At 40.4% G+C, this 144,179-nt stretch overlaps 1 long non-coding RNA gene across 1 annotated transcript; it reads right to left on the bottom strand.

Annotated features, from left to right (window-relative positions):
• Positions 1–30,399: 30,399 nt before the first annotated feature.
• Positions 30,400–118,920, bottom strand: LOC106089471 (uncharacterized). The gene is made up of 3 exons (XR_001221617.2): positions 118,405–118,920; positions 71,665–72,696; positions 30,400–30,500 (listed from the first exon to the last, which is right to left on the bottom strand). It is a non-coding gene; the product is annotated as an uncharacterized LOC106089471 (long non-coding RNA).
• Between the last annotated feature and the right edge of the window lie 25,259 nt (positions 118,921–144,179).

Here is a 144,179-nt window from a genome sequence, read left to right as displayed (position 1 = left end):
TGCGGTGGAGAGGAGACTTATTCCTCTGTAGTTGGCACATTCCGACTTATCTCCTTTCTTGTGTACAGGACATAGTAGGCAGAGGATTCAATCATCGGGAATGCGTTCTTCTAGCTAGATTGCACAGACAAGCTGATGCATACGCCTTATATGCTTGTCGCCTCCGGTCTTAAATAGTTCAGCGGGTAACCCATCGGCACCTGCTGCCTTGTTGTTCTTCAGTCGGGACCTCATTCTGACTAGGAGGTAAACATTCTATACCATTATCAGGGATTGGTTCTGCGGTATCCTCTTCGCCGCCAACACCGGACACTAGCAGTTGGAAAAAATTTTCTTTCCATATCCCCAGCATGCTATCTGTGTCAGTTACCAGATTTCCTTTTTTGTCTCTGCAGGTGGATGTGCCTGCACCAAAGATATCGATTGGTAGATTCTTTGGTAGAACTTGCGGACTTCATTCTAAATCAATTCGCTCACACTCACGTCTTTCCATTTCCTTTTTCTTTCTGCGGAATATACGTTTCTCCTCTTTCCTTTTCTAACGATACCTCTCCTTCATCTGGCGCGTTGCTACTGTTTGCAGGGTTGCTCTATATGCCGCATTCTTGGCTTCAGTAGGATATCGACACTCTTGGTCGCACCATGGGATTCTTGGGAGAGGCTTCTCGTACCAAAACACTGATTTCCATGAAGTGGGCGGCATTTTCCGTGTAGTGGACAATGGTTTGCCACTGAACCATTTTTTCATCGGAACAAGGAGTGCTTTCATCAAGCAGTAATGGCTTTGTGGATATTTTTATGTTGAAATGTGGTGCTACCACGTTTTTTGCCTCGGCGAAATCTATCAGCCTAAACCCATTATCGACGTTATCTCGTGGAGGCAAAACTTTCCGACTGTTGGACCAAAAATCTATCTTCGCATTAAAATCTCCTAGAACGATTTTAATATCTTGGGCGCGGCAGCGTTCATGTTCTCTCTTTAGGCGCTCGTTGAAAATATCCCTGGTCTGCTAGTCCTTGTTTTCCATCGGGTCATGGGCACAAATAAGACAGATGTTGAAAAATTTGGCTTTTATGCGGATTGTGGCCTCTCATCCACCGGAATAAAGCTGGAGACAAGGTGTTTCAGTACCTTGCCTAGTCTCAAGGTAGCTATAATATAAGGCGTCAGTGTTGTTGAGCCCTACCCGAACTTTCGCACTTCCCGTATGGCAGCAAAGTTTGCCCTCTACTTCTCCAATACATCCGCCTATGTGTGCACTGCACCCTTTCTATAAAAAGTAAGAATCATGGGGCTTTTTTCCTTTGCGTGGGTCGTTTGGGGGGTCCGTTTGTACTATTCCTTTGTTTCTCATAGAAGTTCTCATAGTTTTCCGGGGACGGGTTACTGGCCCAGCGCCCCAACCGCATGGGTTTTGTGGGATTGCACATATTTCCTAGTTGCGGAGAGCCGCTGGCTTCAAGATCCGACGCACGCCTCCAGCCGCCCCTAACCTGGGAACAGACTCTGATGTTGGCCATTGGTTATTTGAAGGCGCTAATAACTCGCCTTGTCAACTCGGATATCATTGGCACGCAATATTTATTTAAGAGCCAGTGCCACCTGACTCCTCACTGAGACTCTTCCTCGAAATCCCGGCCGCACTTGCAGCTACTTCGCATAAAAACGAAGTTTTCCACTATCCGCAATCTGCTGACGCTCCCGGTAGCTTTTAGCTAAGCTTCCTATGATAACGATGGACACCTCACAAATCGTAGTTCAAAGTTCTAGACTGTGTGGTGCTCATAGCTATCCTGTGTTGGCCGGGTAAGATTTGGATATAGCTCCCATATAAACCGATCACCCGATTTGACTTATCTAGTCCCTAGAAGCCGCAATTGTTATCCGCTCGGGCTGAAATTTTGAATGTGTGTGTTCTGTTACGACAACCAATAACCTTGCTAAGTACGGTCTAAATCGGTCTATAACCGGATATAGCTTCCATTTAAACCGATCTCCCGATTTGACATCTTGAGCCTCTGGAAGCTGCTATATTTGTCCGATTTGGCTGAAGTTTTGCAGGAAATGTTCTGTTATGACTTTCAACAACTGTGCCAAGTACGACCCAAATCGGTCTATAACCTGATATAGCTCCCATATAAACCGATCTCCCGATTTGATTTCTTGAGCCCCTGGAAGCTGCAGTTTTTTTTTACCGATTTGGCTAAAATTGAGCATGTAGTGTTGGGTTATGATTTTCAACAACTGTGCCAAGTACGGCCCAAATCAATCTATAACCTGATATAGCTCCCATATAAACCGATCTCCCGATGTCACTTCCTGAGTCCTTACAAGCCGCAATTTTTGTGCGATTTGGCTGAAATTTTGCATGCGGTGTTCTGTTACGACTTTCAACAACTGTGTCAATTACCGTTGAAATCGGCCTATAACCTGATTAGCTCCCATATAACCCGATTTGACACACTGAGCCCCTGGAAGCCCCGGATTAGAATTGCGCCCAATAGAGGGCGCAAATCTAATCCGATTTTATTGAAATTTTGCACAACGTGTTTTGTTATGATATCCAACAACTGTGCTAAGTACGGTTTAAATCGGTCAATAACCTGTTATAGCTGCCATATAAACCGATCTTGGTTATTGACTTCTTGAGCCTCTAGAGGGCGCAATTCTAATCCGATTGGAATGAAATTTTGCACGAAGCGTTTCACTGTAACTTTCAACAACTGTGCCAAGTCTGGTTCAAATCGGTCTATAACCTGATATAGCTGCCATATAAACCGATCTTGTATCTTGACTTCTTGAGCCTCTAGAGGGCACAATTTTTATCCGAGTGGAATGCAATTTTGCACAACGTGTTTTGTTATGATATCCAACAACTGTGCCAAGTATAATTCAAATCGGTCCATAACCTGATATAGTTGCCATATAAACCGATCTTGGGTCTTGACTTCTTCAGCATCTAGAGGGCGCAATTCTAATCCGATTGGAATGAATTTTGCACGAAGCGTTTCACTATAACTTTCAACAACTGTGCCAAGTATGGTTCAAATGGGTCCATAACCTGATATAGCTGTCATATAAACCGATCTTGAATCTTGACTTCTTCAGCCTCTAGAGGGCGCAATTCTTATCGGATTGGAATGAAATTTTGCACGAAGTATTTTGTCATGATGTCTAACAACTGTGCCAAATAAGGTTCAAATCGGTTCATAACAGGGTATAGCCGCCATATAAACCGATGTGGGATCTTGACTTCTTGAGCCTCTAGAGGTCGCAATTATTATCCGATTTGCTTGAAATTTTGTACGACGGATTCTCTCATGACCATCAACATACGTGTTAATTATGGTCTGAATCGGTCTATAGCCTGGTACAGCTCCCATATAAATCGAGCTCTCTATTTTACTTCTTGAGCTCCCAAAGGCGCAATTCTTATTCGAATTGGCTGACATTTTCCACAGGTCTCCAACATATAATCTAATTGTGGTCCGAACAGGACCACATCTTGATATCGCTCTTATAGCAGAGCAAATCTTTTCTTTTATCCTTTTTGTGCCTAAGAAGAGTTGCCGGGAAAAGAACTCGACAAAATGCGATCCATGGTGGAGGGTATACAAGATTCGGCCCGGCCGAACTTAACAAGCTTTTACTTGTTTATGTTATTTTAGACCATCATAAAGTGGTAAATTGATTTTTCATCCAATTACTTTTCTTTTGCTTTTATAAATCCAATGGGATGCCACAAAAATTCCTTAAAACAATTCCCATTTAAAACTCACCAATAATTCATAAATTCTTGTTTGCAGCTAAACAAACTACGCATCGAAATGCCTAAACTTTACATGTTCTCTAATTGTGAAGATGGAAATGGTAAAGTATTTTTAGATTAGCCCACAAAACAACTCGAAGCAGTTCCACAGCCAAGCAATGCCTGGGTGTTACCAATTTAATGGAAATATCATTGCGCCTCTTATGAGTCAATGGATTTGAATTAAATTTTCGAAAATTTTCATAAAGCTGCAAAAATTTCCATTTTTTAAAACAGCTAAGGGGGTGAGGTTGTGGGGGGGGGGGGGGACTACCTCCCGCCTATGTTGTAGCTTCTTGTCTTTATCATTTGGCGTTGAGACTTGTGGCTTGCATGCCATGTTGGCGGTTGTGCCGGTTGAGCGCCGCTTGTCTTCTTTGTTGATTTTGGCCATCGCCGTCTGTTTGTTAACGTCAATGCTTTTGCTTGTTTGTTTGTTTTAGACCATTTGGACAGTTTTTGGCTTTGCGAGTGGGTCGAGTGTCAAGAGTATTTCCTTTATTGCAGGAGACGAAGTAAATCTGTCAAATGTTTGCCTAAAATATTAAATGGATTAACTTTGGCGAAGAAATACAAGCTAATAGCCAAGGATGTACTAATTAATTTGAGCTGGGACATATTGGAAATGATATTAAATTCAACTAAATGAGGTCAATCGATGAACAAGAAAGTAGGTCAAAAGTCAGATGAAAAGATTATTCAAAGGGCAAGTGTCTGTTTTTTAAAAAAGACATGGATTTCTAGGTCTCTGGCATGTAAATTCCATACTAAATTTTCAGTAAAGTTTTTTAAGTAACCTTTGAGAGGAGCGGAAGTGTTCTTATTTCGCTCCTCAAAAATTTGTGTATCTCGGAATAACCTATCAAGAATAGCTACGGTTGGATTGTCCACTAGGCAGGTGATAATATCTTTCCATCTCTGTTTCTTCCAATAGGATGCCGAAGCCATCTTTGAAGGGGGGAGATGGCCGCTGAAAAAGGTAAGGAGCTGCCTTCGAGCGTATCTACTAATTATGAGCTGCGAGTATATCGGGGACATCTTAAAGCTTCGATTCGCAACAGCAGAATTTATTGATCCGTCAAAAAGCTTGTTGTAAGAATCCACACTCTTTGGGAGGGGCCATCTTTCTCACTTTCTCACCACTCCACTTTTGATCGTGGCGGGAGATTATCAGTCTCCTGCTATCCGCCAGACTTCAGAGATGTGATCGATAGTTCATCAGACAAGTGTTCAGCAGAAAATGCTGAGTTGTCTCCTGATTCCCAAACCCCACCGCTTCTATACACCTTCAATCTCTGCTTGTTGCATCCATAGGAGTCAACTCCTTCAGATTTGCTGTGAGACAGCCGGAGTTCAGTACGAATAGTGCATGACTACGGTTGACATCAGCCTCATGAAACCAACCAATTTTGCAGTTGGTGGTTGAAAGATTGGGTTTACAGTCCCTTAGTCAGGATTCCGGATCTCAGGGAATCCTTGGCATCTAAGCGTGTGTTTAGAAGAAATATCTATTTTATACCCTCCACCATAGGATGCGGGTATACTAATTTCGTCATTCTGTTTGTAACTACTCGAAATATTTGACTAAGACCCCATAAAGTATATATATTCCTGATCGTAGTGACATTGTAAGTCGATCGAGCCATGTCCGTCTGTCCGTTCGTCCGTCTGTCTGTCGAAAGCACGCTAACTTTCGAAGGAGTAAAGCTAACCGCTTGAAATTTTGCACAAATACTTCTTATTAGTATAGGTCGATTGAGATTGTAAATGGGCTATATCGGTCCATGTTTTGATATAGCAGCCATATAAACCGATCTTGGGTCTTGATTTCTTGAGCCTCTATAATGCGCAATTCTTATCCGATTGGAATGCAATTTTGCACGATATGTTTTGTTATGATATCCAACAACTGTGCTGAGTATGGATCAAATCGGTTCATAACCTGATATAGCTGCCATATTAAAAGATCTGGGGTCTTGACTTCTTGAGCCACTAGAGGGCGCAATTCTTATCCGATTGGAATGAAATTTTGCACGACGTGTTTTGGTACTGCTTTCAACAACTGTGCCAAGTATGGTTCAAATCGGTCTATAACCTGATATAGCTGCCATATAAACCGATCTTGGGTCTTGACTTCTTGAGCCTCTATAGGGCGCAATTCTTATCCGATTGGAATGAAATTTTGCACAACGTGTTTCGCTATGACTTCCAACAACTGTGCCAAGTATGGTTCAAATCGGTCCATAACCTGATATAGCTGCCATATAAAACGATCTTGGGTCTTCAATTCTTGAGCCCCCAGAGAGCGAAATTCTTATCCGGTTTGGCTGAAATTTTGCATGTAGTAATTTATTATGGATTTCAACAACTGCGCCGAATAAGGTTCAAATCGGTTCATAACCTGCTATAGCTGCCATATAAACCGATCTTGGGTCTTGACTTCTTGAGCCTCTATAGGGCGCAATTCTTATCCGATTGGAATGAAATTTTGCACGACGCGTTTTGGTATGACTTTCAACAGCTGTGCCAAGTATGGTTCAAATCGGTCTATAACCTGATATATCTGTCATATAAACCGATCTTGGGTCTTGACTTCTTGAGCCTCTATAGGGCGCAATTCTTACCCGATTGGAATGAAATTTTGAATGACGTGTTTTGCTACGGCTTTCAACAACTGTGCCAAGTATGGTTCAAATCGGTCCATAACCTGATATAGCTGCCATATAAACCGATCTTGGGTCTTGACTTCTTGAGCCTCTAGAGGGCGCAATTCTTACCCGATTGGAATGAAATTTTGAATGACGTGTTTTGCTACGGCTTTCAACAACTGTGCCAAGTATGGTTCAAATCGGTCCATAACCTGATATAGCTGTCATATAAACCGATCTTGGGTCTTGACTTCTTGAGCCCCTATAGGGCGCAATTCTTATCCGATTGGAATGAAATTTTGAATGACGTGTTTCGCTATGACTTCCAACAACTGTGCGAAGTATTGTTTCAAATCGGTTCATAACCTGATATAGCTGTCATATAAACCGATCTGGGGTCTTGACTTCTTGAGCCCCTATAGGGCGCAATTCTTATCCGATTGGAATGAAATTTTGCACGACGTGTTTTGCTACGGCTTTCAATAGCTGTGACAAGTATGGTTCAAATCGGTCTATAACCTGATATAGCTGCCATATAAACCGATCTGGGGACTTATTCGATTTTGCTGAAATTTTGCATGAAGTAATTAAATATGACTTTCAACAACTATGCCGAATAAGGTTCAAATCGGTTCATAACCAGCCATAGCTGCCCTATAAGCCGATCATGGGTCTTGATATAGCTGTCACATAAACCGATCTTGGGTCTTGACTTCTTCAGCCCCTAGAGGGCGCAATTCTTATCCGATTTGAATGAAATTTTGCACGATGTGTTTCGCTATGATTTCCAACAACTGTGCGAAGTATGGTTCAAATCGGTCAATAACCTGATAAAGCTGTCATATAAACCGATCTTGAATCTTGACTTCTTGAGCCACAAGAGGGGAGCAATTCTAATCCGATTGCAAATTAAATTTTACACAACTTGTTTCGCTATGATATTCAACAACTGTGCGAAGAATGGTTCAAATCGGTTCATAACCTGATATAGCTACCATATAAACCAATCTTGGGTCTTGACTTCTTGGGCCCCTAGAGGGCGCAATTCTTATCCTATTGGAATGAAATTTTTCGCGAATTATTTTGTTATGATATCTAACAACTGTGCCAAATAAGGTGCCAAATCGGTTCATAACCTGATATAGCTGCCATATAAACCGATCTGGGGACTTGACTTCTTGAGCTTCTAGAGGGCGCAATTCTTATTCGATTTACCTGCAATTTGTAGGACGGATCCACTCATGACCATCAACGACACTTGATTATTATGGTCTGAATCGGACTGTAGCCTGATACAGCTCCCATATAAAGCGATCTCTCTATTTTAGTTTTTTAGCCCCCAACTTCTTATTCGAATTGGCTGACATTTTACACAGGTCTCCAACATATAATTGAATTGTGGTCCGTACCGGACCATATCATGATATCGCTCTAATAGCAGAGCAAATATTTACTTTTATCCTTTTTTTGCATAAGAAGAGATGCCGGGAAAAGAACTCGACAAATGCTATCCATGGTGGAGGGTATATAAGATTCGGCCCGGCCGTACTTAGCACGCTTTTACTTTTTCTTCACTAAATTCAGTGCTGCACCTGGCCAGATCTCGTCAATCTTTTTTAGGGCGCAGCTTTACATTTCAATTGAGCGTTGAGCCCCGAAAGCAATTTATTGGCATCGTTCCCGATATCAGCCTGCAGCGTTACAAACTGGAGGAGGCGCAAGCAATTCCGCAAGGACAGTGGAGTATACAGGTAAAAGTCCATTGACAACCCAATTATTCCTAGGTATGCAGTTCTGTTCTCTTCCCTTGTCGACAACAAACACACCTAGCTTGCCTTAGACACATAAGCAAAGGTCCTTGGACCGCTTTTTGGCCTAGGTGCACATAGTATTGGGTTGCCCAAAAAGTAATTGCGGATTTTTTAAAAGAAAGTAAATGCATTTTTAATAAAACTTAGAATGAACTTTAATCAAATATACTTTTTTACACTTTTTTTAAAGCAATCTAAAAGTAGCAGCTGATAACTGACAGAAGATAGAATGCAATTACAGAGTCACAAGCTGTGAAAAAATTTGTCAACGCCGATTATATAGGAAAAATCCGCAATTACTTTTTGGGCAACCCTAGAATGGGGTGAATTACAAACCGGTCTCTCATTTCAATCTCAAGAGGTGGGGTTTGCCTCGTGAAGATATATTTCGGCAACTCTGTTCCATCAACATACCTCTAAGTAGGCCCAAGTCTGGTATTTTATCAATACCTAACAGTCTGACCGGGCAATGATACGATTGTAAGTCTGCCATTATATTCTGCATAAAAGCGCCCATGGTCCTATTTGTACGCGATGATGCCGTAATCAATACTCATGTCCTTCTTATTACCCTTGGTATTAGCCCCATTCTGTGACAATGTGCATGTCCCCAAAAAAATGTTCCTCAATGTAGACGCCTGTTTAGCTTTCAGCCATCCGTGTAGCTTGAACTACCAGATGCCAATACCAGAGTTTCCCCAAAACCTTGATTGCGCCGCTGGCGCCAGTGGCTCGCATTCAACCGAAACTGCTGGCTCAGTTTTCGAAATCTCTTCCAAACCCTTTAGGTTGCCTATAGTCGTCTTTAATATCGAGCGATGGTTTGAACTGGTCCTATATTTTATCCACTCTCCCATCCTCTTTATTCTCATATCCGCAAAGCCTGCCTCATATTCAATCTGTGTGTCTAATGGTCGCTGGAGGGCCTACGTTTTAAAGCCTGATCCGATCGTCGCACAGTGGGATGGAAAATAATAAGTGGAAATAAGTCTGACATTTTGGAACGGATAGAGATATCTTCATGAAACTTAACATGGTTATAGTTGAGGTGTATCCAGATTATATGCAAGATTTCAGGATCATAGAATATTGGTGGGCTTTCTAAGTTGGTCACCTCGGCCCCAAAGAATTTTCCATTCTTCGGTCAAAAGTTATGCGATTTACAAAGCAAAAAATGTGAGAAAAGCTATATCCGTATAAAATTTAATAAAGATATCTTTGTCCGTTCCAAAATGCAGGCTTATTTTCACCAAATTTTTTCCCATCCCACTGTGCGGCGTGTTGCAGAGCGTCACCTATTTTAGAAGAAGTTTTTACATGGCAAAGTACCTCACAAATGTCGCCAGCATTAGGAGGGGATAACCACAGCTGACAAATGTTTTCTGAGGTTCGCGCTAGGATTCGTTCAGGCGTTCAGCGTCCAAGACGGACATGCTAACCTTTGCGGGCCTCCCTCTGCGCCACGGTGGCACTTCTGGATGGGGAACTTTAAATACAGTTTGCTATGGCAAAGTAGAAGTGTTTTAATTCGAAACCTTTCTTTTCCTCGCTAAGGTTCGAGTATAACATTGAACAATCACTTTAATAGACATCATTTAATGATGTGACAGAAGTTCTTCTCAGAATTTTTAATTGGGATGACCATGGCGAAATTGGCATTTATACAAAAATGAAATTATTTTGAACTTCAATAACAATGGAACTTTTTGTTGGTTATGATTTTCTTGAATGAAAATGAATGGCGCATTAATTTCCGTTTTTCATAAGAAATTTATAAACATTTGCCAGCCCATTAAATCACTTCCCAGGAAAATGAGCTCCAAAAAAACAGCAATAGGTCAAGTATCCTAGTACAACAATGTACATGCCGAATACATGACCCCAGGGGCATCTTCAGGCAATTCATGGAAGCCAAAACAATATATCGAATTTCAAAAAAAAAATTCAAATGAAATGTCAATGTCAGTTAAGAAATTAAAGCACAAAAATAAAATAAAAAAAAAAAACAGTTATAGTCCGATTCGGACCATAAGTGAATGGCGAACATTGTAGTCATTGTCTAATATTTCAGTTCATTCGGATAAGAATTGCTCCGGGTAGGGGCTCAAGAAGCAAAATCGGGAGATACATAGGTTTATATGGGAGCTGTATTAAGCTATTGATTGATTCAGACCATATTAGACACGTATGTTGAAGGTCATGAGAGAAGCCTTTGTACAAAATTTCTGCAAAATCGGATAGAAATTGCGCCCTCTAGAAGCTCAAGAAGTCAAGACCACAGATCGGTTTATATGACAGCTATATCAGGTTATGGACCGATTTGAACCATACTTTAAATAGTTTTTGGACAACAAAACACGTCGTGCAAAGTTTCATTCCAATCGGATAAGAATTGCGCCCTCAAGAAGGGCGGAATATCAGGTTATAGACCGATTTTAACCATACTTGGCACAGTTGTTGGAAGTTATAGCGAAACACGTCGTGCAAAATTTCATTCCAATCGGATAGGAATTGCGCCCCCTAGAGGCTCAAGAAATCAAAACCAGAGATCGGTTTATATGACACCTATATCAGGTTATGAACCGATTCGAACGATACTTGGCACAGGTGTTGGAAGTTATAGCGAAACACGTCGTGCAAAATTCCATTCCAATCGAATAAGAATTGCGCCCTCTAGAGGCTCAAGAAGTCAAGACCCGAGATAGGTTTATATGGCAGCTATATCAAAACATGGGCCGATTGGAGCTATACTTGGCACAGTTGTTGAGAGTCATAATAAAACACGTCGTGCAAAATTTCATTCCAATCGGATAAGAATTGCGCCCTCTAGAGGCTCAAGAAGTCAAGACCCAAGATCGGTTTATATGGCAACTATATCAGGTTATGAACCGATTTCAACTATACTTGGCACAGTTATTGGAAGTCATAGCGAAACACGTCGTGCAAAATTTCATTCCAATCGGATAAGAATTGCGCTCTCTAGAGGCTAAAGAAGTCAAGACCCAAGATCGGTTTATATGACACCTATATCAGATTATGAACCGATTTGAACCATGCTTGGCACAGGTGTTGGAAGTTATAGCGAAACACGTCGTGCAAAATTTCATTCCAATCGGATAAGAATTGCGCCCTCTAGAGGCTCAAGAAGTCAAGACCAAAGATCGGTTTATATGGCAGCTATATCAAAACATGGACCGATATGGCCTATTTACAATCCCAACCAAACCTACACTAATAAGAAGTATTTGTGCAAAATTTCAATCGGCTAGCTTTACTTCTTCGAAAGTTAGCGTGCTTTCGAGAGACGGACAGACTGACGGACAGACGGACAGAGGGACGGACGGACAGTTGGACAGACGGACAGCCGAACGGACATGGCTAGATCGACATAAAATGTCACGACAATCAAGAATATGTATACTTTATGGGGTCTCAGACGATTATTTCGAGTAGTTGCAAACAGAATGACGAAATTAGTGTACCCCAATCCTATGGTGGAGGGTATAAAAATCAAGAAATCTTATATATAAAATTCCGATCCGTATAGACTCAAAAACGGCTGAACCGATTACCTTCAAAATTTTCACAGATTGTGTAGGTTGGTCTGGAAGGAAATATAGGCTTTATAATTTTTAGATATCGGGAGGGGGGCGGACCCTCCCCCTTACCCCAAAAGTACTACCCAAAAATAAATGTGAACAGATCGGAACAAAATGGGATTCAAACGAAAGGTATTCAAGAGTAGAGTACGAATTTCATAATAAAAGTTGGGTACAAGTATCTGGGGGGCCGCCCCAGCCCCAAAATCCCCAAAAATAGGTTTATTTGGCGATCATACCAATATGGGACTCAAATGAAAGCTATTCGAGAGTAGATTACGAATACGGTCAGGAAGTAGGAATAGGCTTTATAATTTATTGATAACGGAAGGGGCGGACCTTCCACCGAAACACCACCCTAAATCAAAAGTGGACCGATAGGGACAATATGGGTATCAAATGAAAAGTATGCGGGAGTAGATAACGAATCTGGCAAACAAACTCATGTCGAAGTATAGGGGGTCACCCCACCCCCACAAAAAACCCCCAAAATGGTCACATTAGCCAAACACGGATATATGGGATTCGGTTTGTTTGTTCCGTATAGACTGAAAAACGAAGAACCGATTTTCTCGAAATTTTCGCATATTGTGTAGGTTGGTCTGGAAGGAAACATAGGCTATATAATTTTTCGATATCAGACGGGGAACGGACCCTTCACCTTATTCCAAAAACACAACCCACCATCAAAAGTGGACCGATCGGGACAATATAGGTACCAAATGAAAGGTATTGGAAGTAGAATACGAATATGGGAAAACAATTTGAGTCTAAGTACCCATCGGGCCGCCCCAACCCCAAAACTCCCCCACACAGACATATTGGACTTTCATTTCAATATGGGGCTTAAATGAAAGGTATTCGGGAGTAGAATTCGAATCTGGCAGATCGAATCAGATCGTAGTATAGGGGGTCACGCCACACCTTAAAAACGCCGTTAAACTCATTATGACTATATGAGACTTGGCTAAACCGATTTTCTTAAAATGTTCATAGATTGTGTACGTTTGTCTGGAAGGAAATATAGGCTATATAATAATTTTAGATATCGGGTGGAGGCGGACCCACCCTCTTACCCCAAAAATGCCACCCATATCCGAAAGTGGTCCGATGGGCACAATAAGGGTATCAAATGAAAGGTATTGGAGACCAGAAAACGAATATGGTATTAAAATTTGGGTCCAAGTACCCAGCGGGCCCCCCCAAACCCAAAACTCCTCTAAACAGATATATTCGAAGTTCATATCAATATGACACTCAAATGAAAAGTATTAGGCAGTAGATTACAAATATGGTACAAAACATAAGATCCAAGTAATGGGAAGTCGCCCGACCCCAAATACCCCCAAATGGTCATATTAGCCGACCATGGCTATATGGGACTTAAATGAAAGGTATTTAGAAGTAGATTACGAATATGACACTAAAATTTGCGTTCAAGTCTAGATGGCGCTTTTCCTTCTAAAGATGCGTCAAATGGGTTATTTGACCCAATTATGACAATATGGGACTCAAATGAAAGGTATTTGAGAGTAGAAAACGAATTTGATATCCACTTTGAAGCAAAGTGTTTTGGGTTACGCCCTCAACCACCGCCTAAACTGAGCTTCATTTCCGTTGAGAATACAGAACGAATTTGATATCTATTTTCAGTGCAAAGTGCAGATGGCCGCTCCAGCCCCAAAACACCCTCCAAACGGTTTATATTTTCCGGCTATGGCAATATGGGGCTCAGATTAAAGGGATTTGGAAGTGCAGCGCGAATTTGATATCCATATTTGAGTCGAAATGCCTGAATTGCCATCCCTCACCACCAGCAACCGAGCAGGGGCAAATTCTCACACATCAATGATTGCTTTCCGATTAAAGTTTAAACTCAATGATAAGGGACCTTTTTTATAGCCTAAATGACCATGCATGACATTGTACCTCGCAAATTTCGCCAACATTAAGAGGGTTCCAGGGCTTTGTCCGATGTTCCAGCCAGGATTCGAATGCGTTCAGCGTCTTAGACTACAATGGCACAAATTAGATATATGCATTCAGGGCGAAGTGTCCCCACCATAAAAAGATATTAGAGAGTTAAAGAAGGCGCTGTGGAGTGGGCCCGGTTCGGCTAGTAATGAATAAAAAATAATTTAAAAAAAAAAAAACAAAAATCTATAAAACTCTTATAAAATTGTAAAAAGAATTCATATTGACTAAGAATGTCATGGCGATCTTGAATATACATAAATGCTTATAAATATATTAATAATATATACATATATGTCATTCTTCCCCACCATCTTTCCTCTGCTTTTATGCCTTTAACTCCATCATTTATGGCGCATTACATTTTAACCTTCCATTTTATTCCTTAATACGTATAAATGCAAGAATCTGAAAAGATTTACGAGTATTAATGATTTTGCATGGCCCCCTTACTAGGATTTGATTAATGACTTCAGACAAATTCCTTTTGAACAACTAAGAAAATCACTAAATCACTCGAGAATTTGAATGCACTGCTCTCCATAGCATAATTTATGATCATTTTCGTATGAAAGCAAAAGTCGTGAAAAATCTTTAATCATACAGAAAAGCGCCAGAAACATAAATTATACAGAGAAAATGCACCAACCAAACCATAATGTGGTGAAATTTTAAAATTGAAGCTATCAATTATGGCATGTCAAGCAATTAAAAAATTAACGCAAGGGGTAATTGGAATTTTGAGTTAGAAGAACGAAAAGTAAAAAATAATAATTACTGTATTGCATGGTCATTTAACTTTAGAGGAAATTTAATATAGAATAAAGTGTTGAAAATTATTAGAAATTTTGGTCATCAAAGAAAAAGTTTTTTATATCCACCCCCATAGTATAGGGGGTATATGCTATTAGTCATTCCGTTTGCAACACATCGATATATCACATCGATGTGTTCCTTATAGACTCAAAAACAGCTGAACCGATTTTCTTGAAACTTTCACAGATGGTGCATAATGATCTCGTGGTGAAAATAGGGTCCCCCCTTACCCCAATTTTCAGAAAAGCCAGATCTCGCGATTTAAGCGAAATTTTGTGTGCTCTCCTAAAGTAACCTAAAAATAAAAATTTAGTATCCAAACTTCGGATGGGGTACCTAGGGGGGCCGCCCCACCCCCAAAACCTACCAAATATATATATAGACCAATCATGACAATATGGGACTCAAATGAAAGGAATTTCAGAGTAGAAAACGTATCTGCTATCCAATATTCGGTCTAAGTGTTTGGGGGACCACCCCTAAACACCCCAAACAGGACGTATTTAATGGTCATGGCAATATGGCGCTCAAATAAAAGGTACTTAAGTGTAGAATACGAATCTGATATCCAAATATGGGACCAAGTTTTTGGGAGCCCGCCCCCTACAAAAACAATCCCCACGCAGGACAATTTTACTACAATAGCAATATGGGGCTCAAATGAAAGGTCTTTGGGAGTAAAGCACTAATCTGATATCAATATTCGGAAAAAAGTGTATATGGGGCCATCCCGACCCCATAATACCTCCCATATCGGACGTATTTGCTGACCATTCCAATATGGGGCAGTAATAAGAAGTATTTTAGAGTAGAACACGAATCTGATATATATTTTCAGGGCAAAGTCACTGAACGGCCGCTCCATCCCCCAAAACATTCCCGAAACCGGTCATGTTTGCCGACTATGGAAATATGGGGCTCAAATGAAAGGTATGTGGGAGTAGACCACGTATCTGATATCAACATTAGCATGGTATTTCACTAAAAGCTCTATAATTTGGGTATACCTGTCATATAGACCGATCTCTCGGTTTAAGGTCTTGGACCTAAAAAAGGCGTATTCATTGTCCGATGTCGCCGAAATTTGGGACAGTGGATTATGTAAGGCCCTTCCACATATTTCTGCAATACGGCGCATTTATTGTCCGATTTCGCCGAAATTTCGGACAGTAAGTTATGTTAGGCCCTTCGACATCCCTCTTTGATTTCGCCCCCTATATCGAAATATCGTTCAAATAGGAGAAATTAATACTTTATGCCCCCATAACATTCCAAATCAGACCATATTTCGATATAGGGGGCTAAGGGGGCATTAATTATACATTTCTCCCCGGATTTTGGTGAGAAATGTATAATTAATACCCCCTTTTGGCTTATATATATATCGAGGTGTTGGTTTATATGTTTATACCGAGGTGGTGGCAATCCAAAGTTCGTCCCGGCCGAACTTTACGCCTTTTTACTTGTTTTTGTATCCGATTTCGCTGAAATTTTAAACAAAGAGTAGTTTTAGGCCTCCCGGTATCTGACAATAATATGGTTCAGATCGGGTAATATTTAGAAACAGCTGCCATATAGACCGATCTTCCGATTAGAGGTTTGAAGCCCATAAAAGCTGTATTTATTACCCGATTTCCCTGGAATTTGACACTGTGACGTGTATAAAGCCTCCCGTCATTCAACCATCATAAGGTGCAGATCAGATTATATTTAGATGTAGCTTTTGTATAGACCGATCTTACAATTAAGGTTCTTAATCCCATAAAAAGCGGATTTGTTGCCCCATTTCGGTGAAACTGTGACTTGTATAAGAGTTCTCGGGACCTCAATCAAATATGAATCAGACCAGCCCCGATTTGCATATCAGTAAAGATATGGTAGTGGAGTTGTTATAGCTGCCATATAAACCGATCATGGGTCTTGACTTCTTGAGCCACTAGAGGGCGCAATTCTTATCCGATTTGAGTGAAATTTTGCACGTGGTGTTTTCCCATCACTTCCAACAACTGTGCTAAGTATGACTCAAATCGGTTCATAATCTGGTATAGCTGTCACATAAACCGATCTGGGGTCTTGACTTCTTGAGCTCCTAGAGATTGCAATTCTTATCTGATCGAAATGAAATTCTACACGACGTGTTTTGTTGTGATATCTAACAACTGTGCCTAGTATGGTTCAAATCGGTCCATAACCTGATATAGCTGCCATACAAACCGATCTTGGGTCTTGACTTCATGAGCCTCTAGAGTACGCAATTCTTATCCAATTGGAAAGAAATTTTGCATGACGTGTTTCGCTATGCCTTCCAATAACTGTGCCAAATTCGGTTCAAATCGGTTTTTAACCTGATATAGCTACCATATAAACCGATCTTTAATCTAAACTTCTTGAGCCTCTAGAGGGCGCAATTCGTATCCGATTGGAATGAAATTCTGCACGACTTGTTTTGTTGTGATGTCCAACAACTGTGCCTAGTATGGTTCAAATCGGTCCATAACCTGATATAGCTGCCATATAAACCGATCTGGGATCTTGACTTCTTGAGCCTCTAGAGGTCGCAATTATTATCCGGTTGAAATGAAATCTTGAACGACGTGTTTCGCTATGACTTCCAATAACTTTGAAAAATTAGGTTTAAATCGGTTCGTAACCTGATATAGCTGCCATATAAACCGATCTTGAATTTTCTTCTTGAGCCACTAGAGGGCGCAATACTTATCCGATTTAAATGAAATTTTGCATGAAGTATTTTGTTTTGATATCCAACAACAAGTGTGGTTCAAATCGGTCAATACCCTCATATAGCTGTTATATAAACTAATCTGGGATCTTGACTTCGTGAGCCTCTAGAGGTCGCAATATTATCCGATTTACCCGAAATTTTGTACGACGCATCCTCTCATGACCATCAACATATGTGTCGAATATGGTCTGAATCGGTCTATAGCCTGATACAGCTCCCATATAAATCGATCTCTCTATTTTACTTCTTGAGCCGCTAGAGGGCGCAATTTTTATTCGAATTGGCTGACATTTTACACAGGTCTCCAAAATATAATTGAATTGTGGTCCGAACCGGACCATATCTTGTTTTATCCTTTGTTTGCCTAAAAAGAGATACCGGGATAAGAACTCGACAAATGCGATCCATGGTGGAGGGTACATAAGATTCGGCCCGGCCGAACTTAGCTCGCTTTTATATGTTTTCTTTTTTTTTTTTCTTCCTATCTTTCTTCTGTTTGCCCTACTATCATAAAATATTTGTAAGCTTAAAATGGATTTCATTATTTCTTACTTTTTCCTGCATCAAATTGCATAAACAATTTTCCAACTTCTCCCAATTATTTCGATGATAACAGCCTTGACTTGTTTTTTTCCAAATGGTTTTTGATTTGTATATGGCAACCCATCAAAGACCCTCTTAACTCAAGCGCCTTAATTTAAATACCTTGTGTCTCTATTCTTCATAAAAATTGTCCTTCATTCAAAGACAATTTGCAGTTATATTCAAAGGAATTTGGCACAAAAAAAAAAAGAAACAAAAGCAAGCTTAAAAAACCAAAATTGAGTGTCTATGGTTGTAACAAAAACTTTACTTTTTTTCTTTGCTCTGTTTCTCCCCAGTTCAGATATGTTTGTAGATGGTCCACATCATTCACTTTAACTTTTTCTCGAACAAATAGCAAATCGGGTGTCGTCTGTCACATTCACTGCTGCCACTTGAAGTTTTCTCTTGTATTTGGGAGTTTTTGCGGCAACATTCAATAGGTGGTGGCCTTTTTTTGTTAGTTTTTGTTTTAAAACCCCTCCCTTACCACCAAACCAGCACTTGGTCTATTTCTCATTGAAAGACATTGCGTTTTTGCGAGATTCCTTCTTTATGGTCTTCCCAAAAAAAGGCTCTTTTGGTCCATTTTGTCCTTTGCACACTACCCAATTTGCTCCTTAAATTATATGGTATTCTAGGTAAAAGTTCTTTTAAAGTCAAGTTTTTTTTAATGGCAGTTGCAAAAGAAGAGCTTTGGCTGAAAATTTCATCCAACCACTGATTGTGGCATCATTCTAAATTGGTCAATGGTGGTTTTGTTGCCACTTTTTGTGGCTTAGCTAACTGAACCGAATGTTGGCCACAAATTTGTTTTTTATAGCGAACACCAAAAACAAACTAAAGGAGAGCGCTAGGAATCACAAGAAAAGCAAGGATGTCAACTATTTTGAGGTAAACTTGAACAGATTCAAGTGTATAGTGAGCATTTGGGAGATTCTGGTTACTCGTTAGAGAGCATAATTTGAGATTAGTTTTGAAAAGGGACATGGATAAGGACATTCTGTATATTAAAGTAGCATCTTTTCCACATAATCACTGAGATTTGCGTAAGGCAAAGGCAGAATTTACTGGAAGCATAGGCACGTGAGTTTAAGGGGTATTCGAAACATAAGGTGAGCTAACTCGGAGGTACGTTTTGACCCTAGAAAGATGAAGGAAAGTGAAAGAGAAAAAGTGAAGTCCATAAATGGGGATGTTCGCCAATCGCATCGCTCCAAAATGAATATGCCTTCAATTTAGGTTGAAGTTTAGCTTTGGCTAGGGTAAGGTTGGCTGCCTCTCCTTTACTTCAATCGGAGAGCATAGGGCAATTGTGTTCGCCCTAGAAGACGGTAAAAGAGAAAAAAAATCAGAGAAAAACAGATAAAGATACACAACACCACTGTACAAGACAGGAAAAAGTAAGCCTACGCACAAAACTAGAAGCAGAAACTCTCACCGGCGCGAGTTTGATCCAGTCAGCCAACTCTGGTCTCTACAGAACTCCAAAATTAAAAGATGACAAAATGCCTGGAAAGAAACCAGGTGCAGATAGAGGTGTTCTTCCATTATCCTGTGTCTTCCTCTCGCAATTGCTTGGGGAAAACAGGCACGGATAGAGGTGTTTTTCCATTATCCTTTATCTTCTACTTGCTATTGCGTGTCAGTGGTACAAAAGATGATCGAACGTTTCCAACTCTTCTTAGTCATGGTACATTCTGTAGAAGTCTGGCTCTCCCTCTGTGCAGATCATTGCAAAGTCAAAGACCTTACATTACAATGCCCAGTCAGGACGACTTTCAGCTACCCGAAGCCAGGCTCTTTCAGCCCCAGGATAGGCGACTTCCTGTTTTGTGATATAATCAGCCACAGGGCCTTTGCCATTCTGTTACCCACAGCACCAGCCAATGCTTAATCGCGCGGTCTATGTAGAAGGCCTCCAACATACCAAGAAGCTCACACTGTGGGGGGCTCACTGATTCCGTGGCATTGATCTGCGACAATCAGCGGTCCATTATTGGCCAGCTCGTTAACCTCTTTGTTTCCCTTCACATATCGATTGTCCATGATCCAGTTGAGCCTGGCATAGTTCATAGAACCTAACTTACTAACCAAGTATATGGTGGTTGTCTAATTGGGCCGCCGACACCGCATTGATACCGTCTTCAGTGCCGTCAGGATCGTGAAAATCTCCTCTTAAAAACGATGCCCGTCCAGAAGCCAATAAGATTCTCTGATTCCAAGTAATTCAATGCAGACTCCTTCTTCTGGGCTCCCATCCGCTTAAGACCCATCTGTCTATACAAAATATCCTGGGAGGAGCATAGTCGCCCATAGCCTTATGTCACACGAGACATCCATAGGTAGCTGCATCTACTTCCCCCAGAATGTCCTGGGAGGAGCAGGGTGCCCACAGCCCAGATATTTCTTTTCAGGAAAACGACTTCCAATTTTTCGACAAGGAAGAAGTCCTCTGCAATCTGCCACATACAGCATGCCACCAAGCTGCATCTCTTTCCCCCAGCTGAACAGAAGAATGCCCTTAATTTTGGGAGTGCCATTTACACGATTTCCTCAATATAAGGGCGTTATTAATGGCAGCACACAGTACTTACAGTTTCAAAGGCCTTAGAGAAAGTATTCAGCCCTATTCTGGGGGCAATCCTCCTTGTACAAGAGACCAACACTGCAGCGATACCCTGTACCTTCTTCATCATCTATCGTAGGGCAAAGTTGCCCAGAGCATTATGTCACACGATTCTTCGATGTTCCTTCTCCAACTTCGTTTCTGGACATGATTCACGACCAAGTTCTTGACCTTTGGAGAGAAGGTCATCTTCACCCCACCCGGAAGAACAGATCCTCTGGAAACTCTGACCTTTATCCTCCTGAGGAAAAGCTCAGACTTTCTGGGGTTTATGTTAAGCCCGTTGGTCTCAGTCTATCTAGACACGTAGCTGTCTAGATAGACTGGTACCTTGAATGGGGTTCGTTATAACAGAGACGAAATGGCCATCCACCATGATGACGACACACACAGATCAGACCCAGATGCGAGATCGGGTGATTAATGAATGTGAGAATAGAATGGAGAACCAGGGGCTACGACACAAACAACACCACGTGAGGGATTTCAAACGCGTACACGTATCTAAAAAGATAAGTCTAAATTTCCAGACAGCAAATGCAAATTTGTCCATGAACATTTCATTAAGGAACCGGAGCATACTTCTCACATATCAATAAGTGTTGTTCGATTCAATTTTAAACACAATAATAAAGGGGTCTCCTTTTTATAGTCGAGTCCGAACGGCTTTCTGCTGTGCGACACATCTCTTTGGGGAGAAATTTTAACATGGCAAAGTATTTCACAAATGTCGCCAGCATTAGGAGAGAATAAAAACCGCTGAAAATGATTATGATGTTCTCGCCAGGATTGGAACCCATGCGTTTAGCGTCACAACCGTACGTGCAAACCTCTGCGCTACGGTGGCCTCCGAAAAGTTCACACAAACCATAGGAAAACCGCCTCGCCAAGATGAAAAGTATTAGCCTCTGTAAACATGAACATGACAAGTGCTCAATACCTTCCTCCTCGTCTTTGCATATTTGCAATATTCCCTTTAATGGATTGTTATGTGCGGCACCATATGGCGTATTGCACAGTGCCCGATTATAACCCCTGAAAAAGCACTCACTAACCTCTTGTCAAAAGCCAGCACCTTAGTCTCTCAGCAGTCCAGCATCATTCTACAGATCTCCAGAACACCATCGACTCTTACATTCTACAATGTTCAATATTTTGACATTTGGCAAATACGCGAGGTCGACGAATATGTCGCTTACCATGGACAAGACTTTCCTGGCATATTAGTACGCCTTCTCATTTTCCCGAATGCCATGTCCGGGAACAATAGTCAATGCTACGTCATGACTAGGGAGTCAATCAGGGATTCCAAACATTACGCCACGCACCGTTCTAGAATCCGCTCTCCATATAAACCTGACGTCTTATCCACCTCAAGGTCTTACCCACATCGAGGTCTCATCCACCTCTAGATCCAATTCACTTCGAGGTTTTACCCACCTCGAGGTTTTATCCACTTCGAGGTTTTACCCACCTCGAGATCTTATCCACGTCCAGATCTTATCCACCTTGAGGTTTTATCCACCTCGAGATCTTATCCACCTTGAGGTATTATCCACCTCGACGTATTATCCACGTCTATATCCCAGTCACCTCGACGTTTTACGCAACTCGAGGTCTTATCCCCCTAGGTTCCATTCAACTAAAGGTATTATTCGCCTTGAGGACTTGTACACCTCTAAATCTTATCCACCTATAGATCCCATTCACCTCGAGGTTTCACGCATCTCGTTTTTATCCACCTCAAGGTCCTATCCACCTCTAGGTCTTATCTATCTTGAGGTGTTAGCTATCTTGAGGGGTTATCTATCATGAGGTCTTATCTATCTTGAGGTATTATCTACCTCAAGGTCTTATCCACCTCTAGATCCCATTCACCTCGAGGTTTTACGCACAACGAGGTCTTATCCACCTTTGGTCTAAACCAGCTCGAGGTCTAGTTCACTTCGAATTCTTATCCAACTAACGATCTTACCCATATCGAGGTCTTATCCACCTCGCGGTCTAATCCACGTGTAGGTCTCATTCAACCCAAGATGTTGTCCACCCCGAGGTCTTATCCACTTCGAGATTTTATCCACCTTGAGGACTTATCCACCTCAAATCTTATCCACCTCCAGGTCCCATTCACCTCAAGGTCTTATTCACCTAGAGGTCTCATCACCTCGGGGTCTTATCCAACTCAAAGTCTTTGCGTCCTCAGGGTCTTGTCCACCTTGAGGTTTTATCCACCTCTAGATCCCATTCACTTCGAGGTTTTACTCCTCTCGAGATTTTTTTTACCTCGAGATTTTATACACCTAGAGATTTTACCACCTCTATGTTTTATTTATCTTGAGGTCTTATCAACCTCTAGATCTTATCCACCTCGAGATATTATTCACTTTTAGGTCTTATCTATCTTGAGGTCTTATCCACCTATGGAACCCATTCAACTAAAGGTATTATACACATGAAGGTCTTATTACCATTCACCTCGATGTTTTATGTACCTCAAGGTTTTATCCATCCCTAGATATTATACACCTCGAGGTCTTATCCACCTCAGTCTTATCCACCTCTTGGTATTATACACCTAGAGGTATTTTCCACCACGAGGTCTTTTCTAACTCTAGGTCTTATCCACCTCCAGATCCCATTCACATCGAGATTGAGCACTTATTCCCTCTAGGTCTTATCCACCTCTAGATTCCATTCACCTTGAGGTTTTACGCACCACGAGGTCTTATTAATCTCTAGTTCTTAAACACCTCGAGGTTTATTTCACCTCTATGTTTTGAGCAGCTCGAGGTCTTATTCACCTCAAGCGGTCATTTTAATAAGGTCTTATCCACCTCCAGATCTTGTCCACCTCGAGGAATTATCCTCCTCAAGGTCTTACTAAGGTCTTATCAACCTATAAACTTGTCTACCTCAAACACAGCATCTGCCTCCAAATCTACTATTTTGCGAAAGCGAATCCTGGATTATATCCTGAATCAGTCTCGGTGACAGATAGTCATAATATTCAGAATGGGACTGTGGCCGTACCTGTCGCCCACCAGCATGCCGAGCTCCTCCAGCATTAGTGCAATGTTAGCCTTTGAGTTCTGAATAAAGACCACAATAGGTCGCATACTCAAGCCTGCCATCATACCAGCACTCCATACGACAGCAATGATGTTACAATCGCCCTGCAAATCTAGTTAAACATCTGCTGTTAACTCCCCAATTCCTACTGAACGTAATACAGCAGGAGTGGAAGTAGCACAGTGCCTTCAGCTTCTGCTCGCGGTGTAAGTTGCCTCTTCGCCCCTCAGGTAACATGACTTGCAGACAGACGGACATGGAATCCTAAGAGAGTTCCCTGCACAACCTAAATGCCTCACTGATGCCTTTCAACTTTCCACAGAATTTCGCCACCATTTCAATTTTGTCTATGGCAATTCTCTTTAACAAACTGAAAGCAATTTATTTTAAATTGTTTTTATTTTTACTCTAACAAAATCAACAACATAGCCAAAAACATTTTAGTGCACTTGCCACAACATTGCACTGCATTACATGCCATAATTGCAAACCAAACTCATACATTATGCTAATGGTTAATAGAAAAATGCGATGTCATGTCACCGTCAAAAACAAAAAAAAAAATAACAAAACACCCCAAAATCATAGCTAAGTTAGTATCAGCTCCTGTTAGTGCACATGCCACACTGTTTGGTAGGCAGTTATTAAATAATTCATTAAAATGACATCGGACAAACGAAACACATCTTTTATGCTCCAAAACGTCCTGCCATTAACATGACAGGAGTGGAGCACACAAAGCGTGCAATGCCTTAGCCACGACACGTCTATACAAAACAAATGATAGCCATTCCATTGGCGCACAATAATAATGCACAGTGTTTAGAGGAGAAGATATAGCAAACTGTGGAAAAGTTTAAATTACTCGAAAAAGTATTACGAAACTTGTGTAACAACAGAATGAACATCAGAATGAAAATGGGAAAGCAGACATGACTGCTGTTTTAGCAAACATATGAGTGATGTTTTGTAAAATTTTCGCTCTGCTATATGATCTGCCAAATATGCAGTTTTAACTGAAAAATCTTCTCCTATTAGGCATCAAAATAAATTACAAAAAGTCAGCAGGCAATGCTTCCTATTAGGAACAGACTTTTTTCTCTGAGTGTAAAACTAGAAAATAGGTCATAGGTTATCGACATTAATTTGACAAATCTTGACTATACTATATTAAGCGATGAGTGAATGTCCGAGGATTACTGCCTATGTTGCCTACAAGCAACGATCCACCATACAGAACTCCAGAAAGACCAAATGCAACCCATACATGGAGAGCGTTGACGCGATGCGTTGGACCTTAAGCACTGCACTTATTGGTAAAATGGAGCTTGAATGATCAGCGAACTCGCAGACAGGAGCCATGTTGAATAGATACTAGGCAAACTGCTCTCAGATTTACCGGGGTAAGAGATCACAGCCTGTTTAGTGGAATGTGGATATGAGGAGACTAAAACAGACTTCGAGGGGACTCTATAATAGGATAAATAAAATCAAGCTGCTTGCAGACTGAGACCTGTACAGGGAATCTGTAAACGAGTACATGAGCGAGTAAAAGCCGTCCAAAAGGTCCTTACGGGTCTGTTTTTGCGAGTCGATAGAGGAAGTGAATGAGTCCTACTGGTTTCGCAGAATTCCAAGAAATGGCGGAACCTTGAAGGGGTCTACCTCTGAAATGCTCTTGCAACTGGCTGCTAAGCACATTCCCGTTTAGTGGAACAAGCGACTTAGATAGAACCAAACTGCGTCTCAGTCTGCACCTGTGCAGTGAACCCCTAAACCAGTACAAGTGCGAGGTGAAATCGTCAAAGAGGGTCTCTTGGGTCTGTTTTTGGGAGTTGATAGACCTATACGTACAAGATCATAACCTATTTTGTACAGGGAAATACTACTAGAGCGAGTTGAAAGAGGAAGTGAATGAGACCTTCAGGTTTTACACCGTGCCCTCTAAAGATCCAAAAATGCTTGGGAGCATTCTAAGAGGTGACGGAACCTGGACGGAGCCTACCTGTGGAACGCTCGAGCTACAGTCTGCTAACCATTTCACCGTTTGATGGAACGAGGATTTGAAGAGACTAAGACAGAACCAAACTGCGCCTCAGTCTGCACCTTTGCAGGGAATCCCCAAACATGTACAAGAGCGAGGGAAATCGGCAAAGAAGATCTCTTGGGTCTGCTTCTGTTAGTTGATAGCCAGAGGCGAGGTGAAATCGCCAAGAGGGTCCTATGGGTTTGTTTGTGCGAGTCGATAAAGGAAGTAAATAAGTTTCGCAGGGAGCTCTCTAAAGATCCGAAAATCATTGAGAGCATTTAAAGAGATGGCGGAAATAGGACGAGGTATAACTCTGAGACGCTACTGGCTGCTGAGCTCTTCCCTGTTTGGTGAATCGAGGCCTTGAAGAGACTTAGATACAAACCAACGGCGTCTCAGAACACCTGTACCGGGAATCCCTAAACAAGTACAAGAGCGAGGTGAAATCGCAAAAAATGGGTCTCTTGGATCTGTTATTTGGGAGTTGACAGACCTACCCAAGTAAGAGATCATAGCCTATTTTGTACAGCAAATCCCTTAACAAGTACAAGAGCAAGGTGAAATCGTCCAAAAGGGCCTTATGGGTCTGTTTTGCGATTCGACAGAGGAAGTGGATGAATCCTCCCGGTTTCGTAGGGTGATCTCTAAAGATCCGAAAACCCAAAGAGGCATGCAAACAGATGCTCGATCCTTCCTCTGAGACCCTCCAGCTACCGGCCGTTTTGTGGATCGAGGACTTGAAGAGACTTAGAACCACACTGCATCTCAATCTGCACCAGCACAGAGAAACAAGTACAATAGCAAGATAAAATCGTTAAAAAGGGTCCCTTAGGTCTGTTTTTGTGAGTTGATAGACCTATCCGTGTAAGAGATCATAGCCTATTTTGTACAGGAAATCCCTTAACAAGTACAAGAGCGAGGTAAAATCGTCCAAAAGGGCCTTATGGGTTTGTTTTTGCGATTCGATAGAAGGAGCGAATGAGTCCTACTGGTTTCGCAGGGTGCTCTCTAAAGATCCGAAAGCCATTGGAAGCATTCAATGAGACGACGTAAACTGAACGCTACTTACTGGCTAAGCACTTACCAGGTGCAACGGCAAAGACTTAGACAGAGTCAAACTGCGCCTCAGTCTGCAACTGTACAGGAAATCTCTAAACAAGTACAAGTAAAAGCGTGCAAAGTTCGGTCGGGCCGAATCTTATATACCCTCCACGATGGATCGCATTTGTCGAGTTCTTTCCCCGGTGTCTCTTTTTAGGCAAACAAAGGAAAGGATAAAAAAAAATAATTGCCATGCTATTGGAACTATATCAAGTTATGGATCGATTCGGACCATAATGGAATGAATGGTGGAGACCATAATAGAAGTCAGTCAAAATCGAAAAAGAATTGCGGCCTTTAGAGGCTCAAAGGTGAGGTCTTTTTATATGGGAGCTTTACTTTACAGACCATATTTGACACGTATGTTGAAGGTCATTGGAGAAGCCGTTGTACGAAATTTCACCCAAGTCGGATAATAAAAGCGCCCTATAGAGGCTCAAGAAGTTAAGATCCCAGATGGGTTTATATGGCAGCTATATCAGGTTATGGACCAATTTAAACCATACTTTACACAGTTGTTGAAAGTCATTACGAAACATGTCATGCCATTTCCAACGAAATCGGATGGAATTTGCGCCCTCTAAAGGCTCAAGAAGTTAAGATCCCAGATGGGATTATATGACAGTTATATCAGGTGATGCACCGATTTCACCTACACTTGATACAGTTATTGAAAATCATAAAAAAAAAACATCTCATGCCAAATATCAGTCAAATCGGTTAAGAATTGCGCCCTCTAGAGGCTCAAGAAGTGAAGATTGATGATCGGTTTATATGGCGGCTATATCACGTCATGGACCGATTTGAATCATACTTGGCACAGTTGTTGGAAGTCATGACGAAACACGTCGTGCAAAATTTCAGCCATATCAGATATGAATTGAGCCCTCTAAAGGCTCAAGAAATCAAGACCCCAGATCGGTTTACATGACAGCTATATAAGGTTATGGACCGATTTCAACCATACTGAAAACAATTGTTGGAAAATTTCAGCCAAATCGGATAAAAATTGTGCCCTGTAGTCGATCAAGAAGTCAAGATCCCTGACGCGGTTTATATGGCAGCTATATCAAAACATTGACCGATATGGCCCATTTACAATCCCAACCACCCTACACCTATAAGAAGTATTTGTGCAAAATTGCATGCGGCTAGCTTTACTCCTTCAAAAGTTAGCGTGCTTTCGACAGACAGACGGACGGACGAACGAACAGACGGATGGACGGACAGACAGACGGACATGGCTAGATATACATAAAATGTCACGACGATCAAGAATGGATACTTTATGGGGTCTCAGATGATTATTTCGAGTAGTTACAAACAGAATGACGAAATTAGTATACCCCTATCCTATGGTGTAGGGTATAAAAAAAAAGTAAAATTTCGTTTAAATTCGGCACAGTGAGTTCTGTTAGACCAATCGACATATATTTTCAATTTGACTCAGATCGGTGCAGATTTGGGTATAGCTGCCAAATAGTCCGACCTCTAGTTTTGAGGTCTTGGGCCCATAAAAGGCACATTTTTTGTGCGATTTTGCTGAAATTTGGGACAGTGAGTTGTGTTAGGCTCCTCGATATCCTTCTAGATTTGGATATAGCTGCCATATAGACCGATCTCTCGATTAAAGATCTTGGCTTATGTTAGGCTTTTCGACATCCGATCGGTCTATATTTGGATATAGCTGCCAAAAAGATAAAGAGGTTTTTTCAGAAATTTTGCACATTGCTCTGTTCTGACTTCTAACAACTGTGGCAAGTACGGTACAAATCGGTCAAAAATATGATATAGCTCCCATATAAGCCACAATTTTTGTCCGATTTGGCTGATATTTTGAATATGAAGTGTCAAGTATGGTACAAATCAGTCAAAAATATGATGTAGCTCCCAATAAACCGATTTAACTTCTTGAGCCCCTGGAAGCCACAATTTTTGTCCAATTTCGTAGACATTTTGCACACAGTGTTCTGTTATGACTTCCAACAGCTGCGACAAGAAAGGTCCCAATCGGTCAAAAATATGATGTAGCTCCCATATAAACCAAACTCCCAATTTAATTTCTTGAGCCCCTGGAAGCCGCAGTTTTTGTCAGATTTGGCTGAAATTTGGCACATAGTGTTCTGTTATGACTTCCAATAACTGTGCCAAGTACGTTCCAAATCGGTCAAGAACCTGATATAGCTCCCATATAAACCGATCTCCGGATTTGACTTCTTGAGCCCTTGGAAGCCACTGTTTTTAAACGATTTGGCTGAAATTTGGCACACAGTGCTCTTTTATGCCTCTCAACAACTGTGTCAAGTACGGTTCAAATCGGTCAATAACCAGATATAGCTCTCATATTTTAGCAGATTTCATGGTGGTGGGTTCACAAGATTCGGCCCGGTCGAACTTAGAACATTTTTACTTGTTACTTTTTTTTTAACCACTGTGCCTTGTTAGAAACCACCAAATAGCCACAGTCTCTTTTCAAAACTCAAAAATTAAGTGAAACAAATGTGAATGTGCGAGTAAGATGAATGAATGGACCGGATCATCAACAAACGCGCCGCCATGGTGCTCTAACAACCAACCGAACAAACTCGTCATCGTCATCATCATCATCATCATCAGCACTAACGCCAATTTATTTACTTCACCCAAGCCTTTGTTGTGGCTGTGAAATGTGTGTGGAAGTGTCACGGATGTTCCCTATTTGTTTCACGTAATGCTGGATACACCACACTCTAATGAGGACAAACCTGTTGTGGTGATTTTGTGGTTTCAACGAAATCTCAACGTGGTGCAGGTCTTAATTAATTTAACAAAAGGATCATCAGAGCAAAGTCAATGGAAAGAAGTGCAGTGCACTGATTTAAATGAAAGTTGAGGGTGAAGGTTGAGAGGTGCAGGGTGCAGGTGGTTCAAGGCAAAACAATTCCATTGAAAATATTTAAATCTTGGTTAAGATAATTAAAGGCCTAAATATTGACCATCATAATGTGAGAAAACTGACTAAACTTAGAGAAAAGCTATTAAAAGCGTGCTTAGTTCGACAGGGCCGAATCTTATATACCCTCCGCCATGAATCGCATTTGTCAAGTTCCTTGCCTGGTAGCTCTATTGCAGCAGTATCAGGTTGTGGATCGATACTTGGTTTGAATGTTCCACTAAGGAACAGGGGCAAACTTCTCACATATCAATGAGTGAAGTGCAATTCTATTTTAAGCTCAATGACAAGTGGCCTCCTTTTTATAGCCGAGTCCGAACGGGGTGCCGCAGTGCGACACCTCCTTGAAGAGAGGAAAACCACCACTGAAATTTTTTCTGATGGTCAAGCCAGAATTCGAATACAGGATTTCAGCGTCATAGGCGGACATGCTAAGCTTTGCGCTACGGTGGCCTCCATTTACCATAGACCAACTTTGCTAAATTCTCCATTAGAAGACTTTTTTTAAACAAAACCCATAGTTCGGCTAAGAATTCAACTATCTAAGCTTGAAGAAAGTTGAACTGGTAGGTTTATAGGGAAGCAGTGGTGGATTAAAGACTCACCTAGAATTAAGTAGGGGTAATTGTGGTTACTGTCATTCGATCGCCTTTGTTTCATTTAATCGATAGTGGTTATCTTCTAACTAATGAGGGCGACAATCATGTGTTACTTCCTCATTCGACTTTTAGTCTTGTGGCATGAAGTGGACACCTGACCTAAAAAGAAAGAAAGATTTCCATTGTGATAAAAATTGTCTCCAACATCAATAATTTTTTCTAAATTTTTCATTTCCAAACAATTGTTTGAACCGCAAAGAAATGTTCACATCCCGTAGTTCAAAAATGTCAATTTTCAGTAAATTTTTCTTCATGTAACTCGTACTTGATTGAATTTAAATAAAAATAACTAACAAGTGTCCATGTTGATGGCATTTCAAATTGTTTACATTCCCCCCAATTAAATTCCTTTCAATCAAAATTCCATTTTAATAAAACACCAACAAAGAAAAAACGGTCGATTTATTTTGCGTTTTTTTTTTGTTTTGTCCAAAGTGAAAGTCTTTTTTTTTTCATGAACATAAGGAAAAAAAAGGGAAAACTCATCACTATTCATGGTGGACAGCTACAAGAAGACCTCCTACTAATTTGTCACTAAATGTTAATTAAAATGCGTTTGCAGATTTCATCGGTTTTTTTTATTGCGTTGATTCATTGATGTATGATAGTGAAAAAAGGAGGGAGAAAAAGGCAATCAACAACCAAAAATTGGTGGCGACAACAGTGCCCAAAAAAAAAAAATCAGGCTTTCAGTATTGACACAAGTAATAAAAGGCCTTAAACTGACAGTGAGATGATTGATGGACATTTTGTAAGGGCAAGAAATATTAAAACAAGTAAAAGGGGGTTAAGTTCGGCCGGGCCGAACTTTGGATACCCACCACCACGGGCATATATGTAAACCGCCTTTCGTCAAAATCCGGTGAAAAATGCATTTCTTATGCCCCATAGCAGCTTTATCGAAATATGTTCCGATTTCGGCCAAATACTAATAAGTACAAGTCATTGTTCAATTGGGTATAAAAAAATATTTGTAGCTATATATCTAAAAATAAACCGATCTGAACCATATAGAACACGGATGTTGGTCCATATGGCAGTTATACTCACATCTGGACCGATCAATGCCAAATGGAGAAAAAAGGCGAAGGGCCTAACACAACTCACTGTCCCAAATTTCGGCGACATCGGACAATAAATGCGCCTTTTATGGGCAAAAAACCTTAAATCGAGAGATCGGTCTATATGGCAGCTATATCCAAATCTGGACCGATCTATGTCATATTGTAACAGTATGTCGAGGGGCTTAAGATAACTCCCTCTTCCAAATTTCGGCGACATTGGACAATAAATACGCCTTTTATGGGCCCAAAACCTTCAATTGAGAGATCGGGCTACATGGCAGCTATATTCAGATCTGCACCGATCTGTGCCAAATTGAAGAAAGCTGTCGAAGAGCCTAACACAACTCACCGTCCTAAATTTCGGCGACATCGGACTATAAATGCGCTCTTTATGGCCCCAAAACCTCAAATCGAGAGATCGGTCTATATGGCAGCTATATCCAAATTTGGACCGATCTGTGTCATATTGCAGCAGTATGTCGAGGGGCTTAAGATAACTCACTCTTCCAAATTTCGGCGACATCGGACAATAAATGCGCCTCTTATGGGCCCAAAACCTTAAATCGAGAGATCGGTCTATATGGCAGCTATATCCAAATCTGGACCGATCCGTGCCATATTGCAGCAGTATGTCGGGGGGCTTAAGCTAACTCACTTACCGAAATTTCGGCGACTTCGGACAATAAATGCGCCTTTTACTGGCCCAAAACCTTAAATCTAGAGATCGGTCTATATGGCAGCTTTATCCAAGTTTGGACCGATCTGTGTCATATTGCAGCAGTATGTAGAGGAGCTTAAGATAACTCACTCTTCCAAATTTCGGCGAAATCGGACAATAAATGCGCCTTTTACTGGCCCAAAACCTTAAATCTAGAGATCGGTCTATATGAAAGCTATATCCAAAACTGGGCCAAATTGAAAAAGGGTGTTGAAGAGCCTAACACAACTCACCGTCCTAAATTTCGGCGACATCGGACTATAAATGCGCCTTTTATGGCCCCAAAACCTCAAATCGAGAGATCGGTCTATATGGCAGCTATATCCAAATCTGGACCGATCTATGTCATATTGCAGCAGTTTTACGAGGGGCTCAACTTAACTCACTGTCCCAAATATCGGCGACATCGGACAATAAATGCGCCTTTTACTGGCCCAAAATCTTAAATCTAGAGATCGGTCTATATGACAGCTATATCCAAATCTGGACCGATCTGGGCCAAATTGAAAAAGGGTGTTGAAGAGCCTAACAAGACTCACTGTCCCGAATTTCGTCGACATCGGAAAATAAATGCGCCTTTTATGGGCCTAAGACCCTAAATCGGCGGATTGGTCTATATGGCGCTATATCAAGATATAGTCCGATATAGCCCATCTTCGAACTTAACCCGCTTATGGGCCAAAAAATAGTCTGTTCAAAATTTCAGCTTAATAACTCTATTTTTAATTCTTATTCGATTTGGCTTAAATTTTGCATGAGGTGTTTTGTGATGACTTCTAACAACTGTATTAAGAATGGTGCAAATCGGTCCATGACCTGATAGAGCTGTCATATAAACCGATATGGGGTCTTGACTTCTTGAGCCTCTAGAGGGCGCAATTATTATCCGATTTGGCTGGAATTTGGTATGAGGTGTTTTATTTTGACTTCCAACAACTGTGCCAAGTATGGTTCAAGTCGGTTCATAACCTGATATAGCTCTCATATAAACCGATATGGGGTCTTGACTTCTTGAGCCACTAGAGGGCGCAATTATTATCCGATTTGGCTGCAATTTGACATGAGGTGTTTTATTTTAACTTCCAACAACTGTGCCAAGTATGGATCAAATCGGTTCATAACCTGATATAGCTGCTATATAAACCGATCTTGGGTCTTGACTTCTTGAGCCTCTAGACGACGTTATTATTACCCGATTTTGGCTAAAATTTGACATGAGGTATTTTGTTATGACTTTCAACAACTGTGCTGAGTATGGTTGAAATCGGTCTATACCCTGATATAGCTCCCATATAAACCGATCTGCGGTCTTGACTTCTTGAGCCACTAGAGGACACAATTATTATCCGATTTGGCTGCAATTTGGCATGAGGTGTTTTGTAATGACTTTCAACAACTGTGCTGAGTATGGATCAAATCGGTTCATAACCTGATATAGCTGCTATATAACCGATCTTGGGTCTTGACTTCTTGAGCCTCTAGAGGACACAATTATTATCCGATTTGGCTGAATTTTGACATGAGGTGTTTTATTATGACTTTCAACAACTGTGCTGAGTATGGATCAAATCGGTTCATAACCTGATATAGCTGCTATATAAACCGATCTGGGGTCTTAACTTTTTGAGCCTCTAGAGGGCGCAATTATTATCCGATTTGGCTGAAAATTTGGCATGAGGTATTTTGTTATAACTTTCAACAACTGTGCTGAGTATGGTTGAAATCGGTCTATAACCTGATATAGCTGCCATATAAACCGATCTGGGGTCTTGACTTCTTGAGCCTCTACAGGGAGCAATACCTATCCGATTTGGCAGAAATTTTGCATGAGGTGTTTTATTATGACTTTCAGCAACTGTACCGAATATGATTGAAATCGGCCTATAACCTGATACAGCTGCCATATAAACCGATCTGGGTTCTTGAGCCACTAGAGGGCGCAATTATTATCCGATTTGGCAGCAATTTGGAATGAGTTGTTTTGTTATGACTTTCAACAACTGTGCTGAGTATGGATCAAATCGGTTCATAACCTGATATAGCTGCCATATAAACCGATCTTGGGTCTTGACTTCTTGAGCCTCTAGAGGGCGCAATTATTATCCGATTTGGCTGAAATTTTGCATGAGGTGTTTTATTATGACTTCCAACGACTGTGCTGAGTATGGATCAAATCGGTTTATAACCTGATATAGCTGCCATATAAACCCATCTGGGATCTTGACTTCTTGAGCCTCTACAGGGAGCAATTGCTATCTGATTTGGCTGAAATTTTGCATGAGGTATTTTGTTATGACTTTCAACAACTGCGCTAAGAATAGTTCAAATCGGTCCATAACAATTTGTAGTTCATTGTGATAGTACAGCAGCGACAGATCAAAGCATGGTAATCATGTTACCAAATAAGTTGCAGGGCAGACATTGATACGTAGGTATTAAGAGATGTTGAAAACTGAATGACGTAGTTAGTGTAACACCATCCACTGGTGGAGGCTATAAAGACTAAAGACTTTATTTTGGCAAATTTAAATATTCACTTCATTTTCTCCTTAGCTTTTGTTGATAACCCGATAATAAGGCTCTTTCCAACATCTTAATTTTAGGCAATTTATTTAACTTGAATTTCAGTGTTGAAACCCCTTAAAATCTTTCCTTGGAATTAATCAAGCGTTAAAAGGTAAAGAAGCATAATTTTATTGTCCCATTACCGGTGATTACTACACTTCACCATCACAATTAATGTCCGTCCTTGACTAAAACACAATACCTTCGCTACTCTTATATCAGGTGAAATGGACTTGTGCAGGTTATGGTTGCAGGTAGCAGTTAGCAGTTGGCTGCCATGTTAACTGCTTTAGCTTAAGTGGCCTATTTTGAACAGAAAATGAAAGCATTTCGTTCGTTACCAGCATGTAATGAATGGACAGACCTTTTTCTCAAAAAAAGAAAAAAAAAATCACAACTGCATATTCGTTTCTTTGCTGACAACAGGAATTGTGAACCATAAAGAAACGAAAGAAAAAAAACCCAGAGCAAAAAACTAAATCGTGTGACATGCAGCAGTTTTGTGGCGGTTTGTTTGGAAACAAAACAAACCACAAATGACAACTATGACAACAAGTGAAATGCGAGTGCATCAGACGATGCATTTTGGATTATGGCTACGCGCAGACTGTTAAAATGTGAATGGTTGAAAATTTTAGAGAGGTGAGGAGTAACATACCATGTGAAGTTATGTATGGGAAATTATAACTAAAAAGTAAATCAAAAGCTCACGAAATTTGGAATATCTAAAGTTAGCCGCTCTAAAGTGCCCCCAAATATCTCTTAGTGATGAAGGTTTCCTAAAATTATGCATGTCTCAAATCGGTTTATGTATAGATATAGGCCCCACATAAAGTAATTTCGTTAATTGACCTTTTAAACCCTCGAATAATTGGGATATCCTCTTCTGCGCTACTATGGGCAGCTGCCCATAGTAGCTGCCGTAACATTCGGCCGGGCCGAATCTTATATACCCTCCACTACTGATTGCATTTGTCGAGCTCTATGCGCGGTATCTCTTTTTAGACAAACATAGAATAAGAACTGTTATGCTATTGGAGCTACACCAAGTTATAGTCCGACTCGGACCATCAATGAATGCTAAACATTGTAGAAGTCATTGTGCAATATTTCAGTTCTTTCGGATAAGAATTGCGCCTTGTAGGGGCTCAAGAAGCAAAATCGGGAAATAGGCTTATATGGGAGCTGTATCAAGTTATTGATCGATTGAGATCATATTAGACACGTATGTTGAAGGTCCTGAGAGAAGCTGTTGTACAAAATTTCAGCCAAATCGGATGAGAATTACGCCCTCTAGAGGTTCAAGAAGTCAAGATCCCAGATCGGTTTATATGGCAGCTATATCAGGTTCTACACCGATTTATGCCATACTTAGTACAGTTATTGGAAGTCATAACAAAACACCTCATGCAAAATTTCAGCAAAATCGGATAACAATTGCGCGCTCTATTGCCTTAAGAAGTCAAGACCCCAGATCGGTTTATATGGCAGCTATTCCAGATTATGAACCGATTTGAATCGTACTCAGCACAGCTGTTGAGAATGATTCCAAAACACTACGTGCAAAATTTCATTTAAATACGAGAATTGCGCCTTCTATAGCCTCAAGAAGTCAAGACCCAAAATCGGTTTATATGGCAGCTATATCAAAACATGGACCGATTAAAAGCATACATAGAGTAGTTGTTGGAAGTGCTACCACAACACTACGTGCAAAATTTCAATTAAGTCGGATAAGGATTGCGCCTTCTAGAGGCTAAAGATCGTCGTGACATTTTATGTCGATCTAGCCATGTCCGTCCGTCTGGCCGTCGGTCCGTCTGCCTGTCGAAAGCACGCTAACTTTCGAGGGAGTAAAGCTAGCCACTTGAAAATTTGCACAAATACTTCTTATTAGTACAAGTCGATTGGGTTTGTAAATGGGCCTTATCGGTCCATGTTTTGATATAGCTGCCATATAAACCGATTTTGGGTCTTGACTTTATGAGCCTCTAGAAGGCGCAATTCTTATCCGATTGTAATACAATTTTGCACGATGTGTTTCGCTATGACTTCCAATAACTGTGCTAAGTATGTTTCAAATCGGTCCATAACCAGATATAGCTGCCGTATAAGCCGATCTGGGGTCTTGACTTCTAGATCCTCTAGAGGGCGCAATTCTTATCCGATTGGAATGAAATTTTGCATTACGTGTTTTGTTACGATATCCAAGAACTGTACCAAGTATGGTTCAAATCGGTAGATAACCTTATATAGTTGTCATATAAACAGATCTGGGGACTTGACTTCTTGAGCTCCTAGAAGGCGCAAATCTTATCCAATTGGAATGACATTTTGCACGACGTGTTTTGCTATGACTTCCAATAACTGTGTTAAGTATGTTTCAAATCGGTCCTTAACCTGATATAGCTGCCATATAAACCGAACTTGAATCTTGACTATTTGAGCCTCTAGAGGGCGCAATTGTTATACGATTGTAATAAAATTTTGCACAATGTGTTTCGCTATGACTTCCACCAACTGTGCCAAGTATGGTTCAAATCGGTTCATAACCTGATATAGCTGCCGTATAAGCCGATCTGGGGTCTTGACTTCTTGAGCCTCTAGAGGGCTCAATTATTATCCGAGTGGGCTGAAATTTTGCACGAAGTATTTTTTTATGATATCTAACAACTGTGCCAAGTATGGTTCAAATCGGGTTTTAACCTGATATAGCTGCCATATAAACCGATCTTGGGTCTTGGATTCTTGAGCCACTAGAGGGCGCAATCCTTATCCGGTTTTGCTGAAATTTTGCACGAAATATTTTGTTATGGTATCTAACATCTGTGGCAAGCATGATTCAAATCGGTCCATAACCTGATATAGCTGTCATATAAACCGATCTTGGGTCTTGACTTCTTGAGCCTCTAGAGGGCGCAATTCTTATCCGATTTAAATGAAATTTTGCACGACGTGTTTTGTTATGACTTGCAACAACTGTGCCGAGTATGATTCAAACTGTTCCATAACCTGATATAGCTGTCATATAAACCGACCTGAGGACTTGACTTCTTGAGCCTCTAGAGGGCGCAATTCCTATCCGATTTGGCTGAAATTTTGCATGACTTAATTTATTATGACTTTCAACAACTGTGCTGAATAAGGTTCAATTCGGTTCATAACCTGATATAGCTGCCATATAAACCGATCTAGGATCTTGAATTCTTGAGCCTCTAGAGGTCGCAATTATTATCCGATTTGCCTGAAATTACGACAGATCCTCTCATAACCATCAACATAGGTGTTTATTATGGTCTGAATCGGTCTATAGCCTGATGCAGCTCCCATATAAATCGATCTCTCTATTTTACTTCTTGAGCCGCTAGAGGGCGCAATTCTTATTCGAATTGGCTGACATTTTACACAGATCTCCAACATTTAATTTAATTTTGGGCCGAACCGGACCATATCTTGATATCGCTCTAAGAGATGCCGGGAAAAGAACTCGACAAATGAGATCCATGGTGGAGGGTATATAAGATTCGGCCCGGCCGAACTTAGTACGCTTTTACTTGTTCACTTTCAAAAAGCATCCTCTTTACTTTTGCTGACTTCTATCACTTGTTGGAGATGTAAAACATAAAAATGTTTTGGCATTCCTCTGATTTAAAGTTGATTAAATACTTTTACAAATTTTACAAAATTTTTTGGTAATTGAGTTTAACGAACATTCGGTTCACAGTTTCCATTCAGTAGTCTATTCAGCAATTCCAAAGTATTGCTAATTCGTCAAAATGAATTCTTAACTCTGGCGTCTGAAGCATAGCCATCAGCATCGCCACCGCCACCGCCATCGCCACCATCATCGTCATCACCATAATTTGCTTAATTGACTGTTTGTTTGAATGTCTGACTGTCTGGATCTATTTTTCCAATTCTGTGTGCGTTTTTGCGTGTTTGTTGTTATTGTTGTTGTTGTTTCTTTGTTTTTTGGTAATAAACAAAGAACGCATTGAAATTTTGATATTTCATTGCCCTTGCTCTTGGGGCTTGGCGCTAATGTTGCTTCTATTGTTGCTCGGCACAATCTAAAGATGTCTGTCTGTCCTGTCCCCTCAAAAATATTTTGATATCTGAAATAGCGTGGGTGAGCCAGCATCGAGTTGCTAAACATAATTTTACAATTAGTACAACAACTAATTTGATGTTATTGTACTCTTTTTTATTTTTCCATTTCTATGCAAAAAATAGCAAATTGAAAATTTCAAAAAACTCAATAGAACGGAATGAACATTTCGCTGGCAATGTTTCTTATGCTTAATTTTCATGACTTTGTTTTGCGTTGAAACAATTAAAAGAAATTCATAAACACATTGTCGGCAAACATCATTAAATGTCTTTTTTTTATTTTTTTATTGGCAACTCATGCCACATTTAATTGTGTAGCTGTTTTCCTTTTTTGGGCCATTGATAAATATTGAAAGTGTCTTAGAATTCTTTAAAGGCGGCAGTAGTAAAGTGTGATGCTTTCGCAGAATGACGAAAGTAATAAATCATGGGAATTTATTCATGTTTTCTTATAAATGGGAAATGGAAATTTAGCAAAAATAAACAGTCCAATGACCTAATTTCAACAAAATCTGGGAAAAAGAACAAAATAAAAAATCTAATTGTATTACGCTGATTTTTTTCACAAAAGCGGTGTTATTTTTTCTAACAAGAAAAACAAGGAAGTTCGTCAAACTCAACACCAATGATATATGTGTTATTCAAATTTTGCCAAAGGCGCATGAAAAATGGGCCGGAGAACGTAACGATGATCTAGAATGAATATTTTTGACAAAACATAAATTAATCTTACATTTAACAAGTAAAAAGGCGTTAAGTTCGGCCGGGCCGAACTTTGTTTACCCACCACCTCGGGCATATATGTAAACCACCTTTCGTTAAAATCCGGTGAAAAATGCATACCTTATGCCCCATAGCAGCTATATCGAAATATGTTCCGATTTGGACCAAATACTAATAAGTACAAGTCATTGTTCAATTGTGTATAACAAAATATTGGTCTTTTTAGTAGCTGTATCTAAAAATAAACCGATCTGAGCTATATACGACACGGACGTCGAAAAGCCTAACATAAGTCAAATTTCAGTGAAATCGGATTATAAATGCGCCTTTCATGGGGCCAATACCTTAAATAGGGAGATCGGTCTATATGACAGCTATATCCAAATCTGGACCGATCTGGGCCAAATTGAAGAAGGACGTCGAAGAGCGTAACTAAACTCACTGTCCCAAAATTTCGGCGAAATCGGACAATAAATGCTCCTTTTATGGCCCCAAAACATTAAATCGAGAGATCGGTCTATATGGCAGCTATATTCAAATTTGGACCAATCTGGGCCAAATTGAAGTAGGATGTCGAAGGGCCTAACATAACTCACTGTCCCAAATTTCGGCAAAATCGGACAATAAAAGCGTGTTTTATGGGCCTAAGACCCTAAATCGAAAGATCGGTCTTTATGGCAGCTATATTCAAATCTGAACCGATCTGGGCCAAATTGAAGAAGAATGTCGGGGGGGCTAACATAACTCACTGTCTAAAATTTCAGCAAAATCGGATAATATATGAGGCTTTTATGGGCCCAAGACCCTAAATCGGAGGATCGGTCTATATGGCAGCTATATTCAAATCTGGACCGATCTGGGCCAAATTGAAGAAGGATGTCGGGGGGCTAACATAACTCACTGTCCCAAATTTCATCAAAATCGGATAATAAATGAGGCTTTTATGGGCCTAAGACCCTAAATCGAGAGATCGGTCTATATGGCAGTTATATGAAAATCTGGATCGACCTGTGCCATATTGCAGAAGTATGTCGAGAGCTTAACTTAACTCTCTGTCTCAAATTTCAGCGACATCGGACAATAAATGCGCCTTTTATGGCCCCAAAACCTTAAACCCAGAGATCGGTCTATATGGCAGCTATATCCAAGTCTGGGCGGATAGTGGGCCAAATTGAAAAAGGACGTCGAAGAGCCTAACTAAACTCACTGTCTCAAATTTCAGCGACATCGGACAATAAAAGCGCGTTCTATTGGCGTAAGACCCTAAATCGGCGGATTGGTCTATATGGCAGTTATATCCAAATCTGAACCGATCAGGGCCCAATTGAATAAAGATGTCGAAAGGCCTATGACAACACACTGTCCCAAATTTTATCAAAATCGGATAATAAATGTGGCTTTTATGGGCTTAAGACCTTAATCGGAGGATCGGTCTATATGGCAGCTATATCCATATCTGGACCGATCAGGGCCCCATTGAAGAAACATGTCGAAGGGCCTAAGACAATACACTGTCCCCAATTTCAGCAAAATCGGATAATATATGGGGCTTTTATGGGCTTAAGACCTTAATCGGAGGATCGGTCTATATGGCAGCTATATCCAAATCTGAACCGATCAGGGCCTAATTGAATAAAGATGTCGAAAGGCCCAAGACAACACACTGTCCCCATTTTAAGCAAAATTGTATAATAAATGAGGATTTTATGGGCGTAAGACCTTAATCGAAGGATATGTCTATATGACAGCTATATTCAAATCTGGACCGATTGAAGAAGGATGTCGGGGGGCTAACATAACTCACTGTCCCCAATTTCATCAAAATCGGATAATAAATGAGGCTTTTATGGCCCCAAAACCTTAAATCGGAGGATCGGTCTATATGGCAGCTATATTCAAATCTGGATCGATCTGTGCCATACTGCAGAAGTACGTCGAATGGCCTAACATAACTCACTGTCCCAAATTTCAGCAAAATCGGATAATAAATGTGTCTTTTATGGGCCTAAGACCCTAATTCAGCGGATCGGTCTATGCCAATTCTGGACCGATCTGGGCTAAATTGAAGAATAATGTCGAGGGGCCTAACTTAACTCACTGTCTCAAATTTCAGCGACATCGGACAATAAAAGCGCGTTCTATTGGCGTAAGACCCTAAATCGGCGGATTGGTCTATATGGCAGTTATATCCAAATCTGAACCGATCAGGGCCCAATTGAATAAAGATGTCGAAAGGCCTATGACAACACACTGTCCCAAATTTTATCAAAATCGGATAATAAATGTGGCTTTTATGGGCCTAAGACCCTAAATCGAAGGATCGGTCTATATGGCAGCTATATCCAAATCTGAACCGATCAGGGCCCCATTGAAGAAAGATGTCGAAGGGCCTAAGACAATACCACTGTCCCCAATTTCAGCAAAATCGGATAATATATGAGACTTTTATGGGCTTAAGACCTTAATCGGAGGATCGGTTTATATGGCAGCTATATCCATATCTGGACCGATCTGGGCCAAATTGATGTAGGATGTCGAGTGGCCTAACATAACTCACTGTCCCAAATGTCACGGCGAAATCGGATAATAAATGCGCCTTTTATGGCCCCAAAACCTTAAATGGAAGGATCGGTCTATATGGCAGCTATATTCCAATCGGATCGATCTATGCCATATTGCAGAAGTATGTCGAGCGGCTTAACTTAACTCACTGTCCCAAATGTCGGCGACATCGGACAATAAATTCGCCTTTTATGGCCCCAAAGCCTTAAATGGGGCGATTGAAGCGAAATTTGGTGTGTGTATAATAAATGAGGATTTTATGGGCGTAAGACCTTAATCGAAGGATATGTCTATATGACAGCTATATTCAAATCTGGACCGATTGAAGAAGGATGTCGGGGGGCTAACATAACTCACTGTCCCAAATTTCATCAAAATCGGATAATAAATGAGGCTTTTATGGCCCCAAAACCTTAAATCGGAGGATCGGTCTATATGGCAGCTATATTCAAATCTGGATCGATCTGTGCCATACTGCAGAAGTACGTCGAATGGCCTAACATAACTCACTGTCCCAAATTTCAGCAAAATCGGATAATAAATGTGTCTTTTATGGGCCTAAGACCCTAATTCAGCGGATCGGTCTATGCCAATTCTGGACCGATCTGGGCTAAATTGAAGAATAATGTCGAGGGGCCTAACTTAACTCACTGTCTCAAATTTCAGCGACATCGGACAATAAAAGCGCGTTCTATTGGCGTAAGACCCTAAATCGGCGGATTGGTCTATATGGCAGTTATATCCAAATCTGAACCGATCAGGGCCCAATTGAATAAAGATGTCGAAAGGCCTATGACAACACACTGTCCCAAATTTTATCAAAATCGGATAATAAATGTGGCTTTTATGGGCCTAAGACCCTAAATCGAAGGATCGGTCTATATGGCAGCTATATCCAAATCTGAACCGATCAGGGCCCCATTGAAGAAAGATGTCGAAGGGCCTAAGACAATACCACTGTCCCCAATTTCAGCAAAATCGGATAATATATGAGACTTTTATGGGCTTAAGACCTTAATCGGAGGATCGGTCTATATGGCAGCTATATCCATATCTGGACCGATCTGGGCCAAATTGATGTAGGATGTCGAGTGGCCTAACATAACTCACTGTCCCAAATGTCACGGCGAAATCGGATAATAAATGCGCCTTTTATGGCCCCAAAACCTTAAATGGAAGGATCGGTCTATATGGCAGCTATATTCCAATCGGATCGATCTATGCCATATTGCAGAAGTATGTCGAGCGGCTTAACTTAACTCACTGTCCCAAATGTCGGCGACATCGGACAATAAATTCGCCTTTTATGGCCCCAAAGCCTTAAATGGGGCGATTGAAGCGAAATTTGGTGTGCTCTCATGTAGTACCCTAATACTACAAATTTGGTATTCAAATTTCGGATGGGGTACCTAGGGGGGCCGCCCCACCCTGAAACCTACCAAACATATATTTAGACCAATCACGACGATATGGGACTCAAATGGAAAGTATTCTGGATGACAAAACGTATCTGATATCCAATTGTCGGACCAAGCGCTAGGGGGACCACCCCACGCCATAAAACACCCCTAAATCGGACATATTTACCAACCATGCCAATATGGGACTCAAATTAAAGGTATTTGCGAGTAAAATACGAATCTGATATCCAAATGTGGGACCACGTTTCTGGGGGTACACCCCTTCCCTAAAACACCCCCCAAATAGGACTTATTTACTGACCATTGTAATATGGGGCTTTAATAAAAGGTATTTGAGTGTAGAATTCGAATCTGATATCCAAATACGGGACCAAGTGTTATGGGGTCGCCTCTCCCCAAAAACATCCCCAAAGGAGACAAATTTACGACCATAGCAATATGGGGCTCTAATGAAAGGTCTTTGGGAGTAAAGCACGCATCTGATATCAATATTCGGGAAAAGTGTCAATGGGGCCACCCCACCCCCACAATACCACCCAAATATCTGAATATGGTTTTTAGAGTATAACATGAATCCGATATATATTTTCAGGGGCAACTCACTGAGTGGCCGTTCATCCTCCAAAACACCCCCCAAGCTGGTCATGTTTGCCGTGTATGGAAATGTGGGGCTCAAATTAAAGGTATTTGAGAGTAGACCAAGTATCTAATATTAACATTAGGGACCATTTGTCTAGGGGACATGCCACCACCATAACAACCCACCAAATAGAACATATTTGCTCACCATGACAATTTGGGTCTTAAAAAGAGTGGAACTAAATATTTATAGTTTTAAGGGCCTATATCCCAAATCGGACATATTTGCTGATTTTTGCAATAAGGAGTTTAAATGAGATTAGAAAACGAATTTGATAGATTTGAGATATATGAGAAGAGAGAAACCACCCCAATCCCCAAAACAGCCAAAAACAATGTGGAGCTTAACTGAAAGGTAAGCTCCACAGGAGGTAGAGCAAGAATTGATACCCAATTTCGGAAACAATTTTCGGGGGTCTACCCCTTTCCCAAAATACCCCACAATCAGCAATTTTTTACTGACCATCGCAATTTGGGGCTCAAATAAAGGTATTTGAGAGTAGAATACGAATTTGATATCCAAATGTAGGACCATGTTTTTTTTAGGGCAACACACCTTCCCCAAAAAACCCCTAAAGGGTAAAAATTTTTCGACCACGCCAATCTGTGGCTTAAATGAAATGAAAGAAGGCGCAGCGGAGCGGGTCCGGGTCAGCTAGTATTAAGATAAAGTCCGATAAGCCCATCTTCGAAATTTCACCTCAATATCTCTATGTTTAAAGACTGCATCGTGATTTAAACAGACAGACGACGGACGGACGGACATGGCTAGATCGTCTTAGATTTTTATGCTGATCAAGAATAAATATACTTTATAGGGTCTTATATGGATATTTCGATGTTTTGCAAACGGAATGACAAAATGAATATATCACCATTTTTCGGTGGTGGGTATAATTCACTAGTAATGTCGACAGTGGTAAAAAAATCCTTCTTGCCGAATTTCGAGAGAATCGGTTAACAAATGACCATTTTTTTTGCATTATTACTGAAAACTGGACGAACATATATATGGGAGCTATAGCCAGATCTGAACTGATTTTTGTCCAATTTCAATAGGCCTTGTCTCTAGGCCGAAAAACATGCCTGTACCAAATTTGAAGACGATCGGATGAAAACGGCGGACTGTACTTTGTACACAAATTAACATGGACAGAGAGACGGACAGATAGACCGACAGACAGACGGACATAGCTAAATCGAATCAGAAAGTGATTCTGAGTCGATCGGTATACTTATCAATGGGTCTATCTCTCGTCCTTTTGGGTGTTACAAACTAATTCACTAAGTTATAATACCCAGTACCATAGCAGTGGTGTAGGGTATAACAAGTAAGAGCGTGCTAAGTTCGGCCGGGCCGAATATTATATACCCTCCACCTTTGGTCGCATTTGTCGATATCTATGCGCGGTATCTCTTTTTAGACTAACAAAGAATATTGAATAAGAACTGTTATGCTATTGGAGCTATATCGAGTTATAGTCTGATTCGGATCATAAATGAATTCTGAACATTGTGTAATATTTCAGTTCATACGGATAAGAATTGCGCTTCGTAGGGGCTCAAAAAGCAAAATCGGGAGATCGGTTTATATGGGAGCTATATCAAGCTATTGATCGATTCAGACCATATTAGACACGTATGTTGAAGGTCATGAGAGAAGCCGTTGTACAAAATTTCTTCCAAATCGGATTAGAATTGATACCAAAACACTAGGTGCAGAATTTCAGTCACATCGGACGAAAGACGCGCCTTCAACAAGTCAAGATCCAAGATCGGTTTATATGGCAGCTATATCAAAGCATGAACCGATTTCAACCATACTTAGCGCAGTTGTTGGAAGTGATACCAAAACACGTCGTGCAAAATTTCAGTCAAATCCGATTTGAACCAAACTTAGCGCAGTTGTTGGAAGTGGTACCAAAACACCGTGCGCAAAATTTCTTCCAAATCGGATTAGAGTTGCGCGCTCTATTGGCTCAAGATGTCAATACCCAAGATTGATTTTTATGGCAGCTATATCAAAACATGGACCGATATGGCCAATTTATAATCCCAACCGACCTACACTAATAAGAAATAATTGTGCAAAATTTCAAGAGGCTAGCTTTACTCCTTCGAAAGTTAGCGCGCTTTCGACAGACAGACGAACGGACATGGCTAAATCGACATAAGATGACATGACGATCAAGAATATATATACTTTATGGGGTCTCAGACGCGTATTTCGAGGTGTTACAAACAGAATAACGAAATTAGTATACCCCATCCTATGGTGGAGGGTATAAAAAGGAAATCGAACCACAAATGTCTTCGCAAATTACAAAATACAAAGCAAATGTCGGACAAAATTGAAAAAAAAAATTTATAGTTGAATATCCCAGAAACCAGTGGAGATAATGTAGACCTCAAGCGGGCTTTTTAGCATTATAAAGCAAAAAAAATTTGGAAATCGAACCACAAACGAAGATTTGGCAGCTCTAACAAATTTTCGAATTACCGAGGTGATAAATTTTAGGGGCCTGCCAAAAGGCGCCCGGGTCTTGAAATTTTGCACACGATCTTGCTAACGACTCAAATCTAACCATTCCAAATTTCAAGCAGATATCTTTAACCTTAACCACACTGTGCATTCCCTGAACCATTAAGAAGTTTAGGTGCTGATATGCTCGCACCACTTTTCCTTAAAGCTCCAGATACTTGCGGTGTGGTTAATTCCCCGTTTAATCTTTACCCAGCCGCTTCGGTTTAAAGTACCTTTTCAGTCTCTTTCTTTTTCGCTAGTTCGCACTACTCACACACAGGACCACTTCCTCATTTGATCGAGATATGGACGATAATTTCCCAGTAAACTCTTTAGGGTCACTTCCTTATATGATCGAGATATGGACGATAATTTCCCAGTTAACTCTTTAGAAACTATTGCTGAGTCATCTCCCACGTCTCCAACCCCACCGCTTCTATTCACGATTATCATCATTTTGTTGAATCCGTATGACACAACTCCTTTCGCCGTTTTGAGGTCTTCGGGGCAGCCTGTGGTAAGTTCGAATGTTGTATGACTCTGGTTCTCGTTAGCCTCATTGAACTTACTAATCTCCCTGTCAGTGGTTGAAAGATTTGAGGATGGCAATCTTTTTTTTATAAGAAAGATTTTCCAAGAAAATATATGTGGGCCTTAAATCGACAAGTTCGTCTGTTATTAATTACACCCTTCACCATAGGGATAGGGATATGCTAATTTCGTTTAGATCTGAGACCCAACAAAGTTTATATATACATGATCGTTTTGGCATTATTAGCCGATTAAGCCAAGTCCGTCCCTCGGTCCGTCTCTAGAAAGCACGATAACTTTCGAAGGAATAAAGCTAGGTGCTTAAAATTTTGCACGAATACTTCGTATAAATGTCTTTCAGTAGTGATTGTAATGGGTTATGTATGTCCATGTTGTTATATAGCTGCCATACAAACCGATCCTGGATCTTGACTTTTTGTGCCTCTAGAGGGCGCAATTTATAATCGATTTGGTTGAAATTTTACATAAAGTATTTTGTTTTGACTTCCAACAGTTATCACAAGCATGGTCTAAATCGATTCATAACCTAATATAGCTACCATATAAACCAATATCGGATCTTGACTTCTTGAGGCACAATTCTTATCCTATTTGGCCGAAATTTTGCACAATGACTTCTACTATGGTCTCCAAAATCCAAACCAAGTGTGGGGTTCGAATCGGTCCATAACCTGATATAGCTACAAAAGCATAGCAACTCTTCTCCATTATCCTTTGTTTGTCCATAAGGAGATATCGGGCAAAGAACTTGACAAATGCGATCAACGGCGGAGGGCAAATAAAACTCGGTCCGGCCAAACAAAGTACGCCAGTACTTGGTTTCTTCTACGCTGTATGATACATATCTTCCGTGGAGTAGAGTATATAAAACTGGACCCAAAATATATGTCCAAATATATCAAAAGTTCATTTCGCCTAAATTTAATGCACTTTTAGTTGTTTTTATTAAACAGATGTCGATTTCAAGTGTATGTCTAAACAAATGTCCTCTTACTCGAGTGTTTGTCATAAACAGATTTTTGACATTGCATTCCGATTGACATGCTACATAAAACATCCTTAAATTCAATCAACTAAATACTATCAAAAAAAAAAAAAAAAAACATATCAAAGCATTTGCTTCCCATGGCTCAACGGCAAAAAACTACTTCACATTCTATACTGAATACAAACTCTATTCGATGATATGAGCTATTCTATGTGATGTGCATGAATGAAGAACACTTAAGTGTATTGAAAATATGTGTGCAAATAGAGACACATATTTGCACAAATGTATTCAAAATGACAGTGATGTGTGTGTCCTTAAAAACACACACACACACATACACATGGACAAATGCACAACAAATATGTCCAAACTTATAGCTGGATACACAGAAATAAAAGATGGGCAAACATTTTGGATTTTTCTTATTTGTAGGATTTTTAGCAATGACAACGACCTAAAGAACAAAAACTTTTAAATCACCAGTAAGGAAAGGTGAAAGTCGGGCGGTGCCGAATATATATTATACACTACACCACCGAGAATATGTACTACTTTCAATACATGGAACCTATCTTGAAATCTATTCAGACTTTAATTTTACATACCTATTGAAATAATGAATAGAATTTTGTAAGATTTTCTTGCGATAGGACCTAAATTGTGGATACTACAGACTTAAAGGGCCATATCGGATGCAAAAAAAAATATATGTCGCAGCTATATCTACAATAAATCTGGCCGGATTCTTATAAAGTTTTGCACACGTACTGGGACGTTACATAGAAATCTCATGCAAACTTTGTAAAAATTAGACAAAAACTGTGGCTTCTACAGTCTTAAAAGGCTATAACGGATGAAAGATATATAAAGGGTGATTTTTTTGAGGTTAGGATTTTCATGCATTAGTATTTGACAGATCACGTGGGATTTCAGACATGGTGTCAAAGAGAAAGATGCTCAGTATGCTTTGACATTTCATCATGAATAGACTTACTAACGAGCAACGCTTGCAAATCATTGAATTTTATTACCAAAATCAGTGTTCGGTTCGAAATGTGTTCATTCACCGTAACGTTGCGTCCAACAGCATCTTTGAAAAAATACGGTCCAATGATTCCACCAGCGTACAAACCACACCAAACAGTGCATTTTTCGGGATGCATGGGCAGTTCTTGAACGGCTTCTGGTTGCTCTTCACTCCAAATGCGGCAATTTTGCTTATTTACGTAGCCATTCAACCAGAAATGAGCCTCATCGCTGAACAAAATTTGTCAAAATTTGAACACATTTCGAACCGAACACTGATTTTGGTAATAAAATTCAATGATTTGCAAGCGTTGCTCGTTAGTAAGTCTATTCATGATGAAATGTCAAAGCATACTGAGCATCTTTCTCTTTGACACCATGTCTGAAATCCCACGTGATCTGTCAAATACTAATGCATGAAAATCCTAACCTCAAAAAAAATCACCCTGTATCTTGATCACAAAAATACATGGACAGACAGATGGACATAACTTAATCGAATCAGGAAGTTATTCTAAGCCGATCGGTATCTGTCCATGTTTTGATATGGCCTCCATATAAACCAATCTTAAATCTTGATTTCTTAAGCCACTAGAGGGCGCAATTATAATCTGATTTGGCCGAAATTTGGCACGAGCTGTTTTATTATGATTTTCAACAACAGTGCTAAGTATGGTTGAAATCGGTCCATGACCTGATCTAACTGTCATATAAACAGGTCTGGGGTCTTGACTTCTTGAGCCTCTAGAGGGCGCAATTCCTATCCGATTTGGCTGCAATTTAGCATGACATGTTCCGTTATGATTTCCAACAACTCTGCTAAGCAGAGATGGTCCGTAAGACGATTTTTTAGGTTTCCGACTGTCAAAAAGTTGTAAAAGTCGAAAACGTCGTATACTTGTATAAAACGTAGAAAAAGTCGCAAACGTCATAAACCTTAATAACTCAGTGCAAAAGTTTGATTTTTAACAAATATTATTGTCACTTATTTGTTGTATATAGAAGAGTTTATATGTAAAAAAATTTCGCAATAAAAGAAATATTAAGTTTTTTTTTTAATTTTTGCATTTACATTTTTCACACAATAAATTGGAAATATACGCAAATTTCAAGTCAATTTATAAAGTAACGTTTAAGGATTTTTTTGTGAAGCAAAAAATCCATAAATTATTAGTTTTCATCAATTATATTTAGAAATTGCAATTATTTTGTATCCTTTTGCAAAATTATTTGCTTCTCCCGTTTTAATTTGCTTTTTGAAAGCTGTTGTAAACGACATATGTTAAAAATGCATGACATCTGAGGAAGTGTCAAGTGAAATGGTACATGGAGTGTTAATTATGTTATTCAATAACAATACTTAAAAATAACATTACTTATTCAATAAAATACTTAACACGCCATCTTCCATTTCACTTGACATTACCTCACATTAGCATACTTAACACGCCATCTACCATTTCACTTGACACTACCTCAGATGTCATTCATTTTATAACAATATTGGTAAAAATCGTGTAAACCTACGGTAGCTTTTTCTAATTCTGAACCGTTTTTTCCAATTTCAATATTGTTCGTCTCCAGGAGGAAAAAATTACTTATGCCAAAATTTTTAGTTAATCAGATCAAAAATTCGACATATTTTCGTTCGAATTTTTTTTTCTGTCAGAAACCTAGTTTTTTGGCTAGGTTTACGACGTTTTCGACGTATGTAATATACGTCGGAAATGTATGTCATATACGTCACTGTTTCTGACAGGCCATCTCTGGTGCTAAGTACAGATCAAATCGGCGCATAATCTGATATAGCTGTCATATAAACCGATTTTGAATCTTAACTTATTGAGCCACTAGAGGGCGCAATTCTTATCCGATTTGGCTGAAATTTCGAATGAGGAGTTTTCTTGTGATTTCCAACAACTGTGCTAAGTATGGTTGAAATCGGTCCGTAAGCTGATAAAAACTAATCTGAGGTCTTTACTTCTTGAGCCTCTGGAGGGGGCAATTATTACCCGATAAGGCTGAAATTTTGCACGACGTGGTTCGTTATGACTTCCAACAATTGTGCCAAATATGGTTTAAATCGGTTCATAACTTGTTATAGCTGCCGTATAAACCGATCTGGGATCTTGAACTTTTGAGCCTCTGGAGGGAGCATTTATTATGCGATTTGGCTGGAGTTTTGTATAATGGCTTCTGCCATGACCGATTACATCTCGATTAGACTTTTTGAGCTTCTAGAATGCCCAATTCGAATTCGATATGGCTAAAATTTACATGAGGTGTTTTGTTATGACGCACAACAACTGAGCCAAATATGGTCTGAATCAGTCTATAGCCTGATACAGCTCCCATAGAAACCGATCTCCCTAGAGCCCCTAAAGGGCGCATTTCTAGAAGCTTAAAAATCTAATCGGGAGATCGATTTATATGGCAGCTATATCGGGATATGGACTGATTAAGACCATAATTGAGACAGTTGTTGGAAGTCATACCACAACGATATGTGCAAAATTTCAATCAAATTGGATAACAATTGCGCCCTCTATAGGCTAAAGTCTAATCAGGAGATCGGTTTCTATGGCAGCTATATCAGGTTATCGACTGATTCAGACCATATTTAACACAAATGTTGGAAGCCATAACAAAACACCTCGTTCCAAATTTCAGCCAAATTGATTAAGAATTGCGCCCTCTAGAGGCTAAAGATGTGTAGTCAGGAGATCGGTTTCTATGGCGGCTATATCAGGTTATACACCGATTTGAACCATAATTAGTTGGAAGTCATATGAAAAAGACAAGTGCAAAATTTCAACCTAATTGGAATTCAATTGCGCCTTCTAGAGGCTCAAGCAGTCTAATAGGAAAATCAGTTTATATGGCAGCTATATCAGGATATGGACTGACTCAGACCATATTCAATACAAATGTTGGAAGTCATAACAAAAGACCTCATGCAAAATGTCAGCCAAATGGAATAAGAATTGCGCCCTCTAGAAGCTCAAGAAGTCTAATCGAAAGATCGATTTATATGACGGCTATATCAGGTTATAGACTAATTTAAAGCATGCTCGACACAATTGTTGGAAGTCATTCCAAAACGATATGTGCAAAATTTCAATCCAATTGGAGAACAACTGCGCCCTCTAGAGGCTAAAGAAGTCTAATCGGGAGATCGGTTAAAATGGCAGCTATATCAGGTTATGGACTGATTCAGACTATGCTCGACACAGTTGTTGCAAGTCATTCCAAAACGATATGTGCAAAATTTCAATCCAATTGGATAACAATTGCGCCCTCTAGAGGCTAAAGAAGTCTAATCGGGAGATCAGTTAATTTGCCAGCTATCTCAGGATATGGACCGATTAAGATCATACTTGGCACAGTTGTTGGAAGTCGTACCAAAACGACATATGCAAAATAGGATAACAATGGCCCCCTATAGAGGCTCAAAAAGTCTAATCGGGAGATTGGTATATATGGCGGCTATATCAGGGTATAGACATATTTTGATCATACTTAGCGCAGTTGTTGGAACTCATATAAAAACAACATGGAGAAATTTTCAACCAAATTGGATAACAATTGCGCCCTCTAGAGGCTCAAGAAGTCTAATAGAGAGATGGGTTTATGTGCCAGCTATATCAGGGTATAGACATATTTTCATCACACTTAGCGCAGTTTTTGGAACTCATATCAAAACGACATGTGCAAAATTTCAACTAAATTGGATAACAATTGCGCCCTCTATAGGCTAAAGAAGTCTAATCAGGAGATCAGTTTATATGACAGCTACATCAGGTTTTGAACTGATTTCGATCAATTCAGCACAGTTGTTGGAAATCATTACAAACACCTCATGAAAAATTTCAGCCAAATTGGATAAGAATTGCGCCCTCTAGGAGCTCAAGAAGTCACGACATAAGATCGGGTTATATGGCAGCTATATCAAAACATGGATCGATTTGGCCCATTTACAAGCCCAAAAGACCTACGCCTAAAGGAAGTATTTGTGCAAAATTTTAAGCGCTTAGCTTTACTCCATTAAAAATTAGCGTGCTTTCGAAAGACAGACGGACGGACGGACAGACGGACGGCTAAATCGACTTAAAATGTCATAAGGATCAAGAATAAATATACTTTATGGGGTCTTAGACCAATATTTCGAGGTGTTACATACGGAATGACTAGATCTGTATACCCCCTTCCTATGCTGAAAGCTAGAAAAATTCTTAATATAAAGTAAACTATCTTTTACCAAAGGAAATGTTTCCTTCAAAATCTTCAAAATTAGGACAAACATTTTTCCGGTGTATATTTGATTTAAATCATATCGAGCATAAAGTGTCAAAAGAATCTTCAAAATAATGTTGTCCCCTTAATGAAATTCCTTAAAAATGCCTCAATTTTTATCTTCGTAGCCCTTCATTGTATCCTTGAACAATTTTCCTTTCCGTTCGACCATAGAAATGTAATGCATTCTGAATATCATTTGTGTGTCAAGTGATTTTCTTCATGTGTTGCACTTACAGCTTGTCAATTTTCTTCTTTAGATAGGATCTTTTCTTTTCTCCCCACTTGCCTTTCTTTGCGTTTTCTTGCATTTTCTTGTGATAAATGTAACAGTTTGGTTTTAAGTGCCTTCGTTTGGATGGATGCTTTCGATCTATTGCCTTTGGAGATTTTTGTACAAATGCTTCACAAGAGATTTGTTAGCATCGCCAAGTCTTGCATAAACAGTATTTTGCATACATACATGTCAAATTCATGTTTGTTATGCGTCTCGTAGGAAGTTCAAGTGTTGGGAGCAATGCCACCACTTAAGGGGCCCTTCAACAGAAGTTTATTTCGTCGCATTTCGACGGAAGATTTTTCCATTGAATTTTCCAAGAAGAATTTCTGCAGTGATGTGGTTTCTAAGAATGATATTGAATGATTGCTTGAATGGAATGTGAGTGGTACAAAGTAACATTTGTTGTATTGATTTAAACCACAAAGGAGTCCATTAAAATGGTAAATTGCTTTAAACAATTCATAACGAAATCATGGAACAGTAGCAACTGCAGAACACCATTACAGTCAGCAGGATAATGGTAGATCATGTCTAGAATTTTATTTTGTAAAAAAACTGTTGGATGACTTTTCTCGTGTCAATGGGTAAGGGCTAATTAAACTTTCAGTACACAGAGACAACCTTTGTTTGACATATTCCAACCGTTGAACTAAATCTCTTACTACAGAAGATTCACAAGGTAGATGACTTTAAAAAATAACGTAACCTAAATAGAGATACCCGGCCGACACTGGATATCTATGAGCAAGACACAGGCTGGAACTTTGAGCTCCGACTTGTGTGGCGTCCATCGTTACCAAGGGAAGCTTAGCTAAAAGCGACCGGGCGCGTCCACAGGTGGCGGATGATGGAAAGCTCCGTTTTGATGCGAAGTAGCTGCAAATGCGACCGCGAGCAGTCAGCGATTTTCGAGAGAAGAGTCTTAGTGAGGAGTCAGGCAGAACTGCTTCTTAATTAAATACTGAGAAACAAAAACAATGAGAAACAAAGGAATGGTAACAAGTAAAAGCGTGCTAAGTTCGGCCAGGCCGAATCTTATATACCCTCCACCATGGATCGCATTTGTCGAGTTCTTTTCCTGGCATCTCTTCTTAGGAAAAAAAAGGATACAAAAAAAGATTTTCTCTGCTATTAGAGTGATATCAAGATATGGTCCAGTTTGGACCACAATTCAATTAAATGTTGGAGACCTGTGTAAATGTCAGCCAATTCGTATAAAAATTGCGCCCTCTAGTGGCTCAAGAAGTAAAATAGAGAGATCGATTTATATGGGAGCTGTATCAGGCTATAGACCGATTCAGACCATAATAAACACGTATGTTGATGCTCATGAGAGGATACGTCGAACGAAATTTCAGGCAAATCGAATAATAATTGCGACCTCTAGAGGCTCAAGAAGTCAAGACCCAAGATCGGTTTTTGTGACAGCTATATGAGGTTATGGGCCGATTTGAATCATACAGAACAAAGTTGTTGGAAATGATACCGAAACACTATGTGCAAAATTTCAGTCAAATCGGATAGGAATTGAGTCATCTAGAGGCTCTTTGAAAGAACCTTATTCCTCTGCAGTTGGCACATTCCGTCTTGTCTCCTTTCTTCTTGTGTACGGGACATAGTATGCTGAGGTTCCAATCATCGGGTATGCGTTCTTCTAGCCAGATTGCGCAGATTAGCTGATGCATACGCCTTATCAGCGTGTCGCCTCCGGTCTTAAATAGTTCAACGGGTAACCCGTCGGCTCCTGCTGCCTTGTTGTTCTTTAGTCGGGTCACTGCTACTTGGACCTCATTCTGACTAGGAGGTGTACATTCTATACCATCATCAGGGATTGGTTCTGCGGTATCCCGATCGCCGCCAATGTAGGACACTAGCAGTTGGGTAAAATGTTCTTTCCATATCCTCAGCATGTTGTCTGTGTCAGTTACCAGATTTCCTTCTTTGCCTCTGCAGGAGGATGTGCCTGTAAAGCCATCGATTTGATGTTAAATGCCTTGGTAGAATTTCCGGACCTCATTTTTCACCGCCAACGTCGGAGACTAGCATTTGGGTAAAATGTTCTTTGCATATCCTCAGCATGCTATCTGTGTCAGTTACCAGATTTCCTTCTTTGTCTCTGCAGGAGGATGTGCCTGCACCAAAGCCATCGGTTTGATGTTTAATTCTTTGGTAGAATTTTCGGACTTTTGGACTTGGGAGAAGAGCACCAATATAATATCCACATTGGCGCGAAATATCTGAAAGGCTGTACCCCCAAACAGGACATATTTCCTGACGTGACCGCATAGGGCTCCAATAGAATAGAAGAGTGAAAGACGGCGCAGCGAAGCGGGCCCTGTCCAGCTAGTTGCATATGAAATGAATTTATCTCCATGCTTCGGCGTGGGTATACAAACCCACACATATTCTCTCACATGTTAGTTGTGTGTCCAGGGACATGGAAGAGTAGCAGCAAAAAAGTAACAACTTGAAAAACACACACACAAGAAATTCTGTATGCTTGACAGGAAGGACAAACGGAAGGAAGGAAATAAAGAATGCATGAATTGCAAGCACTATGGCAAGTGATGATAAAGAGGATATGAATGCATGTGCAATGTGCACTATGACTATGATGGGGAATTCAATAAAACAACACTGAAAAGCTAGAGAGACATAAAAAAGAAACAGACGGTTATGTGGAGGAGGGAATCGCTGAAAAATGTCAATTTGCACTTCATATGCACACAAGTATGAGCTGTAAATAGAATGACATTATAGAATTTATTTTGTTTCCCTTTTTTCCCAACAGCTTGAAAAAAATACCCCACATATGTTGTATAAGGTAAGCAAGGAAAATCACTTTGGAAAATCAAATACAATATTTTGAAATCAAATTCTTTCAAAAAGATTTAATGCTAAGTAAAAATTTTTTTACATTTTGTGGCCTGACTTCCATTGGAAATCTTCTACCCGCTTAAGAAAGCTCCATGTATGTTAAAGTTGCTTGCATGTCAGCAGCAACAAAGTTAAAGCTGCAACAGACATTACAAATTGTAGTCATTCTCAAGATAAGAAGACAGAAAAACAGACAGGCCAACTGAAAAACAAGCAAGCAAACAGACAGACTGACAAATGACTGGATGGACTGCTACAGATGACTTTATGTTCGTTTTTATTCTGCTTTCGCAAACCACAAGTCCATATGAATTGGGATTTTTTTTTGTGGCTTTTTTTGTTACTTTCCTTTTGTGTGTGCTTTTTATTGCCATAAGTTCATTTTCAATCTGAGTTTAATGGATTCGTTTCTTTTTTTTCTTCTTCTTCTGTATGCATACGCGTTTATGTTTTTCCAAATGCATATTCACAATGTGTCTGACATGCCAAAGAGATAAGATAAGACAACTCCCACATTTATGGAGAACGGAATTACGTGACATACTAAATAGAATTTGTCTCAATTCATGCTCATGCTCATGCATCTATGTGTGAGCGTGATACATAATGGGAATTACAAATAATGTCAATAATTTGGCAGTTTTGGAGTGATAGATATTAAACAAGTAAGAGTGTGACAAGTTCGGCAGGGCCGAATCTTATATACCCTCCACCATGGATCGCATTTGTTGAGTTCTATCCGCGGTATCTCTTTTAAGGCAAACAAAGAATAAGAACTGTTATGCTATTGGAGCTATATCGAGTTATAGTCCGACTCGGATCATAAATGAATGCTGAACATTGTAGAAGTCATTGTGTAATATTTCAATTCATTCGGATAAGAATTGCGTCTTGTAGGGGCTCAAGAAGCAAAATCGGGAGATGGGTTTATATGGGAGCTGTAGCAAGCTATCGATCGATTCAGACCATATTGAACACGTATGTTGAAGGTCATGAGAGAAGCCATTGTACAAAATGACTGCCAAATAGGATGACAATTGCGTCCTCTATTGGCTCAAGAAGTCAAGATGCCAGACCGGTTTATATGGCAGCTATATCAGGTTATGAACCGATTTGAATCATACTGAACAAAGTTGTTGAAAGTGATACCAAAACACTATGTGCAAAATTTCAGTCAAATCGGACGAGAATTGCGCCCTCTAGATGCTCAAGAAGTCAAGACCCAAGATGGGTTTATATGGCAGCTATATCAAGTTCTACACCGATTTGAATCATACTGAACACAGTTGTTGGAGGTGATACCAAAACACCACTTGCAAATTTGCAGTCAAATCGGACGAGAATTGCGCCCTCTAGAGGCTCAAGAGGTCTAGACCCAAGATCGGTTTGTATGGCAGCTATATCAGGCTATGTACCGATTTGAATCATACTAAACACAGTTGTTGGAAGTGACACCAAAACACCACGTGAAAAATTTCAGTCAAATCGGACGAGAATTGCGCCATCTAGAGGCTCAAGAAGTCAAGACCCAAGATCGGTTTATATGGCAGCTATATCAGGCTATGAACCGATTTGAATCATACAAAACACAGTTGTTGCAAATTATATCAAAACGCCTCATGCATAATTTCAGCCAAACCGGATGAGGATTGCGCCATCTAGAGGCTCAAGAAGTCAAGATCCAAGATCGGTTTATATGGAAGCTATATCAAGCTATAAACCGATTTGAATCATACTGAACACAGTTGTTGCAAGTGAAACCATAATACCACGCGCAAAATATCAGTCAAATCGGACGAGAATTGCGCCCTCTAGAGGCTCAAGAAGTCAAGATCCCAGATCAGTTTATATGGCAGCTATATCAGTTTATGAACCAATTTGAATCATACTAAACACATTTGTTGGAAGTGATACCAAAACACTATGTGCAAAATTTCAGTCAAATCGGACAAGAATTGCGCCATCTAGAGGCTCAAGAAGTCAAGACCCAAGATCGGTTTATATGACAGTTATATCAAGTTATAAACCGATTTGAATCATACTGAACACAGTTGCTGCAAGTGATACCATAATACCACATGCAAAATTTTAGTCTTATCGGATGACAATTGCGCCCTCTAGAGGCTCATAAAGTCAAGATCCCAGATCGGTTTATATGGCAGCTATATCAGTTTATGAACCAATTTGAATCATCCTAAACACAGTTGTTGGAAATTATATCACAACGCTTCGTGCAAAATTTCAGCCAAACCGGATGAGAATTGCGCCCTCTAGAGGCTCAAGAAGTTAAGACCTAAGATAGGTTTATAAGGCAGTTATATCAAAACATGGACCGATTTGGCCCATTTATAATACCAACCGACCTACACTAATAATAAGTATTTGCGCAAAATTTCACACTGATAGCTTTACTCCTTTGAAGTTAGCGTGCTTTCGACAGACAGACGGACGGACATGGCTCGATCGACTTAAAATGACATGACGATCAAGAATATATATACCTCAGACGCATATCTCGAGGTTTTACAAACAGAATGACGAAATTACCCCCATCATGGTGGAGGGTATAAAAATCAATTTGTGTTTGTATGTTTGATTGTATGTTTATGTGTTCCTTACAGGCTCAGAAACGGCTGAACCGATTTTTGTGAAATTTTCACAGATGGTGCATAATGACCCCGTGGTGAAAATAGGGTACTACATTTTTGGATATCTAAAGTGGGGGGCAGACCCTCCCCTTTACCATAATTTTCAGAAACGTCAGATCTCGGAGATGGGTGGTGCGATTTAAGCGAAATTTTGTGTGCTCTCATATAGTACCCTAAAAATAAAAATTTGTTATCCAAATTTTGGATGGGGTACCTAGGGGGGCCGCCCCACCCCAAAAACCTCTCAAACATATATTGAGACCAATCACGACAATATGGGACTCAAATGAAAGATTTCGGGATAAGAAAACGTATATGATATCCAATTGTCGGACCAAGTGTTAGGGGGACCACCCCAAGCCCCAAAACGCCCCTAAATCGGAAATATTTACCGACCATGGCAATATGGGACTCAAATGAAAGGTATTTGCGAGTAGAATACGAATTTAATATCCGAATGTGGGACCACGTTTCTGGGGGTCCACCCCAAAACATCCCCAAAACATCCCCAAACAGGACTTATTTACTGACCATGAGAATATGGGGCTTAAATAAAAGGTATTTGAGGGTAGAATTAGAATCTGATATCCAAATATGGGACCAAGTGTTTGGGGGGCCTCCTCTCTCCAAAAACATCCACCAAGGGCTCAAATTTACGACCATAGAAATATGGGGCTCAAATGAAAGGTCTTTGGGAGTAAAGCACGAATCTGATATCTATATTCTGGAAAAGTGTAAATGGTCTTATTTACTGACCACGGGAATGTGAGGCTTAAATTTGAGTTCAGAATTCGAATCTGATATCCAAGTGGACCAAGTGTTTAGGGGGACCCAGTGTTTGGGGCGCCGCCTCTCCTCAAAAATATCCCCCAAAGGGGACAAATTTACGACCATAGCAATATGGAGCTCAAATGAAAAGTCTTTGGGCGTAAAGCATGAATCGGATATCAATATATGTGAAAAGTGTCTATTGGGCCACCCCACCCACACAACACCACCCAAATAGGAAGTATTTGCGGACTACTACAATATGAGGTTCAAATAAAAGGGTTTTTAGAGTAGAACACGAATCCGATATATATTTTCAAGGCCAACTCACTGAGTGGTTACCCATCCCGCAAAACACCCCCCAAGCCGAGCATGTTTGCCGACTATGGAAATATGGGGCTCAAATTAAAGGTATTTGAAAGTAGACCACGTATCTGATATTAACATTAGGAGCCAACTGTTTAGCGGACGTCCCACCACCATAACAACCCCCAAATAGGACGCATTTGCTCACCAAGACAATTTGGGTCTTAAAGAGAGTGGAACTAAACATTTTTAGTTTTTAGGGCCAATACCCCAAACCGAACATATTTGCTGACTTTTGCAATAAGCAGTTTAAATGAGATTAGAAAACGAATTTGATATCCAATTTTGAGGCCAATGGCAATATGGGGTTCAAATAAATGATATATAGCTTAATGAGAACAGAGCACGTTGCTGATATATTTTCCGGGCTTAGTGTTAGGGGGACCACCCCAATCGCCAAAACACCCCTAAATCGAGCATATTTACCGACGATGTTAATGTGGAGTCTAAGTCAAAGGTATTGGGGAGTAGAGCAAGAATTGATACCCACTTTCGGGACCAATTTTCGGGGGTCTACCCCTTTCCCAAAATACCCCACAAACTGCAATTTTTTACTTTTTAACATCGCAATATGGGGCTCAAATAAAGGTATTTTGGGAGTAGAATACGAATTTGGTATCCAAATGTAGACCATGTATTTAGGGCATCATCCCTTCCCCAAAACACCCGCCAAAGGGTAAAAATTTGTCGACCATGCCGATATGAGGCTCAAGTGAAAGGTATTTGAGATTAGAAAACGAATTTGATAACCTATTTTGGGGCCAGGAGTTTGGGGGGCGCCTCATCGTGTAAATTCCTCTTAAGCCAATGGCAATATGGGGTTTAAAAAAAAATGGTATTTGACAGAAGAGCACGATGCTGATATTTTCTCGGGGCCTAGTGTCTGGGGGACCATCTTACCCCCGAAAATACCCCTAAATCAGATATCATGAGAATCTCGGGTTGAAATAAAGTATTTTAAGAATGGAGTACACCTTAAATCCAAACTGAAATTCGTGCAGCGAAGCGGGCCCGGGTCAGCTAGTTTGTTAATAAAAACTATAGCAGTACAGGACTCGGGAATACCTTGATCCTCTAAATACCATCATACCAATATCTAGCGCCATGCGTCTTTTCATTTTTCCTCATATTTAATACAGAAAGCAATGCCTCAATTGTAAAAATCAGGCAAATTGTTGGAGTGATGGTTGGTTGGGAGGTTTTGGTAATGCCACTTTGAGAATATTGATATTTTAGACAGTTGCTTGATTGGAGCTTTTTGCCAATAATATTTTCCGCATGCACGCGATATGTTGCCTTGGTTATGGCAAGGATAAGAGGATACGGTATGTGGCATGTGGCATGTGGAAATGTGAAAATGTGTTTAAGTGATGTGTTATCAAAAAGTTGTGCATCAAGCGTTACATTTAAAGTGCTGCCATCAATCTGAATGGGTTTTATGTAAATAAATTGCATTTTTTCACAAATCGAGCCGCTCTCCTTTCCCGAAAAAAAAAATATCTCAAAAGCTAATGCCTGACCATGATGACGATGGTGATGATGATGATGTTCATCCTCATCCTCATCATAGGCAACACATTAGAAGAATTATACGCTTAAATATCGCCTGAATGATTTTTTCAGATAATCTCACAACAAATTGATTTACACAGCAATTGCATTTTAATATTTATTTCACAAATATTTGTGTCAATGAGCCATCACATGTCAATACAATAATTCAATTGAGGTGGGTGTGATGGCAACGATTTGCGGTTTGATTTTAGTCAGGCAGCCAGAGGGGGTTTCGCCATATTATCTATCGCTCATTTTTCGCAATCGAAAGGCCAAAATCATTAGAATTTGCCTTAATAGCTTAGTTGGCGATGACGATGGCTACGCTTGATGATGATGATGATGATGAATGGTTCAATTGGATCAATGAATTGTTTTACAGCCTTTTTGACAGCATCGAAATTGTTCAACATGTGGCAAAGATGATCATGAGCAACAGCTCAATTTACTTAATGCCTTGAATGATTAAAGCAAATTTTTGTTAAATATTTTTCGGCACGATACTTTAAATTGGTGTAAATTGAATACTTTTTCATAGAACCAATTCCTTTGGCCTTGAAATGGATTAATATAAATTGCAGAGTTGGGAGTGTCAATTTCATTTTCTTCCGAAAAATTTAAAATGACATCAACTCCTGATGCCATTGATATCTACTTCAGCCATGAACAACTTTTCCGCAGAAAAGTCTTTTTATCTAGGATATAAAGCCAGCGGCCAAAAGCACATAGCATGCCATGAGCACCGTGTGTCCAAGGGCACCAAAACAATATCAATATTCTTGACTTCTTCCTTTTTATACCCTCCACCATGGGATGGGGGTATACTTATTTCGTCATTCTGTTTGTAGCTCCTCGAAATATTCCTCTAAGAACCCATAAAGTATATATATTCTTGATCGTCATGACATTTTAAGTCGAACTAGCCATGTCCGTCTGTCTGTCCGTCCGTCCATCCGTCCGTCCGTTCGTCTGTCGAAAGCACGCTAACTTTCGAAGGAGTAAAGCTAGTCGAAATTGAAATTTTGCACAAATACTTCCAACTAGTGTAGGTCGGTTGGGATTGTAAATGAGCTGTATCGGTCCATGTTTTGATATAGCTGCCATATGGGTCTTGACTTCTTGAGCCTCTAAAGGGCGCAATTCTTATCCGTTTTTATAGAAATTTTGCACGCAGTGTTTTGGTATCACTTCCAACAACTACGCTAAGTATGTTTCAAATCGGTCCATACTTTCATATACCTGTCATATAAACCGATCTTGGGTCTTGACTTCTTGAGCCTCGAGAGGGCGCAATTCTCGTCGGATTTAACTGAAATTTTGCACGTAGTGTTTTGTTATGACTTTCAACAACTGTGCAAGTATGATTCAAATCGGTTCATAATCTGGTATAGCTGTCATATAAACCGATCTTGGATCTTGACTTCTTGAGCCTATAGAGCGCGCAATTTTCATCCGATTGGGCTGAAATTGTGCATGAGGTGTTTTGTTATGACTTCCAATATCTGTTATAACTGATAACTACTATGAGAAACAAAGGAATAGCAAAAACGGACCTCCCCAACGTTGACGACCCACGCAAACGAAATAAGGACCATGATAAACGCTCTGGCGGATGTATTAGAGAAGTACAAGGCCCATATTATCGTCTTACAGGAAATGCGATGGACTGGGAATGGCGTCCCGATAACACCAAACTATACTATAGCTGTCATAATACGAGGAATGAATTTGGTTGTGGATTTGTTGTTAGTCGGAGACTGAAACACCTTGTCTCCAACTTTACTTCGGTAGATGAGAGGCTAGCCACAATCCGCATAAAGCCAAATTCTTCAATATCAGCTTTATTTGTGTCCATTCCCCGACGGAAGACAAGGAAGAGCAGACCAAGGATATTTTCTACGAGCGCCTAGAGTGAGAATATGACCGCTGTCCCGCCCTTGATTTTTAAAGGAAGGAATTTTTGGGCCAACAGTCGGAAAGTTTAGCCTCCACGAGATAACGTCCAGTAAAGGGGTTGGGGCTGATAGATTTCGCCGCGGCAAAAAACATGGTAGTTAGTTGCACCAGATTTCAACACAAAAATATTCACAAAGCCACCCAATCAAAACACTAGGCACCAAATTGATCATGTTGTGATAGATGGAAGGCATTCATCCAGCGTGTTAGATGTACGATCGATCCGTGGAGCGCATATAGATACGGATCATAACCTTGTTGCAGCAAAATTTCGCATCCGTTTGAAAATGACGAGGAAAGTAGGATCGGACACTGCTCGGAAGCTGGACATTGAAAAGCTGCAAACACAACAGATGGCAGCGGCATACTCCACTAGACTGACCCAACTGCTTGATGAGAGCACTCCTTGTTCCGATGATATAATGGCGCAGCGGCTAACTATTGTCCACTCCATGGAAAATGTGACGAAATCCTTACTTGGGTACCGGAAGCCTCCTCCGAGAAACCCATGGCACGACCCAGAGTGTCGAGATGCTACTGAAGCCAAGAATGCTGCATAGAGAGCAACCCTGCAATCAGTAGCAACCTGCAATCGGGAGAAAAGGAGAGAGGAGAAATGTCTATTCCGCAGAAAGAAAAAGTAAATGGAAAGACGTGAGTGTGAGTGTGCGGTGATATAAGTAAGCATCCGCTCCACCCAACGGTTGAAACAAGAATCCTTGTACACATATTAACAAGAACAGGCAGGCGGTAAGGACGGATTTATATAAAAAAGCTTAATGGAACTAAAAACTGATTCTGAATCGACCCATATCGACCCTTATCTCTGTTCCTTCTGGATGTTACAAGCAAATTCACATGGTTATAGTACCACAGTAGTGCTGTGAGGTATATCAAGTAAGAGCGTGCTATGTTCGGCCGGGCCGAATCTTATACACCCTCCACCATGGATCGCATTTGTCGAGTTCTATGCGAGGTATCTCTTTTTAGGCAAACAAAGAATATTGAATAAGAACTGTTATGCTATTGGAGCTATATCAAGTTATAGTCCGATTCGGACCATAAATGAATGCTGAACATTGTAGAAGTCATTGTGTAATATTTCAGTTCATTCGGATAAGAATTGCGCCTTGTAGGGGCTTAAGAAGCAAAATCGGGAGATAGGCTTATATGGTAGCTGTATCGAGCTATTGAACGATTCAGACAATATTAGACACGTATGTTGAAGGTCATGAGAGAAACCGTTGTACAAAATTTCTGAAAAATCGGATGAGAATTGCGCCCTCTAGAGGCTCAAGAAGTCAAGACCCAAGATCGGTTTATATGGCAGCTATATCAAAACATGGATCGATGTGACCCATTTACAATCCCAACCGACCTACACTAATAAGAAGTATTTGTGTAAAATTTCAAGCGGCTAGGTTTACTCCTTAGAAAGTTAGCGTGCTTTCGACAGACAGACGGACGTACGGACGGACAGACGGACGGAAAGACGGACAGACGGACGGACGGACGGACAGACGGACGGACAGACGGACGGACAGACGGACGGACAGACGGACGGACAGACGGACGGACAGACGGACAGACAGACGGACGGAGAGACGGACGGACAGACGGACGGACATGGCTAGATACTTTATGGGGTCTCAGACGAATATTTAGAGTAGTTACAAACAGAATGACGAAATTAGTATACCCCCATCCTATGGTGGAGGGTACAAAAATTGAAATTAAACCAAAAATACATTCATAAATTGTCAAATACGACGCCAATATCGGCCAAAGTTTCAACAACAAGTTTTCGAGGTGACCATTTTTAGAGGCCTGCCAAAAGGCACCGGGACAACCTAGGGCTTTAAAATTTTGCACACCATCTCGCTAACACCTCAGCTCTAACCATTGAGATATCTCTACCCTTTCTTTTTTTCGATTTTCTCCCACTGTGTGATGTGCTGTTTCCGAATCTAGACATTAAGCTTTTGGGGCAGCCTCTGCAACAAATTGACGAGCCCAATTTAGGAAGCCTCTCTGCTTGGTATTACGCATCAAACATTTCAATTAACCTGATAGCGTTACGCCTTTTATTATTAAAGGCCCTTGATTTGCCAGAGAAGACCGATGGCCTAGGCAAATTATAGGCATGCAAATACAAAGTATCTTTGACCTTTCCATCAAGACTCCAACAAGAGCCGCAGCCTCTCCCCTTGTCGAGGTCACAGCAGCAGACAACCTGATACCATCACCGCAGCTATTGGGTCTTTGGGGTCCATTTTAAGCCAGTTCCCAGGGTCTAGATCTGCCTCTCCTGTGAATAAAGAGGCAGATCATCAACTACCAAAAGGATAACACTATCGTAGATATCCTTATACTTATTAACGGGTCTCTCTTCCTTTTGTGTATTACAAACAAATGCACATAGTCATAGCACCACAGTAGTGCTGTGAGATATAAAAAGGACACCATCCTATACAGGTATCATAAAGAGAAACATCATACCGTACTACTACTGCTCACCATTTTTGTAGTGTCTACTACAAACATTATGCCTTTGGGTGTTTATTTGCCGCTTAAAGGCAATTGAAGTTCGATTAGTTCATTGTTTCTAATGCGGATTTCAACAAGAAATCAGTCAATTTGTCTCTACAAATTGGACTCCACCTTTTTGTGGTGTGGTGTGTTGTGTCGGTTAGTTGTTTGTACAGATTGTTGGTTGTTGGCCATTGTGCCATTTGGCCCGAAAAGCCTTTAAATTGTTTGCCTTTGATTGATGAATCAGGCAGCGGAGAGAAGCGGCTGGTGGTTCGAGGTGCCATGCTTTATGTGTGAAACGGTGGTTTTGTGTTCGAAATGTTTTTTGTATGGATCATTTACTGCAGGAATGTGTGATTGTTGTCGCTTTTGAAATATGTCGCTTTGTGACTTTGTTTCTCAGTTCTCAGTTTAATTTATTTTTAACGCATTTGAAGTATGTGCCGTTAACAAAATTCAGTTATTTTACAAAAATGGTTATGTTTGGTGTGGCAAAGCAAAAGTTTGCAAAGTCTTGAATTATGATTAATGATAAGAGTGGAAGTGTATTGAATATAAGAGAAGATGTCCAAAAACTCATATGGAAAAGAATAGGAATTGCCTCAGATATTAAAGAAGATTTTCAAAAACTCATAGACTTATTGTTCAAATCCAAATTTGGAGGAAAAAGGCAGCCCACATTTTGTTGAGTTCCTAACAACACTGATTGACATCTTTTTGATTATCAGCTTTTTCAACTTAAGTCATTTTGTATTTTAGCCATTGGTGTGTTGCTAACATTGTTGCCTGTAATTGGCACGGTTTTATTGCAGTGCCTGATTGGGTCTTTTAGAATTTGTATCCAATCAAATCGTTTAGATTTGATTTAATTTCTGCAGGGTGTGCTGGTTTTAGGGGATATCAATTTAATTGTGATTTGTTTTAATTTTTAAAAACATTGCCTCAGGATTTGTTAACCTTTGGACTTTTATATTGAATAACTTTGTCTTTATAATGTGGAATTTTGTTCAATAAATATTTGCAAATTCAATTGCCCATGAACATTCCATTAAGGAGCAGCGGCTAACTTCTTACATAGTAATGAGTGCTGTCCGATTTAAGGTTTTCCTCAATGATAAGGGACATCTATTGGGTTGCCCAAAAAGTAATTGCGGATTTTTCATATAGTCGGCGTTGACTAATTTTTTCACAGCTTGTGACTCTGTATATTTGATTGAAGTTCATTTTAAGTTTTATTAAAAATGCATTTACTTTCTTTTAAAAAATCCGCAATTACTTTTTGGGCAACCTAATATTAAATAACCGAGTCCGAACGGCGTGTCGCAATCCCATACCTCTTTGAGGAGAAGTTGTTACAGGGCATTGCAACTCACAAATGTCGCCAGCAATACGAGGGGATAACCAGTTCTGAAAATAAAAAATGTATTTTCTGATTTTCTAGCTAGTATTCGAACTTCGACGTTCAGAATCAGATTGTTCAACCATAAAAGACATTGACAACAATGTTTACAGAAGTACGACTGAGGTTTTTCGATGTCTTTAGTTGTCCTCTTGGAGAAAGGAGATCATCCCCCAAAAAAAACTCTGAGTAACAGGGCAGGTTCACAACACTGGGAATGAGGTCCACGGACTTTATAACGGGGCACGTCGTAAAAAAGTGAAAGTTTATTGGGTTATGTATTGCATACGGCACAAGGAATACAATAAGATAATCAGAGCGCTAAAACGTTCCTCCTGACAGCTTTTCTACTAACAAGTCGATAGCGTTAATGACGTCGCCAAGATGAAAAAGTTTCTCTCAAAAACCCATGCCATGGGAGTAAGAGCAGAGACAACGGGCGACGTGTTGAGGCTTTTGATAAAAACGCATTTTCGACATGATACGACAGGAGTCACAGAGACATCGAAACTTTAGTATAATGAGGTTGAGCTAAGGCTTATCATAACAGAATTTATGGTATAGCAAGCATTGACGAGCTTCCAACCATTTAAGTCACCCGAACCTTATAGAAAATTTCCGGTGTTACTACAGAAGAGGCCTACTATCTGGGGCCTCAACTGGTCACTATTTTGAAAAGAGTGCCCAGGACTGGCATATACTCCGAAAGCCTGGGCCTACAGAACTACAACCTTTCTTACTTTCTACTCAAAACCATGGAACGTATTGGGGATACCATAATAAGGAGTAGGACGTCCAGCGAAACTGCTCAAGTACAAATAGGTTGCCTTTGTCAAGGGTAGGTCGGTGGAGACTGTGCAGCACTAGGAAGTGCATAAAATAGAAGAATCATTCGATGCCAAGACGTACACATTGGCAGTTTGCATTTACATCGACAATGTACATAAACAAAGTACGCATTGTATTAACAATGTATGGACCGACACATTGATCCAATCCTTGGATCATTACCAGAAATCCAATTTGGTTTGCATTTTGTGCAAAAACCTTTGTTATGACACTCAATATACATATCAAATATGGCTTGAATCGGCCTATAACGTAATATAGCTCCCATATAAATCGATCTCCCGATTATACTTCTTGAGCCTTTAGGAAGCGTAATTTTTATCCGAATTGGCTGAAATTTGGAACAGTGGCCTTTTCTACGAATTTTGCCTTTTAGGGGCTCAAGAAGTAAAATAGGAAGATCAGTTTATATGGGAGCTGTATCAGGCTAAAGACCGTTTCAGACCATATTTAACACGTATGTTGGAGGTCGTGGGAGGAGCCGTTGTACAAAATTTCAGCTAAATCAGATAATAATTACACCCTCTTGAGGCTCAAGAAGTCAAGATCCCCGATCGGTTTATATGGCAGATATATCAGTTTATGGACCGATTTGAAACATATTTGGCACAATTGTTGGAAGTCAAAACAAAATACTTCGTGCAAAAATTCATTCAAATCGGATAAAAATTGCGCCCTCTAGAGGCTCAAGAAGTCAAAACCCAAGACCGGTTTATATGGCAGCTATATCAGGTTATTGGCCGATTTGAACCATACTTAGCACTGTTGTTGGAGGTCATAGCGGAACATGTCGTGTAAAAGTATATTCCAATTGGATAAGAATTGCGCCCTCTAGAGGCTCAAGAAGTCAAGATCCCAGATCGATTTATATGGCAGCTATATCAGGTTATGGACCGATTTGAACCTAACTTGGTACAGTTGTTGGAAGTCATATCGAAACACGTCTTGTAAAATTAAACTCCAATCGGATAAAAATTGCGCCCTCTAGAGGCTCAAGAAGTCAAGACCCAAGACCGGTTTATATGGCAGCTATGTCAGGTTAGGGAACGATTTGAACCATATTTGGCACAGTTGTTGGATATAATAACAAAACACGTCGTGCAAAATTTCATTCCAATCGGATAACAATTGCGCCCTCTAGAGGCTCAAGAAGTCAAAACCCAAGATCGGTTTATATGGCAGCCATATCAAAACATGGACCGATGTGGCCCATTAACAATCCCAACCGACCTACACTAATAACATGTATTTGTGCAAAACTTCAAGGAACTAGCGTTACTCCTTCGAAAGTTAGCGTGCTTTCGACAGACAGCCGGATGGTACCATTTGGTACTTTCTTTACAGATGGAGCTAGAGGTCTGAAAATTGGCGTGTATGTACAACTTGGAAATATATGAATAGTGACAAAACTATCTATTCAAAATTCGTGCATTTTGGTACCAAAATTAGTACCATTTTGTACTTTCTTTACAGCTAGAAGTCTGAAATTTGGCATTCGGGTACAATAAGGAAAAATATGATGGGTCACTATTACAATTCGTACATTTTGGTACAAATATTAGTACCATTTGGTACTTTCTACGCAGATTAAGCTAGAGGTCTGAAATTTGGTATGTACGTCAAACTTAGAAATATATTATGGGTGACTAAATGTTCTATTAAAAATTCGAACATTTTGGTACCATTTGATACCATATGTTCCAATGGAGCTAGAGGACTGAAATTCGGCGTGTAGGTACAACTAAGAAATATATGATGAGGGGCTAACTGATCTATTTACTTTTTACACTTTTTGGTACTTTCTTTACAGATGAAGCAAGAGGACTGAAGTTTGGCATGTAGGTACAACTAGGATATATATGATGTGTGACAAAATGATCTGTTCAAAATTCGTACATTTTGGTACCGAAATTGTTACCATTTGGTACTTTCTTTACAGATGGAGCTCTAAGTCTGAAATTTGGCATGTAGGTACAACTAGGAAATATATGATGGGTGACAAAATGATCCGTTCAAAATTTGTACATTTTGGTACCGAAATTGTTACCATTTGGTACTTTCTTTACAGATGGAGCTCTAAGTCTGAAATCTGGCACTCAGATACAACAAAGAAAAATATGACAGGTGACTATGATCTTTTTACAATTCGTACACTTTGGTACCGAAATTGTTACCTTTTGGTACTTTCTTTACAGATGGAGCTCTAGGTCTGAAATCTGGCACTCAGATACAACAAAGAAAAATATGACAGGTGACTATGATCTTTTTACAATTCGTACATTTTGGTATCGAAATTGGTACCATTTGGTACTTTCTGTGCAAATTAAGCTAGAGGTCTGAAATTTGGCATTCAGCTATAACTAAAAAAAAATATGAAAGGTGACTATGGTCTTTTTACAATTCCTACATTTAGGTACCAATATTAGTACCATTTTGGTACTTTCTGTGCAAATTAAGCTGGAGGTCTGAAATTTGGCATGTAGGTAAAACTTAGAAATATATGATCGACGACTAAATGATTTTTTCACCATTTGTACCATTTGGTACTTTCTTTACAGATGGAGCTAGAAGTCCAAAATTTGGCATGTAGATACAACTATGAAACAAATGATGGATGACTAAATTGTCTTTTCGTACATTTTGGTATCATTTTGTACTTTCAGCTCAGATGGAGCTTGAGGTCTGAAATTTATATCAGTATTTCTAATTTTCAATTCACCCAACTGTATTTGCTCAAATGCTGCACAGTGTAGCTCAATGCATACAAGACTATAAAATTTAATATACACAAATAATAAAATACTTAGGTGTTAAAATAATAATAAAAAGACACATAATCTACTTACATTATAAATAGCAAATATAACCGCAATTTCCATTAAATAGCACATTAAATTGGCTACCTTGTTAGCCTGTTTGTTGGTTCGTTGTTAAATGTTAAACGATTTTCCTTAGCAAAAAATGGTTTGATGCAGCAGCAGGTCTGGGCAGTCAAGCCGTGAAAGGTAGCGATGATAATCTTGATAATGACGATAATTTCCGACACCAAATGTTTGGTTAATTTTCCGGCCACCGAAATTTTTTATTTGATTTTGCACCGTATTGCCTCCCAACGAAGGCGTTACAAAAAAGGTAATTTAATATTATTTGAAAAAATTTAATTTTTCTCACGCTTTGTTAGCAAAGGAAACCATGCACTCAATTGACGTTCATAAATTCTCATTTTGTAATGGTTTTGTGTTATTATGAACAGAATTTGTTCAAATATTTTTGTTTTTAGTGGGTATGGCGAGAGTTGAGGTGCCCACAAGGTGGGGGTGTTTTAATTTAGGTTCACTTTTCTTTCCTGACTTGTTTTTTTTTTTGCTTTTATGGGGAATTTCGTTGTAGTCAGGCCATATTTATATCTTTATTTATGAATATTTAATTAAATATTTTCATTAAATTCGATATTTTTTTCTTTGGGTATTCATATAAATATGAAGTGCTTGTAAGTGATTCACAGGCAATTGAAATATTTTTCGATGATTTGTTCGTACATTCGTTTCGATTTTTGCCACACACTGCAATCTTGGTATTCTGTGGTCTCACACAAAGTAGTCTGCAAAAGTCTGGGAATTGTTTAGATGCAATCTTCGCCACTTAATAGAAATTAATTCATTTACTTTGTTTTCGATATTAAGGTTAATTTAAAACACTTTATTATGATTACAAATTCACCATGCCTGCAAGATATTGTTGGCTGTTTTCTGATTGCCTGGGTTAAGCTCGCATTAAGTACTTTTAACACCAATAACAGGTTGCCGTGGTTCTGGTGATTACTCGAGCTCTTACTTTGTGTGAAGGTATGTTGAGTTTGTCGGTAGAGATGTTGCGGCCTGAAAAGTGAAAATATGATTATTTGAGTTGTATTTTAATGTCATCCTGAAACTATTCTAGAGAAATCTATATCTATATCTAAAAACCATATACGACACGGATGTGGAAAAGCCTAACATAATTCACTATGTCAAATTTTTGTGAAATAGAATTTTAAATGCGCCCTTTATGGGCCAAAGACATTAAATCGAGAGATCGGTTTATATGGCAGCTATATCCAAATCTGGACCGATCTAAGCCAAATTAACAAGGATTGTCGAAGGGCCTAACACAACCCACTGCCCCAAATTTCATCGGACAATAAATGCGCCTTTTATGGGCCTAAGACCCTAAATCGGAGAATCGGTCTATAGCTATAGCTATATCCAAATCTGGACCGATCTGGGTCAAATTGACAAAGGATGTCGAAGGGCTCAACACAACTCACTGTCCCAAATTTTAGCAAAATCGGATAATAAATGTGGCTTTTATGTGCCTAAGAACCTAAATCGGAGGATCGGTCTATATGGCAGCTATATCCAAATCTGGACCGGTCTGAGCCAAAATGAAGAAGAATGTCGAAGGGCTCAACACAACTCACTGTCCCAAATTTCGGCGACATCGGACAAAAAATGCGACTTTTATGGATCCAAAACCTTAAATCGAGAGATCGGTCTATATGGCAGCTATATCCAAATCCGGACCGATGTGAGCCAAATTGACGAAGGATGTCGAAGGGCCTAAGGCAATTCACTGTCCCAAATTTCAGCAAAATCGGATATTAAATGTGGCTTTTATGGGAATAAGACCCTCAATCGGAGGATCGGTCTATATGGCAGCTATATCCAAATCTGGACCGGTCTGAGCCAAAATGAAGAAGAATGTCGAAGGGCTCAACACAACTCACTGTCCCAAATTTCGGCGACATCGGACAAAAAATGCGACTTTTATGGATCCAAAACCTTAAATCGAGAGATCGGTCTATATGGCAGCTATATCCAAATCCGGACCGATGTGAGCCAAATTGACGAAGGATGTCGAAGGGCCTAAGGCAATTCACTGTCCCAAATTTCAGCAAAATCGGATATTAAATGTGGCTTTTATGGGAATAAGACCCTCAATCGGAGGATCGGTCTATATGGCAGCTATATTCAAATCTGGACCGATCTGAAGCAAAATGAAGAAGAATGTCGAAGGGCGCAACACAACTCACTGTCCCAAATTTCGGCGACATCGGACAAAAAAATGCGACTTTTATGGATCCAAAACCTTAAATCGAGAGATCGATCTATATGGCAGCTATATCCAAATCTGGACCGATCTGAACCAAATTGACGAAGGATGTCGAAGCGTCTAACACAACTCACTGTCCCAATTTTCAGCAAAATCGGATAATAAATGTGGCTTTTATGGGAATAAGACCCTACATCTGAGAATCGGTCAAAAGGCAGCTATATCCAAATCCGGACCGATCTGAGGCAAATTGACGAAGGATACCGAGGAGCCTAACACAACTCACTGTCCCAAATTTTAGCAAAATCGGATAAGAAATGTGGCTTTTATGGGCCTAAGACCCTAAATCGTAGGATCGGTCTATATGGCAGCTATATCCAAATCTAGACCGATCTGGGTCAAATTGACGAAGGATGTCGAAGGGCCCAACACAACTCACTGTCTCAAATTTCAGCAAAATCGGATAATAAATGTGGGGGCTATATCAAGATATAGTCCGATATGGCCCATCTTCGAACTTAATCTGCTTATGGACAGAAAAAGAATCTGTGCAAAGTTTCAGCTTAATATCTCTATTTTTGAAGACTGTAGCGTGATTTCAACAGACAGTCGGACAGACGGACGGACATGTCTAGATCGTCTTAGATTTTTACGCTGATCAAGAATATATATACTTTATAGGGTCGGAAATGGATATTTCGATGTGTTGCAAACCGAATGACAAAATGAATATACCCCCATCCCTCGGTGGTTGGTATAAAAATGAGTTTCCGGTTTTGGAATAACCCTTTCCATATCACTTTGTAGAAGGTACTAAAGTTACATACTACAAAATATTAATCAATAACAAGTTAACGTTCATCATGTTCGTCCAGACAGAATCTTAAATAAACTTCAGCCTCAACGGTGTTTACAAGTTATCTGAACCGCACCTTCAAAGTTTGAGTTTAGTTCGAATGGGTAGCCCACCATTGTTTTTGCCTAACCAGCAAAACCTACACCGAGACACCTGCAAGAGCGCTTTTGGCAAATTTGGGGGCTTAAGCCGCGTATCATGCACTGGGTATATAACGGAGTTGCCAAACCTATAATACTTTGTGGTTTTATAGTCTGGTGGACGCCGCTCCAAAAGTCCACCCACAGTTCAATATTGAGCCGGATCCAAAAAATGGCATGTTTGTGCCTCACAGCCACACTGAGGACGATAACATCTGATGCACTGAAATTAATGCCTCTGGACATTGTAGGTAGACGAATTTTTGAGACCACTGCTGTGAGCCTAAGGAAACTTTCGCTTTGGTCATGTGCCCGATACGCTTTGATATAATGCCCGATTTTCCGGGCAATGTGGATTACACATTGCCTAAGCTATTTTTTGAAAAAAAGTATTATACCACTATTCCTGATTGAAAAGATTTGAACTACAATTTCCCTGGTAATATCCCGAATGGTTCCAAATCAGATAGCCAGGTGGGCATTCGGGTGTAAATTCCAAATTTTGCCCATGAACATTGCACTAAGGAACAGGGGCAAACTTCTCACATATCAATGAGGGCAGTCCGTTTCAAGTTTAAGCTAAATGATAAGGGGCGTCCTTTTTATAGTCGAGTCCGAACGGGGTGTCGAAGTGCAACACCTCTTTGGAGAGGTACATGGCATAGTACCTCTAAAATGTTGCCAGCATTAAGAGAGGAAAACCAACGTCGATATGTCCTTTTTTTTAAGGTCTCGCCAGGATTCGAACCCAGGCTTTCAGCGTCATAGGCGGACATGCTAGCCTCTGCGCTACGTTGGCCTCCGAGTTTCGGGTGTACTCTGAGGAAATAGGACTGACCATACCTAGAAGTTTACCCGGCCACTGTAGTGTGTTTCAAGCGGGGATCCTTGCTTTTAAAGTAGTAATAGAATGGCTAAAATGTAATGTCATACGAAGATTGTAATGAATATCATCTGACACAGCCACGAAGATATTAAATCTTTGGGCAACATATTTCTAAATTCTAAAACCCTCCTCGAGTGTCGCAGTTCTATCAACAAGATGGGGAACAATTTTAAATTCACCTGATCTGGGTTCCGAGCCACAGTTATATCGCAGGGAATTATAGAGAGGACGAGCTTGTTAGACTAGAAACTGCCTCACACATTTGACTAGACTTGTCAGCGAAGTAGACGATGCACATTGCCTTACGGCTTCTTCAGGCACATTTTTATACACACCACCATAGAATGGGGGTACAGTAGTGTAACACCTCGAAATATTGATCTAGGACCCCATCTTAGATATAAAATCTTAATTGTGTGTGTTTGTTTGTTCCGTATAGACTCAAAAATGGCTGAACCTTGAATTTTTCAAGATATCGAGAGGGGGTGGACCGTCCCCCTTACAACAAAATTACTACCCAAAAATAAAAGCGGATGGATCGGGACAATATGGGATTCAAATGAAAGATATACAAGAGTAGAAGACGGCAGAAAAGATTTTCTCGAAATTTTCGCTACATAATTTTTCGGTATCGGAAGGTGGACGGACCCTCCCCCTTATGCCAAAAACACAACCCGAAATCAAAAGTGAACCGATCGGGGCAATATAGGCATCAAATGAAAGGTATTGGAGAGTAGTTTACGAATATGGTATTAAAATTTGAGTACGGGCCGCCCCAACCCCAAAACTCCCCCAAACAGACATATTGGACGTTCATTTCAATATGGGGCTCAAATGAAAGTTATTCGGGAGTAGATTTCGAATCTGGCATACAAAATCAGATCGAAGTATTGGGGGTCACGCCACTCCTCAAAAACGCCATTAGACCCATTATGACTATATGATACTTGACTGAACCGATTTTCTTAAAATTTTCATAGATTGTGTACGTTTGTCTGGAAGGAAACATAGGCTATATAATTTTTAGATATCGGGTGAAAGCGGACCCTCCCCCTAACCCCAAACACGCCACCCATGTCCGAAAGTGATCCGGTGGGCACAATAAGGATCTGATAGGCACAATAATCAAATGAACGGTATTGGAGACCAGATAACGAATATGGTATTAAAATTTGGGCCCAAGTACCCAGCGGGCCTCCCCCCCCAACCCCAAAACTCCTCTAAACAGATATATTCGTTCATGTCAATATGGGATTCAAATGAAAAGTTTTAGGCAGTAGATTACAATTATGGCATAAAACATTAGGTCCAAGTAATGGGAGGTCGCCCACCCACAAATACCCAAATGGACATATTAGCCTACCATTGCTATATGGGACTCAAATGAAAGGTATTAGGGAGTAGATTACGAATACGACATTACAATTTGCGTTCAAGTCTAGGTGGCGCTTTTCTTCCTAAAGATACGTCAAATGGGATATTTGACCCATTATGACAGTATGGGACTCAAATGAAAGGTATTTTTTAAGAGCCACGTGTTTTGGGTACGCCCTAAAGCACCCCCTTGACTGAACTTCATTTCCGTTGGTAATAAAGAACAAATTTGATATCTATTTTCAGTGCAAAGTGCCGGTGGCCTCTCCAACCCCAAAACACCCTCCAAATGGTTCATATTTATCGGCCAAGGCAATATGCGGCTCAAATTAAAGGGATTTGGAAGTGGAGCACGAATTTTATATCCATATTTGAGTCAAAATGTCTCAGATGTAGAATGCTTGACAACATTACCCTAAGGAAGAACATTACCACCAGCAACCGAGAAATGTCAAATTCCCACACATTAATGAGTGTTTTCCGATTCAAGTTTAAACTCAATAAGGGACTTTTTTTATGGCCGAGTCTGAACGGCGTGCGACACCTTTTTGGGGAAAATTGTTTAAATGACCATGCATGGCATTCTACCTCGCAAATGTCGCTAACATTAAGAGGGCATAAATACCGCATTGTTCGATGTTCTCGCCAGGAATCGAACGCATTCAGCGTCATACGAATGCGATATCCGCATTCAGGGCCCGGTTCGGCAAGTACTATACTAACTTTTAATTGTCGTGATAATTTAAGTTGATCTAGCCATGTCCGTCCGTCTGTCTGTTGAAAGCACGCTAACTTTCGTAAGAGTAAAGCCAGCCGTTTGAAATTTTGTACAAATACTTCTTATTAGTGTAGGTCGGTTAGGATTGTAAATGGGCCACATCGGCCTATGTTTTGATATAGCTGCCACATTGACCGATCAAGGATCTTGACTCTTGAGCCTCTGGAGGGCGCAATTCTTATTCGATTTGGCAGAAATTTTTCACGAGATATTTTGTTATGATTTCCAACAACTGTGCCATGTATGGTTGATATATGTCCATAACCTAATACAGCTGTCATATAAACCGATCAGGGGTCTTGACTTCTTGAGACCCTAAAGTGCGCAATTCCTATCCGATTTGGCTAAAATTTTGCATGCAGTGTTTTGTTATGACTTCCAGTTACTGTGCTAGGTATGGTTCAAATCGGTCAATATCCTGATACAGCTGTCATATAAACCGATACGGGGTCTTGACTTCTTGAGCCTCTAGAGAGTGCAATTATTATCCGATCTCGTGACTCTCGACATTAATGGTAAATTTCATGGACATCGGCTCAGATTTAGATATAGCTCTCATATATATATCGCACGATTTTTACTCCTAGAGCCACTGCCAGCGCATTTATGGGCCAATCTTCCCAAAACTTCGTACAACGCTTTCTTTGACGACTGTGACAGTATCTGAGAAGTTTGCTCGAAATCGGTTCAGATTTGGATATAGCTCCCATATATATGTTCGTCCGATTTGCAGTAATATTGCAATAAAATGGTCTTTTGTTAATCGATTCTCTTGAAATTTGGCTGGAAGGATTTTCTCTTGACTCTCGATATTACTGGAGAATTTCATAGAAATCGGCTTAGATTTAGATATAGCTGTCATATATATATATCCCCAGATTTTCACCCCAAGAGCCGCTGCAAGCGCATTATTTGACCAATCTTGGCAAAATTTTGCACCACACATTCCTCGACGACTACCACATTATCTGAGAAGTTTGTTTGAAATCGGTTCAGAATTAGATATAGCTCCCATATATATGTTTGTCAGATTTTGGATAATTTGCACAAATGTCGTCATTTGTCAACCTTAGTTATTACAGTTTGAACAGATTTGCTCACCGAGGTCCGTTAAAATTGGTTCAGAATTGCATATAGCTGCCACATTGTACTCATAGGGTAGGTGTAAGGTATTATGCAGTCGGCACCGCCCGACTTTTGCCCTTCCTTACTGGTTTTGTTTATCTTTTTTCTAGTGTTTATTGTGTATATAAGGTATGAGACGAAATATTTGTGTGTTCTCTATTTCTCTACAAATACCCGTATATCAATAACAAGAAAATGCAGAAAAATGTTGCTGCTTTGCTTCACCCATGACTGCTCGTTTTGTAAGAAAGCACTTGAAAAACAAATTTAAATATTCTTTCGAGTAGACCAACATAATAGTGACAGGAAAAAAAGGACACTACATCCCCATGGAGACAGGGTCACCATTGCAATGCCATTATCCAGCAGGGTCTCGCACGAGTCGTCGCCAGCCGTGCTTCATTTTGCTTCTTTATTTTTCAGCAAATATTTATATTTTTTAGCCAAGTATACATGTGTGCACAAGTTTCGAGTGTTGTTTGTGTTTTTTGTTGCTCGTCTTGTTGTCAATTTCGTTTTTAACCCCAAAGATAGGAGAACTACTCGTGCCTAAGACGCGTGCTGCGGACAACAACGATGCAAGCAAATAACCAGTCAACAGGTATCCAAGTCTCTAAGCTTTCAAGTATAGGGGTATCCAAGTGTATCCATGGCAAATCTGTTGATTTATGTGTTTTTTTGCCTCTTGCAGCAGCCACAGCATCAACAGCCAAGAGTCGCTGTGGCAGTAGCGCGCGTGTTTTTATGGGCGAATATTAAATGTTATTGTTTTTTTTTTTTACTGTATTTCTTGTATTTTGGGCTTATTGCTGTTGTTGCCATTATGTTTAAATTCACTTGAAATATTTTAATTAACTTTAGTTTAAGACCGCCATCAAGCAGCCAAGCGACCAATGAGCGGACCGACAGACAAACGGACAACGGACACACCAACCAATGTACCGACACCGACATAAATCTTAATTTTTCAACAAAAACGCGAGGTGATGTGAAAATATTTTCGAAACCAGCCGGAGACATAAAAAGCATGGGAGTATTGTAGCGGGAATGCGGTTGGAAGAAACCGCAATAAATGTGTGTTGGGTGTTTTCGTTATGGAGTAGGAGGATGCAAGGTCAGATGAATTATGAGGGAGGTTCCATTGGAAGCCGGATTAATTCCATATTTAGTAAGATGTCAGATTCATAGAATGGATTATGAAATGAACGAATGGTGTCAATAAGGGAAAAAGGTCACGGAAACCGCTTTGCATTGAAATTGCTGTCCAATCTGGAAATTAGTAGGGGGAAGGATAGCGGAATGACAATCGTATCAAAAGACTTGACGGAGTACAAAAATGAAAGATGAAAGCATGAGAGGGGAGTGGATAAAAATCCTATACAGGATGTAGGGAAGCGAAATAAGAAAATATACCGACCTTCATTACTAGGAACAGGCAGGATGTAATAGATAATACCTTTGTATGGGAGGATATAAGCGAAAGGATATGCGATTGGGAAGTGTTGGATGACCACAGCTTCTCTGATCATCGTTTTTACTTTCAGCCTTGTAGAGGATGTTGCAGAAATGGTCCTTCGCCTCAACAGAAAAAAGGCGGATTGAGACAAAATTCGACACACATTGTGAATGACTATCTCTTCTAGGCCAAACCAGTAAAGAAAGGCTAAAGTCGGGCGTAGCCGACTATATAATACCCTACAACTACGCTACAAATTTCAATTCGGGCAATATATATAGCAAAATTCGATACACATTATGAATGACTATCTTTTCTAGGCCAAACCAGTAAAGAAAGGCTAAAGTCGGGCGGAGCCGGCTATATATTGGGTTGCCCAAAAAGTAATTGCGGATTTTTCATATAGTCGGCGTTGACAAATTTTTTCACAGCTTGTGACTCTGTAATTGCATTCTTTCTTCTGTCAGTTATCAGCTGTTACAGTATATTTGATTAAAGTTCATTCTAAGTTTTATTAAAAATGCATTTACTTTCTTTTAAAAAATCCGCAATTACTTTTTGGGCAACCCAATAATACCCTACACCTACCCTACAAATTTAAATTCGGACAATCAATATATGTACTAGTCGAACCGGGCCCGCTTCGCTGCGCTTTCTTTAACTTTCTAATATCCTTTAAGAGTGAGGACACTTCGCCCTGAATGTGTATAACGAATTCGTACCACTGTAGTCTGTCTGCTACTCCTTCTACCAAAGAATTAAACATCAAACCGATGGCCTTGGTGCAGACACATCCTCCTGCAGAGACAAAGAAGGAAATCTGGTAACTGACACAGATAACATGGTGAGGATATGGAAAGAACATTTTACCCAATTGCTAGTGTCCGATGTTGGTGGCGAAGAGGTACCGCAAGACCAATCCCTGATGATGGTATAGAATGTTTACCTCCTACTCAGAATGAGGTCCAAGTAGCAGTGACCCTACCAAAAAAAAAACAACAAGGCAGCAGCAGCCGACGGGTTACCCGCTGAACTATTTCAAACCGGTGGCGATACGCTGATAAGGCGTGTCATGCGTTTCGGTTACGGCGATGCCTAGGTAGATAAAGTTACTGACTGTCTCGCGTTGGAAGGTTGCGAACGTTCAGCGCATCCCCAAGAAATGTGGGGCGAAGAACCCTACGAATTACCAGCTAATTGCGATATGCTCCGCTCTCTCCATGGTCATGTAGAGTATGGTTAACCATCATCTTGTCAGATACTTAGATTCCAATGGCCTTCTTAGCGGCAGATAGTAGGGGTTCTGCAGAAATCGCTCTACGGGAGACTTAATGGCATTTTTATCGGAACGATGGAGTCGCTCTATCCACCAATTTGGTGAGAGTAAGGTTGTGGCTCTGGATATCTCCAAGGCATTTGATGGGGTCTGACACGGTGCACTTTTATCAAAGCTTGTCGCTTTTGGTGTCGGTAATAACTTTGTTCGATTTATATCGAGCTATTGCAGAGATCGCATCATTCGAGTTGTTGTAGATGGGTTCTCATCAGATGAGTATACATAGACCGCAGGTGTGCCACAAGGCTCTGTCGTTTCCCCTTCCCTTTTTCTTATTTTCATTGACGATCTATTGGGTCAGACTTCGAATCCAATCTACTCATTTGCCGATGACAGTAGTCGGTGTCATTCATATTCACATTCAACCATAGGCCCAGTCCTCAAGAAATTGTCGACAGGAGGCGCATTATGGATGAGACGCTCTCCCAGGATTTGTTGGCCATTTCCGAGTGGGGTAGAATGAATAGAGTAGACTTTAAAGCACTGAAGACGCAGTGCTGTTTCTTGTCTCACAAGCGATTCACTGACCCACTTCAATCGTCGATATCTATCGACGGTATAGATATTCAGCAGTCAGATTCTCTTGATGTTCTGGGCATGAAGATAGAACACGTAATCGAAGTGTCGTAAAAACCATTGAAGTGTTTGGGCTTTCTTAAGCAGTGCAAGAAATATTTCACCTGTTCTGATCTTCTCAATATCTATACTACCTACATCAGGCCGAGAATGGAATATAACTCTCATATATGGGCAGGAGCTCCAAAATCATCCTTGCAGCTACTTGACGGGGTTCAAGGGAGAGCGATGGTGTTGATTGGGGACAGTAGGGTATTCAACTCTATTGCTTCCCTTGAACATCGTCGGAATGTGGATTGCGTTGTATTGCTCTATCGCAATTTTCATGGCGTGTGTTCCAGGGATATTCGCCTTCTTTTCCCTGATGTTAGGATGTTCACCAGGAATACAAGACTTGCCAGGAACTCACACCCGATTGGCCAGTCGACCGGACCATGCATTACAGAGAAAATCTAATTTTCGCCCGAATCATTCGTATGTGAAATCGACTTCCGGCTAATGTCTTTCCCACCGACATTGACGTTCAGAAATTTAAGACTAATATCAATAAACACTACTCCCTCTTCCCCCCTCCAACCCTTAACTTTCCTAGTTGCCAAAGCTGGGCAATGACATAGGAAATGCTCGAACTTATTATCATTCTTCCCACATGCCCTACACATGCTATCACTTGCCGCAACCATTTTGCACAAGCGAACTCGTAGTCCTATGTGTTCTGTTATGATAACAACAGCTATACTGACCTCCTTCTTACTTCCTTTCAGTAATAGCATCGTCCTCTCACGATCTGGATCCCCCCATAGGATTTTCGCCGTCCTACCAACAGTTTCGTTGTTCCACAATGTTGCATCCGCATTCGTCGCCCACTGCCTAAACTCGGACTGCGTCGACCCGAAAGGCTTCGGGTTAACCAAGTTTATTGATGGCAGTCCTCTGGCCTTCACCGACAAATCGTCAGCCCTTTCATTCCCCCATACTTCGTTATGGCCCGGCACCGAAACGATGCGGATTTTGCCATCCTCAGAGAAGTCGTTAATCTCCTTTTTACACTGCAAGATTGTTAGTGACCTTATCGTCCTGGTTGTTATTGTCCTTATGGTCATCTTACTGTCCGTAGTGTCCGTTCACACTCGACGTTCTCGCGTTAGCACCACACCACTTCACGCATTCCATGATCACCCGGATCTCCGCCTGCAGCACCGTATTATGGTCAGGCAGTCTAAAAGAGATCTCAGTCCTTGGGTTATCAGTGTCGACCCCCAGGCCCACTCTGTCCTCTAACTTTGATCCATTCGTGTAACATGATGTGCAAGATGGAAATACTAGGGTATCGTCAATTCAAGCCTGTGCCTCTGGCTGAAGTGCCTCGCACCCCACCTCAGGTGTCCTCTCAGTTATCCGATCGGAAACCTCTTCCCTTCTTTCCAGGTTTCCTAACGTCACCTCGAGTATACCGCCATGATATGAGCTGCTCCTTTCCTCAATCCCGACGCCCATCACCTTAAGTCTCATAGCCGCAGTGGTTGCCTCACACTTAATCTGTATGTCAATACGTCGGATATCCAGAATAGTCTCCAGTGCCCCAGTGGGCGTGGACCTCATCACTCTGCCTATGCCAAGACAACATGTTCTCTGAACCAGTTGTATGTCGCACTTTTTCTTCACCAAACTACTGAGGCGTTAGAAAGTATTGGCCTAATCACGCTCCTGTAGAGCTAGTGGATTCAGCTAGGATTCAGGTCCATTTCGAGTCTACGGCCCGTCTAGATTGTGCTCAAAATCTGTGAATCTTCTCGGTACGCTCCTGAATGTCGACAGGGTCGAATACGTTGCAGTGATCTTGGACAGGAAACTGAATTGGAATTGTCACATTCAGGAGCGTACCGAGAAGATTCACAGATTTTGGGCACTATGTAGATGGGCCGTATGCTCGAAATGGGGCCTGAATCCGAGGATAGTCCACTAGCTCTACAGGAGCCTGATTAGGCCAATACTTTCTTACGCCTCAGTAGTTTGGTGGAGAAAAAAAGACCCCTGGGTCTAGCCCAGTCATATGCAAAACTCTTTTGACCCTTCTGCATAGCTGGTTCGTAACCTTACCCCTAAGAAGTATTATAGCATTGTCTGAATAGCAGACGGGTTCAAATCCCTCCTCAGTCAGCATCCGTAATAGGTTATTTATGGTGGTCATCCAAAGGAGTGGAGATAAAATGCCCACCCTGCGGCTTGGCCTGTGCCATTTCCTCCATGGTTCATTCAGTCTCTAAGGACCCGGTCCACCCGGTACTGGTCGAAGGATTGGATCAATGTGTCGGTCCGCACATTGTTAAACGTCCCCTCGATGTCAATGCAAACCGCCAATTGAATCGCCTTGGCATCGAAGGATTCTTCTATTTTATGCGCAACCTCGTACAGGGCAGACTCCACCGACCTTTCCTTGAAATAGGTATGCTGTTTGTGTATTTGAGCTTATGGGTCTGCAGGCCTTTGGTGTCGCATAACTTGCCTTGCCAGGCTTAGGTATAAATACCACCCTTGCCACCTGCCAGGCTTGCGAAGTACATGCAAGTTCTAGGCACGATGTGAAAATAGTGACCAGATGAGGCGCCAGATAGTCAGCCTCCTTTTGTAGTAACGCCGGAAATATTCCGGCTCATATTAATAACTTGCTTACTAGAAGATGCATTGGCTTGGGCTTGGGATCTGTAGGTCAAAAAAGTGAGTCAGCGGAGGAAACCCTCAAGGAGGAGTACTGTCTGCTCCTTCTGGAAGAAAAATTTATAAAAGATGACGTGTCTATTGCAGTAAGGAGAAAGTTTCCCAGAACTATTAGAGATATTTGCCAGGAAGATCTACGACCGCCAGGGAAATGGGTTACCGAAAGTGGTCTAGCCGTAAATCCGTGAAAGACAGAAATAGTTCTTTTCACCAGTAGATACAAGATACCTACAATGGCACCTGTCTCCTTGGGAGGAGTGAATGGTATATTTACTGAAAGCGCAAAATGTTTAGATTTAGATGCAACAATTTTTTTTATACCCTCCACCATAGGATGGGGGGGTATATTAATTTCGTCATTCTGTTTGTAACTACTCGAAATATTCGTCTGATACCCCATAAAGTATATATATTCTTGATCGTCGTGACATTTTATGTCGATCTAACCATGTCCGTCCGTCCGTACGTCCATCTGTCTGTCTGTCGAAAGCACGCTAACTTCCGAAGGAGTACAGCTAGCCGCTTGAAATTTTGCACAAATACTTCTTACTAGTGTAGGTCGGTTGGTATTGTAAATGGGCCATATCGGTCCATGTTTTGATATAGCTGCCATATAAACCGATCTTGGGTCTTGACTTCTTGAGCCTCTAGAGTGCGCAATTCTTATCCGATTTGAATGAAATTTTGCACGACGTGTTTTGTTATTATATCCAACAACTGTGTCAAGTATGGTTCAAATCGGTTCATAACCTGATATAGCTGTCATATAAACCGATCTTGGGTCTTGACTTCTTGAGCCTCTAGAGGGCGCAATTCTTATCCGATTTGAATGAATTTTGGCACGACGTGTTTTGTTATGATATCCAGCAATTGTGCCAAGAATGGTTTAAATCGGTCCATAAACTGATATAGCTACCATATAAACCGATCTTGGGTCTTGACTTCTTGAGCCTCTAGAGTGCGCAATTCTTATCCGATTGAAATCAAATTCTGCACGACGTGTTTTGTTACGATATCCAACAACTGTGCCAAGTATGGTTCAAATCGGTCCATAAGCTGATATAGCTGCCATCTAAACCGATCTTGGGTCTTGACTTCTTGAGCCTCTAGAGTGCGCAATTCTTATACGATTAGAATGAAATTTCGCACGACGTGTTTTGTCATGATATCCAACAACTATGCCAAGTATGGTTCAAATCGCTCCATAACCTGATATAGCTGTCATATAAACCGATCTTGGGTCTTGACTTCTTGAGCCTCTAGAGAGCGCAATTCTTATCCGATTTGAATGAATTTTGGCACGACGTGTTTAGTTATGATATCCAACAACTGTCCCAAGTATGGTTCAAATCGGTTCATAACCTGATATAGCTGTCATATAAACCGATCTGGGATCTTGACTTCTTGAGCCTGTAGAGGTCGCAATTATTATCCAATTTGCCTAAAATTTTGTACGATGGATTCTCTCATGACCATCAACATACGTATATATTATGGTCTGAATCGGTCTATAGCCCGATACAGCTCCCATATAAATCGATCTCTCGATTTTATTTCTTGAGCCCCCAAAGGGCGCAATTCTTATTCGTATTGGCTGACATTTTACACAGGTCTCCAACATATAATTTAATTGTGGTCCAAACCGGATCATATCTTGATATCGCTCTAATAGCAGAGAAAATCTTTTCTTATATCCTGTTTTGCCTAAGAAGAGATGCCGGGAAAAGAACTCGACAAATGCGATCCATGGCCCGGCCGAACTTAGCACGCTTTTATTTGTTTTGTAATGATAACTGGACAGTCAACTATGAGGTCAAATAAAAATCAATCAGCGTTCAAAATTTGAAACGGATGATCTTGTCCGTTAGTAAATAGGAAATTCAATTTAAAGATAGCAACCTTATTCTAAAGTATTGGTTCTTTGGATTGTTTTCATTGCTAAAATTCTACGAATAAGGAAAACTCTTAAATTTTTGGACGACTTTTTTTTTAGTGTAAAATTGTTTGCAGAATCCATGAGAGTACCAATATTCTGCCCGCCCGAATGTTTTTGTTTATTACAATTTCTCTTCCCGGAACCCACTTAATATTGTGGTTCTGTATATTTTTGCACTGAGGAACATAAATTATTGGCGAAATGCATGAAAGGAGTCAGCACTGATGTTGATGCCTTTGCATTTAAAAGTACTGGGGGTGTATATAAAAGTCATTGCATTGTAAACATTCACCAAGCAGGGGGAATGTAATGTTGCATTGTAATAGGATTTAAAGATGCCAGAATTACGTTGAACACAAAAACACACTTTATTCAATAATAAAGAGAACGCATGAAAGGGAAAAGTTTATGAAAATTGCAAGCTCCCAGCAGTGACATAATAAGATTCCGACAAAGTATTTGTAAATAGCACTGACACCACAGCAAGGGGAATTATAGGGGTGTTCTAAATGAGAACATAAATTAGTTTGGGTAAGATTGTTTCAAAATAGTTCTAAGTTTAATTGATAACTTCTTGAAATAAATTTAAATGAACAAAATAAACATCGGAATCAATCTAAATCACTTTCAATTAAAATGGGTCATTCAAAATGGGGCTAAGTCTACTAACTACCTTAAATTTTAGTTAAAAAAGCAAATACGCCCATGACCGTTTCACTAAGGAACAGGGGCCAACTTCTCGCATATCAATGAGTGCTGAGCGAATCATGTACTAAGCTTAATGATAAGGGACCTCCTTTTTGTAGTCCAAATGGTGTGTCGCAGTGCGACACCTCTTTGGGGAGAAGTTTTTACATTGCTGCCATACCAAAAGGGAAAGTACCTCACAAACTTCCCCAGCATTAGAAGGGAAAAAACCCCAGATGATAATTTTTTTTAATGTTCTCTCCAGGATTCATAGGTGTTCATGGTAATCTCTGTGCTACGGTGACCTTTGCGCTTAGGTAGCTAGGCTTAACACTAAATCTTTGTAAGTTGAAGACGCCCGGCCGACACAAGATAACTATGAGCACCACATAGGCTGGAACTTTAAGCTCCGACTCTCGTGATGTCCACCGTTATCACGGGAAGCTTAGCTGAAAGATACAGGGCTCGACCACAGGTTGCTGATAGTGGAAAGCTTCGTTTTTATGCGGAGTAGCTTCAAATGCGGCCGCGGGCAGTCAGCGATTTCGAGAGGAGAGTCTCAGTAGGGGGCAAGGGGGTAACACTGGCTGTTAATTAAATACTGAGTGCCAATGATACTCGAGATGACAAGGCGAGTTATTGGCGCCTTCAAATAACCAATGACCAACATCAGCGTCTGTTCCCAGGTTAAGGGCGGCTGGAGGCGAGCGTCGGATCTTGGAGTAAGCGGCTCGCGACATTGAGGGATGTGCGATTCCACAAAAACCATGTTGTTGGAGCGCAGGGCTAGTAACCCGTCCCCGGAATACTCTAAGAATCACTCTGAGAAAAAAAAAAATAATAGAAAAAACGGACCCACCAACGTAGACGACCCAGCAAACAAAAAAAGGACGAAAGCACCATGATTTACGGATTTGCACCTGGAATGTCCGCACTCTTTACAGACAAGGTGCAGTATACGCGCTGGCGGATGTATTGAAGAAGTACAAGGCAAATATGACCGCCTTACAGGAAGTGCGATGGACCGGGAATGGCGTCACAACAACACCAAACGGTGACGAACTATACTTTAGCTGCCATAACACGAGGCATGAATTTGGCTGTGGTCTTGTGGGTAGTCGGAGACTGAAACACCTTGTCTCAAGCTTTACTCCGGTGGATGAGAGGCTAGCCACAATCCGCATAAAAGCCAAATTCTTCAACATCAGCCTTATTTGCGTCCTAGCCCCGACGGATGACAAGGGCGAACACACCAAGGATATTTTCTATGTGCGCCTAGAAGGATAACATGATCACTGTCCCGCACATGACATTAAATTCTTTCTGGGAGACTTTTATGCGAAACAAGTTAGAGCGTGCTATGTTCGGCCAGGCCGAATCTTATATACCCTTCACCATGGATCGCATTTGTTGAGTTCTATGCTCGATATCTCTTTTTAGGCAATCAAAGAATATTGAATGCTATTGGAGCTATATGAAGTTATAGTCCGATTCGGACCATAAAAGAATGCTGAACATTGTAGAAGTCAATGTGCGATATTTCAGTTCATTCGGATAAGAATTGCGCGTCGTAGGGGCTCGAGAAGCAAAATCGGGATATAGATTTATATGGGAAATGTATCAAGCTATTGATCGATTCAGACCTTTGGTGGAAGGTCATGAGAGAAGCCGTTGTACAAAATGTCTGCCAAATCGGATTGCGCCCACGAGAGGCTCAACAAATCATGATCCCAGATCGGTTTATATGGCTGCTATATCAGCTTATGTACCGAATTGCGCCATACTAAGCACAGTTATAAGAAGTCATTCAAAACAGCTCACGCAAAATTTCAGCCAAATTGGATGAGAATTGCTCCCTCTATTGGCTCGAGTCAAAATCCAAGATCGGTTCATATGACAGCTATACTAGATTATGAACCGATCTAAGTCATACTTAACACAGTTGTTGGAAGTGATACCAAAACACCACGTGCACCAGTCAAATCGGACGAGAATTGCGCCCTCTAAAGGCTCAAGAAGTCAAGACCCAAGATCGGCTTATATGGCAGCTATATCAGGTTATGAACCGATTTGAACCATACTTAGCACAGTTGTTGGAAGTGATATCAAAACACTATGTGCAAAATTTCAGTCAAATTGGAATTTCAGAATTGCGCCCTCTAGAGGCTCAGGAAGTCAAGACCCAAGATCGGTTTATATGGCAGCTATATCAAAACATGGACCGATTTGGCCCAACTAATCTACTCTAATAAGAAGTATTTGTGCGAAATTTCAAGCGGCTAGCTTTACTCCTTCGAAAGTTGGCGTGCTTTCGACTCAGATAGTGTGCTGGAGGTATGGAAAGAAAAGTTTACCCAACTGCTAGTGTCCGACGATGGCAGCGAAGAGGATTCCGCAGAGCCAATCAATGACGATGGTATAGAAGGTTTACCTCCTACTCAGAATGAGCTCCAAGTAGCAGTGACCCGACTCAATAACAACAAGGCAGCAGGAGCCGATGGGTTGCCCGCTGAACTATTTAAGACCGGAGGCGACACGCTGATAAGGCGTATGCATCAGCTTATCTGTGCAATTTGGCTAGAAGAACTCATACCCGATGATTGGAACCTCAGCATACTATGTCCCGTACACAAGAAAAGAGACAAGACGGAATGTGCCAACTTCAGAGGAATAAGTCTCCTCCCCATCGCAAACAAGATACTCTCGAGCGTATTGTGTGAAAGATTAAAACCTAAAGCCAATGAGATAATTGGGCCCAATCAATGCGGCTTTAGACCTGGTAAATCCACCCTGGAACAGATATTTACACTGCGCCAAATCCTGAAAAAGACCCGAGAAGGACAAATCAGCACCTACCATCTCTTTGTTGACTACAAAGCCGCTTTCGATACCCTCTTATGTTCAAAGTTATTTCAAGCCATGTCTGAGTTTGGTATCCCTGCAAAATTAATAAGACTCTACAGGATAACACTTAGGTAAGAAGAGGAAAGAATCTTTCCGAACCATCCAAGGTTTCAGACAAGGAGACAGCCTATCGTGTGATCTCTTTAGTATCCTGCTGGAGAAGATTATACGAGATGCAGATGTGAAAATATAAGGCACACTGCTCACAAGAGAACACCTGCTACTCTCCTATGCCGACGACATCGACATCATAGATCGGTCACCGGAAATAGTAACTGCAGCCTTTGAAAGAATCGAGAGAGAGTAAGTGAAAATGGGTCTGGCAGTAAATGGAGACAAGACGGAATTGATGGTTTCAACTCCCAAAACGCCCTGTACAACCAACTAGATAAAGAAAATGGAGAAAGTTGGAAACCACAACTTTGAGACAGTTAACAACTAAATCTACTTCGGCACCGCCATAACCGAAAAGAATGACACCAGTTTTGAAATAAAGCGAAGAATAATACTGGGAAACAGCTATCTCTCCAGATGAAGATCATACTATACAAAATACTGATACTACCCTTGTTGTTATACGGTTCTGAGACATGTGAAAGCAGACGAGGCAGTGCTTGGAATGTTTGAGAGAAAGGTTATTCGTAAAACATATGGACCAGTTTGCGTTAATGGAGAATACTCATATAAGCGTTGTATGAACCACGAGCTGTATGAGCGTTATGACGACGATAGCATAGCTACAAATATCAAAATACAACGGCTGCTTTGTCCTAGTTATGTTGTCAGAATGGATAAAGAAGCTCCGGCAACGAAGTCTTTTGAAGGCAAACACGGTGGTACACGCAAACCAGGAATACCAAAAGCCCGATCAGGAAAGATCAAGTTGTGGGAGGCAACTCGAAACTTGGTGTCAGAGATTTTAGAATGAGGGCAGAAGATCGAGGCGCTTGGAACGCTATTCTGCGTTCGGCCAGAGGAACATATGTACTGTTATCTGCCATCAGACTCAGAAGGTTTTTTCCGTAGAAATACCACAGGAACAGGAGAAGAATGATCCCTTCTAATTCTTACCGTTGAACCATCCAGATCCCTTTAAAAAGCCTTGTGAAAGTTCACATCCTCTAAATCAACCTAAAGTGAAATAACTTCAGACTGCAAGCGCAGAACACACACACAGCAAATGGTCAATAGCCAATACTTTCTCGACGTACTCACAGTTTCTGCAAAACAGAGACATTTGTTCTAGCCAGCGACAGCAAAGCGTTAGACCTCTTCAAGTCAAGATTGGGCGACATAATTTTGAAGTGTTCGCAATTCCCCTTTGTGAGTATCTATCATTTGTTGCCCTTCGGGCTTGATCCTGAAACTAAGCTCGCCAAAGGCATATCCACAGAAGTAAGTTCCCCTGGTATGTCAACTTCTCTACACTTCCCTGGTGTATCTCTGTGGGTCGGCTCCGAGAACAGTTGATTTTTTAAAATTTTCACCCATCTCATTGAGAGGATTGCGTCCCTCGAGGAAGGTTTTTAAATTGGTTTCTTAGATATAGATTGGGTGCTTGGCTGTCTGAGAAGATATTAATGTCAATCTTCATTGTCGTAACCATTCCACTTCATTCTTAATTGTGCAGTATGTATAAAACTCCAGTGATCATTCCTAAATTTAAAAGCCAACCCGGTCTTCTAGTTTGGAACTATCCGTATACAAGTCTATGTAACTTCTGTTACCAGGGATATCGTAGTTCCAATCGGTTCTATCAGGAATAGTGGTAAAGTACTTTTTATCAAAAAGCGGCTCAGGTAGGGTGTAATCCACACTGCCTGGTACATCTGATATTGTATCAAGAAAAACACAGTGTCCGTACCCACCACATGACCAATGAGAAAGGCCCCTTAACCTCACGGCAGTGGTCGCTGCAATTTGGGTAGCCACAATGTCCAGGGGCATTAGATGTAGCATTAAATTCAATGCATCAGGTGGTGTCGTCCTCATATCAGCTGTGATGCACAAACAAGCCATCCTTTGGACCCGGCTGAGTATTGAACAATAGGCGGACTTTTGAAGCGCCGTCCACCAGACTACAACACCATATAGCATTTTAGGCCAGACAACTGCAGTATATGCCCTGTGCATGAGCAAAGCCTTAAGTCCCCAACTTTTGCCAATGGCTCTCTTGCAGATGTATGTTATATTGTTATATCTATAAATCGGATGAAACATATGTGGAAGCTATACCTAAATTTGAAACGATTTTTATCAAAATTCATAGCATTCGTCGTTGAGCTAAAAAAAGTGATATAAAGAAAATCATTACAAAAAAACGACGGACAGACAAACGGTACAGAAAGGATAAGGAAACAGATGGACAGAAATTCTCAGGAAGAATTTCTGAGGCGAACCATACACTTCATCATAGCCACAGTTCTGGCGTAGGGTATAGTTCATGTCTTAACCGTAAATGCTACGTACTTTGTTTAGGAATCTCATTCTAGGACCTAAAATCGTCAACTAGATCCCTTACAAAGTTGTACATCCAACTTTGAACAACATGTCGTCATGGATTGTTGGTACCGATCGCTATAATATTTTGTATTCTTCTTACAGGCAGCAAAAGAAAGAAATGGGGTGTAGGCTTTTCCCTGTTTGCAAAAAAAATCTTCTTCATATCATTGAAGTTTGCTTTATTTTTCCATATTTAATGCAGAATTTATTATGTTCTACTTGTTAAAAATCAGCTTTGCTTAAGCCAACAACAAATTCTCTTTTCCTTGTTAACTTGTCTTAAAGGATAACGAGAAATTTAAAATTTTTTTTATTTCCAACGCAATACCCTCTGAAGGTCATTTCTGATGCTGTGCTCATGCCGATGAACATTTACCATTTTACAGAAAAAGGGAGAGAGAGCGAAAAAGAAACAACAGTTTTGCTAATATAAAAATCCCTAATAGAAACTTTTAATGCCATGACCACCATTTCAGTTGTCCAATGTGAAAGAATTGCAGTGCTAAGCTGCTCTGGCTCAAAAATACCACTAGAGTTTTTGCTCGCGACGCAACAATACCACAAACGCACAAAAATGCGTTGCTGTTTTTATACCCTCCGCAGTAGAAGGGGGTATACTTATTTCGTCATTCTGTTTGTAACACCTCGAAATATGCGTCTAAGACCCCATAAAGTATATATATTATTGATCGTCTTGACATTTTAAGCCAATGTAGCCATGTCCGTCCGTTCGTCAGTCCGTCCGACCGTTCGTCCGTCCGTCCATCCGTACGCCTGTCTGTCGAAAGCATGCTAACTTTCGAAGGAGTAAAGCTAGCAGCTTGAAATTTTGCACAAATACTTTTTATTAGTGTAGGTCGGTTGGCATTGTAAATGGGCCAAATCGGACTATAGCTCCATCAGGGACGTAGCCAGGAATTTATTGAGGGGGGAGGGGGGGAAGGGGGAAGGGGGAGGGGGGACGACCCCACATTTTTTCAAAATCGAAAATTGCCAAAATTCTTGTTACTGTAAAATTGGTGAAGATACCTCAATGTTTTTTTATACCCTCCACAAACGGATGGGGGTATACTAATTTCGTCATTCTGTTTGTAACACCTCGAAATATGCGTCTGAGACCCCATAAAGTATATATATTCTCGATCGTTATGTCATTTTAAGGCGATCTAGCCATGCCCGTCCGTCTGTCTGTCGAAAGCACGCTAACTTTCGAAGGAGTAAAGCTAGTCGCTTGAAATTTTGCACGAATTCTTTTCGGCCCATGTTTTGATATAGCTGTCATATAAACTGATCTTGGGTCTTGACTTCTTGAGCCTCTAGAGGGCGCAAGTCTCATCCGAATTGACTGAAATTTTGCACGTGGTGTTTTGGTATCACTTCCAATAACTGCGCTAAGTATGGTTCACATTGGTCCATAACCTGATATAGCTGCCATATAAACTGATCTTGGGTCTTGACTTCTTGAGCCTCTAGAGGGCGCACTTCTCATCCGATTTGACTGAAATTTTGCACGTAGTGTTTTGGTATCACATCCAACAACTGTGTTAAGTATGATTCAAATCGGTTCATAATCTGGTATAGCTGTCATATAAACGGATTTTGGATTTTGACTTCTTGAGCCTCTAGAGGGCGCAAGTCTGATCCGATTTGACTGAAATTTTACACGTAGTATTTTGGTATCACTTCCAACAACTGTGTTTAGTATGATTCAAATCGGTTCATAAACTGGTATAGCTGTCATATAAACCGATCTTGGGTCGTGACTGCTTGAGCCTCTAGAGGGCGCAAGTTTCATCCGATTTGACTAAAATTTTGCACGTGGTGTTTTGGTATCACTTTCAATAACTGCACTAATTATGGTTCACATTGGTTCATAACCTGCCATATAAACTGATCTTGGGTCTTGACTTCTTGAGCCTCTAAAGAGCGCAAGTCTCATCCGATTTAACTGAAATTTTGCACGTAGTGTTTTGGTATCACCTTCAACAACTGTGTTAAGTATGATTAAAATCGGTTTATAATCTGGTATAGCTGTCATATAAACTGATCTGGATCTTGACTTCTTGAGCCTCTAGAGGGCGCAATTGTCATCCGATTTGGCAGAAATTTTGTACAACGGCTTCTCTCATGACCTTCAACATACGTGTCTAATATGGTCTGAATCGATCAATAGCTTGATACGGCTCCCATATAAACCTATCTCCCGATTTTGGTTCTTGAGCCCCTACAAGGCGAAACTCTTATCCGAATGAACTGAAATATTACACAATGACCTCTACAATGTTCAGCATTCATTTATCGTCCGAATCGGACTATAACTTGATATAGCTCCAATAGCATAACAGTTCTTATTCCATATTCTTTGTTTGCCTAAAAAGAGATACCGCGCATAGAACTCGACAAAGGGCGAACTTAGCACGCTCTTACTTGTTTGAAAATTGTGCATGGACCCTAACACATCGGCGGCGACATTTGGTCATAAAATCAGAGCTGAATTTTTTATTGATAGCCAACACAGTGCAAATATTTTTTGGAAGTTGTGTTAATGGCTTCGAACGCTAGACAACGGCTATTACTGCTGCTCCGTGTGCCCAGGTTCGCATTAACGAAGAAAAATACCCAAGAGTAGAGCTGCCTTAGAAAAACTCTAGACAAAATCATTTTTTTTTAGACTAAATCATTTTGGAAAGGGCTCGGGCCCGAGGGCCCCCCCTTGCTACGTCCCTGGCTGCCATATAAACCGATCTTGGATCTTGACTTTGTGAACCACTAGAGGGCGCAACTCTTATCCGATTGGGCTGGAACTTAGCATGAAGTATTTTGTTATGAATTCCAACAATTCCAACAATGCAATAAATATGGTTCAAATCGATACATAACCTGATATAGCTGCCATGTAAACCGATCTGGGATATTGTATTCTTCAGCCTCTAGAGGGCGCAATTCCTATCCGATTTGTCAGAAAATTTGTACAACAGCTTCTCCCATGACCTTCAACATACGTGTCCACTGTAGTCTTAATCGATTTATAGCCTGTATAGCTCCCATATAAACTGATCTCCCGAATATGCTTCTCGAGTCCCTACAAGGGGCAATTCTTATCCGAATGGACTGAAATATTACCCAATGACTTACACGATGGTCTTCAACATTCAATTTACTTGAGGTCTGAATCGGACAATAACTTGATATATGTATCTCCAATAGCATAACAATTATTTTCCATTATTCTTTGTTTGCCTAAAAGGAGATACCGCGTAAAGAACTCGACAAATGTGATCCATGGTGGAGGGTATATACGATTCAGCCCGGTATATAAGATTCGGCCGGGTATATAAGATTCGGCCCGGTCGAACTTAGCACGTTTTTACTTGTCATACCCTACACCACCACTGTGGTACAGGGTATTATAAGTTTGTGCATTTGTTTGCATCGCTAAGAAGGAGAAGAGCTAGACCCATTGATGAGTATACCGATCGACTTAGAATCACTTTCTGATTCGATTTAGCCATGTCCGACTGTCCGTCTGTCCGTCTGTGAGTCCATGTATTCTTGTAATCAAAGTGCAGGTCGTATTTGTTGTCCAATCATCACGAAATTTTGCACATGTCCCTTTCTTGGCCTAAGGACCAACGCTATTGATTTTGGTAAAAATCGGTTCGGATTCAGATATAGCTCCCATATATATGTATCGACCGATTTGCACTAATATAGCCCCAGTAGCAATAATTTTCAACCGATCTGCACAATATTTGGCACAGACTGTTTTGTTACTGTTCTCAATATAACTACAAAATTTTATTAACATCGGTTCAGATTTAGATATACCTTCCATATATATGTATCGCCCGATTTGCTCTTAAATGGTCGTAGTAACTACAATTTTCCACCGATCTGCAACTGTTTTGTCAGTGTTCTTAACATATCTGCAAAGTTTTATCAATATCGGCTCAGATTTATATATAGCTCCCATATATATGTATCGGCCGATTTGCACTTAAATAACCGTAGTAGCTACAATTTTCAATCGATCTGCACAAAATTTGACACGGATTGTTTTATTACTGGTTTTAACATATCTGATAAATATCATCAAAATCGGTTCAGATCTAGATATAGCTCTTATATATATGTATTGCCCGATTTGCATTTAAATGACCGCAGTAGCTACAATTTTCAACCGATCTGCATAAAATTTGGCACGAACTATTTTATTACTGATCTTAATATAACTGCAAAATTTCATCGAAATCGGTTCAGATTTAGATATAGCTCCCATATATATGTACCACCCGATTTGGACTTAAATGGCCGTAGTAACTACAATTTTCAATCGATCTCCACAAAATTTGACACGGATTGTCAGTGTTCTTAACATGTCTGCAAAGTTTTATCAATATCGGCTCAGATTTAAATATAGCTCCCATATATATGTATTGCCCGATTTGTACTTAAATGGCCGCAGTAGCTACAATTTTCAACCGATCTGCACAAAATTTGGCACGGACTGTTTTGTTACTGGTTTTAACATAACTGCAAATTTCATCAAAATCGGTTCCGATTTAGATATATCTCCCATATATATGTATCGGCCGATATGCACTTAAATCGCCGTAGTAACTACGATTTTCAACCGATCTGCACAAAATTCGGCACAGACTATTTTGTTACTGATCTTAGCATATCTGCGAGATTTCACCAAAATCGGTTCAGATTTAGATATAGCTCCCATATATATGTATCGCCTGATTTACAGTTATAAGGCTGTAATAAACACAATTTGTAACCGATCTGTTCAAAAGTCGGTTCAGATTAAGATATAGCTCTCATATACATATATATTTATATATTGCCCGAATTTATAATTGTAGGGTAGGTGTAGGGTAGGTGTTGGGTAGGTTTAGGGTATCATATAGTCGGCACCGCCCGACTTTTGTCTTTCCTTACTGATTTTTTACTGCTGTTGTTGCCAACCAATGCCATGACATAGTATGGCACGCGTTTTCCGAGTTGACCACGCAAAGAGCTAAAACCGCGATAAAATGTGAACCAACCAAACTCTTGTTCAATGATGAATGGTTATTTTGTTTAGTTTCTGGTAACTATTGGGTAGCACTTACAAGTGAGTCTGCACATTCAACAGCCGGGTGGCGATAGCTAAATAGAGAGGGAAGTAAAAATGAATTGGTATTAAGATAGACATGGGTTAAGTCCCCCTACATAACATTACAATTAGGAATAATCCGCTTAATTGAAGTTTACTTATGGCGATTTTTTCAACTTATGGTTGTGGGAGAATAAGTCATAACGACTATTAAAAACATTGTTCAAAAATATTTCTCATATGAAAATCAAATTTAGGCGGTATTAACTTTGTTGGGGCCTAATATTTGTATGCCCTCTACCACTTTAATCGATATCCTGTAGAAAAACACTTCCGTAAAAATCCATTTCAATAGCGAGATACGATCTAGGCTAGGTTAGGTAGCTGGGCTCGCGACTACCAATTTTAGTCACTCGCGCTTCACTTGGAGACACATACACAGTTAGAGAAACGCCATAACGCACAGTACAGAAAAATGAAACTAACACACATGACAAAGAAGTATGGAACCAGTCAGACCGGAAAGAAATTCTAACCGCTAAGAGTACGGCCCAGTAAGTCAATTCAAGTCTCTACAGAACTCTAGAATGAACAAGACAACCAGTAAGGAAGGGCTAAAGTCGGGCGGTGCTGACTCTATAATACCCTACACCTACCCTATAAGTACAATGTGAGAGCTATATCCAACTATGAACCAATTTTGATGAACCTCGGCGAGCAACTATGTTCAAACTGTAATAACTACGGTGGACAAATGACAACATTATTGCACATTGCCCAAAATCTGACGAATATATCTAATTCTGAACCGATTTTGAGCAAACTTCTCAGATAATGTGGTAGTCGTCGAGGAAAGCGTTGGGCAAAATTTTGGTCAAACAATGCGTTTGCAGTGGCTCTTGGGGTGAAAATATGGCGATATATTGGATTGCCCAAAAAGTAATTACGGATTTTTCATATAGTCGGCGTTGACAAATTTTTTCACAGCTTGTGACTCTGTAATTGCATTCTTTCTTCTGTCAGTTATCAGCTGTTACTTTTAGCTTGCTTTAGAAAAAAAGTGTAAAAAAGTATATTTGATTAAGTTTTAATTAAAAATGCATTTATTTTCTTTTAAAAAATCCGCAATTACTTTTTGGGCAACCCAATACATATATGACAGCTATATCTAAATCTGGGCCGATTTCTATGAAATTCGCCAGTAATATCGAAAGTCATAAAAAAATCCTTCTTGTAAAATTTCGAAAGAATCGGAACACAAATGATCACTTTCTTGCAATATTTCTCAAAATCGGACGAACATATATATGGGAGCTATACCTAAATCTGAACCGATTATGATCAAACTTCTCAGATACTGTGGCAGTCGTCGAAAAAGGAGTTTTGGAAAATTTTGACATGATGGGTCAATAAATGCGCTTGATGTGACCCTAGAGGTTAAAATCGGGCGAAATATATATATGAGAGCTATATCTAAATCTGAACCGACTTCCATGAATTTCACCTTTAATGTCGAGAGTCAAGAGGAAATCCTTCCTGCCAAATTTCGAGAGAATCGGTTAACAAATGGCCATTTTATTGCATTATTACTGCAAATCGGACGAACATATATATGGGAGCTATATCTAAATCTGAATCGATGTCCATGAAATTTACCAGTAATGTCGAGAGTCAAAAGAAAATCCTTTCTGCCAAATTTCATGAGAATTGCTTAACAAATGAGCATTTTATTGCCGTTTTATTGCAAATCGGACGAACATATATATGGGAGCTATATCCACCGATTTTTTCCAATTTCAATAGGCTTTGCCTCTAGACTGAAAAACATGCCCTTACCAAAAATATCGGATGAAAACTGCGACCTGTACTTTGTATACAAATTAACATGGACAGACGGACAGACAAACGGACGGACAAAGAGACAGACAGACAGACGGGCATAGCTATATCGAATCAAAAAGTAATTCTGAGTCGATCGGTATACTTACTAATGGGTCTATCTCTATTCCTTTTGGGTGCTACAAACAAATTCACCAAGTTGTAACACCCTGTACCACAGTAGTGGTGTAGGTTTTAAAAAGGCATTAAGTGCGGCCGGGCCGAACTTTGGATACGCATCACCTCAGACGTGATATATGAACCCATAACAGATATACCTATATATAGTCGGATCTCCACCATATTCAAGAAGGCTTTGAAAGGGACTATAGGCTATCGTAGGCAGTGGTTAGCATGTCCGCCAATGATGCTGAACGCCTGGGTTCGAATCCTGGCAGGAATATTAGAAACATTTTATCCAGAAAACATGTCAAATTCCAGCGAAATCGAGTAATAAAAGTTTTTTTATTGTCCCAAGACCTTAAATCGGGAGTTCGGTATATATGGCAGCTATATTCAAGTTAAGCCCCATCTTAACCATACTCGGTGCGAATGTCGAAAGACCTAACAGAACTCATAAATTCACCTTTTATGGGTCTAAGTCGGGCGATTTAAATGGGACCTTAAATTGAGATATCGGTCTATATCGAAATATAGACCGATTTTAACCATACTCGGTACGAACGTCGAGGGCCCTAATGCTCCCTTAATTTCAGCAAAATCGGTAAAAAAAAATTCACCTTTTATGGGCCTTAAGCCTTACAAAGGGATACCGGTACATATTTCAGCTATATCCAAATCTTGACCGATCCGGCCTGCATTGAAAAGGGATATCAAGGGGCCCAACACAACCCGCTATATCAAACTTTTGCGAAATCAAACCAAAAATGCGTCTATTATGGGCCCAAGACCTCGAGAGATTGGTTTATATGCCAGCTTTATCCAAATCTGGACCGATGTTGGCCAAATTCAACAAAGATATCGAGGGGCCAAATTTCAGCGCACTCAGACAATAAATGCGCTTTTAATGAGCCCAAGACCTTTAATCGAGAGATCGGTCCATATGGCACGATGTAGAGAGGCATAGCATAACTCATTATCCCAAATGTCAGCGAAATCGGAAAAAAATTAGTTTTAATGGGCCTAAGACCTTAAATCGGCAGATAGGTCTATATGCGGGCTATATGAAGATATAGTCCGATAAAGGCCATCGTCGAACTTAGCCAGCTTATGGACAAAAAAAAAAAAAAGAATCTGTGCAAAGTTTTAGCTCAATATCTCTATTTTTGAAGACTGTAGCGTGATTACAACAGACAGACGGACGGACATGATTTTTACGCTGATCAAGAATATATTGGGTTGCCCAAAAAGTAATTGCGGATTTTTCATATAGTCGGCATTGACAATTTTTTTCAACGGCTTGTGACTCTGTAATTGCATTCTTTCTTCTGTCAGTTATCAGCTGTTACTTTAGCTGGCTTTAGTAAAAAGTTTTAAAAAAGTATATTTGATTAAAGTTCATTCTAAGTTTTATTAAAAATGCATTTACTTTCTTTTAAAAAATCCGCAATTACTTTTTGGGCATCCCAATAAATACTTTATAGGGTCGGAAATGGATATTTCGATGTGTTGCAAACGGAATGACAAAATGAATATACCCCCATCCTTCAGTGGTGGGTATAACAATAAATGAAGGCCGATCAGGATAGAATAGGACAGCAATAAAGGGTCTTTGGTAGGAGAGTACACTTTTTACCCCCAAATTGGGATAGACACAGGAGGGCCTGTTGGTCTTTAAAAATGCGTAATCCCAAGTGGTAGCTTTGAAATATGATTTTGAATGTAGATAACCAATACACAAAAGATTAATTAGTGTGGAACGGGACGAGACCCGTCGTTCGGAATATCTTGATAGTCACCTTCAAAATGATTGACATTATGGGGCTCAAACAAAATCGCTCTCTAGCTCGATGCTGATATTATTTCAGGGTCCGCCCCCTAAGCTCCCTTCAAGCAGGCCATGTTTGCCTAAGGGACTGAAATAATAGGTATTTGATAATAGAAAACGAATTTCATGACAAATTTTGAAGCAAAATGTTTGGGGTAGTTTCACCGCATAAACTCCCTTTCCCATCAAACCGGACATATTTGTGGAATATGGCAAAAAGGGGCTCAAATCTGATATATGTTTTATGGCCAAGTGTTTCAGGGACGCCTGACGTCATAAACTCCCCTTAAAGTACACATATATACCGATTGTAGACATATGTAGCATAAATGTGGTTTTTGGAAGTAGAGTATGAATCTGATATCCACGTTCGCGACAAAGGGTTTGGCTACGACAATCCACCACCAAAACCAAGAGAATGAAGTAGATCTTACATCCAAACTTTAATGGGCGGACCCTCCGCTTACCCTATTTTCAAAAGCGCCAGATTTCGGAGGTGGATGGGGCGATTTACACTCAATAATAGAAATTTGGTATACTTATTTAAGGTGGATATATATTGGGTTGCCCAAAAAGTAATTGCGGAATTTTTTTAAAGAAAGTAAATGCATTTTTAATAGAACTTAGAATGAACTTTAATCAAATATACTTTTTTTACACTTTTTTTCTAAAGCAAGCTAAAAGTAACAGCTGATGACTGACAGAAGAAAGAATGCAATTACAGAGTCACAAGCTGTGAAAAAATTTGTCAACGCTGACTATATGAAAAATCCGCAATTACTTTTTGGGCAACCCAATACATAAAGGACTTGTACACAATATATTCTAATTGCAAATTAAGGACATATATATATACAGTGGTAGCGCACGTGATAACTTTTCATCTATAGAACAAATGTGTAAATTATAATATAAACGGCTATGCCTGACTTTAGCCATTCCGTGTTTGGTCAACAGTTTTCGTAACATTTATTCCAAATTTTAATTAAAATTTTTGTATTCTCTCTCACAAAATGTGCGGCACTTTTTGTTTTTTTTTTTTTGATTGACGCTATCAGGCAATAATTTATATTAATTTCAAATATTTACATTTAAACTTTCTTGTTTGACGTTTGACTCAGGAAATGCTAAAAATTAAGTACGCTTATCAAAACAAACCCACGCAATCCTGGTTGCCATCACCACTTTTATGTGGACAACAGCTAATTTTCCTTCCCTATGACATTGACCCTTTTGTAAGGATTTCCTAGTCAACATCGTTAATGCCAGAGATTGTGTGTGTAGGGTAGCGGGTACAACAAAATCTTACGCATTTCGAACACGTAAATGTGTTGTAAATTTGTCTAAATTGAGTTTAATAACGAACGCAGCCCCAAAAACAGAGCTCTGGCTCGAAAACAGCACGAAAATAAAAACCAACGAAAATACCAGAAAAAAAACCCAACTTGCGAAAAACTTGTTTTTTTTTCTCAATAATGACGGTGTGAGTCCGCTAATCTTGGTGATATGGAGTATTTGTAACAATTTATAATGCATTACAGTGTATGTGGTGAGTGCGTTTTGTTAGCTGGTGCGGAATTATAAGCACTTTTGGAATGCATTTGTCTTATCTGATGACTTTTTGCCAATTCGTTTTTTTTTCGAACAAAACATGGCAACACAACAAGATGGAGTACAAAATTTCACAAATTCATGGCCATCGCCTGTCTTTTGGGCAGCCTTGCACATTTATTTTTCAAAGAATTTGGGTTTAGTTGACATTTTATGAAAAAAAAAACAAAACTATTGAACTTTTTTTTTATCGACAAGAGATAGAAATAAAATCCAAGTAATTTTATGTTAAATAAGTCTTGTAGTGAATTAAGTAACACAAAATGCAATGGAACTATTAAACAGCTTTTTCAGATTATTCAAGTCTCTACCGTAGGACACTATGGACATACACCTAAGCCAGTAATCGGCTTGTGCGCTCTAAACACTAAAAAGTTATCTCGAAAAAAAATCAAAGTGGAATTACTCCGCGCTACCTACAAAATCCTTAATTGTTTTTTATACCGCGTCCCTCAGTTGGTTCATGTCTGATATGGTGTCCCCACCGGTGTCTGTTAGCCGCTTAAGCCGGGCAATGACACAAGAAATGCTCCAAAGTCTCACCATCTTTCCCACATGCCATACACGCGATATCATTTGCCGCACTCATTCATTATAAGTGATGGTACTGGAAGCTCTACTGATCTCCTTTTTACTACTTTCGGGCTTTGATTCACCAAGTTTTCTGATGCTCCCAGCGCATCCGATGAGTATTCTGCCATCCTCAGAGACGGCATTAATCTCTTTCGTACATTCCGAGACCTTGCGTGACCTCATAGCCATGGTTGTTATAGCCTTTGGAAGTGTGCACATCAATCGTGTGTTATCGCGTCACGCGTGAGTCACTTGATTCGTGAGTGAAGTTCAAACCCAATCACGTGATTAAATATTCATTTTTTGGGCATGAGCGTGAGTGAATGAATTCATGCTCATGCTTGTGATGACTCACAAGAAAATCACGACTTTCGAGAAAATCACGATCCACGAGACAATCTCACCTCAAAAGACACTTACTAGCTTTAAATCATATTTAATGCACAAAATCAGCACCACAGACACTATTGGAAAACGGCGGAAGAAGTAGAAACTATTTCTGTATACAGATGCATGAAAAATAAATGGACCAATTAAGCAAATATTTGGTAATGCATTGGTGATACATTTCAAATATTCGCTAGCCGAACTGGGCCCGCTCCGCTGCGCCTTCTTTAACTCTCTCTAATATCTTTTTAGGGTGGGGACACTTCGCCCTGAATGCGGATATCGAATTCGTGCCATTGTAGCCTATGACGCTTAACGCATTCGAATCCTGGCGAGAACATTGGACAAAGCAGTGTTTATCTACTCTTAATGTTGGCGACATTTGCGAGGTACAATGCCATACATGGTAATTTGAGCTCCATATTGAAATGAACATCCAACATGTCTGTTTGGGGAAGTTTTGGGGTTGGGCTGCCCGATGGGTAATTAGGCTCAAATTTTAATACCACATTCGTATTCTACTGTCCAATACCTTTCATTTGATATCTATATTGACCCGATCGATCCATTTATAAGTTGTGTTTTTGGCAGAGGGAGGAGGGTCCGTCTCCCTTCCGATACCGAAAAATTATATAGCCTATGTTTCCCTCCAGACCAACCAACAAAATATGCGAAAATTTCGAAAAAATCGGTTTTGACGTTTTTCAGTCTATACTGAATAAACGAGCCGAGTCCCATATATCCGTTATTGGCTAATGTGCCCCTTTTTTGGTATTTTGTGGGTGTGGGTTGACCTCTATTCTTCGACATGAGTTTGTTGCCAGATATCTACTAATCTATCTACTCCCGCATACTTTTCATTTGATACCCATATTGTCCTTATCGGTCCACTTTTGATTTTGGGTGGTGTTTTTGGGGGTAACGGTGGAGGGTCGGCCCTCTTCCGTTATCAATAAATTATAAAGCCTATTCCTCCTTCCTGACCACATTTGTAACCTACTCCAGAATACCTTTCATTGGAGTCCCATATTGTCATGATAGTCAAATAAACCTATTTTAAGGGGTGGGCCGTCCCAGCCCCCCAATTCGTACTCGACTCCTGAATACCTTTCATTTGCATTCCATATTGTCCCGGTCGTTCCACTCTTATTTCTGGGTAGTACTTTAAAGGGTATAGGGGGAGCGTCCGCCCCCTCCCGATATCAAAAAATTAATTGCCTATATTTCTCACACACAATCTGTGAAAATTTCAAGAAAATCGGTTCAGCCGTTTTTGAATCCATACGGAACAAACAAACAAACTGACAAACAAACACAAATGACTTTCATATATAAGAGAGAAGATTAACCACCCTTCGTCATAATACGGTGAAAAATGCATCATTTGTTCCAATCTCCATCGAAATATATATCAGCTATATTCGAATCTGGACCTATCTGAACCCTCTTAATCAGGAATGTCAAGGAGCACAACACAACTTGCTATACCAAATTTCAGCGAAACCGGACAATATATACGCCAGTTAATGGCCCAAGACCCTAAATTTAAAGAGATCGATCTATATGAGAGTTATATCGAAATATAGACGAATCTTAACCATACTCCGTACGAATGCCAAAGGGTTTTACGCAACTCATTGTGTCTAGTTTCAGCGAAATCTGTTAATAAATTCACCTTTTATGGATCTAAAACCTTGAATTGGCAGATCGGTAAATATGGCAGCTATACCCAAATTTACACCGATCCGGAATATATTGAACAGGTATCTCGAGAAGCCTAACACAACTCGCTAAAATAACTATCAGCGAAATCGGACAATAAATGGGACTTCTATGGGCACAAGACCTTAAATCGAGAGATCGGTCTATATGACAGCTACATGCAAGTATGGACCGATCTAGGTAAAACAAACCAGGGATGTTGAGGGCACTAACACAATTCATTTATCGAAATTTCAGAAAAATCGGACAATCATTACGTCCTTGGGTCTAAAGACTTAAATCGAGAGATCGGTCTATATGGCAGCTATATCCAAATCTCGACAGATCAAAGCCAAATAAAAGAAGGATGTCAACGAACAATAAATGTTCCTTTTATGGGTCCAAGATATACAATCGAGAGGTCTGTCTAAATGACAGCTATAACCAATTCTGGACCGACCAGAGCTTGTTGTCCCAAATTTTGGCGAAATCAGACAATAACTGTACCTTTTATGGGCCAAAAACCTTATATCGAGAGATCGGTCTATAAGGCAGATATATCCAAATCTGGACCAATCTAGGCCATTTTGCAATAGTATATCGAAGGGCTTAACCTAATTCACTGTCCGAAATTTCGGCGAAATCGGACAATAAATGCGACTTTAATGGGCCCAAAACCTTAAATCGAGTGATCGGTCTATATGGCAGCTATATCAAAATCTGATCCGATCAAGGCCAAATTAAAGAAACTAAGACAACTCACTGTCCCAAATTTCAGCGAAATCCGATAATAAATGTGGCTTTTATGGGCCTAAGACCCTAAATCGGAGGATCGGTCTATATGGCAGCTATATCCAAATCTGGACCGATCCGGGTCAAATTAACGGAGGATGTCGAAGGACCTAACACAACTCACTGTCTCAAATTTTAGCGAAATCGGATAATAAATGTGGCTTTTAAGGGCCTAAGACCGTAAACCGGAGGATCGGTCTATATGGCAGCTATAACCAAATCTAGATCGATCTGAGCCAAATTGACGAAGGATTTCGAAGGGCCTAAAACAACTCACTGTCCCAAATTTCAGCAAAATCGGATAAGTTAATGTGGCTTTTATAGGCCTAAGACCCTAAATCGGGGAATCGGTCTATATGGGGGCTATATCAAGATATAGTCCGATATAGCCCATCTTCGAACTTAATCTGCTTATGGACAAAAAAAAAAGAATCCGTTCAAAGTTTCAGCTCAATATCTCTATTTTTAAAGACTGTAGCGTGATTTCAACAGACAGACGGACAAACGGACGGACATGTCTAGATCATAATAGATTTTACGCTGATCAAGTTTATATATACTTTATAGGGTCGGAAATGGATATTTCGATATGTTGCAAACGGAATGACAAAATGAATATACCCCCATCCCTCGGTGGTGGGTATAAAAAAAGATATCGAGGGCCCTAACATGATTCATTTACCCAAATTTCAGCAAAATCGGACAATATATGCGTCATTTATAGGCCTGAAACCTTAAATCGGCAGATCGGTCTATGTGACAGCTGTATCCTAATCTGAAGCGATCTGAGACAAATTAAAAAAAAAACAAGTAAAAGCGTGCTAAGTTCAGCCGGGCCGAATCTTATATACCCTCCACCATGGAACGCATTTGTTGAGTTCTTTTCCCGGCATCTCTTCTTAGACAAAAAAGGATAAAAGAAAATATTTGCTCTGCTATTAGAGCGATATCAAGATATGGTCCGGTTTGGAGCACAATTAAATTATACAATATGTTGGAGACCTGTGTAAAATGTCAGCCAATTCGAATGAGAATTGCGCCCTTTAATCGATTTATATGGGGGCTGTATCAGGCTATAGACCGATCATAATAAACACGCATGTTGATGGTCATGGGAGGATCCGTCGTACCAAATTCTGGCAAATCGGATAATAATTGCGACCTCTAGAGGCTCAAGAAGTCAAGATCCCAGATCGGTTTATATAGCAGCTATATACGGTTATGGACCGATTTGAACCTTATTTGGTACATTTGTTGAAAATCATAGTAAAATACGTCATGCAAAATTTCAGGCAAATCGGATAAGAATTGCGCCCTCTAGAGGCTCAAGAAATCAAAACCCACGATCGGTTTATATGTCAGTTATATCAGGTTGTGGACCGATTTGAACCATACTTGACATAGTTATTGGATATCATAACAAAACGCTTTATGCAAAATGTCATTCCTCTAGAGGCTCAAGAAGTCAAGACCCACGATCGGTTTATATGGCAGCTATATCAAAACATGGACCGATTTAAACCATACTTAGCGCCGTTGTTGAAAGTGATACCAAAACACCACGTGCAAAATTTCAGTCAAACAGCACGAGAATTGCGCTCTCAAGAGGCTCAAGAAGTCAAGATCCAAGATCGGTTTATATGGCAGCTATATCAAAACATGGTCCGATTTGGCCCATTTACAATTCCAACCGACCTACACTAACAAAAAGTTTTTGTTCAAAATTTCAAGCGGCAAGCATTGCTCCTTCGAAAGTTAGAGTGCTTTCGACAGACAGACGGACGGACGGACAGACGGACAAACGGACATGGCTAGATCGGCTTAAAATGTCGAGACGATCAAGAATATATATACTTTGTGGGGTCTCAGACGCATATTTCGAGGTGTCACAAATAGAATGACGAAATTAGTATACCCCCATCCTGTGGTGGAGGGTATAATAAATGTTTGTAACGACCCTGATCCCCCCAGAGTTCTACCCCAGCTTCAAAGCGGAAACGTATCGTTACAAACCATATATTGTACATATCAGTGCCTTCACTTTGAAAAGTTCGGCTGGTAGACCACCGGTTCCTATCCAGCGGTTCCCATTGGTTTACTATTCTTCAGACGGCTTAATGCAAGTTTGACCTCATTCTGACTACAAGTTGTGGACTCAATACAGCCTTCCGTCTACCGCAAACCAACCACTGTTTGCCAATAATAGTAGTATTCTTGCCATAATAGTTGAATGTCATAAATTAAACAAGAAAAAGCTTGCTAAGTTCGGCCGCGCCGAATCATACATCCACCATGGATCGCATTGACACGCATGTTGAAGGTCACATAATAATTTCGTCCTATAGAGGCTCAAGAAGTTAAGATCCCAGATCGGTTTATATGGCAGCTATAGCAGATTATGAACCGATTTGAACCTTATTCGGCACAGTTGTTGAAAGTCATAATAAATTACTTCATGCAAAATTTCAGCCAAATCGAATAAGAATTGCGCCCTCTAGTGGCTCAAGAAGTCAAGTCCCCAGATCTGATTAAATGACAGCTATATCAGGTTATGAACCGATTTGAACCTTACTTGTCACAGTTGTTGGATATCATAACAAAATACTTCGTGCAAAATTTCATTCAAATCGGATAAGAATTTCGCCCTCTAGTGGGACAAGAAGTCAAGACCCAAGATCGGTTTATATGGCAGCTATATCAAAACATTGACCGATATGGCCCATTTACAAAATTTCAAGCGGCTAGCTTTACTCCTTCAAAAGTAAGCGTGCTTTCGACAGACAGACGGACGGACATGGCTAGATCGACATAAAATGTCATGACGATGAGGAATACTTTATGGGGACTGCGACGAATATTTCGAGGAGTTACAAACAGAATGACGGAATTAGTATACCCCCATCCTATGGTGGAGGGTATAAAAATGCATATGTATTACATTCATTTTTAAAAATATTTATTTTGCTTTGCAAACGTAGTGATATACGAGTATTTTCTCTATTCAAACAATAAAATTATCATCATTTGCCTTAATTGGGGTTTTTATCTCTTTGTATGTTAAGTATGAGAATAAATTCATTGACAAATGAAGCCACCATTTAATTTAAATAATTTATTAAACATATTTTTTATGTATTTGCACTCTTGATGCATTGTCAAAGATTGATAAGCGATAAGCAGGCATTGATTTACAACAATAGAACTACCATTGATACAATTATTTTTAAATGATTGACATACGAGCTGTCATTTTTGAATATTTAATGTACTCAATGGGTTACTAAGAGTGATTATAAAAAGTTTTGATTTCCTTGACTAAACTTTGTTGTCCATGAAATCGTCATACTCCCAGTACTGCACATGCTTTGAGTAGCCACAAAAATTGTATTTCAAGCAATTTTTTTAGCAATGAACAGTTTTTTTGGTATAGTGTGCATGTTTTATTTGTAATATTTTATATTTACATTATATTTCATAGTCTATATTGAGTTCAGAGTATTTTTAAAACGTTAATGGGATTTTTTTGCATGTAAAATTTTTCATGGGTTTAACAATCCTGAATGGATAAAAACGTTATTTAATGCTCGACCAGAAAAGTATTATTTTTATAAACTCCACCATAGGATGGGGGTATACGAGTTTCGTCATTCTGTTTGTAACACCTTGAAATATTCGTCTCAGTCCCCATAAGGTGTATATATTCTTGATCGTCATGTCATTTTAAGTCGATCTAGCCATTTCCGTCCGTCTGTCCGTCCGTCTGCCCGTCCGTTTGCCCGTCCGTCTGTCTATCGAAAGCACGCTATCTTCTGAAGGAGTAAAACTAGCCTACACTAATACTTCTTATTAGTGTAGGTCCGTTGGGATTGTAACTGGACCAAATCGGTCCATGTTTTGATATAGCTGCCATATAAACCGATCTTGGATCTTGACTTCTTGAGCCTATAGAGGGCGCAATTCTCGTCCTATTTGACTGAAATTTTGCACGTGTTGATTTGGTATTTCTTCCAACAACTGCGCTTAGTATGGTCCAAATCCGTCCATATTTTAATATAGCTGCCATATAAACCGATCTTAGGTCTAGATCTTGGGTCTTGACTTCTTGAGCCTCTAGATGGCGCAATTCTGATCCGATTTGCCATGAAATTTTGCATGAGGTGTTTTGTTATGATTTCCAACAACTGTTTTATATATGGTTGAAATCGGTCCATAACCTTATATAGTTGACATGTTAACCGATCAGGGGCCTTGACTTCTTGAGCCTCTAGAGGGCGCAATTATCTTCCGATTCGACTGAAATTTTGCACGTAATGTTATGGTATCGCTTCCAACAACTGCGCTAAGTATGGTCCAAATCCGTCCATATTTTGATATAGCTACCATATTAACCGATCTTGGGTCTTGACTTCTTGAGCCTATAGAGGGCGCAATTCTGATCCGATTTGGCTGAAATTTTGCACGAGGTGTTTTGTTATGATTTTCAACAACTGTTCTATGTATGGTTGAAATCGGTCCATAACCTTATATAGCTGTCATGTAAACCTATCTGGGGTCTTGACTTCTTGAGCCTCTAGAGGGCGCAAGTCCTATCTGATATGGCTGAAATTGTGCACGACGTGTTTCGTTATGACTCCCACTAATTGTGCTAAGTATGGTTCAAATCGGTCCATGTTTTGATATAGCTGCCATATAAACCGATCTTGAATCTTGACTTCTTGAGCCACTAGAGCACGCAATTCTTAACCGATTTGGCTGATGTTTGGCATGAGATGTTTTTTTATGATTTTCAACAACTGTGCAAAGTATGGTTTAAATCGGCCCATAACCTGATATAGCCGCCATATAAACCGATCTTCAATCTTGACTTCTTCAGCCACTAGAGCACGCAATTCTTAACCGATTTGGTTGATATTTGGCATGTGATGTTTTTTATGATTTTCAATAACTGTGCCAAGTATGGGTGAAATCGGTGCATAACCTGATATAGCTGCCATATAAACCGATCTGGGATCTTGACTTCTTGAGCCTCTAGAGGGCGCAATTATTATCTGATTTGGGTGAAATTTTGTACAACGGCTTCCCTCTGGACATTCAACATACGTGTCAAATATGGTCTGAATCGGTCTTTAGCCTATTCAAGCTCCCCTATAAAACGAGCCCCTAAAGGGCGCAATTTTTATTCGATTTTGGCTGACTTCTACTGTGGTCTACACAACATTCATTCCATTATTGTCCGAATCAAAACATAATTTGAAATAGCTGCAATAGCATAGCAACTATTTTCTATTATCCTTTCCTTTGCTTGCCGAAAAAGAGACTCGGGAAAAGGAACTCGACAAATGCGATCCATGGTGGAGTGTATATAAGATTCGGCCCGGCCGAACTTAGCACGCTTCTAGTTGTTTCTCATATAACTGTGCCGAATTGCATTTCATTGAAACGTCAATTTCCCTTTTTGCTTTGCTTGCTAAGAAATGTACAATATTTGGCTTTCAGTCAAGCCAGCAAAATGAAAAAAAAAAATAAAAAAAAAACAAAAATATATAAAATATCAAATAGTGAATATTTTACATTATAGAAATTGCTTTTTTATTTGATCAGCTTCATATTCATATCCCTCTTTTGTTGAGCACAAAAACAAGAGAAATTTATGTTTTTTTGACGACAGCGAATACGCTTCTTTAGCTTCCATATGAGCTATTAGATGAAATTTTAAATCAATGGAAAGGGGCGTCATTGGAACAGCAGATGGCAATACAATGGCCAAGAACAAAAACCCCATTCGCTATCCGATGTCATGCCGTATACCACTACAAATTCAAATTTGACCATGAACATTACATTAAGAAACACTGGCAAACTTCTCTCATATCAATGAGTGCAGTCTGATTCAAGTTTTAGTTCAATGATAAGGGACTTCCTTTTTGTAGCCGAGCCGAACGAAAGGTGTGGCGCAGTGCGACACCTCTTTTGAGAGAAGTGTTTTTGCTTGACTTCACCTCACAAATGACGCCAGCATTAGAAGGGGCAAACCAACGCAGACAATTTTTATACCCCTCACCATAGGGTGGGGGTATACTAGTTTCGTCATTCTGTTTGTAACTCCTCGAAATATTCTGTTAAGACCCCATAAAGTATATATATTCCTGATCGTCATGACATTTTAAGTCGATCTAGTCATGTATGTCCGTCCGTCCGTCAGTCTGTCTGTCCGTCTGTCCGTCTGTCTGTTCGTCCGTCCATCTGTCCGTCCGTCTGTCTGTCGAAAGCACGCTTACATTCAAAGGACTAAAGCCAGGCGCCTGAAAATTTGCACAAATACCTTTTATTAGTCTAGGTCAGTTGGGATTATAAATGGGCCAAATCGGTCCATGTTTTGTATAGCTGTCATATAAACCTATCTTGGGTCTTGACTTCTTGAGCCTCTAGAAGGCGCAATTCTTAACCGGTTTGACTGAAATTTTGCACGTGGTGTTTCGTTATGACTTTTAACAACTGTGCTAAGTATGGTTGAAATCGGTTCATAACCTGGTATAGCTGCCACATAAACCGATCTTGTATCTTGACTTCTTGAGCCGCTAGAGGGCGCTATTCGCATCCGATTTGGTGAGAGATGAGATGTTTTTCTATGACTTTCAACAACTGTGCTAAGTAAAGCGGAAAGCAATTCATAACCTTATATAGCTGCCATATAATCCGATCTTGGATCTTGACTTCTTGAGCCTCTAGAGGGCGCAATTCTCATCCGATTCGGCTGAAATTTAGCATGAGATGGTTTGTTATGACTCTCAACCACTGTGCTTAGTATGACACAAATCGGTACATAACGTGATATAGCTGCCATATAAACCAAGCTTGGGTCTTGACTTTTTCATTCTCTAGAGGGCGCAATTATCGTCCGATTTGACTGAAATTCGGCACGTGGTGTTTTGATATCACTTCCAACAACTGTGCTAAGTATGGTTCAAATCTGTTCATAACCTGGTATAGCTGTCATATAAACCCATCTTGGGCCTTGACTTCTTGAGCCTCTAGAGGGCGATCTTGGGTCTTGACTTCTTGATCCACTAGAGGGCCCAATTCGTTTCCAATATGGCTGAAATTTTGGACAACGTCTTCTTCTATGACTTTAAACATACGTGGTTAATATGGTCTCAATCGTTGCATAACATAATATAGCGTCAATATAAACCGATATCCCAATTTAACTTCTCAAACATCCATAGGGCCCAATTTTTACCCGATTTGGCTGAAATGCACAATGAATTTTACTATGGTCTCCAATATTCAAAGCAAGTATTGTACCAATCGGTCCATAACCTGATATAGCTGTTACTACATAGCAATTCCTGTCCGTTATTCTTTGTTTACCTACAAAGAGATATCGGGCAAAGCAGTTGACAAATGCATTCCATGGTGGAGAGTATATAAGATTCGGCCCAGTGGAACTTAACACGCTTTTACTTATTTTTTCTAATTTTTGCCGATGCTGGTCCCTTATTTCTGAACCGATTTTCAATTTTCTAACTGAGTTGGAAACGTAAGTAAACCACATGGGAGTGAGTGCTGAGACAACGAAGGACATGTTGAAGATTTTGATGAAAACGCATTTACCATAGGATACGACGGGACTCAAGGAGACACCTGAATCTGGGAATGATGAGGTTGGTCGAAGGCTTATTATTGCAGAATTTATGGTAAAGAAAAACCTTGAGGAGCTTCCAATCATTTAAGTCAACCGGACTTGATGTAGAATCTACCAAAATAGGCGTACTATCTGGCGCCCTAACCTGCCACTATTTTCTCTGCATGCCTACGACTTCAATTTATTCCGAAGGCCGGCCCCGGCAAGCCATTTTATGCGACACCAAAGGCCTAAAGACTAATAAGCCTTATGTCGTTTCTACTCTAGACCATGGAACGTATTGTGGATACCTGGATGCCTTGATAAAGAGTAGGGCATCCAACGTTCTGATGAATCATTTTATCGCCACTCCTATAGCGGATGCTGACTGATGAGGGATTTGAATCTATTTTTTTGATTCAGACCATGTTATACTACTTCTAAGAGGTAAGGATCCGAACGAGCTACGAAAAAAGGCCGAAACGGTCTTGCATATGACATATGACTGGGCTAGACCCAGAGGTCTCAATGTTAATCGAGGGAAGACTGAAATATGCCTGCTCACAAGGAAGACGAAGGTGGGCCAATTTAACGCACCACGATATCTGACAAGGTCAAATACTTAGATGTGATCTTGGACAGGAAACTGAATCGAATGAGGCAAATTTAGGAGCGTCTTAAGAAGGCTCACAGATGTTGGGCACTATGTAGATGGGCCGTAGGCTCGAAATAGGGCTTGAATACGAGGATAGTCCATTGGTTTTACAGGAGCGTCATTAGACCAATACTTATTTACGCCTCAGTAGTTTGGTGGACTGCTATGGACAAAAAGTGTAACATAAGGACCATAAAACAGATTCAGAGAACATGTTGTCTTGGTGTGGGCGGAGACATAGGGATCACGCCCATTGGGGCGCTGGAGACTATTCCAGATATCCAACTCACAGACATACAGGTAGGTAGCCACTGCGGCTATGAGACTTAAGGCGATGGGAGAATGGATAGAGGATAGGAGCTGATCACACCATCGCGGTATAATCGAGGAGACGATAGAAAACCTGGAAGGAATGAAAGCGGTTTCCATTCCAATACCTGATGCTACTCTTGAGGTCAAGTGTGAGGCAATGCTGCCATCGGCACAGTCTTGGATTGACGTAACCCCAGTATTGCCATCTGGAAGATCATGTTACACGGATGGATCAAAGCTAGGATGAGCCTGGGGGTTTACATGGAGAACCCAGGGCTTGAGATCTGTTTTGGACTGTCTGACCATAATACGGTCCTGCAGGCGGAGATCCGGGCGATCACGGAATGCATGAAGTGGTGTGATGCTAACGCGAGGACGTCGAGTGTGAACATCTTTATGGACAGTAAAATTGCCATAAGGGCAATAACAACCAGGACGGTAAGGTCACGAACATTCTTGGAGTGTAAGAAGGAGATTAACGACTTTTCTGAGAACGGTAAGATCCGCATTATTTGGATGCTGGGCCATAACAGAGTAAGGGAGAATGAAAGACCAGACGATTTAGTAGTAAAAGGCAGAGGACTGCCGTAAATAAACTTGGTTAACCCGAAGTCTTTCGGGTCTACGCAGTCCGAGTTAAGGGCATAGGCGACGAATGCTTTGTAACAGCGAAGGACTTTGTAACAGCGAAAAGGTCGTTAGGACGAAGAAGGTTTTATACGTAGATTCGAATCATAAAAAGACGAGCACATTACTGAATGGAAGTAAGAAGGAGGTCAGTATAGATTTTGGTATTATATCGGAACACCTAGGACTACGGGCAAAAAATGCAAATTTGCCCATGAACATTCCATTAAGGAACAGGTGCAAACTCCTCACATATATTATTGATCATCATGACATTCTAAGTCGATCTAGCTATGTCCGCCCATCTGCTCGTCTGTCTGCCCTTCTGGGGAAAGCACGCTATCTTTCGAAGGAGTAAAGCTACGGGCTTGAAAATTTGCACAATTACTGCCAATTTGTGTGGGTTGGTTAGGATTGTAAATGGACCACATCGGTCCATGTTTTGATATAGCTCCCACATAAACCGATATCACGATTTGACTTTTTGAGCATGTAGAGGGCGCAATTATTATCCGATTTAGCTGAAATTTTGTATTATAACGTAATCAATGACATTTAACAGATGGTTCGAGTCGGTTCAATACCTGATAAAGCTACATCTTGAGCCTCTAGAGGGCGCAATTCTTATCCGAATTGGCTGAAATTTTGCACAATGACTCCCTCTATGACCCCTAATATATGTGCTAAGTACGGCCTAAATCGATTAATCGTCACAGCTGGCAAATCAAGGATATACGCATATGACTCCGAAAAAAATAACAAATTTGTGGGTCTTCAAAGACGAGCAAAATCCGAAGAAAGTTGTTCGAAAGAATTAGGCCCTTCGACATCATTCTTCAGTTTGCTCCACGTCGGTCCAGATTTGGATATAGCTGTCACATGGACCGATCTCTCGATTTAAGGTTTGGGGCCCATAAAGGGCGCATTTATTGTCCGATGTCGCCGAAATTTTGGACAGTGAGATGTGTTAGGCCCTTCAACATTCTTCTTCAATTTGGTCTAGATCGGTCCAGATTTGAATATAGCTGTCATATAAACCGATCTCTCTATTTAATGTTTTAGGCCCATAAAAGCCATATTTTTTTTACCGATTTTGCCAAAATTTGAGACTGTGAGTTCTGTTAGGTCCTTCGACATCCTTCCTCAATTTGGCTCAGATCGGTTCTGATTTGAATATAGCTGTCATATAGACCGATCTCTCGATTTAAGATTTTGGGCACATAAAAGGCGCAATTTATTGTCCGTTGTCACCGAAATTTGGGACAGTGAGTAGTGTTAGGACCTTCGACATTCTTCTGCAACTTGTCCTAAATCGGCACAGATTTGAATATAGCTGCCATGTAGACCGATATCTAAATTTAAGTTCTTAGGCCCATAAAAGCCGCATTTTTTTACCGATTTTGCCAAAATTTGGGACAGTGAGATGTGTTAGGCCCTTCAACATTCTTCTTCAATTATGTCTAGATCGGTCCAGATTTGAATATAGCTGTCATATAGACCGATCTCTCGATTTTAGGTTTTGGGCCCATAAAAGGCTTATGTTAGGCTTCTCGACATCCGTGTCGTATATAGCTCAGATCGGTTTATTTTTAGATATAGCTACTAAAAAACCAATATTTTGTTATACATCATTGGACAATGACTTGCACTTATTAGTATTTGGTCCAAATCGGAACATAATTCGATATAGCTGCTATGAGGCATAAGGTATGCCTTTTTCCCCGGATTTTGACGAAAGGTGGTTTACATATATACCCGAGTTGGTGGGTATCCAAAGTTCGGCCCGGCCGAACTTAACGCCTTTTCACTTGTTGATGATAAAAATTTACATTTTCATGATTTGGCCAGAAATTTATATAGCAGCCCTCGTTTAAGATTTAGCAGATTTTAATAATTTTTTCAAATGTTTCTGTTAGGGTTGCAGCGCACCCAACCATCCAACGCTTTAACCGGGATCTGGCATTGCCAAATAAAAGTAGTAAAAAGAAATATTTAAAAAAAAAACTTACTTTTAAAAACTTCACAGCACTGTCTTTGGAGAGTATTTTGGATTTTCTTAAAACTTTTCACAATTAAACAATTTTTATAGGTCAAACATTTTTAAATTTTTGCATGGGATGTATTTTTAAATTTTTTTTTTTATTTATTTCACAATTATATATTTGTTTAAAATTTTTATAGGTAGCACAGTTTAAATTTTTAGCTGGGGATGTATTTTTAATTTTTTTTATTCATTTATTTATCTCGGTCATTCTTTACTTGTATGTCTCGCGTGTTTTTTTTTTTTTTAATTTAAAAAACTTTTTTTTTTTGGTTTTTTTTCTCAAATATTAAACTTAACGTTTGTTTGAAATCTGTTTATTTTTTCTTTAATTTTGTTTTAAATCTTTTTTTAAGTTTAAAATTGCAATCGCTTTTGCTTACACTTTATTTGGTGAATTTTTCACATTCTCCCATCTCTTCATCAACTTAAGTGGTTCACACACAATTTATTAAGCCTTCCATACATTTGGTGAGTTACTTAAAGCACTACAGATTTCTCTACAAAATCCATTTTCTTGGGTCAATTTCCGTTTTTTCTTAACCTTCTTTCCTTTGGAAATTTCATTTCACATTTTGGCCCATATTTTGCACTTCAACACTCATTTCGAATGTAATAAAAAACACTGACCAATACGCATGGCGCCCTTGCAGAAGACAAAGGAGGACGCATTTACCGCCGCTTTTTGACGCATACAAGAAGTCAATGCAACGCGTAAGCAGACAAACACCAACATTTAGCTGCGAATAAAACACGTCCGTTTCGTTTACAATTTAGCGTGAAACTGATTTTGGATTATGTGCTTCCTAATTTTCTACTTGTTGGGTTGTGTTGTGTGGCGTTGTGCCGTGTTAACAACATCACACGCACACACAGCACACGACGTAAGCCGCAAGCTGCATATCTCACATTCAGTTAATAGTCAGCCAGCCAGCAACATTGTTAAAACGGCTGCTGTATGGGAAAAACATTCGCTGCCGCGCAGCCACATCAACATTCGCATCTCTGCCAAGGGGAGGGAGCCCACATGAAATACGCCAATGTTTAGTGACCATATTCTCAGTCTCAGATGTCTCTGCAGGAGACCAACTGCGCTGCTTTGCTCTTCTCTGCTCTGCTAACGTCTGGTCTGTTGTTACAAGTGTGTTTGGCTCCTAAAAACATAAGTTTTTGTTTTGTTATTGCTTTTGTTGTACACTCGTCTCATATGGTGGGGGGAGGGGGTAAGAGACAATAACAATCGTGCTACGATGACATGCTTTCATTCGTTATAACAGCTAAAGCACTTCGGTTTGTTTTGATTGTTGTTAGTATTGTTGCTACAAAATTCATTCATGTTTTCATCGTTGCTCTACCCCACGTAAAGCCCCTTTATCAATGCGTGTGTGTGTGTGGAAACAGCTGTTTTTTGTTTACCAAAGTTTTTGGTAATTGTACGAGTATTACTTTTGATAATTCTGTTTAGAGGGGGAGTAAAACAAGCAACATTATTGCTTCAACTTTGCTATCATCAAATGTTGATAAGTAGAAAACTTTTGTTGTCAACATCAAGAGTTTTGGCTTGCTTTTGTTTACTTAATACTTGGAATATTGTGGTAGGACAAGCAAAATTTCCATAAATCATGTCATGAAGAAACCTGGGGGAGGGCGAAGAAAATTTAATCTGTTTATAATGGCATAACTTGAGAAAAATTTTAGTAAAGATGAATAAATATTTAAAAAGTTATATTTAATAAGTCTTAATGGAACCGTTGAGGAGGCGGACGTGTTGTTATTTCACTCCACAAGAATTTCTCCATATCTCGTAATAGGTGCAAGACATTTTTAGCAACTCAAGGATAACTCCGATGGTTTTATCCACTAGGAGGTTGATTGCAGTGGAGCGCCAGGTCTTGAGCCTAGGGGAAGACTTCAATTGGACTCTTAAGACCCTTTGAAGACATGGAATAATAAAAGGCGCATCGCTTTCAGGATTATTGAGATGTTTAACGCAATGATCCTAATACTCTCACCGATAGTAAGAGTACTTCATAAATTGGGCTATGAGATTTGCTGCATTGGGTACATAAAATGCCCCAGGTCTCGAATTAGTAACGGCACAGTAGTCTCGGGTCATAGATACGGCATAAGGCGGGATTTGGTGATATTCGTACGTTTAGATACTAAAAAGTACTGCAAAGTACGAAATGGTACATATTTACCCAGTGATAACGGAAAGGGCTAAAACTTTGTTCTTGGGCTCAAATTAAAGAACGTCTCGAAAAAATAAGGGTTGGTAAAAAAAATTCGGAAAATAGTACCGGAAGTGGGATAATTTGGTACTTTTTTATAAATTGAACTAGAGCTCTCAATTTTGAGACATAGATACACTATGGCAACCTTAACTGGGTAACTGTAACAGTTTTTGGAAATTTATACATTTAGATACCAAAAAAAGTACCAAAAAGTACGAAATGGGTGAAATTTGTATAGGGCGGATGGATAGAGGTAGAATTTTGAAATTTGTCTTCAAAGACATCTGGTGCAAGAAGATGGGTTTAAAAGGAAACAAATAAAAGCGTGCTATGTTCGGCCGGGCCGAATCTTGGGCACCCACCACTTTGGATTCTGCTAAAATATGGGAGCTATATCTGGTTATAGACTGATTTGGACCGTAGTTGGAACAGTTGTTTAGAGGCATAACATAAAATTTCAGCCAAATCGGATAAAAATTCAGGGTTGTAGGGCTCATGAAGTCAATTCGGGAGATAGGATTATATGGGAGCTATATCAGGTTATTGACCAATTCGGACCGTACTTGGAACAGTTTTTTGGAGTCATAAAAGAACACTAAGTGAAAAATTTCAGCAAAATAGGGCTAAAATTGTGACTTGTAAGGGATCAAGAATTCAAATCGGGAGATCGGTTTATATGGGAGCTATATCAGGTTATGGATCGATTCGGACCGTACTTAGCCCAGTTGTTGGAAGTCACAACTAAATACTTCGTGCAAAATTTCATTCAAATCAGATAAGAATTGCGCCCTCTAGAGGCTCAAGAAATCAAGACACAAGATCGGTTTATATGGCAGCTATATCAGGTTTTTGAAGCGATTTCAACCTTATTTGACACAGTTGTTGAACATTATAATAAAATAAGTCATGCAAAATTTCAGCCAAATCGGATAAGAATTGCGCCCTCTAGAAGCTCAACAAGTCAAGTCCCCAGATCAGTTTATATGACAGCTATGTCAGATTATGAACCGATTTGAACCCTACTTTTCACAGTTGTTGGATATCATAACAAAATACGTCAATCAAAATTTCAGTCATGCAAAATTTCAGCCAAATCGGATAAGAATTGCGCCCTCTAGAAGCTCAACAAGTCAAGTCCCCAGATCAGTTTATATGACAGCTATGTCAGATTATGAACCGATTTGAACCCTACTTTTCACAGTTGTTGGATATCATAACAAAATACGTCAATCAAAATTTCAGCCAAATCGGATAGGAATTGCGCCCTCTAGAAGCTCAAGAAGTCAAGACCTAAGATCGGTTTATATGTCATCTGTATCAGGTTATGGACCGATTTGAACCTTATTTGACACAGTTGTTGAACATTATAATAAAATAAGTCATGCAAAATCAGAAGCTGAAGATGTCAAGTGACCAGATCGGTTTATATGACAACTATATCAGGTTATGAACCGATTTGAACCAACCTCTAGAGGCTCAAGAAGTCAAGACCCAAGATCGGTTTATATGGCAGCTATATCAAAACATGGACCTATATGGCCCATTTATAATCCCAACCGACCTTCACTGATAAGAAGTATTTTTGAAAAATTTCAAGCGGCTATCTTTACTCCTTTGAAAGTTAGCGTGCTTTCGACAGACAAACGGTCGGACGGACAGACGGACGGACATGGCTCGATCGACATAAAATGTCACGACGATCAGGAACATATATACTTTATGGGGTCTCAGACGAATATTTCGAGTAGTTACATTAGGAGGGGAAAACCACGGCTGAAAACTGTTTCTGATGGTCCCGCCAGGATTCGAATATAGGCGTTCAGCATCATAGATGGACATGCTAACCTCTACTCTACGGTGGCAATATGTCATGTAAAAACTTTTGCTCAAAAGAGGTGTTGCACTGCGGCTCGCCGTTCGGACCCGGCTATAAAAAGGAGGCTCCTTATCATTGAGCTCAAACTTGAATCGGACTGCACTCATTGATATGTGAGAAGTTTGCCGCTGTTCCTTAATGGAATGTTCATAGGCAAATTTGCGTTTGCAATACGGTAAAAGGTACCTCAGGTTTGGTCCTTTAAAATTCATCTCCTTGTCAATATACATCTCTCTCCTTTTCTATGGCGTTAAGACCCACTTTATAGAATAAAAAAAAATTACTGCTATCCCATCTCTTCTTCCTCTGCCTAAATACAGCAATAAAAACTCTCAAGCAAAATCATTTATGGCAAATCCTGTTGCTAAATTTGGATTTATGTAAATATTTGTAGCATAGACCCATCTAAATTTAGCTCATTTAAATCAAATTCTCCAATGAGGCTACACATTTTATGGGTGTCATATAAATGTCTGTCGATGGTTGAAGTTTTCGTGCCGGTTTTTTTTTTTCATTCAAGAAAATCATTCCTGAAATGTTGATGCTCAACGTTTGCAATTTAATTTTATGATTTGTCATCTGCAATGGGCTTTTCTTATTATGCTTCGACTTCTTCAATGAAGATAAGTAAATAAAGACTGTCTGTCCATGGAGGCAGACAAACAAAGAAAAAAAAAACAGACAGAGTCATGCACACAAGAGCTGCAAGAATCAATAAAATTTTATTGAATTACTTTCGATGAAACTCTCGTTTTCCGCTCTAAGGCAAATGGTAAATGTTTATTTTCTGCAGAATGAGTATGGTGCTCTTTTTAATTAAATTTCCTCTGAAGTGCTTTAATGTTAACACAACACTTGAGGTGGTACTTAAAACAAGTGCGTTGGCAACATAATGTCTTAGGGGGTGCCATGTTGCAGAAACATTTCAAATGTTGCTAAAGAGAAAAAAAGCTTTAGTTTGAAAACATTTAAGAGAAACATGTTGCATATCAGTTTGCAGTAAATACAATGGGGTGAATTAAGTAAACTAGAATATAATGACAGCCAGTGCATCAGCCTGGGTCGTGGATCCCAAGTGCCGCAAAGTACTTCTTTGACCGGAAGTCCTTATTCAACTCCTAAGCTATCCCCGCAGTGTGGGAAGTCCGAACTACAGAATCCTTTGTGTAAACAGAACCAGTTCCGTCTTCCTTGCATTCACCCTGAAAGAATGTTCGATAAAAATGTTTATAAATCCATCCGTAACTACATAGAATTACAAACTCATCAGCTTACGCACTCATCTTTACCTGAATCGCATCATATTAACACAAGAATCCATAGCATCGGTGAAATGATGCCACCTCGAGGTGTACCCATTGTGGCGTTAACACTTACCGGTGTTTGACCAATTCTCTCCATGATATCTCTATGAGAAAGCATAATCTCAACTATCACGCTACTATTTATTATCACAACTGCAAATGCAAATTTTACCCATGAACATTCCATTAAGGAATTGGGGCAAACTTCTCACAAATCAATGAGTGCTGTCCGATTCAATTTTAAGCTCAATGATAAGGGACCTCCTTTTTATAGCCGAGTCCGAACGGCGTGCCCCAGAACGACACCTCTTTGGGGAGAAGTTTTTACATGGCAAAATAGCATTAGGAGGGGATAACCACCGCTGAAAAATTTTCTGATGTTCTCGCCAGGATTCGAACCCGTTCAGCGTCATAGCGGACATACTATCCTCTGCGCTACGGTGACCTAATTATCCCAACTATCACGCTGATATTTACACCTGCATCCCATAACCCCCTCACTATAGCAGATGCACGCCCATTCAATATCCAACACCAAAGGGAATTCCTTATATCCAGTATCCTCTTAAGGTGATACACCATGCTATGTGTGCGTGCTGGCATCTACAGAAATGGGACAGATTTAAACAAAGGTTTGATATATGATTCCTTCCATATTTGTGGTAGATATCCATACCTATAATGCTATATGGTGTTGTGGTCTGGTGGACGGCGTTTCAAAAGTCCACCTAGTGCCCAATACTTAACCGGATCAAAGGGATGGCTTGTTTGTGCATCACAGCCACACTGAGAACGACCCCATCTGATGCACCGAATATATTTCTACATGTGTGTGTATCAACGAGTAGTTCTAGTGTTTCCTCACTAGACATTGTCCATACATTCTCTGACTTCTGAATATACCCCACCGTAATAGGTCTCGAGGACAGAATCCTTAGCCTAGAGACCTCAGATGTATCCTCCACAGAGCAGCAGAATTCCACCCAGGATTTGTTCTGAGCCTTTCTTAGCTCGCCCTTATATTTTCTTAGCTCAGTCTAATAGATATCCTAATCGTATGGTGCTCTTGTGGCTTTTGCTCTGTTGAAGAGTTTTCTGCAGTTCTTCCATAGACCAACCAGCTCTGTAGTCCACCATGGCGGTCGCTGTTTGCCCCCTGACTTGGCACTGGGGCATGCTGACACAAGCGAGCCATTCAAGGCCTTCGTGATCCGCTTGACCATTGTGTCTATATCCTCCGCAGTTTTCACTTCCTTTTCTGGTCTAGAAGGGATAGACGTGCAGAGTTTGTGCCGAAATTTATCCCAATTCGGTTTTTTTCTGTTTAGCCGAAGGACCACTACTTCAGTGTTTTCTCCAAGATTGAAACTAATATAACGATGATCAGAGAAGCTGTGGTCATCCAACACTTTCCCGTCGCATATTCTTCCACTCACATCTTCCGATACAATGGTAGTATCTTGTACCTCCTGCCTGTTCCTAGTAATAAATGTCATCAGTTCGACGTTTAATTTTCTGGTAGAATTTCCGGACTTCATTCTGCAGGCCTCTATATTCGCTCATGACTTTCCATTTTTCTTTTCTTCCTATAAAATGGACGTTTCCCAATTTTTTTCTATACCAGTCCCTCGCCTGACTGAAGGGTTGCTCTGAATGCCACATCCTAGTCTTCAGTTGCATTTGGGAGCTCCTGGTGTACCTTGAGTTTCATGGGGAAGATTCTTGATAGTACGGATTTCGCTGCATTTTCCATGCCTTTTGTGCAAATTGTGGATAGTCTTTCATCCATCGAAGTACACCCGGTAACAAGGAGGTTTCAGCTCCAACTAACAACCACAAATAGGTCCACAACCAAACACGTCGTTGTTGTTGTAGTCACATTTGTATGTGGAGTTGGCAATCCTCGTCAAGCTGCTATAGGTGAGCAAGCATGTTTCGGTCTCAAGGACTGCGGGAGCAGGGTGGCCATCGCATTGTCGTATCAAGTATCATAGGCACTCAGTATTTATGTAAGAGGCGGTGCCGCTCGGTCTCTCATTAAGACTATCCGCTCGATACCGCTGATTATCCACGACTGCTGTTGCAGCTACTCCGCATGGAGCATTTCACTATCCGCAACAAGTGGATGCTCCCATTAGCTCGCAACTGCCGTTGCAGCTACTCCGTATGGAGCATTCCACTATCCGCAACCCATGGACGCACCTGGTAGCTCGCAGCTAAGCTAAGAATCAGCTGAGCTGGATTTCGAAATAAACAGGGTAGTCAACGAACATAAGCGGAATTTTTGGCTGCAACACTTGGAGCAATGTAACTTAGGCACCGGCTTAGGCAAGCTGTGGTCTACTGTTAGGTCACTCTCGAACCCCGGTAGACGGGATGACAGGACCTCAGTCACTTTTGGCAAAGTAACTGTGACTGATCTGAAAGGATGCGCCAGTTTGTTCAACCGTCAATTTATTGTGCATCACGAGAGTGAGAGGGCTAGGAGGAGAGCCATTCGTCGTATTCGTGATCTCCGAGTCAATGGACAGCCTATCGTGGGCGAAGTTGCGAATGTCATCCGTGGCGCCAAATTCTCCAAGGCGTTAGGCCCCGGCGGAATCTCTACATTGATGTTGAAGAATCTGGATTTACCTGGAGTTGAGTACCTTACTACTGTCCTCAACCTGTCTTTGAATACTTTTATTGTTCCGGATGTCTGCAAAATGGACAGAGTGATACCGCTACTGAAGCCAGGTAAGGACCCGAGTTTTGGGGAATCGTACAGACCGATCTCCCTTTACTCACCAGTAGCAAAGACGCTTGAGGCATTACTCCTCCCGAGCCTCGTAGGAGAATTTCCATTCGCTGAGCTACAACATGGATTTCGAAGACTGCATAGCACAAAAACTGTTTTGCATGCAATCACCTCACATATTTGGCATGGCTTCAATCAGCCCAGGCCATGTGATAGCACGATCCTCGTGGCACTGGACCTATTGAAGGCATTCGACAGCCTTGCCAAACTATTTGAGGACATCGGCAACACGTCCCTCCTGCCAGGCCTGAAACGCTGAATCGCGAATTATCGGTGTGGTCGCCAGTCATGTGTGGAATTTAGGGATAGGAAGTCGAAGCACCATAGAGTGAAACAGGGAGTTCCCAAAGGCGGGGTGATATCTCCGGCACTGTTTAACTTCTACCTATACTCCATTCCACCCCCTACAGATGGCATAGAGATCGTATCATATGCGGACGATTGTACGATCATGGCCTCAGGCCCCCCACCCAATTTTGACATCTGCTATAGGTTGAACGTCTACTTCAACGAACTTGCCTCATATTTCGCTGCCACCAAATCTTCAGCCACATTGTTCACTACAAATACGCGTGAGGTGAATACTGAGCTGACTGTGATGGTCGATGGAGAAATGATTCCGACCATCAAGTGTCCCAAAATACTTTGCGTCACATTTGACAGCTCTTACACATTACTCCCCCACATGCCACAGCAATTTGCGTCAAAAGAAGAAACAAGGTCCTCAAGGCACTTGCTGGCAGCACTTGGGGTGCAGACAAAGAAACCTTGTTGATCACGTACAAAGCAATTGGCCGTTCTGTGGTAAGTTATGCAGCGCCAGTGAGACCACACTGAAGTGGAACAATATTCAGAACAGCGACGGGCTATCTCCTCAGTTCTCATGTGGACCACCTCCATCGGGAGACAAAAATCCTACCAGTGCGATGACATAACTACATGCTGTCTAAGCCATACCTTTTGGGCTGTTATCGCAGAGATCATCCTGAATGCCGCTCTTCGAACTGCGATGGGCTGTCTCCTCAGTTCTCATGTGGACCACCTCCATCGGGAGACAAAAATCCTGCCAGTGCGATGACAAAACTATTTGCTGTCTAAGCAATACCTTTTGGGTTGTTATCGCAGAGATCATCCCAATCATCATCTTGTGGATAGATATCCACCGCCCAAAAGCCTTAAGGTAGATCTAGAGCGTGAGGTTCAGCGTTACAAGAGAGAACCTCTAGATCAAGCGGCATATCAAGCAGGTCTAGACAACATTCGTGCAGACACGGTAGCAGATGCGGTAAATGGCTACCGGCTGAATGTAGTCCTTGGAGAACAACCGCCTCCCATTGCACCTGAAGAAATTGACCTCCCGCGGCAAACCAGACTAGTTCTGGCTCAATTACATTCCGGCAGATGCAGCCGCCTCAACATCTACAGAGCAAGGATTGATGCAAGATGTAAGGCCCGATTGTAACCAGGGACCGCACGATACACGTCACCTGTTTAATTGCCCAGCCAGACTCAGTCGACTCAGACATAGATCCCTGGTGATGCACTTCATCTTAGTCACAGAGTTCCTGGGTCTTGACACTCAACGGAATCAAGCAGACGAAACAAGGAACACAACAAACTGCTACAACAAAACCACCGTAACACCAATGCAACCGCAAGCCGCCCGACTAGACAAAATGTAGTTCCAGGCTGCTATTGACATAAAATAGTGATACTCAATTTAATTCTGGGTATTTAGCGTTCATCATTGTGGATTCCATGTATGAACTGCATATTATGTTTAAATTTATTCAGAAATTTCCAGTAATGACATACATTTTGATTCTTATCCTCTCATAACGCTATGATTTTATTTCAGTACATAATTATAACATTCAACATCTAATATTTATGAGAGTAAATTCTCTGAAGTGATTTGTTCCAGATACAGTGGACATAAGAGTTTAGCTCGTACTATGCTACACAGCGCAAATTGTAATGAAACCATCATTCACACTCAAAATTATAATTTGCCTATGAGCATTGCTTTTGTTCCACTGCTAAAATAGTCAACAAACGATGTCTATAGATAGAGCAGTGTTTGTATTTGAAGAACCTTGTCATGATGATGATGATGAGACGGACTATGGTCCAGCTCTTGCATTGACGTATGCTGAAATGGATGTTAATGATTCGTTTCGCAACATTCAAACCAGAATCATGAATAATGAAATGACGACAAAGTTCCCAAGGATAACCAAGTAAAATGTAAACAGCTTGTGTGTTAGTGTGTGTGTGTGTTTGTGTTAGAGTGTGTGCCCAACTTCACTAAACAAATATAAATAAATCTCAATACAATGACACAACATGAGTCATAGTTTTCAATGGCCCATTTTGCCTTCCAGGAAAGGCTTCATGGTTTATGATGGAATTCATGGTCTGTAACACAAAATTACATGAAATTATGTTTACTCGCTTATTTGTATGAGATTTTGAAATACTTAGCGTCGCATAATGATGAAAAGTGGGGTGAAAAAAAGAGTTTTTGAAGGAAAATGGAATACAGAGGTGAAAAGAAATGAAATATCGAGCTGTTTAGGCCCTAATACAAGCACCTTAAAATACAACATTTAATCAAATTTTCTCTGAAGACAAACTTTGCCTGAAATTTTCTCTAAACACAAGATTTCTATAAAATTATCCCTAAAACCAAATTTCCACAAAATTTTCTCTCAAGACAAGAATTCCATTAAATTTTTCTCTGAAACTAGGTTAAGTTAGCCGGAGTGGGTTGCCCACCAAAGGTGAGTTTAATCGGAGGCCAGTCAGACCCATTGTGGTACCCCAGAAAGAAAGGGGAGAGAAAGAAGAAGTGAGACCTCGGACTAGAGGTTATACACGAATAAAAGAAAAACAGGAGGAATGGAGAACCATAAAATTTTCCCCAAAACCAAATTTCCAAAAAATTTTCCCTGAAACTAGCTTAGGTTAGGTTGAGTGGATTGCCTACCAAAGGTGAGTTCACTCCAAGGTCATTCTGGTGCCCTAGAAAGAAAGGGAAGAGAACGAAGATGTGAGACCTCGGATTAGAGTTAAAAACTAATAAAAGAAAAACAGGAGGAATGGAGAACCCGAGCGGGGGGTGAAGAAACGCCCATCCTCATGCAAGCACGAATGTACCTACGATGCAGCTTATGGCACCTCCCATCGGAACCATTCTGTTCCTTCAACAAATCTCAGGAGAGCTACCAGAGAGGTACGTTCGCAAGTTCACCCAGGTCGCAGAAGAAATGGCTCCCCAGAAAGGATAACCCACGTTCCTGTAGAGGCCAGCATTGAGCTTAAACTTGAATCGGACTGCACTCATTGAGAAGTTTGCCCCTGTTCCTTAGTGGAATGTTCATGGGCAAAATTTGCATTTGAATTTATGTTCCTGCAGACCCGAACATGAACACAGCAAGTGCTCAATAGTCACCTCTTTATCCTAATCGAGGCAACTCCTACAGAAGTCATTGTGCGCTATTCCCATGCGCGCCGCCATACGGCCAATGGAACAGTGCCCGGTTATGGCCTCTATTAAGGTACTTATCGACCTCTTACCGAACGCCAGTAACTCCTCGTCCTCCTCCTTTGGTCGAGCATCTTTGCAATCCGGCAAACATCCACCTAGTCCCATTTCGCCAACAACGCCGACCTGGCCATCCCCTCTACTGTGTTCAGTAGCTCGACAAATGGCACGTAGGCAAGACCGGTAGCTAGTCCGCCCGTCGCAGACGAATCCCTCCAGGATCACTCGTCCGCTCTGTCATTACCTGGAATCCCCTCATGGCCAGGAACCCATGTCAGCGTTGCATCATGGACCCGCAACCAATCCAGGGACTACAAACAATCCGCCACGCATCTGGACCCCAAGGCCTTAAGCACCGCCATACTGTCCACATAAATACCGAGTTTTGAGGGCGGTAAATCCATTGTCACTAGCTCGACTAATGGGACGTAGGCAAGACCAGTGGCTGGTCCGCCCGTCGCAGACGAACCCCTCCTGGCACACTCGTCCACTCTGTCATTCTCTGGGATCCCCTCATGTCCAGGAACCCATGTCAGCGTTACATAATGGACCCGGAGCCAAGCCAGTGACTCCAAACAATCCGCCACGCATCTGGACCTCAAGGCCTTAAGCGCCGCCATACTATCCACATAAATAACGAGTTTTGAGGGCGGTAAATCCATTGTCACTAGCTCGACAAATGGCACGTAGGCAAGACCGGTGGCTGGTCCGCCCGTCGCAGACGAACCCCTCCTAGACCACTCGTCCGCTCTTTCATTCCCTGGAATCCTCTCATTCCCTGGAATCCTCTCATGTCCAGGAACCCATGTCAGCGTCACATAGCGAACCCGGACCCTATCCAGGGACCCCAAAAGAATCCACCACTCATCTCGACTTCACCATCCTCGATCTAAATGCCTTGAGCGCCACCATACTGTCCACATAAATCCTGTGTTTTGAGGGCGGTAAATCCCTTACCAGAATTTCCCTTTCGGTTACTGCAATGGCACAAACCTCTTCCTGAAAGACCATACACTCGACCGGTAGTCTCAGAGACATACCAATATCGAGTGCATCAGAGTAGACCCCTAATGCAGTCCCTGACTCCATCTTGGAGACATCGGTGTAGATCGAGGTCTCAACTGTTTTCAGTAACTCGACAAATGGCACGTAGGCAAGACCGGTAGCTAGTCCGCCCGTCGCAGACGAACCCCTCCTGGACCACTCGTACGCTCTCTCATTCCCTGGAATCCCCACATGTTCAGGAACCCATGTCAGCGTTACATCGTGGACCCGGAGCCTATCCAGGGACCCCAAACAATCCACCACTCATCTCGTTCTCACCATGCTCGACCCTAATGTCTTGAGCGCCACCATACTGTCCACATAAATCCTGCGTTTTGAGGGCGGCAAATCCCTTACCAGAATTTCCCTTTCGGCTACTGCAATGGCACAGACCTCTGCCTAAAAGACCATACACTCGACTGGTAGTCTGAGAGACATACCGATATCGAGTGCGACAGAGTAGACCCCTAATGCAGACCCTGACTCCATCTTGAAGACATCGGTGTAGATCGAGGTCTCATCCTCTTCAATTACAGCATTCGCTCTAAATTCATCCCACCCAGGAAAACGAATCGTGAATGCCCTCACTCCTTTCGGCACTGGTATCGGAGATCAGAGATGCCCCTCCGCATCCATAACATCCAGAATTGAACTGTGGTCGCAAGCATCCTCCATTAGCATGTCGAGCTCCTTCAGCCTAAGCTCGACCTTGGCGGTGCAGTTCCGAATATAAGCCTCAATGGACTGCGTATCCAGTATCGCCTCCAGGCAAGCCTACGGTGCGGATCTCAGTGCCCCTGTGGCTCCTGCACTCGAACTCCCCCCCTCCCTCGCACGCGTCCTCTTCTCCGCGGCCTTTCACCATATCAGTTCACAGGTCAATATTGGTCTCACGATAGCCGTATACATCCAGTAAACCACTTCCTACCGAACATCCTCTTGCAGGAGCAAAATGCGCACTATGCCTTACGGTTTCTTTCCTCGGTATTCCTTTTCCAGGATAGTTTCGAATCGAGGATTTTGTATTTCGTCTCTTTCGACAGCCGCAGGGACCCCATCCATGGACGGCAGTCTGAACTCCGGATTCTTATATATACGCGTGAAAAGCACCAGCTCCGTCTTCGCTAGGTTATTCCTCAACCCATTTCTGGGAGCCTATCGCTACAACATCCTCAGTGACCCTTCCATGATCTCGCTGATCGTCGACCAGCAACCTGCAACCTGTACTACATTTTTTGATATCCGAAGGGGGCCGGACCATCCCCTATCCCCTATACTATTTTCAAAAACGGCATATCTCGGAGATGGGTACACTGATTTAAGCAAAATTTTGCATGCCACCATATGGTACACGAAATTGGTATAAAATGTCAAATAACCTGGGGGGACGCCCCATCCCAAAACCCACCGGAACGGACAGGTTTACCCATTGGGACAATATGGGTATCAAATGAAAGGTATTTAAAAGCAGAGTACAAATCTGGCATCAAAGTTTATTCCTTGGCGTCTGAGGGGCCTCCGCACCCCCCAAAACCCACCAACAGGACATGTATACCGATTGGGACAATATGGGTATCAAATGAAAGGTATTTAAAAGTAGAGTAAGGATAAGAGAGTTTATGCCACCCAGCATCATTGGGTGTATGGGTAAGAATGTATTTGAGGAAAATTATACAGTTGCATGCATAAAGACAAATGTGTGTGTGTGTGTGTGAGAATTCTATGAGAAGGGATTTCAAATGGATCTGACAAACCTTGAATGTTGGGAAGACTATCCTTCTAAACTGTATGAGTCACACCGAAGAGCTTATTCTTCTCTTCTTCACTCTCTCCTTTTCAGAGTAGTTGTGGTATATAAGAACTTATTCCTTGGTGTCTGAGGCCCCCAACAGGACAAATTTACCGATTGGGACAATATGAGTATCAATTGGAAGGTGTTTGAAAGTTGAGTACACATCTGATTTAAGAATTTGGTCCAAGGTGTCTACGGGGCCTCCCCAACCCCAAAAACCTCCAAAACGCGAATGAATGTCCAACGTCACAAAATGGGTATCAAATGAAAGGTCTTTGGGAGTTGACTACGAATCTGGCATACACATTTGGGACAGAGTGTGCGACTGGCTCACCCACTTAATATCCTTCAATAGAACGTGCAGTTCGAGCGGGATAATATTTGAATTAAAAGAAAGGTTCGAATCTTATGTTGATATAAGGATTAAAGTCTCTGGATCACGTCCAGACTCCTGCCATTCAGCAGGACATGTAGATCGCGACAATAAAGAACTCAAAATTGATACCCAATTTTGAGGCCAAGTGTTTGGGGTTCGTTTCACCCCATAAAATCCCCCTAAACCAATGGCAATTGGGGCATAAATGAAAGAAATTTGAGAATAGAGCACGATGCTGATATTTTTTCAGGGCTAAGTGCGTGGGTGACCACCCCACCCTACATACCCTTCAAACTGGACATACTATTTATGGACTATGGTAAAAAGGGGCTCAAATCCGATATCGGTTTTATGGCCAAGTGTTTCAGGGACGCTTCACCCCATAAACTCCGCTTGAACCACACATATATACCGACTATAGCAATATGTAGCTCAAACGTGCTTTTTTGGAGTAAAATATGAATCTGATATCCACTTTCGGGTTACAGAGTTTGGCTCTTCCAGTCAACCAACAAAACCAAGAGAATGGAATAGATCTAGCATCCAAACTTTAAAGGACGGACCCTCACCTTACCCTGTTTTCCAAAACCCCAGATCTCGGAGATGGTTGGAGTAATTTAAACGAAAATTAAGTTTGTTTATAATAAGTCAAAAACAGGAATTTGGTATCCTTATTAAGGGTGGGATATCTAGGGGGAGCTGCGTCACCCCCAAGGCCCGCCAAATGGAAATATAAACCAATAATGACAATATTGGTATTTGGGACTAGAGTACGAATCTGATATATGGAGGTCCACCTCACCCCAAAACTACCCCCTACCGGACATATTTACATAAGGCCACCATAGCGCAGAGGTTAGCATGTCCGCCTCTGACGCTGAACATCTGAGTTTGAATCCTTGCAAGAACATCACGAAATTTTTCGGCGTTGGTTAACCCCTCCTAATGCTGGCGACATTTGGGAGGTACTGTACCGTTTGGAATGGCAGCCATGTAAAAACTTCTCCTCCTCAAAGAGGTGTCGCACTACGGCACACCATTCGGACTGGGCAATAAAAAGGAGGCCCCTTATCATTGAGCTTAAACCTAAATCGGACAGCATTTTTTGATATGTGACAAGTTGGCCCTTGTTCCTTAATGGAATGTTCATGGGCATATTTGCATTTGCAGCAATATAAGGCTCTTCATTTGAAAGGTATTTGGGAGTAGAGCACCAATATGATATCCAAATTGGGGCGAAATATCTGAAGGGCCGTACCAGCTCCTCAAAACAGGACTTATTTCCCGACCGTGCCAGTAAAGGGCTTAGAGAAAAGAATAGAGTGAGAGAAGGCGCAGCGGAGCGGGCCCTACCCATCTAAAGACAAAATTTCCATGAAATTTTCTCTAAAGACAAAATTTCCATTAAATTTTCTCTAAAGACAAAATTTCCATGAAATTTTCTCTAAAGACAAAATTTCCATGAAATTTTCTCTAAAGACAAAATTTCCATGAAATTTTCTCTAAAGACAAAATTTCCGCTGAAATTTTCTCTAAAGACAAAATTTCCATGAAATTTTCTCTTAAGACAAAATTTCCATGAAATTTTCTCTAAAGACAAAATTTCCATGAAATTTCCTCTAAAGACAAAATTTCCATGAAATTTTCTCTAAAGACAAAATTTCCATGAAATTTTCTCTAAAGACAAAATTTCCATGAAATTTTCTCTAAAGACAAAATTTCCATGAAATTTTCTCTAAAGACAAAATTTCCATGAAATTTTCTCTAAAGACAAAATTTCCATGAAATTTTCTCTAGAGACAAAATTTCCATGAAATTTTCTCTAAAGACAAAATTTCCATGAAATTTTCTCTAAAGACAAAATTTCCATGAAATTTTCTCTAAAGACAAAATTTCCATGAAATTTTCTCTAAAGACAAAATTTCCATGAAATTTTCTCTAAAGACAAAATTTCCATGAAATTTTCTCTAAAGACAAAATTTCCATGAAATTTTCTCTAAAGACAAAATTTTCGCTGAAATTTTCTCTAAAGACAAAATTTCCATGAAATTTTCTCTAAAGTCAAAATTTCCATGAAATTTTCTCAAAAGACAAAATTTCCATGAAATTTGCTTTAAAGACAAAATTTCCATAAAATTTTCTCTAAAGACAAAATTTCCATGAAATTTTCTCTAAAGACAAAATTTCCATGAAATTTTCTCTAAAGACAAAATTTCCATGAAATTTTCTCTAAAGACAAAATTTCCATGAAATTTTCTCTAAAGACAAAATTTCCATGAAATTTTCTCTAAAGACAAAATTTCCATGAAATTTTCTCTAAAAACAAAATTTCCATGAAATTTTCTCTAAAGACAAAATTTTCATGAAATTTTCTCTAAAGACAAAATTTCCATGAAATTTTCTCTTAAGACAAAATTTCCTTGATCCTTTATTACTACACCCCTCGTACTTCTCGTTCGACACATTTTCCCTATGTGGCTGTAAACACTGGTGATTGTCTTCGATATGGAAGGCAACACAGTTTATGGACTCTGATGGATAAATTCAGAATGATCCACAATTATGGGGACGTAATCTATTGGATAAATGACAATTTCAAAATTGAATTGACTATATGCGTCTTTATGTGTGAACATTTAAGAAGATATGCTCCGTTACAAACAGACCCTATCCTTCGAATGCTATCAACTTATTTAGTGTCACAATATGGAAGAATGGCAAACGGCCTTTATGCTTAGCTAGCTTCCCATGGTGTGCTGCTCAACGATTGTGGCCAACCATGCATCATATATCGTCGAAATGTCTTTAGCATCATGACAATTGTAATGTTGACGTTTCATGGTTTATGATGATATCACTGTAAATGACTAGGAAAAGGATAAGAGAGTTTATGCCACCCAGCATCTTTGGGTGTATGGGAAAGAATGTATTTGTGGAAAATTATGCAGTTGCATGCATAAAGACAAATGTGTGTGTGTGTGTGTGTGAATTCTATGAGAAGGGATTTCAAATGGATCTGACAAACCTTGAATGTTGGGAAGACTATCCTTCTAAACTGTATGAGTCACACCGAAGAGCTTATTCTTCACTCTCTCCTTTTCAGAGTAGTTGCGGTAATTGTTCATTGATGCCTTGATGATGGGTCTGTAACAGACAATAATGGTTTTGTATGGGAGATATATTGGCTGACACTTTGACCCACCAAAACATTGGTGTGTTTGTGTGTGTGTGTGCATGTTTGCGATTGTCTCTAAGGATAATCAAATTTACTCTTCAGTAAATTATAAATGCATGCAACATCAAAGTATAAGTACATTACCAGTGACACATACATGTGTATGTGTCGATTTTTCTGTATGTGTGCCATTATTTGACATCAAATGATAATCTTCTCGGGTACATACAAATGTAGCTCAAGGTTTCTGTTAGGGTCACACCATAACAATTGAAAATTCTTCATTATAAGTTATGACATTAACGAAGCACATGTATTTGCCCTCGAATGACTTTAAATGAATGTGTGTAGTGTAAGTAACATCTCCACCTATGACGCTTAACGTTGCCATGTATAAACTTCCCCCCAAAAAGGAGTAGCACGGCGGCACGTTGTTCGTAGTCGGCTAAAGGCTAAGGAGATCTCTTATCATTGAGCTTGAACTTGTAGCAATTTTGTCTCTAAGTAAAATTTTATTGAAATTTTCATTATAATATAGGTTTCTATATTTCCCCCTATACCTTAATGGAATGTTGGTGGGTTACTTTGCGTTTTTGCATGCTTCTCCTGCAATTTCTATGAAATTCATTGTTATCATGTTGTCCCGTTTGTCCGATTTCTGCCAAAGCGGATGAGAACTGCGCCCTCTAGAGGCTCAAGAAGTCATGATCCCAGATCGGTTCATATGGCAGCTATATGTACCCATTTACGTCATACTAAGCACAGATGTTGGAAGTCATAACAAAACACCTCATGCAAAATGACAGCCAAATCGGTTAAGAATTGCGCCCTCTAGAGGCTCAAGAAGTCAAGATCCAAGATCGATTTATGAGGCAGCTATATGAGGCTATGGACCGATTTGAACCATACTTAGCAAAGCTGTTGGAAGTGATACCAAAACATCACATGCAAAATTTCATTCAAATCGGACGAGATTTGCGCCCTCTAGAGGCTCAAGAAGTCAAGACCCAAGATCGGTTTATATGGCAGCTATATCAAAACATGGACCAATTTGGCCCATTTACAAACCCAACCGACCTAACCTAATAAAGATTGTTTGAACCGTTGAGTGAAGCGGACGTTGGTGGTGGTATCAGGCCGTTGCATGTTGTCTGCTACTGAAACCTCGATTGGTGGAGCGGCTGCTTCAGGCTCCACTAGCCGACAGACGACTGGTCAGCAGGGGCTTTTGATGAAGACACCTGGTTCGAGTCTTAAGGACTAGGCCGAACCTATTCCTTCTTCGCATGCCTATAATTTGCCTAGGCCATCGGCCTTCCCCGGCAAACCAACACACTCTTTAAGAGGTTGGAATAATAGAAGACGCATCGTTCTCAGGTTTATTGAGAGACTTCGTGCGAATGATCCAAGACTCTCACAGATCGGGAGAGAGATTCCCTAAATTGGGCTACCCCAAAGACTACTTGTCTTCGGAAACTGCACCACAGTCGGCCAAAAGGCTGCGGTCACCTGGAGAGCTTCCTATGCCTAAAAGAACTAGGACGAACAACATTAAGATGGGTCCAAGAACCTTTGCTAATGTCGCTAGGGACAGTTTGGTGATGGCAGTTGTTGACAAGGTAGAAGAACAGAACTGCATACCTAGGAATAATTGGAGTGGGATAGTCAATGGACTGTCATCAGTATACTCCGATGTCCTTGCGGAATTTCCTGGGTCTCCTCCAGTTTGTGACGATGCAGGCTGGTATCGGAGCTGATACAGACTAATTGGCTTCGGGGATCAACGCTCCATTGAAATGTATCGTAGTGCGCCAAAAAAAAATTGGTGAGATCTGGCCAGGTGCAGCACTAGATGTAGTCAAGAAGGAAGATATTCCTTCTCGACCAATGGCGCATGCTTGGATACCAAAGATTCCCTCAGATCCTGAAGCGATACTTGGAAGACTAAGGGAATCTTTCATTGGAAGGTTGGTAGATTGGATGAGGCTGATGGTGACCAAAGACATGCAGTATTCGTACTAAACTCCGACTGTCTCACAGACCTCAACAAGTCTGAAGAGATTGAATTCTACGGATTCAACAAGTTGAAACTGAAGCTCTATAGAAGCGGTAGGGTTGGGGAATCAGGAGACGAATCAGCAGTTGTTGCTGAACACTTGCCTGAGGAAATATGGTTCACATTGCTTAAGTCTGGCGGATTGCGGGAGACTTAAAATTCTCCTGCCACAATCGAGAAAGGAGGGGATGGCATCGCAACGGAACCCAACAAGCCCTATGTGTGTGGGCCATCCAGTTGGACGGGGCTCAAAGTGTGCGCCCGGGGGGGAGCACAGAACTCAAGAAGTACTTCGACAGCAGTAGCTAGGGAAGTATCTAGGGGCAGGTGATGAGCCTATGGAAGCTCATCATAACAAGTTCTAACGAATTTTGTGAGGAAAAACTCCTGGTGGAATCAGAAGACGAGGCTAACACAACAGTGGTGGAAGTTCTGAATCCTGACTATGGTCCGGTTTCTACAGATAAAACTCCACTATTGTAAGGCTGCTTCGGCGGCACTAATGGTCCTCCTGCTGGCAGGCTTATTTGACGTGGTTCTTATCCAGGAACCATGGGTGTGTGGAGGAATGGTGCGTGGACTAAGAATACCGAAATTTAAACTTATCAAGGATACGGGGAATGGGAGACACAGAGCCTGTATTCTTGCAAAAGGTAATCTAAATATTTTTCTTCTTCCGTCGCTATGCACTAAAGACTTAGTAGTAGCCAGCCTTGAAATAAACAAGTCTCATCGGTTCAGATTTAGATATAGCTCCCATATATATCTTTCATCCGATATGTCTTTTTAGGGCTGTAGAAGCCACAATTTTCGTCCGCATGGGGCATGGGGCGTTTTATTTGAGGTCTCCATATGTGTGCAAAATTTCATAAAACATAGCTATAAAATTTCATCAAAATCGGTTCAGATATAGACATAGCTCCCATATATATCTTTCATCCGATTTGAACTATTAAGGCTGGAGAAGCTACAATTTTGGTCCGATCTTCATCCAATTTGGCGTGGAGTCGTTTTGTGTGAATTCTCAGTGTATGTGAAAAATTTCATAAAAATCGGTTCAGATTTAGATATAGCTCCCATATATATCTTTCATCCGATATGGCCTTTTTAGACTGTAGAATCCACAATTTTCGTCCGATTTTGCATGAGACATTTAAATTGACGTTCATATACGTGCGCAAAATTTCATTAAAATCAGTCGTAATTTAGATATAGCTCCAATATGTATACTTCAACCGATATGGACTTTTCAGGCAGTAAAATCCACAATTTTGGTCACATCTCTACAATATAGGGCGTTAGATGTTCTATTTCATGTCCCAGTGTATGAATAAAATTGGCACAGATTTCCATATAACTCCCATATAATCTTTTATCCGATATGGCCTTTTAAATCCAAATCCTTGGAAATCCAAATCTTTGTCCTATGGTAGGAAAATCTTAAAAGGTTCTAAACTGCTATTTCAATTGGTATCCAAATTAAAGTCTGACTAGATTTCGAGTAAAAGCGTGCTAAGTTCGGCCGGGCCGAATCTTATAAACCCTCCACCATGGATCGCATTTGTCGAGTTCTTTTCCCGGCATCTCTTCTTAGGCAAAAAAGGATAAAGAAGAGATTTGCTCTGCTATTAGAGCGATATCAAGATATGGTCCGGTATGGACCACAATTCAATTACATGTTGGAGACCTATGTAAAATGTCAGCCAATTACAATAAGAATTGCGCCCTTTGGGGGCTCAAAAAGTAAAATAGAGAGATCGATTTATATGGGAGCTGTACCAGGCTGTAGACCGATTCAGACCATAATAAACACGGTCATGAGAGGTTCCGTCGTACAAAATTTCAGGCAAATCGGATAATAATTGCGACCTCTAGAGGTTCAAGAAGTCAAGATTCCAGATTGTTTATATGACAGCTATGGCAGATTATGAAACGATTTGAACCTTCTTCGGCACAGTTGTTGAAAGTCATAGTAAAATACGTCATGCAAAATTTCAGCCAAATCGAATAAGAATTGCGCCCTCTAGAGGCTCAAGAAGTCAAGACCCTTGATCGGTTTATATGGCAGCTATATCAGGTTATGGACCGATTTGAACCATACTTGGCACAGCTGTTGGAAGTCATAGCGAAACACGTCGTGCAAAATTTCATTCTAATCGGATAAGAATTCCGTCCTCTAGAGGCTCAAGAAGTCAAGACCCAAGATCGCCTTATATGCCAGCTATTTCAGGTTATTGACCGATTTGAACCATACTTGGCACAGTTGTTAAAAGTCATAGTAAAACACGTCGTGCAAAATTTCATTCCAATCGGATAAGAATTGCGCCCTCTAGAGGCTCAAGAAGTCAAGATCCAAAATCGGTTTATATGGCAGCTATATCAAAACATGGACCGATATGGTCCATGGAAGTATTTGGACTAAGAGGATTTGTGCAAAATTTCAAGCGGCTAGCTTTGCTCCTTCGAAAGTTAGCATGCTTTCGACAGACAGACGGACGGATGGACAGACTGACGGACGGACATGGCTAGATCGACTAAAAATGTCATGACGATCAAGCATACTTCTACTTTATGGGGTCTAAAAGGAATATTTCGAGGAGTTGCAAGCAGAACGCCCTCTAGAGGCTCAAGAAGTCAAGACCCACGATCGCCTTATATGCCAGCTATTTCAGGTTATTGACCGATTTGAACCATACTTGGCACAGTTGTTAAAAGTCATAGTGAAACACGTCGTGCAAAATTTCATTCTAATCGGATAAGAATTGCGCCCTCTAGGGGCTCAAGAAGTCAAAATCCAAAATCGGTTTATATGGCAGCTATATCAAAACATGGACCGATATGGCCCATTTACAATCCCAACCGACCTTCACAAATAAGAAGTAATTGTGCAAAATTTCAAGCGGCTAGCTTTACTCCTTCGAAAGTTAGCGTGCTTTCGACAGACGGACGGATTGACGGTCGGACAGACGGACGGACGGACGTTCAGACTGACGGACGGACATGGCGTTACAAGCAGAACGTCGAAATTATTGTACCCCCATCTTATGCTGGAGGGTATAAAAATTAAAAACTACAAATAATAGTAGTAAACTTTAACTGTCTTTTTCTTATAATTTTAAGAAGCCTTAAAATAGGTTCATTAGACTGTTCTATAGAGTAAATATGCCAAATAAACCTACATATTTCCAATCTACATTAAGTTTTGTGAATAAGGCCTTAAGCGTTTATTCAATGTGATGAGAGCTTTACCTTTGGCCTACAAACACTGTTTTACGGTTTTTTGTCTGTTTAGGCTTATGAATATTTCCAGCAATCTAAACAGTCAACTGCTGAAATTCCAGATTCCTACTGTTCATTGTCACTTATAAAAGGCCTCTTGAGAAATTTTAATAAATAATCACTCAAGTCAAAAAAAAAAAATCAATAGTGGCATCTCATATATTTTATCCACCCAATCTTATGCCCATATGTTACATGTTAACAATTGGATATCTACGCCATAGATAATCATCGCTTATAGCCAAATACTGTAAATGTATAAAAATAACCGAAAAAAAAATATTTCAAAATATTTGCATGAAACTCCCACCGATCAACCAACAGCCACCATTAGGATGATGTCTACTGACACACTAATTTGCCTTTAAGGCAGACGTTGCTATTTATGCATGTTTTTTTTTTTTGGATAAAATCACAGCTACCAGACAGTTAACAACTAATTAATTGCGACATAAACATGAATGATTGACGCCTGAATGAATTTCTTTGGCCGCTATTTTTGTCTGGCTGACTGGCTTACTCAACAACCAACCTACCATCCGCCTTACAGGTCTGACTGACATTTGTGTTTTGAGGAGAATATCCATAGACCTATTGTCTGCCAACTGTCTGCCCATCACTCCAACAGTGTGTTTTCGTTTTTTTTTTGGGAGAAGATGAGCACGTCATCAATGCCAAGGAAAAGGCATCGATTTACATAAAACGGTTACAGTGTAGGTGAAAAGTGAGCATACACTAACATTTTTTCTTTAGAGAAAATTTCATGAAAAATTTAACCTTTAGAGAAAATTTCAGGGAAATTTTATCTTTAGAGAAAATTCCATGGAAATTTTGTCTTTAGAGAAAATTCCATAGAAATTTTGCCTTTACATAAAATTTCATGGAAATTTTGTCTTTAGAGAAAATTTCATGGAAATTTTGTCTTTAGAGAAAATTTCATGGAAATTTTGTCTTTAGAGAAAATTTCATGGAAATTTTGTCTTTAGAGAAAATTTCATGGAAATTTTGTCTTTAGAGAAAATTTCATGGAAATTTTGTCTTAAGAGAAAATGTCATGGAAATTTTGTCTTAAGAGAAAATGTCATGAAAATTTTGTCTTTAAAGAAAATTTCAGCGGAAATTTTGGCTTAAGAGAAAATTTCATGGAAATTTTGTCTTTAGAGAAAATTTCATGGAAATTTTGTCTTTAGAGAAAATTTCATGGAAATTTTGTCTTTAGAGAAAATTTCATGGAAATTTTGTCTTTAGAGAAAATTTCATGGAAATTTTGTCTTTAGAGAAAATTTAATAGAAATTTTGTCTTTAGAGAAAATTTAATAGAAATTTTGTCTTTAGAGAAAATTTCATGGAAATTTTGTCTTTAGAAAAAAATTCATGGAAATTTTGTCTTAAGAGAAAATTTCATGGAAATTTTGTCTTTAGAGAAAATTTCATGGAAATTTTGTCTTTCGAGAAAATTTGATGGAAATTTTGTCTTTAGAGAAAATTTCATGGAAATTTTGTCTTTAGAGAAAATTTTATGGAAATTTTGTCTTTAGAGAAAATTTCATGGAAATTTTGTCTTTTGGTAAATTTGTATGTGTGGCTTGTGGGTGTTTTTGGCGCCCCGGTAGCCAAATTGGTAGCGTGCTTGGATTACCAGTGCAGGGGTCGTGGGTTCGTTTCCCACCAGAAGCCTTGGTCTGTCGCTACTGTGGTATCACAATGGACTTAAAAAATTGTCTAAGTGAGTCTGTAAAGGACTGCCACTCTTACCTAACTTAGCCTAGGGGTGTTTTCGGGGGGTGAGGAGGTCCCCCCTACACTTAGGTTAGGTTAGGTTGAAAAAAGGGTGCAGATATTAATCCGCCCCATGCCACCATGGACATACACCTTAGCCAGTAATCGGTTTCTTGTGGGCTCTAAAAACTATAAAGTAGCCTCTAAAAAGAAAATTTTATATTAGGAATTCCGTGCTACTTACAAAATCCTTTGTTGGTTTTGGAGTGGCATTCTCCACTAAGTTGGTTCATGTCTGATATTGTGTCTCCACTTAAGTACTGGCACCTGTGGGACGCGAAAGCCGGGGCAATGACAAAAGAAATGCTCCAACGTCTCATCATCTTCCCCGCATGCCCTACACATGCTATCACTTGCCGCACCGACTTTACATAAGTGAGCTCGAAGTCCCATGAGTCCCGTTATGATACCAATAGCTATACTGACCTCCTGCTTGCTTCCTTTCAGTAAGAGCCTCGTATTCTCACGATCTGGATCCCCCCAT

This window comes from Stomoxys calcitrans, chromosome 2, assembly GCF_963082655.1.
Source record: "Stomoxys calcitrans chromosome 2, idStoCalc2.1, whole genome shotgun sequence".
In the NCBI taxonomy this organism is placed as follows: domain Eukaryota; kingdom Metazoa; phylum Arthropoda; class Insecta; order Diptera; family Muscidae; genus Stomoxys; species Stomoxys calcitrans.
The sequence above is the reverse complement of the archived record's forward strand: the minus strand, read 5'-3'. Positions and strand labels throughout refer to the sequence as shown.